At 40.1% G+C, this 144,179-nt stretch overlaps 2 protein-coding genes and 1 non-coding gene across 4 annotated transcripts; all 3 read left to right on the top strand.

Moving 5' to 3' along the window:
- Positions 1-38,824: 38,824 nt before the first annotated feature.
- col7a1 (collagen, type VII, alpha 1) lies at positions 38,825-102,107 on the top strand. Its single transcript, XM_061041892.1, has 119 exons — positions 38,825-39,090; positions 45,818-45,890; positions 45,991-46,171; positions 46,282-46,438; positions 46,548-46,641; positions 46,730-46,888; positions 47,007-47,164; positions 47,750-47,879; positions 47,963-48,082; positions 49,280-49,435; positions 49,626-49,745; positions 49,871-50,020; positions 52,848-52,964; positions 53,227-53,373; positions 53,528-53,653; positions 53,758-53,904; positions 54,496-54,618; positions 54,833-55,099; positions 55,435-55,578; positions 55,660-55,791; positions 55,959-56,105; positions 56,374-56,508; positions 56,594-56,743; positions 56,834-56,970; positions 57,101-57,227; positions 57,305-57,448; positions 57,589-57,758; positions 58,027-58,062; positions 58,234-58,260; positions 58,343-58,387; positions 58,540-58,659; positions 58,748-58,819; positions 58,899-58,934; positions 59,019-59,072; positions 59,183-59,257; positions 59,528-59,641; positions 60,946-60,972; positions 61,072-61,125; positions 61,235-61,306; positions 61,398-61,457; positions 62,237-62,272; positions 62,353-62,397; positions 62,876-62,911; positions 63,021-63,065; positions 63,197-63,232; positions 63,364-63,399; positions 63,517-63,549; positions 63,642-63,713; positions 63,810-63,869; positions 64,043-64,078; positions 64,160-64,240; positions 64,701-64,736; positions 64,847-64,891; positions 64,997-65,068; positions 65,190-65,234; positions 65,318-65,353; positions 65,503-65,544; positions 65,732-65,812; positions 65,971-66,006; positions 66,133-66,168; positions 66,277-66,357; positions 66,453-66,488; positions 67,326-67,397; positions 67,543-67,587; positions 67,881-67,916; positions 68,132-68,167; positions 69,000-69,104; positions 69,276-69,341; positions 69,727-69,762; positions 69,853-69,888; positions 69,983-70,030; positions 70,130-70,165; positions 72,018-72,143; positions 72,521-72,730; positions 72,812-72,847; positions 73,335-73,379; positions 73,468-73,584; positions 73,665-73,736; positions 73,930-73,974; positions 74,468-74,503; positions 76,407-76,442; positions 76,525-76,569; positions 76,657-76,689; positions 76,821-76,883; positions 77,014-77,049; positions 77,621-77,701; positions 77,815-77,883; positions 83,896-83,931; positions 84,505-84,564; positions 84,650-84,694; positions 84,785-84,820; positions 85,817-85,852; positions 85,931-85,990; positions 86,064-86,189; positions 86,277-86,348; positions 86,799-86,834; positions 86,928-86,987; positions 87,100-87,144; positions 87,555-87,590; positions 87,716-87,751; positions 88,418-88,474; positions 88,583-88,654; positions 88,804-88,875; positions 88,982-89,017; positions 89,108-89,188; positions 91,149-91,202; positions 91,340-91,393; positions 91,503-91,565; positions 91,650-91,712; positions 91,849-91,965; positions 94,970-95,047; positions 95,381-95,434; positions 95,575-95,623; positions 95,841-95,849; positions 97,106-97,189; positions 97,495-97,620; positions 99,368-99,541; positions 99,988-100,170; positions 100,262-102,107. Exons 2-119 carry the CDS (start codon positions 45,827-45,829, stop codon positions 100,282-100,284), a joined length of 9,255 nt encoding a protein of 3,084 aa, XP_060897875.1. The 5' UTR covers positions 38,825-39,090; positions 45,818-45,826; the 3' UTR covers positions 100,285-102,107.
- Positions 102,108-116,139: 14,032 nt separating this feature from the next.
- LOC132977366 (G-protein coupled receptor 22-like) lies at positions 116,140-132,707 on the top strand. 2 transcript variants are annotated; one of them, XM_061041890.1, is made up of 2 exons: positions 116,140-116,577; positions 128,968-132,707. In XM_061041890.1, the coding sequence occupies exon 2, from the start codon at positions 129,085-129,087 to the stop codon at positions 130,765-130,767; it is 1,683 nt and encodes a 560-aa protein (XP_060897873.1). In that variant the 5' UTR covers positions 116,140-116,577; positions 128,968-129,084; the 3' UTR covers positions 130,768-132,707. The 2 variants fall into 2 exon arrangements, with proteins under 2 accessions (XP_060897873.1, XP_060897874.1); XM_061041891.1 differs by lacking the exon at positions 116,140-116,577 and adding an exon at positions 116,621-117,861.
- Positions 132,708-135,743: 3,036 nt separating this feature from the next.
- On the top strand, positions 135,744-135,816 carry trnaf-gaa (transfer RNA phenylalanine (anticodon GAA)). Its single transcript has one exon. It is a non-coding gene; the product is annotated as a tRNA-Phe (tRNA).
- The last annotated feature ends 8,363 nt before the right edge of the window (positions 135,817-144,179 follow it).

The following is a 144,179-nucleotide window of genomic DNA, read 5'->3' as shown; positions in this document are numbered from 1 at the left end:
AGAAACTGCAGAGCTGCTTTCTACTTCTGCTGACTATAAACTGGAGCCAGAGGTTCATGGGAATCATAACAGATGAGATGACAAGGGGGGAAGTATCCCAGATGACTTGGCTTTGGTTCTCATGGCCAAACATGGCCTCTGAGGTCAGACCCTACTTCCTCTGTTCAGTATAACATACAAATTTATAACACACAAATCCCATAGTAGAAATATATGGCCCCATTAGAGGCCAAAATAGCAGACTGTTGTGTGAGTATGTCATTAATTAAACAACCAATTAAGCACACAAGCACAAAACAATACCACTCACTAGATGATATGTTTTTTAATATTCCAACATTTGATTTGCAGAGAAACAATTATATTAGCTTACTGCAAAATAAGCATAGTTTTTGAATCCATTTGGCTCAATTCACTGCACAAAATCAATTCTCATCACAATATCATTTGCTGTGTAACCATTATTTAATCACTTATAGAATTAGACATTTCTCACTTTTGAAGTCCTGCAGATCTTTAAGCATCAATAAACGACTTCCATCTCAGGAATGTAGTTCTGTTCATTGCCCTCTTTTTTTCATTGGGAGTTGACTGTATCTGAATGTGAGCACAGACCTGCCTGAGCCTGTGCTGGTCTGTGTCCCAGTTAAGCCACATTTGGCTCAGTCTCAGAGACACAACCACAGCAGAGCCCGCAGGCTGCTGCAAACGTGACTTCTCCAAACGCTTCTTCAGAGAAGCCAGAAAATAACTGCACAGTTAAGAGAGCAGAATAATAACATTAACTCCATCGTTTGTTTTTGGTTCTTTCCGTGCACGTGCTCCCATAAAGCTGCAGTTTTCCTCTTCTTTGTCTTTAAAAAGACTACTTACTTATTTAAAACGATGCTCGTATTACTTTTGTTTATTCAGAGAAATAAGGATTTTATTTATCAAACTGCAACTCTTGTCTTTCTTTGAAGAGCTTAAACTGCAACAAATACCACAGAGAGGACTTTCCAAACAAAGCCTGCAGAAGAGGCCAAAGCCACATATGGTGACACACACTCAACAAAATTTCAAGCATTTAGTGTCGGAGGATGCCTTCAGAGTCCATTCACAACCACACGGCCAAGTGTGTGTTTATGGTGTCAGAGGCAGAGCATCAACTAAAACAGCCCGGCAAAGGCAAACACACACTTTCACTGCCAAACACAAATATTCACACTCTCATACACACAAACACAGTCACTCTGTTTACCTTGATACAATAGACACAGAAGGTTTCAGTCTATAACCCAGAATCTCTTCTGAAGAAGTCATCTGGACCCAGCAAAGCAGAGATTTGATCTTTTATGGGAAAAATGATTTTTTGAGATGCTAAAGTGCTCATGATGGATAGCCCGGGCCTTTGTAATATAACAATAAGTAAGGTCTTTTACCTGCTTTTTGTAACATAACAATAAGTAAGGTCTTTTACCTGCTTGTCTCGAGATAACACTTGTTATGAGTTGACGCTATACAAATAAAAAATTATTTATGATTGATGATTATTAGCATACATACCCACGTAACATGACCTTCTAAAAAACACACACAAAATAAACGACCCTAGGCCTTTAAACTGCAGATAAAAACTTGACAATTTATACATTCTCCTTGGCTAAAAGTAGCGCATGTGATTGACATTTAAAGCACAGGGAGGTAAGGAAACCTCTTGTCTTGCCCAAATATTGCAGACACAGGAAGCATTGTAGACTGCAGCAGTGTGGGAGAGCGGCTTGCCTGGCTCACAGTTGAATGAAATCAAGGTGTGGAGAGATAAGAAGAGTTACAGAGAAATATAAATTGTGCACTGGGAGAAGAAGCAAAATCTGACGAAGAAAAACCACCAAAAGTGGATACGTTGTGATGAGAAAGCTTAGGACTCAAGAGTCAGAATGCAATGCTGTGAGCTGCCCTGTCACACAATCTGAGATTCTCATGAGCAGGAAACAGAGGTCAGAGGAGTGACCTTGATAAGTTGTCTTCCTGTGGTACTCCACAGCATGGTTGTGCCTCTAACTCTCCCTCTGTGGCTACAGACAGAAAACCCTATACAGCAGGACGAGTGCACAATAGAATCCTTCAGTCTGAGCTGGGCTGCAGACAGAAAGAAGACATTGTGTGGTCTCAAAGATCTCTGTCTCCCGCTTCCTCCGTCCCCTTTTTTCTCTGACATTTTCACTTCCTGCTGCTCTCTCTTCCCATCTCATCCTCTTTATCTAATGATGTCATTTCAAATCACTGCAATAAAAATCATAAACTGTTTGCATCATAACATAAAGAACCCCCGCAGGCATTTGTTGGAGAAGATGTGTGGTTTGTTTTCACAGATTTTGCTTTATTGCGCTGTCGGGCTAGTTGGTCACGGCTGACTTGCCCTCACACTGAGCATGGCTATGGATAATTTGTTATGACGGCTGAACTTGTTTAGTGACCTCTTGTCTTGATATACGCCAGAGCAGGCCGAGTGTAAATAGAAATGTTGTGAAAAATGAGAGAAAATGTCAAAGGAGGCCATGTGGTCATACACAAATTATAATCATAATGATACCCCCACTGCTTGTTTGTTTACGTTCTCACAGATTTATTCCTCATATGCTATGAAAGTGATTTTGTGACTTTCTCTTGGAACAATTTAACCAACATGGTTTTGTTTTAGAAAGCTCTATTAAAAACAGACGGTCATGCAGTCAGTGATGAAGCAATGTCTTTGAAACTGCTCCACTATTGTCTAAGAAATGCCTTCATTTTTTTTAAAAAGTCTAATAAATGCACAGTCTTGTGTAAGCACAATCAAACCACATGTCATAGAGGATCTGCTTGGATAATGAAGGGTATGAGGGCATGCCGTCTTGTGGGCAAAGGGAAGGTCAAAGTCTGATTTAATATGATCATGTGAGTGACAAGATGCCTCCATCCAAGGCGGAAACCTCCAGGTCATGAGAATAAGGCGAATTGAGGCGGGCTCAAAAAGGAGGTTGATCCCCAAAGACCCCCAGTTATGAAAAAAAATACAGACTTTACAGCAAAACATTGTTTGATATAATTGCCACAAGTAGGGGTGACCCAAAATAGTTGAATATTTGACAATATGTTTGAAAGAGACTCATTCGACTGCCAGTCTCAAAGTCAAACACCTGCACATGACACAAGGATCGTTCCATTCCATCCAGCTTTATGGGGGTGTTTCACATAGATTTGCCTATTTCCTCCAAATTCATCCTGAATCATAAGAACAGGAGTATCTTAATATACTGTTAGACAATCATACATACTTTACATTAAATGATTGTACATAACAATATATGATTCACTTCTTTTCAAGTGACCCTCATTCTTGTTATAAGTGCCACTGTGAGGAATCATGAAGTGTTGGAGTGGTCAATCAGTTCAGAGTGCTGTATTTAACATAAATTAAAATGTTTTGTAAAACAGATATTAGCATATGCAAAGTTAAAGTATAGATTACAGGTGACATCATTTCCAAGCACAGCAGTATTTCAAGTGAGGTAAAAGCTCCTGGCTGGCAAAGTGAAGTCTGCTTCATGGCCTCTGTGTCAACACAGATGGGCTACTGCAGGCCAGATCGCCATCTGCCAAACCTGGACTATTGTTGATTTTAAACAAACTGACTCAGTGACCCCTTAGTACCACTGATGGAGTCAAATAGAACATTTTGCCCCCTAACCACACACAAACACACAATCAACAGTCTCCCATAGAGAGATTGAATTCAAAATGATATAGAATAATAAGATAAGATTGTTTTATTCTTGACATGTTCTATTTCTATGTACTTCATTACAAACATTAAGTCACAATGAGGCCATAACAGCAATCATTAACATTCATCAACAACAACCTTAACATTTACATAACTGAAATCTCACGTTGGTTATATTCAGTTATCTGAGTCAACTGGGAGACAGGTTGGGTGACATGTCATAAAAACACTAGTAATCATGCAGATTAGTCATTGTGTCTAGGGACAGTTACTCTAACTGAACGATTACTTTCATTTTACAGTAAATGGACTCTTTCTTACAGTAATAGTCACACTCCACTGATGAAGGGCACATGCAGAGAGATAGACAGCAGCAGGTAGTCATGTAGTTACTACAACATCTGCTTGGTTACGCTTCCAAGTCTGCTTGCTCTCATTGACTGCGGGTATTCTGTCGGATGTAGTAGATCGGTGAAGCTCCGACTCGATGGGGAGCAGTAAAATGATCATAGTGACCCCAGACACTTGAGGATTATTTTGTTGCCACAAGCAACGAATCAGACCAAAGTTCCGACGTCTGAAATCATCTTGTGTGTAGCCAGCTTAACCAAGCTCCTTTTGTCCTTTTGCCTCTGAGTAACGTTAGGGTTTGTGTGGACACTATTTTGCTCATGTATGATACAAAAGTGGATGTACAACGGGGCTTTGTAAGGTCTGTGTAGTTCCTAATAAATGATGAGTATTGCAGAAACCCCAGATACGTGTGATTATTCACTTTCTCCAAAACTCTCTAAAACACCATTAACCAAGAAGCACTGACCCAAACTGTTACACAACACCAGTATGAAACGTTTACTTGCAGTTTTACCACAAATGACCGGGTTAACTTGTCAGTAGCGATCTTCCACTGGGTCAGTTCATTGCTCAGTTGTAAATGATGTCACCTGCCCGTGTGGTAGTTAAAACAAGAACATTTCTAATATTTGTTAGCCTGGAAGCCTCCTTACCAAACTGTCTCTAAATATCTTGCTGTCCCTCCTTTACCTGCAGCAACGCCCTCTGTCCCTTAGCAGACATATGAAAGGCAGGATAACAGAATATTCGATTTGGACGATGAGTCAGGAAACAAGATGGATCACTATTACACCCAAGGCAGAGTATAGTGTGGGAACTGTGATCCCTTTAGACCGGCTGAACCAGCCCTATAACCAGGGGAAATGGCAAACACAATGCAGAGTGGGAACTGTGTCACTGTCGCTGTCATTTCAGTCATGGTTGCCTGATGAAAAGTCTGGATGGATGTTTTCATTGTTAAGGCAGATTTTCTTCGTTAAGATGACTTAAAGAGGGGTAATGTCAGACAACAGCTAAATTGAACCCTTTTCACACATACAGAAATCTCCTGAAAAACTCCGGAGATTTGGCTACCTGGAGGTTCTTTAGGCTATGTGTGAACGCAAACAGACACATTTTTCGCGCAGACTTTACCCGGAGTTTCTCCTCCAGACCCCTAGTATTTTATCCACAGAATATCCGAGTGAGCTGATGTCTGAACGCGGCCGAATATACTCCAGAGATTTCAACTTGAGCCAATAGAAAGAGAATGACGTTTTTATACAGAGACCGGCTAAAGTGTCTGCACGCGACCACTACGATCTCCGTGCTCTAATTAAACGTCTGCATTCTGTTTTCTGTTCTTCAGTATGTTGTTCTCCTCTCTTTTGTGGATGTTGTCATTCCATTGAACTACACATAGCATTGATATAAAGACAAATATTCTCATTATAACGTCGTGTAGCGGACTCTGTTGCTTCGGCCGCAACTTCCGCGTTGTTTATTTACGTCACGTCTTACCTCACCTTACCATTATTAATTTATGAAGGGATTGTGATTTAAATGTCATTTTTAAACTCTAGGTGATAGTAAAATGGAATAGCCATAAACAGTTTTTTTTCCTGCTCATGAGATGTGTTGTTTAACACTGGAGCACCAGCATTAATAATTAGTCCAACTCAAATGTTATCAAAACACCTTACAAGCTAGTGGAGCTTGATCATTATTTTAATATGTCATAACAATAAAGGTCATGTCTTCATAAAGGATAAATTCACTGATAAATTCACTGATGGAGTAAACAAAAAAACAAATCAGGTATAATTTTTTTTAAATGTTAAGCTAATATGCCTCTTCAATGTTTCAGAATTCTACATTGGACTGACATAATTATGGCTTGATCATATTATCTATGATGCTAAGACACAGTGCTACATTCACACACACACTGCAATCATCCTGAGCCTGTACACCTCTGTGGCACCATGTTGTCTATGTAGCTGCAGGGCCGAACAGTACAGCAGCTTTTACATCTGACAGCACAGACTGACCACTGTGCTGCTAATTACTCTGCCCCTGAGCTCTGTCACCTCTGTGGCCCCTTGTGACATGTCACCACCCACCCAACACACCGCCGTCAACCCTCCCCCATACACACAGCCTGACTCATAGGGTGAAGACATTAAGGCCCTGATCTGACATCAGATGGAATAAAAGAGATGCGATGTTAAGAGCTGATGAGGCTCCTCACTTTATAACTTATCACTCCATTTTTTAATTCATGTGAGTTTAATCATTCATCCGCAGTCTGTACAGGGCTTTTGACTTGACAACTCTACCTCAGACGTATGGCTGATAAATATGAAAAAAAAAAAACTCCAGATTTTCTTCTTCTATGTCACAGGTTAAAAAGATTCCTCAGTATGAGAATTGAGTTTCCCACTTCTCCTCGGAACTTTATCAGCTCAAATGACAGTCCTCATTCAGCCCCTGCTTCATCTTATCAGCACTATTAATCACATAAACACTGTGATCTAATTAGGAGTCCATTTCTGTTCCATTTGGTTATCAGCACTGACTGTATTTGAATACAAACGCATACATCAGCAAAAGTAGAGCAAATAAACACCCTGGTATTGCTCATGTTGACACAGTCAAGTGAGGCCGTGCTCATGGCAGGTTTTCAGCCATTTGGCTCTGCAAGGCTGGGTAATGCATTTCACTTAGGACTGATCAAATACACTTGCATAGCAGCAATTAACATCCACATTCCTACTAAGTGGTAAAGCAACAGACATGCTGTGTTTGATGTTGTGCCTGCAGGATCAGCTGAATCAGACCGGGAAAGAGTTTTACTTAATGTTCCAGATGAGATTATATTTCTGAAACTTTCAATCAAACTTGTTTTCTAAGGGTGGGACATGAGGTTACTGCTGCAGTTAGACAATGAGCCCTTTCTAAGCAGCAGCACCGTTGGGAAGTGTGAATGAAGCTTGGGATGAACGCTAAATCGTTGTAACATCGCAATTGCGATGTGAACATGTGCAAGAATATTCATATAGTCAATTATGTGACCTGAAGAAAATCATGCTGCCAATTTTATTTTTAGTTCAAACCAAAACCAAGTTTACAATAAAAGTCTGTCCTATATCACCTTCAATGGTCACAGAGCTGACCGTTTTGCATGCAGAGTCTGTGTTCTCATGTAAAATGTGTCGGGCTGGACCCCAACATTTGGCAATCAGAATATTCGTTCGTTGGGTAGGCAATTGATTATTCATTTTGGGATTCGGATATTTTTTTTTGGGGTAACCCGATATTCCTATCCTCACAGCGGCCAATGAACGTCACACTTCAGTTTACCTTGTCCGCTGCCGGCTCCGCTAGCTAGCAAACTTAGCTTAGCCTTAACCTTTGCTTGGAAAATAGTTAAGACTCGTTAAGTTAAGGTTGTAAAATGTTATAGAGACGTACACGGAACTTCCACCAGATACGTGTGCATTGCGTGTCCGCTCCGGTCCGTTTCGGCTCCGTGCACCCTCGTCCGTCAACACCCAATGGCTGCGTCCTCCGTCCTCAGCACGGAGAGCACAGCCGTCAGCTGGAGTGCCGAGACAAAAGAATTACAGTGCTAATTAACAAACTAACTGGCGACAGCGCAAGATAATAAAATGGATGTGGTATAAAACTCATAAACAAACACACACACGGTAATCTTCGACTACTCGCTGTTGATAACTACCGAATATCCGGAGCCCAAAAAATTGTATTCGGGACTGCCCTAGTAAAATGTAGACATACAGACACTGCTGCACACATTGATGTAGCTACATAAAAAGACACTGCATTTATCTGTTTAAATTATTTAATTCTTTGGCGAAAATTAATATCACAATGTCAGTTTTTTCCAATATCGTAAAGCCCTACATGAAGATACAGCTAGCAACAATATAGCAGCAAGCTGGAAACCTGCTCTATTGAGATGGAAAACCACAGGAAATGAAAACTAATACGCCACAACACCATTTTTGAATAAATTAAACAAACAAGATATAATGTCTTATAGGTGCTGTTAGCTGGATTTTTCTCAACCTATACTGAGACTAAATGCAAAGCTAACCAAATAATTGCTGCAGCTTTATATCGACTGTATCATATGGTGATATCAGTTTTGTAATTCTACTCTCGGCAAGTGAAGGAATAGAAATTGTCCAAACATTCCCTTCATAAAGTATTTGATTATTATCTGAAATCTATTCACCCTATAACTCCCAGAGCTTATTGTGGGAGTGTGTGATGTGTGTTCTTGTAAATGCTTAGTCAGTCACACTCCAGCCCCTGACAGAGGCTGTGAAACCAAGAGGTGTTAATTGATTATTACACACATTTCAACTTTTGTCATATATAGTATAATATATAGTCAGTAATAGGTTCCCTCATCAAGATGAAATTGGGTTTTCCGTTCAAGAACAGGAACAAACTATTTTTTCCCTACATCCTGCAAACAAAGAGTTGAGTGTTGAGATGATGCTTCTTGTTTACTGCTCTGCACCTCTTCCTCCATCAGGCAAATGAGAGACTATACCCATCACAAGTATAAATGTGCATCATCTGCAGAGGAAGTAGTCTAAACTGATGCCCATTGCCTTTCATTAGAAGCTAGTGCTATTATCACACTGGCATTTGAAACACTCCTCCATCAGACCAAAGAAGCAAACACTGAGCTCCTTTGTGTACAGATGCTTTTCTCCTCATGCACTCTCTAATGGGGGCTGATGGGATTTTGTTAGCCTGCCCCCCAATACACACGAACACACACGCATATGCACACTCAACCAAGACTCTGCAACCATATTCTGTCCCTTTAAGCAAGCAGGCAGTACTAAGTATGACATAGACCTCAGCACGAATCTACTTTCTTCCTCTCACACTATTAGTATACGACTATCCCTCAGTTTCTTTATCCTTGTTCTCTGTCTTGTCTCTCAACTCAGGGGACTTTCTCCTGACCACAACAAACACAACTCTGCCCCTCAGATCGTCCAACAACCTCCAAAATAACATTAAAAAACCTCCAAAATGAGCTGTGCGTAATGGGTTCTGACAGGAAAATGACTGGTGTCATGTACGTTGTGAGCTATTCTCATTCTTAGTGAATGTGTGGTAGATCAGGGGAGTTTCCTTCACAGAGTTCATGATCCTGTTAGATCCTCTAATCAACCTGCAGTATCTGTATTTTTCTGTATTTACACATGCTGAATAACTCGTGGAAGCCTCTACATCACCTATCAGTTTCTAATATACAGTATACATAATTCCTCTAATGAGGGATGTAATTCAAACCATAGCAGGAATGTCATACCGGCACAGATCTTTTTATTTGTTGCGATACTTCTTGTTGGCTGACTTCTAAAACCTTATTCATGAGGCCATCAGTCTTTCAACCACTTTGTATGTCTCCATGACAGACTGCACCGAGGACTTTTTCAGGTGAAACATCTGGTTCGGGGTGATGCTCTTTGGTCTTTAATGGCCTCTGCGAGAGGCCACATCAATGGCAAGGATGATAAATCTGAACAATGGGAGAGCCAGTAAAGGAGTCAGCAGGGGTTCGAGGTGCAGGCTACAGGAAGTGTGGCTCCTCTTGACCCCTGAACCCTGAGGTGATATGTGCCTTCAGTCTGCTCTCTGTAATAAGGTATCTGATACCCATGTTTCTATCATAAATGCTTTTCTACATTTCATCTTTGGAGCAGATTTTGCTGGGCAGTTTTCCACTGAACTTCGATATGTTGTATTAACAACCAAGATATCACATCATGTCAACCTGGGTCAAGCCATGCTTTTTGTTTTCCTCAATCTTTATGCTAATCTAACTGGCTAATGTCTGCAGCTGATATCTATCATGACTCATCTGTTTGTGTATAGGAAACCATGGTGACTCAAACCGAGCATATTAAGTTTGAATTATAATGCTATGTAGGTAGGCTTCTCCATTGGGTTCAGGGCTAGATGAACACAGAAGCATACATTTAAAAAAGTAATATATATATATATATATATATATATGGATTTATGTATAATTTGTGTATTTAGCCATACAAAAATCGTATCATTTATATTCATTATTTCATTTGCAATATTTATACTTTATATATTTATTCTGGGAGATTAAGTTAGTCTGAAATGTAGTGATGTGATCATTAAAACCCCCTTTTTTTGCATCAATTGGGCCTGTCTTCTTTCTCAGTTTCGCTATTCTTGCACTGCCCTGCCCCTACGTGATGTGCATGTAACTACCTCTTTTTCTAGATTAAGTTAGTCAACACATGCAACAGTCAGCATACTGGATATGTTTTCATAAGGACCTTTTTGGACTTTTATCTTGACTTGTTTTTAGTACCTGCCTGGTGCTGGTTGGTTAACGACACAGACTTGTTAATACCATTGACAGAATTAGTTTTACAACATGCAGGCACTATAATGTCTGACAGTTGTACACTTGAAACTTCTCAATTAGCACTGAGCAGATGTCACAGTGGTTGGAGAAGATCAATAGGGTCAGTTGTGACAGACTGGTTCTTAAGTGTGGCCCGGCAGTTTAACAACTCAGTTCTCTGCAGACCACTGGGACTTTTGCTGCTCATAATATGAGAAGGAAGTGTGGCTATTCTAAGAGTACAAGAACAGTGGGTCTCTCACAAAGACAAAGGGGTCCAAAAGAGCTAAGCTAAGGCGCCTGCAGTCACTGACCCCCTTGACCCTGAGAGCTGTCCTTTCAGAGGGGCTCACTGTCCGAGGCTCTGCAGGAAATGAGATTCTGCAGCCAAACAAAGTGATGACATAGGCCTATATAAAGAGATGGCTGAAGAAGCACTGCTGAGTTTAAACTGTGTGGTTACATTTAGCTAGTCCTGCCTATGGGCAGAGGTTTACAGCTACTTGTCCAAACAACAGCTAGTGAGACGGATGTGGAGAAACAAGGGGTTTGCATTATGTATCCAATACCCTATTTGGATGAAAGTGACAGCTGCAACTTATTCTGCTGGTTAGGATAATGTGAACATGTACACCATAAGCATGTCTTTGGAGATTTAAAGCAGATACTCTCTAAAAAAAAGTTAACAAGGACAAGAAGAACAAAAAGAGTTGTGTAGCAGAGCAACTTTAAGTGAGTAAGCATCCGTCAAGCACTTGGCCTTGTGCTGCGTGAGAAATCTGAATAAGAACTACTTAATTTATCCTGAAGCGAAACGCCTTCATTGTCTGCTTAACTCTGTTGTATCTGGAACCACTTGTATGCTTGCACTTGGCCAAAATTAAATCTGGCCTTAACTTAATCTTCTGCATGTCAAGCACTATTCTTCAAGATGAATGGTTCTGCCCATCCAAGGAAGTAACACATCCCACTGATTTGTTTTTACAGCAAACCTCCTCGTACAACCTGGTTCATCAGGGAAATGAGAGTTCCTCTATCACTTTTTGAAAATGGTGCACCATTTCGTGAAGGAATCAGATTTCTATTAGAGCGGCTGTGAAGAGAAGTGAACTCTAATTTCAGTAAGTGAACCACAGCTGGAATAGCACAATAAGAAAACTCCCTGACCTCCCTCACTTCCCATCTCTTATTTCTAGTTTTGCATGTGGTCCCACACCTGATGCTGTGTGGCTTTGGTGCTAGGATGTAATCACCATCACACAGCAGGTCCTGTCCAATCATTATAATTGGCCCCAGACTGCTAACTACAAAGGAAGGGTTGAGATTTGGGTTTTCCCTTCTTTTCTCTTGTATGTGTTTATTTGTGGATAGTACAGGTCAGAAGAGCGCCCTGGAATCCATTCATTAACCCAGTGCAACAATTACATAGATTTATTCAGAACTATGTTACTCTGTGGCTAGCTGTTTCAATCTTTATTTAATAGTTACAAAAGGTGTTCAAAATCTGCTGTTACATTAAAGGGGCCATGGCCATGCACTGAAGCCAAATGACCGTATTATAACCTCAGAAAGCTACTTATTCAATAATAGAAAAGGCAAGAAAAGTAATTTTTACATGTCAACAAGCACAAATGCGGCTCAATTGATGTGTGACCAAAAATATGTAACACATAAAATACCACCTCATGCTGGTAAATGCTCACGTTCAACTAAATTCTGCAGTATTCCTCAAAACCCTTTGATATCAAGCCAACAGAATCTTCAACATTTTGGGTTTTTTGACCATTTGCTATTTGCCAACAAATACCCCCGGTATTTTATACCCTAAAATTCTCATATTGTTGTGACAATGTATAAAATATTAAATGAGAAAACTTTCATCGCCTTAATTTTGTAATTATATGATTACAATATAATAGACCTAAATGCTGACGGCTTTTTTGAAGTTCCACCTATCTATCTCCAGCTGGTGAACAGTACATTAGCTGTTAATAGTGCTGCGCTGAGCTGTGAAGCATTGGTCCCTCCCCTGACACAGAGGTGTCAAAAGCTTTTGAGTGCAGTGGGGGACTGGGCCACTCTCCTTGGAACCAGGCCCATAAAAAATACAACCATACTCATGGTGCAACAGATCAGATGATCGACCGTGGTTCAGGCCACATGTGATCTACAGATCAACACAGTGTAAAAAAAAAGTACTTCTCTAAATCCCTTTGAAGTCTCAGTGAAAAGAATGCATCATTTAAGAAGTGTGTATTGGCACCATGGATATCTGCTATAAAATAAGAAGACAATTCATTTCAGTTTTTGGGCGTGGCTGATCTGACTGATGGGCAGGCATATTTTAGCTTGTTGCAATAAACTGTGAAAACTACACTTCAGAAGTCAGCGAATGACATCACTGAGACTACATCTATTTTTATACAGTTTGTATTTTGAATCCACTGAATATATTGATGGGGGGGGGGGGAGTTGATAAGCAGTCCGTCAGCGCCATGGTTTTGCTCCGTCGTACGCCCGCGCGCCTTGGCTCTGACAGACCATTGTGCGCATGGAGTATGTGAAAATTGGGGGTAAACCAGATGCCCTTTCTGGTTCTCACAGGGATGACAAGCCTCAACAAGATAACAGCGATATCAAGATGGGAGTATGAGATAGAACATTTGTGGAATGAAAACAGGAAATGTAGTATAAACATAGTTGGAGACTACGCTTCTTTAGCTCAGTGGCCTTTGCTTAAAATAACTCTAAACTGAAGTGCTTTGCCTACATTTGTGTTGCTATCTTCAACAGGTGAACGTTATTTACAGAGGCCTCCTTATCTTATAAAAATGTCACAGTGTGGCCTTGTTATACTAGTCGGGGAACAATGATGAGTTGGTTATTATTTTTTTAACATGAAAATACAAATCTAGCATGATGCATTCAACGTAAATACATGGCATAAAGATCTGTGTAAGATAGAAGTTCTCATCCAGTGTGACCACAGGGGAGTTTGGGGATCCTGGCCTGTGGTGGGAGATCCCAATCTGCTCAGCTGCTCTCCTGCTGCTCTCCCCAGTATTAAATCCCCATGCAGCCACGTCAAGGAAAGCATCTGGTTCACCACAGCAGAGCTTCTTATGTTCAAATATAGGTGAGAGCAGAGGCACGAAACGACCCAAACAGCACATTCTTTCCCAGCAGAAGTTAACAGTACACACCCTGAAGCCTCAATCAACATGATGTTTGGCATTGGGGACTGCTGTGAATAAAAATATGATGAAAAGAACACTTCTCCAACTAAACCCTGTTTAGCTCTGTCTGTATATTTAAAGCTTTGTGATACACACTCACCCTGGTCCACAAGAAAGCCAGAGAGGCTTGTCCTTTCCATAACCTGCTACGGATGCACCCTCTGTTGTTGTGTGGGGTTGATGTCAAGATTGAGCTGTAATTAAAGCTCGGATGTAGTTATGGTATGGTGGGAAAACAGAATCAATCCAGAAAGTTGTTTTGAATGATTTAGACGTTGCTGACTGAGGCTATACTGTGCACCCACATCTTCCTTGGCCCCCCAAGTCACTGCTCCATGCCAGGCTGCTAGGATTCATACGGCTTATTTAGGACACCTGGAAGGTAAGATGACGCCTAGCCCACCAGCATGTTAGGACAAAAGAAATTAAGTCGGCCAAACCAGTTGCACACAGCAGGAGAAAAGAGGACTAAAGTCTAAACAAATTATCCTCAATGAGATGAGGATCAGTAATGGGTGCCTTTACATGCTCTGCACTCCTAAGAAAATGTCCTGAAACTTTCCAGGTGGAGTAGAATTCATTCCATGCAAAGTTCATCTCTTTTTGCTGCTCTGCTCAGATGCCCATATGTAGTTTCTCCTTAACCAAACGGGGTATTTTCTAATTGTTAATTGTCCCTTAGAGAGTACATGAATGAAAGTCAAAATATCAGGACCTGAAAATACCTAAATTGTCTGGAAAATGTCAGGAGTTATTTTGTGAAGGGAGCTAAGCAGAAATTAAACACCAGGAGGAAAGGTGGAAATCCTTAAGGACTACCCAAAGCCATCCATTTTTCTATAAAAACGTTTTTTTCTTTTAATAACCTGCTGAAAAAGATAGGAAGTAATTGACTAAAAGTAAACCATTGATAATTAATTTAAAGCAGATCAAAGGTTACTTACAAAAGTACAAGAAACATCCACAATTTATGCTATGTTATAGCCATTTACTAATAAATCAGCGGGTAGGCTAATTTAAGCAGGGCTCTATTTTAGTGTGTGTTCATTAAAATAACCCCATAAACTCATAATCAGAGATACCATCAAATTTTTTGTAAAAACAGTTTGTATTCAACTTGCTTGTCTAAGTACCAAATGTTCGTAAATGCTTGGACGTAATCATTCTGCAGTCCAATACAACAATACTGTTTCTTCACTTTGTGCATCTTCTACATGGAAGATCTAACTGGTGAGCTTACCTTTCTCCTGAAGAAGTTTGAACATGAAAAATAGTCTTTTAGTGTGATTATCATGAATGCAGCGATCTAGGGAATGCTTATTCCTTTACATGTTTGTCTGTTTTTAAGCGATACAAAGAGTGCTGTCTGCTTACAAAGCTGATAATCTGGTTGTAATGGTTTACATTATAGCCAAACAAAAAAGATGTTCCTGGCTATAGTAGTCTGAGGAAGCAGCTTTTGAACAGGGTCACTTTTACCACACAAATGGTAAAGTGAATATATACATATATGTGAGAGTGGAAAGCTTGACATATGTATAAAGTAAGCACTAGAAACTATCTGAAGAAACATCCCATATTGTTGAACATTGAGTTACTACTATGAGATATATTTTAAAATATGTTTTTTGCATGATCCCTTTGAAAAATGTTTCCAAATAATGTCCTCCCCAAAAAGCCTTGGACAGGATCAATGACTGCAGAATGAGTTCATGTTCTGCTTGATCCATTTGGCCACTTACAGATGACATGAGGTAAACAATAGTCTCCAAAGAGGTAAAGTGTGGCCCCCAGGGGACCCTGCCTGCTGCGTGGGGGGTCCCGCCCCCGGCACACTTCCCTTGACCTCAGGGTTATCACCATGGTAATCCCAGCTACAGCACCCAGGAGGGATGATGGTGCTACTGGGTGATACCTGGACAGACTTGAGCAGCTGCTGCTTTGCTGCGTTGGTCAGCGAGGTGTCATTTAAAGAATCTGTTTCGTTCATTCTCACATTAGGGTGTTGGTGATCATGCCCAAATTTTACCAACAACACCACACACACTTCAACAGAATACAAGAAAAAAGTTAAATGCATTATAAAAATGTTAAATGAAGGTAATAGCTCTTACTGCATATAAACCATGTCATAATGTTTGTACTGATTGTTCTCAGTAACTTTATTCAACAAGGTTTTGAATCAGAGAAGCTCCACCAAAACTTTCTTTTTTTAATGGATCAAGAAGAAGTGCAACCGGGCCACTCCCCTCAAAGCAACATTGCCTTTTTGGTAAGACGTTGTGTGTCAAAAAAGTGATCAGTCAAAATATTCAGAATGGATGCGTCCCACAGACTTCTCAGGGATTTGTTGAATTTGAGTTAATCGCAGAAAAGTCTTTACCATACCAGGATGTATTTCAATCGTATTTTATTGTGTGTGTCCATGCTTCTGGATGCACATAGCCTATGGTGAAACCACTGTATTAGGGATCGCTTGTTCTAGGACCCCCCATAAAGATGGGTAGTAAAGCGTTGATATTTCTTTGTCTATGGTTCTCCGTTCACTCTCACCTCGTGTATCATGCAGATATCAGCTGGTGTCTGCGTGTCACAACAATCAATAGCTTCCCATTCGTAACGTTACAGCCTGCTGTAGTCTGTTGCTGTAAACAACTCCATTATAGAGTGCTGTGTTTATTACAAAGAGTGAAGATAGGATATAAGTCGTAAAAGTGTCACAGACACACACACATCCACTAAATGAAGTGTGTGTGTGTGTGTGTGTGTGTGTGTGTGTGTGTGTGTGTGTGTGTGTGTGTGTGTGTGTGTGTTGCGTTTTAAACAATGAAAAAAAGAGGACAAAACAGACTTCTTCACTAAAAGATTTGTATCTTTTGTTTTTTTGAAGTTAGTTTTTTATACTTTGGTATTACTTTGATTTTAAAGCATTTCTATACCAAAAATGGAGTTCAGGTTAATCTCGCTACTTCTGTTAATGTGATTGGAATAGTAACAATGAGTATAGCAGCCTATAGTGAACACAAATAGAGGATGTGATACATTTTTCAGATTGATGGAGAAGCATCTTGATTTGCTGTGATGATGTTAAAATCCACAGTTTGAGTCATGTCTGGGTGAGGAGTGGAAAGTCATATCATACAGTATATGTCGTCTCCTTTTTGTTTGGGTCGATGATCCGTGATCCAATCCGAATGTTGGGATTTGTGATTGGTAACACCACTAACATAATCCCTCCACATGTCTCCAAATGCAGCTTACAGCAGAGACATTGTTTGGGTTGAGTCCAGGGTCAATTAGTCTCTCCTGACAGTTTTATATACCCGTTAGAGGACCTTTCTCTGTTTGAGGCTTTAAAAGCATGTTGTGATGGTGTGTTGCTTTCTTTATTTACATTTTGGGCCTTTGCTTTTCTATCTGACCGGGGCTGTGTATATGGACCCTCACTGTACTGCTGAGTCCGGGTTAACTCCTCCGCCTGTGCTGTGTTGACATTTGTAAAAACCAAGTAGCACACAGCAGTGAAACATGAGCTCAGGCACCAGGAGGAAATGGGGAGCAGTTAGCTGAGCAGAGTAAATGGAAAAATAGAGAAAATATGTAGTTGTAAAAAAGTATAAATAATGAAGAAAACACCTCACACTCTGCGAGATGAGAGGGGTGAGTTTCAAAGCCGCCCCCTCCCTCCATTCCTTCCCCCCTTTTCTCAGCAGGCCGGAGCAGCTGAGAGTGGTTTCAGCTGGGCTGCGGCTCAAATCATCTGTCAGACTAAATCTGTTTCCAATATGAGCACTTCCTGTGAATGCAGGAAATGGCCCTTCATACAAAGCAAAGCCTGTGAGGAGTCAGTGTGAAGCTACAGCACTTCTCTCTCTCTTTCCTTTTGCTCTGAATCTGAAATAGTAAGAATGAATGCTTTTAAGTGACACCAAGATTCAAATAGGTGGAATTTGGAAATTCTTTGTTTTTTGAGTCGTACATTCAAGACAAGAATCCCATCTCCCTGGATCTTCATTTTTCCTGTCGTCATTTAAGATTATAGACTTATTGAGTCACTAGACAGGCAGTCTTACTGCAGATACTTTACACACTACAATGTACTGTAGAAAAAACTACAAATGCCGTGGGGCCAGGATCTTTTTACTCTTTCCTATGAGTCATAGTCTGGAGGGCTGACATCAAGCTTATATATATATCGAATTACATAATCAGAGGACAAAATGCAATGCCCTTTCATACATAGAATCAAATTAATGCACCAAATAATTCAGAATTTTTCAACTCTATGGCAGCTGTGGCTCAGTAGGGTAATTTTTTGATGGGAAGGTTGGTGGTTCAATCCCCAGCTCCTGTGGTCTACATGTCCAAGAGTCCTTGGGCAAGACATCGAACCCCAAGCTGCTCCCAAAAGTAAAGCCATCAGTGTTTGAATGTGATTCATACTGAGCAGATTGAAATTAGGACTGCATGATTTGAGAAAACATTGTCGGTAACTATTTGAAGTGTGATAAAGAAAAACAATGATTGAAGTGTGTATATCAACTATTATCATTTTTAAGATTATTGTTTTGGCTTTTATAGTTTATTTGGATAGAACAGTGGACAGAGGTGGAAAGAGAAGACAGGGAATAACATCGAGTCTGGCCTGTGGCTTCTTTACGGCATGTCATTCCACACAATATTTCCCAGGGGAAAGGCCGTAATCGCACCCACCACATACCACAACAAGCTTCAGTGCTCTGTCTCAGCCCGGAGGATGTGACAGGAATCAAAGAGGATTTCCCTGCGCTTTAAAATCCTCTGCTTTAATACTTTCTTATTCGGCCAGACACTCAAACCTGTTTTTTTTAGCCAAGATCTGCCTTCAGAAGTCACGGTCGGATGGCTTAACTGTTTTTACAGATAAAATAGGACTCCCACTTAAGCTACTGCAAGCAATATAAAGACTGCTGCACTAGTGCTTTGAGTGTTTGAACCCCCACTTCCTTCAATATGGACTAAATGAAAGATAAAGTATTATTTAGCATCTGAAATCTGCAAAGTGATCAAACTGGTTTCCTTCAGGCCACAGTTGGACACTGGTCACAGTCATTGCGCCATATGCCAGCTGGACCTGCTGAGACCCCATCCTGTTCTACATCTGACACAATGCAACAGGGAAGGAAGGGTCTTCAACCCCACCTAAACAACAAGTGCTCTCATTAAAGATCCTTTACTCTCAGTTAAACTGTATGACTTGTAACACTTTGCCAAGTCGTTAACCCTGAGGTCATTAGCCCAAAGGGCCAATGTGACCTCCAGATATACATATTCATTTAAGCTCAATGTTTCTGGCCGCCTTTGCAGGATAACTTTTCGTTACTGCTTTTGGTCAATAAAACAGAATTTGGATGAGACCTCTCACATCAAGACTGAACTGTTGTGACCCACTCTCTTTAAAAAAAATTAAAATGAGAGAACTAATCCTTATCACTCCTTTAAAATAAAAACTCTGAATATGCAAATTATTTTCTTTTCTGATTGCCCAAGTCAGCTGCTCAAAGGCACCAGTAAATGTATCTTCTGAACACATGCCCTTGATCCCCCTTCTTTAATAAAATCATAACAAGCATGGACCATTGGAACATCATAGCCCCACTACATTCATTCCTCTCTCTCTTAGGGCTTTCACACTTGCAGAAAACTCCTGAAAAACTCTGCTGTATGTGTGAATGCAAACAGGCACAGTTTTCCTTCGGACTTCGGACTTCAGACCCCTGACCCCCCTCCTGTCTGACAGGGATAGTCTCCTGCTGTGAGGTGAACAGCCAGGTCATTAGAATATGCAGTCCTAGATATATCTAGATATTTTCAGGAGTGCACATGTGAAAACGGCTTCTCTCTCTCTTACTTACACAAAAGGGTCTACAGCATCCAATGTTGGGACATTAAATTACAGTAGATAATGTCTTCAGAAGGAATAGGGAGTATCGGAGTGTGTTGAATGTACTTGGGATGAGTGATTTTAAGACGGGTCACATTGCCCGGGTGTAAACTGAGAGTGCTGTTAGGAGTGTAATGGTCCTGTTTCCCTCCTCACATCATTAAGCTTTTGAACATCAGCCAGCCGGGACCTTGAGAGAGACACTGTGAGGAATAACTTTAGACAAAAGAGAAGGTTAGAGTGTGCCTGCGGACATGGTCCATCAGTCAGTGTAGAGCATGATTAACATCAGGCTGATATCACAAAGAGCCGCACTGCCATAAAACATGCTGCTCATGGAGGAACTTCAGAAATACTTTCCGACATGGAAAAAAAAAGAGGGCCCTTTGGTACCTTTTTTTTCCGATGGAGCTGAGATGCCTGCCTGTGTGTCCTTGTGTGTGTGTTGTTTGTATGTTACAGGGATCCTCGTGACTATTCCTATTCATACGTGTCGCGCCTCCATCTGGATCCTGCCCTCTGAACACATGTCAGGTAAGTCAGTGCCGAGTAACTGAATACAGGCACAGATGATGAGCTTTCACATGGAGCTAACCTGTCATTTATCTGATTCTCCACACCAGGTCGAGGGCCTGAAGCAGCAGGGTCATACGCACACAAGCTTCCTGTGGCTTCTCCAAGAGGAAAACAGACTGTCGCCCATATCAAGTTACATTGTTTTCCTTTGCATTTCCATATTTGTTTTGAAAATTGTAATTGCAATGAGCCAACCTCACATTAGTTCTCATAGCCTAACTGTGCCTGCTGATATGAGGAGTGTTGCCATTGATAATGAAAACCAGACGGGTATCAGTCAGCCACTAAAGTATCGACACAAGGTCACCAGAGGTCCGAGAGAGAGGTCACTCCACCGCAGGGGGCTGATGGGGGGGGGGGGGGGGGGGCCAGAAGGTTCTGAAACTCCAGGAGTCGGTTTTCAATTAAGTCACCTCTTGAGGTGTCACAAGGATATATGACAGGCACGGTGGTTCTCCTTAAGATGAAACTCCTTATCCATCTTTCCATTAAAAGCTCAAAGACTCTCAACATGATGGTGACTCTCCGACAGTGGGTATTTTCTCCATCTATCACACTTCTTCACTCTGAGACCTGCTGGTCCTACATCTCTGGTCACATAAAGGACATAGCTCCATCTTTGCTTTGTCTCTAAATTCTCTTTTAGTGTTTTTTAAAGCTCTATTCGATCCTTAACTTCAGCACATTTTTCAACACTTTTTCAAATTTCAACCAAAGAAAGTCTTAGCATGTTTGAGGAATACTCTGGTTTGCAGAAAATAAACTTCTGACAGTGTGTAAGCCAGTTGTTTCCCACCTTTTTTCCCTCCACCCATGCAGTGTTGTCTACTGTTTTTATTGATAAAATACCAACGGGATAGGCCCTGGACCCTAGGTTGCTCTAAGCCATGCTCAATTTGGTCAGTTTATCCGCTTTTATACTTCTGTGTATGCATAATGACAGAGAGAGAGCAGAGAAAGAGACATCCTCAAATACAAGAAAACTCAGGAGACTTCTACCTCACTGATTGATGACTCCGTCTGAGAGAGTCAGACATGTGAACCAGATGTTGGACAGGTTTAGAAACAGGACTCTGATGATGGATAGCAGGAAGGTTATTCCCCCCCCCCACTAAAGCACTACATCTTATCCAATATTTGAGATTTGACCATTCGCAAAGTCTATGTTTAGAAAAAAAAAAAGACCAATAGGTCCGAAGTTGTTGGTGTGAAGGATTTAAAAAAAAGAAGTTATTTATTTATTGAGGATCCCAGTCAGCTGTAACCCCTTTAAAGAAAAGAGAAGATCATGCAGTGGGCTATTTTCCGCATGCATGAAATTCAATATAAACATGTAAGACAATATAACATCTCTTCACAGTCACTTCAGTAGTAAGCAGCCATTAGAGTTAGAACATAGATAGTCCTGGGGTTTGTAGTGACCTGCTGTTCAGGTGTTTTTTCCTTGCTTTGGTCTTTACTGATTTGATTGTATTTATTTTAAGAAACCCAATTGCTTGTTTGTGAATCATTTGTGTGAGTTTGTGGACTGTTGTTGGTCACTTTAGAGCTGCCTAATAGTAAAATGTAGCATACAGTAATTACCACATTACTAAAATATTCACCGATTGCTTCATGCCTCTGCAAAGGTGCAAAATAGTATAGGGAGAAAGAGTCCATTAGTTTAAATGGCCAATTAGTGAAAGAAGCTCTGTGACCATCAGTCAGATGTGGGAGGACCTCTAATGAGATATTGTGACTTTGTTCCATCGCTGAGGTCACTCGCTGGTCACAGGATGAAGCAACATGTGGTCATAGACAAACTTCAGTTTGTACTTATAATTATTGGTAACTTTAATGGAGGTTGTTTGAAGATAAACTGAGAGACAAAAGTATTTGCTGTTCATGAGAGAAAATTGAATTTGATGTAAATGCTAAAAAAAAGAAGAAGGTTAAAAATGTTATACTATTTAAAAATCAACCTTTTCTAAATATAATGGTCAAGAAGGAAAGGAAAAGTTAATAAAGTTAACATTTGTTGAAGGACAATTCCCAAGATCCAGGTTTAACAAAGAGTCATTTTGGCACATGAGAATAACTAGCATCAGAGAACATAAGAGCTAAATGCTAAATTGATCCATCAACAGAATGAAAGTCTTCAGTCTCCCTATGGACTTGAGGTTGGCCTTAGTGTCAGAGGCGTAGGAGGGTAGACAGGAAAGGCAGACTAATTCTCAGAGTGTGGTTCTTTCTATTAACCCTCACTAATCTTTGTGTATCATGGAGGGGATGTGTCCAAGCAGTTGAGCCGGCAATCTGTGGTTGAAACTGATGAATTTCATCATCATGCATTATTCTCACACCCATTAAGAGGCTTAATTATACCGTTTGCATGCTGAGACAGTGTGTAGTATGTAGAGTATGAATCCAGTTCTTCTACATCGACAAACTTTGAATCAAATATTCTATATAATCTCAGGAAAAAGAAAGATAATGAGAGAATGGGGGGAGGGTCTATTTCAAGCTTCAGAACACCTTGTAGGTCTGCATGTGTAGCAGGGAGTGAAGAGGATATTGGATGAGGGTGGTTGCAGGGTGAACAGGAGACTGTACACACTGCAGATATTAGACGGGTTGTCAGCTGAGTGTGCAGCAGGGCTTAAGCAGCCGGCCCTTTGAGATCTGGAGGAGGAGAGGAGTGCAGGACAGAAGAGCATGCGAGCCGTGCACAAGGGGTCGGGACACGGTTTCCTGTGTGTATTTCCTGTGTGTTTAATGTGGCGCTCAGGGCCAGAGCCTGTTTCCTGTGTGTGATGGGTGCCAGGTCCAGGACCCTGACTCAAAGACAACACACCATGAGGGCCCACCAATGCTGGTAACAGGCCCAGCAGCCGGTATAGACATCAGGACAGTTTCACAGGCTTCTATATACAGACTGCAGAGTTTACAATATGTAGAGCTGCCTCTGTGTATGTCTCTCTGTCTGTCTTTGTGATAACATCTGATGGGCTGAGACCACATGCTTGGGGGGTTCCATACTGCTAGCTATATAGCTAAAGGCTTTAGTACAATAGAGCAATTTTGACAAAATTGAAAGTACAAGATGATCGAATATTAAAGCAATTAACAAACAATAGAATATAAAACATTTTTGAAATTATAGTCACGTTCAAATTAACAATGACAAGACAAAAACATATCTTCATACTCTTACACATTCATACCAAACCATAAGCCAATTTGTTCCCCTGGAAACTAAATAAAATCAATTTCAAGATCTGGATCAATACTCTTTCTTTAGATTAATGTTGGATTAACAAAAATAAAAAAATACCCTGCCTATTTTCATTCTCAACGAGGGAACTTGATAACCAGCGCTGTGTTTATCACATAACTGATAGGTTGAAAGAGTTTTTTTAACTTTAAATTGTCCATGTACTCATGATCACCATGTCCCTCAGATCTCATGCTTAAATATTATTATGATGTTGTTCTTTAATGTACTGGTTTGTTCTAGATTTAAATGGTTTAAACACAGGAAATGTGACAAATTGTTATGACCTCTTGTCAGGACAAAAAAAAACTGATGTAGCATTAAACCACTTACTAGCTAACACGCATCTATTTAAAAGAGTAACAATATTAAAGTCTTAAATTCCCCTCTAACAGGGATGTAGCTAGCCAAAGGGGATATAAGCTAGCTGTAATTGTTGTGATGTATAGCTGGGAATTAGAAAATGCTATGTTAGCTAGTTTGACTTAGCATTCAGTAGGGGATGTGCTATAACATCAGTTTTTTTTCCTTGAAATATTGTTAGATTTTCTTTTGTTCGATGTCTTTTAGGAGTTTAAGCGTCTTTTTAGTAGTTATTTAATAGAGGAGTGGTGAAGTGATAAAACCTAAAAGAAGGTGGTAGCCTACTGTACATTAGCGTTGTATTTTGCCTAACCTAGTGTGACATTAGGTGGCCGCCATGTTGAATGATGAATGGAGCAACAACAACAGAACAGAACAGAGCAGAGACAATTATCTGTTTTTGTCTTTATAGGCATAGTAAACAAGCAAAGAAAAAACATTATCAAAAATCTAAATAAAACAGTCAATTTGTAAGCAAACAGGCCCTACCCAACTAGCTTATATGGAGCAATTTAGTGTTTCTTTCTTTTGGTTCACCCAGTAGGCTACACTTCAGTGGAATACCCACTCCTCTTTTAGCTCTTTTACACTACATCACTTCTTTAATGACATATATTGTCTGTTGCCTTCTTCAGTATGTTCACCCGCTAGTTGCTAACTTTCTGCTGTTTAGCGATAGACAGGTTGTGTATTGTTAGCTCTGGAGCATGGCCTCTGAAAACACCCTACAATAGGTGAGTGGAGCTGTCTGTCTGTGGACCACTAAAAGTGAAACATTTTGAAGTCCAGTGTATCAACCGTCATATAAATATTGATAAAAGACACTTTATAGCTGTCAGGCCAAACAGTATGTTTGAGCTTGTTTGAAATGTGTGTTTGGACATGTGCTAGAGTGTGTGTGTGTGTGTGTGTGTGTGTGTGTGTGTGTGTGTGTGTGTGTGTGTGTGAGGTCAAACGCAGAGCTATGCCAAATTGACAAAAAGTCACTCAGGAAAATGGAGCATGTTTGCCTAGTAAGAGAAGCCTTAAACACACAAGTCACACAAACAAAGACGGTGAGCTTGTGGGAGGACGAGCAGGAGGAAAACAGGATAGAGAGAGGAAGGTGGAGATGAAGTGACTGAAGCTGTTAATTCACCTCAGACAAGCACAGACACACACACTGAAACTGTGACGCACTGAGCGACTCTTCCTGGAATTCTCCACTTTGTGTAAGTGTGCGGTAAAGATAGGCTGCGCATGCACATCCATGGCCCTGGCGTGTAATTGTTGTGACTGTGTTATTACTAATCTGCTAACTGATTTGTGGATTTCTTCACAACATGGCCTCAGGACAAATACATAAATACAAACACGCATAACACACAATGAAAGTCAAAATCTCTCAGGTACCAGTGATTTATGGGTGTGTGTGGTGGTCAGCCAAGAGTCAGGGTTAGACGAGTCTATCAGACACACTCAGATAGGTGAGCAGGACTGCCTCCAGAATGAACCCCTCGTGACAGAAAGAGGCTGCCAGCGCTCCTCCATCCAGGAATAAACAGAGCCTCTTTATCCATACTGTGAGATACCAGAATAGAAGTCAAATATAACAGTTTACATTTGAAATCAACAAAGACTGAAATAAGACCAACTACAGCAACAGAGCTAAACATCACCAAGGTTGCCATTTACTATTTTTTTGTTTATTACCCATTAATTCCAGTTTCACACAGCTGTAACATTGTTGATTTCAACGGTTTTCTACTCAAAATTCAAGACATTTTGATAGCATGAGATGTTTTTATGCTTGTTTTGAAGTGGTGATTTCCCTATGATAAGACTTAAAAAGCAAAACTTGGTGGAAAAACTAGCCAACAAAAAAATGACCAGAAGTTTGTGTGAGGCATATAATGTTCTTATATATATTAAAATGTCACAATATGTAATGACGGGGTCATTGCATGGGAGACACCTCACACAAGCATTTGTCAGTATGAGAACTGGTTGGCATCTGAGCAAAGTAGTTGAAATGTTTGCAAAAAGCCAAGCTTCCAACCTCAAATCCAAACAGTAGCCATATATCAGAAGTAAATGTTTTGTATCCAAAAAATCAATATGCATATATATGTAAATATTTAGGACATGATAAATGTTGACTCTCCTCAAGTTTATTTAAATATTGCTTGAAACTGGTTCAACATGTTTATCTGGTAAACGGTTGAAATTAAAGTGTGTTAGGTTTGATTTCAAATAGCAGCTAACCTTACACTGACTATTTGAAAAACACAACCTCCGGGTTTATCACTGCTAAAAGGATCATATGATAAAACTTTCCATCACATGCATAAATCATGAACCTAAGGTTTGTCAGCCTCAGATTTAAACCTTATCACAGACGTATCCCCAAAGCTCTAAATCCCCTTCCACTCAGCTCCTTAGTATTTTGATGTGCATTTGCCCAGCCTGCAGCTCATTGGGGGGGAATCTGCCATTCACTGTCTATTGCACCATTATGTGTGTATGTGTGCATGCATGTGTGTGTCCAGTGGGGCTGAAAGGACTGTAGGAGGAAGTCTTATGTGAGACGAGGCTGGAGTCTATTCAAAAGGCTCTTGAGGAGAGAAAAGACTTCTCAACCATTATGAGCAGTACCCAATGCCTTTTCTACACCCTCATGCATGGCTGTGCGCTGTCTACTGCAGAGCTCATTTATCACAGAGGCCTGAAAGGAACACATCTCAATGGGTGTGTGTATTATTAATATGTGGAAGAAAAATGGATCTCTATTCATCTGCTCTCACATCATGTAAATGTGATGAAAGCATTTCAGTGGGTTATCAGAATTAGAATCAGAAATACTTTATTAATCCCAGTAGCCTGGGATTAATAAAGTATTAGAGATCAGCTGTACGACTGAGTTCAGCATGCATCATACTAATAATAACGCCTTGATAACTCATTAAAAACCAGACCAGAATTTCACAATGGGCGGGAATAGGGACTCTCTAATCCACATCATGCCCATTATTGCTCCACCTTCTACAGTGTCACAAACTGACAGGTCTGAACATGAAGGATGGTAACTCTGGGCATGAGCCAGACAGGCGGAAAACAAATAACAAGAAAAACTCTGAGTGTAGAGTTCAACAGTACAGGAAAATGTTTTGTTGCTCAAACAATAAGAAAACAACACACTCACCCTGAGCTGATTGGACAGATGACTGTGTCTGTTGGATTTAAACAAAAGGTCAAAGAGACTTTGCTTTACTGCCCCTTGTTGTGGGACAAACAACAACAACTTAACGTGCCTAAATCCTCTAATCCTGAACTTTGACATTTACAGCATACAGCATGACTTCTCATCTGGATACTGTGCGTGGCTGTCAATGTTGTCCATTTCATGTTCACATATATAAGAAAATGATGCATCTACTGACACAATTTTTAACATTTGATTTACAAAAGGTCTTTTTTTTTAGTTGATCCTTAAGATTCTTAAGGCTTCAGCTGAATCTCTGCAATTCTCTACAACGTGGTTAAATAAGGTCTCATAAGAAACAAACATGACACTACTAATGTTTCCTATTCAAGTGTCTTTACTGCAAACTGTCTTCAGTTTGATATCAAGAATTCGTTATATCTTCCCTAGCACTCATTTGACTAACTTTTAAGATGATTACTTCAGCCACATTGATTGTTCATAGTCAAACAAGAAAATGACCAAACTTTCCTGCATTACAGTTTTTTGTCATTCTGCATAAATACAAGTGAAACAAACACTTCTGGTGCTGTGGCTCCCTCTACTGGTCTGCTGGTGATGTGGCACATTTCATAACTGGCTACTCAAAGGGAATTATAAAGTTTCTATAAACCTAAACATGCATGAATACAATCTCTACCAAGAACATTATTATTGATGTATCCTACACTGTTACATGCTTTTGTTCTACTTTTCATTGGTTCACTCATCAGACACTTATAATGGGACTTTATGCATCAATTGTTTAAAAAAAATGTACCATTAAAAAATAAACATCATAGTAGACCACACATCAGACTCAGTGTCCCCTTTAAAATGAAATAAGAGAGATAAAAGGCTTCTTTCTCTGAAGTGGCTGATCTTTTTCATTTACTTCGAGACACTACAAATGAGTTTGTTCTTCTAACATGAAACACTAGAGGGCCTCAGAGAGTCGTTTTGTTTAGCCATTGGCTCTAACCCAGTAAATTCATTAAAATCAGACAGATGGGAAACCACTGAAAAGTCAGTTTGAGTCATTGAAGAGTGTGGATTCTCTGAGTCATCTGTCTGAAAATCAGAAAAGGGATTCAATAATTGCTACACACCCCTTTAGCTATACCTCAACATTTCCTGACGGTGACTATCAACATCATTTTCCTTTCATCTGTCATCTGTAAGTCCAAGTATTAATATTATAATATATATATAAGTTTGACACATTTTTGCCTTATTCACAAATTTTGCCTCAAAAAATACTGAAGACCGTTTTTCTCTTTCTTAATAATGTAAACATAGGTTCTTGTGAAGAATGAATAAAAAACCACAAAAGAAGAAGAACAGTAACAGGAAACTGTGCATCCTCGCTGAGCGCACTTTCAAGGTTGAAGGAGGGAATGATGATAATTGCTTACACAAGATTGTAAAAATGTGTTAATTCATACAGTGACAGTGTTTTGACTGTTGTAAAAATACCTTTTAGAAACTCTTTACTGCGGGCTGTTTGTTAGCTACCTTCTTAGACTGAAATCAACTTCTCTACTTATTTGTTCTAAGGCATTTTCCTTTTTCTTTATTGGATATTGTGCCAAAGGAAAGAAATTGGATATGTCACTTCCAAAGGGTTTCAGGAAATAGTCCTGATGCTTTTACACTTAGAGTCTTGTCAGAATAAACAAATGAGCAAGAAGGTAGTAGAGAGGTTTCAGAATACACTGAATGAGAACTAGCTTTGCGAAGAATTGCCCATTGGAATATTAAAATATATTGAAATTATTGATGTATTTATGCATACATCACCTTTAATTAAAAAAAGTAATGCTAAGAGCACATTTATGTTACTTTATATTCTGGGTAGTCTATTTTTCTCTCTAGGATAAAATGTTAGCCTAATCTCAATAGGTCTATCGCCTGATTTTTTCATTTATAAATAAATCTTTTTAAAATTGAATTACTTTTAACTTTTGGTTAAATTAAATGTATCTAAAGACTTTATATATATATCAGTTATTACCTTGGAAAATACCAAAGAACATGTTCTTAGTACAAGAAAGTGAAGATACACTCAGACATAATATTATTATATTATTATATTATATTACAATATTAAAATTTTTGGGGCGGCAGTAGCTCAGTCTGTAGGGACTTGGGCTGGGAACCGGAGGGTCACCGGTTCAAGTTCCGGTGCTGACCAAATATGGAAGTTGGTCTGGTAGCTGGAGAGGTGCCAGATCGCTTCCTGAGCACTGCAGAGGTGCCCTTGAGCACGGCACCAACCTCCTCCCCCCCCCCCCCCCCCCAACCACCACCATCAGCCCATGAGCGCCTGCCGGGGGCGGCTCCGTCACTCTGACATCTCTCCATTAGTGCATGTCCATAGGATCCTATCTGTGCATGTGTGTGTATATTTCAGCCTATGTGTGTGTTGCATGATAAACAGAGTGTAAAAACAGAATTTCCCCTTGCGGGATCAAGAAAGTAAAATCTTAATCTAAATATCAAACAAGTCCATGACACTAGGACCCTACGGTGAGTAGAAAGTCATATTAAAGTGAAACATGTTTATGGTGAGCTGTGAGCTGTATGATCAGGTCATCTGTCATTTGAAAGAACTGCAGACACAAACAGACACACATAACTCTGATAAAAGCAGCTCTCAGTGTCAGTCTTTGTGGTATTTGGGAGTCAACATGGACTTAAAAGCCCCTGAACCCTGTTGTTACTGAGAGTTATGGGACCGTTTGAAAGGTAAAGTGGTATAATCTCAAAAAAGGGAAAACACACCCAAAATGTGAATGTTATGTTAGCTGAATCAACTGAGGAAAAATGTTGGAAATGTGTGTAGCAAAAAACATTTTTTAATAGAGTTGATAAAAAGGATTTTCTTTTTCTTAGAGATACAGATGAGAGATTGAGGGGAAAGAATGGAGCAAAGAACAATGTTTATTTCCATTGTTTTCTTTAAGAACATCAAATGAACACTCGTGTTCCATCACGAGGCTTAAGCCTGAAAATCATCCAGAACATGTCAGATCTTCGAGCCATAATGATGCTGTGCCCACCACTGCTATTACTGAGGAAATGAACCAAGTCAAAGTGGTGAATCATCAAAGACAGTGCTATTGTGAGATATTGTTCAGACATGTTAACACTCTGCTTTTAGAAACCCTCTATTAATATCAGCTGCAGGATTCTGTCTGAACCTCCCACTGTTTCCATTCAAGGTCAATGGGAACACAAGCTAGGCACAAGGTTGTGAAAGTCAATCTGTTACAGTAAACGTCAGAGCATCAATCTCTTACAAACATAGTTTGAAGGAAGTACATTTCCTAATGTCGTATTAGTGTTTTGAGAAAACAAAGGCCTCTTCAAGAAAAGTGAAACATCTTGAAAACACAATGCTGTGTTTTGAAAACAGATGAAAACTCAAAAGTGAATTGTGGAGAAATGTTATTCCTCCTCAAATATTTCATATGGTATTTTTCAATCGAGCGAAGTAGTACATGAAAATTCATAATTTGTGACAGTCTGCGAGTGAATCTTCAAAGTTTTTATTTCTGTCTTTAAAAGTCGTATCTTATTTTTGAATCCTTATGCTCAAATGTCAAGACATTTTTCACAACCACTTTTGCAAATGTTTCTAAAATATTTGTTGTCAGTAGAATTTTGAGATGGAGGAGGAGGTTCAAAACTTAACTTCTTACCTGTATTTACATGCCAGTGGATTAACATGGACTATCAAAGCCCCTCTGTTGAAGTGAGATCCAGTTGTGAGGTTAGAAGGTCACATAGACCATAATAAAATATGCATAGAAGATTTGATTAAGAATTATTAAGAAAACAATATGAAAAAAATCTATTGTCACAGTACAGAAAATGATTAAAGTATTTTTCTCAAACTTTGTGTATACTGTTTTAGAGTTGATATTTATGCTTACAGGGCTCTCCACCTCAACTTGGTTCCTTAAAAGAAAATACAATACCTGCGGAATTATTATAAATGTGGGTAAAAAAAAATGCTCTTATGCTCTTGTCAGTGTATCCAAGAAAGACACGGTACCCAAAAGAAGTTCATGCGAGCACTACTAATAGTTACTGAATAGTCTATTTTGAAAAACTTTCCAGAATGTTTCTTTCTTTTGAATATGAATGCAGGTTTTAATTAAAGCTCTCTATTTTCAATGTGTCACACACCTTCTTTTTTTTTTTATGTCTTTGTCACCATATGAATACAAATATGTAGCCTCATGATCTAACATCATGTGCTAACTGTTTGACAGTCTCTCTCTCTTAGCTGTGTCTGGTTTTATTTCTGATTTTTAAGAAAGTTATTATCTTTCAGAGATAACATTTAAGATGACATTATCTGGAGGTGAAATTAGTAACATTAATAAATCATGCCACTATGCATATTTGCTTTTTTGCCATGAGTGAGCTGAGACTGGTCCAACTGACATCTCCATCTGCAACGTACAAAGCTAAGCAATGCAGCAAGCTAACCTAGCTTAGCATTAAGAGTGGCGAATATCTAGCTTGGCTCCACAAGCTAAAGCTCATTAAAATATATATATTTCTCATGTTTGTTCAAGCTCTGGCGTTTACATTAAAAACATTTTGTAACCTCCTGGAGTCTGACCTCAGATTTAAAGAATGAACCAAGACTACTGGACTCTATTTCTTTTATTAACTCTAGCCAAGACATTACGCTAAGCACAGACGATTTACTTATTTACACATTAGCTTTCACAAAATAAAAGGAACCATACACTAAATTATAGGACTGTTCTGTGGGGAACAAATTCTTAATCAGTATTTCATGTGTTTATTAAAAAGCCTTCACTCAGTATCAGCTGATTTAGATGTGAGCTGACCTTTTAGATGCTGTTGGGACTTAAAAGAATGTAAGAATGTAAAATGTCGGTGAACAGCTCCTATCTCATACATCCATCATCTATCCCACCTCTTCAGCCCCTTTCCCACTTTTTAAAACACTTCTCAAAATGATGAAGTGGGAGGAGTTAGGCTCAGACCTGGGGCTGTAGTTACCCTTTCTTTTTCAAGGACTTGACATGAATTTTGCCCAATTGAATACAGTGTGAAGAGCATTTTGACGTTAATCAATTAAAGCCATATTTATTTTGCCAACGGCATAGTCGCTATAGGACAAATTTCAGTTTCTAATTTGCTGTCCAAACTTACACTCAAAATAAACCGATTAATGTGTGTGACCTCATACATCTCCTCTTTTCCTGTAATTTCCAATCCCAGAATTCCTAGGTCATTAAATTGTAAACTGCTGCGCAAGTTCAATTTCTGTACAGAAACAAAACTACTGACATAACTGACTCCAAACCTCACTACCACGACAACTTACATGCAATCTGCACTGATCAAGATTTGGGCCTGTTTAGTCTTATCTTATTAAATCTTATAAGTAATTTGAACATTTCCATTAAAACAGTTTGGAGTTCATTTCTTTTATATTTCTTTTAAAAGTAAATGTAATTTATATCCTGCAAATGTTACTGGTATATCCCATCTTCACTTTCCATTACCTCTCTACTTTCTTTAATGACAGGTCTCTGTAATAGAGGTGAGGGCAGGTCACTGTGCTGTTTTTCACCTGGACAGGTGGTATTTTAAGAGAGAGCTGCAGGCAACAGAGAGAGAGAGAGAGAGACAGAGAGACAGAGAGAGAGAGAGAGCCTCTGTGTTGAGCTGACTCTTTCTACATCGCATTGACTGAGAGACTGAGGTGAAAGTCTGCAAATTCCTTCGTCCTGATGAGGTACAACTTTAGAAATACAACCAGGGTCAAAACAAGGTCTGTAAGTCATGAGAATAACATGTAATGTGCCATAACATTGTGCAATATTGGGTTAATGATAACAAATGGGATAAACAAAAATTAAACAGCTTGTATAAAACTCATAGATTCTATGTCCATCAACTGTTTTTGTTTCATGTTCAAGAAAAGAACCTTTCAAATCTCCCAAAGAAATAAAAGGACATCCTGTCTGACTTTTTCTCAATAAAAATACATTTTTAATCGCTTCTTTTAGAAAAGTACTGATGGTATTTTACAAGATGATAAGGCTATCTACTCCAATTACTACATTAAACCTTCTAAGTGTACAGAAATTATATTCCATTTTGAAAGTATCAGCTTCCAACCATAACCCCATTAAAAGACATGTTTGCACCTGTTGATCAACAGCAGCTTGCCCATAGTTCATTTCCCATATTACAACAAACTACACTACATCTGTTTTGATACATCTGGTTTCCTGGGTCCAACCGCCTGCCTCCCCACACTGAACCATCACATGGAAAGTGACGCACATCCACATGATGACATAAATGTCTCTCTGTTAGAGGTTGTTGAAGATGACATCTTGTCCTGGCTACATATGAATGAAATATTATACAATATCCTACAGATAAGACTCTCTATCATTTTTCCGCCACATTTTTCAACTGTGTTTGTTGAGCATGGAAGCTGGTTTTCATCAAAACCCCTTTATATTATGCAGTTAAATGCTTGGAGTAAAATCTGTTGGAAATGATCAGCATAACCACAGCAACTTACTTTTAAACAAATCCACTGAAACAGTCTGGGACAGGCTAACACGTACTCAAGGGCATATGAGCAGAGCAACGCTGGCCACAGGATTCGAGCAGGTCTGGGAATTCAATAACTGCCCTTCCTAACCTTTAGGCTCCTTCATGTTGTAGCCTGGTTATGATTAAGACAGGGCGATGTCAAATGATGCCATGTGAAGAAGACGTTTTAAAGGTAGTAAACTGTGTGCAAAGTGCAATTGAAGCAGTTTAAACCACAAGTCATCTTGTCTCTATTGTCCCTAACCAACACAGACTGAAAAAAGCAGAGTAAGGAGAACATAGTTTCTGGTGCTGGAATGTGTTTTTATTACTGCAGCATGGTTACGGTTTCAGTTTTGTTGGCTGGTTCAAAAAGATCCAGAACACAACACATCTGCCTCGCACAGATCTTTAGACGTCAGTCTTCATGCGTGCCTGTTTACACAAGCCTCTGTCTCCTATATCTCTCTAAAAGTAGAATGACATGGGCGTTTTATTCAGTTGCTGCATTGGATGAAATAACAATAACATCCATCTAAACAACAAAATATATGTGCCCTAACATGCGTGACTAACAAAATCAGTCACACTTGTCATCACTGCCACATGGCATCATTTTAACTCCACCTCTGACACACACAGACAAAAACCATTCAAGAAGTAATAAATCTAAAGATAATAAAAAAAGGTTAAAATTTGCATGTTAAATTTCAATGCATCACTTGTAGCAACATGTATAATTTCATGATAAGGCTTTCAGACAGTGATATAAACTCATGCTAGCCTGAAGAAGCTTAAAACGATTATAATGCCTTAGCCAGTGATTTAAAAGAAATAATTTTTACTTTTTAACACTGTCCAATGTCCCATATTAACATAGTGTAAGGCTACAATACACTGTAAATAAAATACAACACACTGCAATGAGTCTCATAAGCAAAGGTTTGTCATATTTTGCCTGAATCAAATGCATAAAGACTAGGATATAGGATATATTTGCTGTGAAAGTACCAGCTTTGTTTGTAGAATGGGGTGTGCAGGGGTTTCCATGGAAACAATAAATAGCACACTAATTAACTGTAACAGCGGGAAGCTGCTCTTAAAAAATGGCAGCTAGTCTGTTTTGTGTTGAGGTGTATTACAGAGTATGAGTCGAGAGAGGATGATGGGGTGACAGCTTTTGGCAAGAAGATAAAAGAATAGCGGAGTGTCTGTTGGCTGACTCCAGCAGACGATGAATTACTATACACAGCAATATGTATATTATGAAGAGTAGGTTTTCATTATCAAAACAGAAGAAAAATAACCTTTTCAATATTTCCACCTTTACTTAGTGGTCACTTAGTGGTTACTTAGTGGTTACCTAGTGGTTACTTAGTGGTTACTTAGTGGTTACTTAGAGGTTACTTAGTGGTCACTTAGTGGTTACTTAGTGGTTACCTAGTGGTTACCTAGTGGTTACTTAGTGGTTACCTAGTGGTCACTTAGTGGTTACTTAGTGGTTACCTAGTGGTTACTTAGTGGTTACTTAGAGGTTACTTAGTGGTTACCTAGTGGTCACTTAGTGGTTACTTAGTGGTTACCTAGTGGTTACTTAGTGGTTACCTAGTGGTCACTTAGTGGTTACTTAGTGGTCACTTAGTGGTTACTTAGTGGTCACTTAGTGGTTACTTAGTGGTTACCTAGTGGTTACTTAGTGGTTACTTAGTGGTTACTTAGTGGTTACTTAGTGGTTACCTAGTGGTCACTTAGTGGTTACTTATCAATCAATCAATCAATCAATTTTTATTTGTATAGCGTCAACTCATAACAAGTGTTATCTTGAGACACTTTACAAGAAGCAGGTAAAATACCTTACTCTTTGTCTGTTAACATTACAAAAAGCAGGTAAAAAGACCTTACTCATTGTTATGTTACAAAAAGCAGGTAAAAAGACCTTACTCATTGCTATGTTACAAAAAGCAGGTAAAAAGACCTTACTCATTGCTATGTTACAAAAAGCAGGTAAAAGACCTTACTTATTGCTATGTTACAAAGATCCCACCTAGTGGTCACTTAGTGGTTACCTAGTGGTTATTTAGTGGTTACCTAGAGGTATCTTAGTGGTTACTTAGTGGTTACCTAGTTGTTACCTAGTGGTTATTTAGTGGTCACTTTGTGGTTACCTAGTGGTTATTTAGTGGTTACCTAGTGGTATCTTAGTGGTTACTTAATGGTTACCTAGTAGTTAGTTACTCATTCGTTTCCCACTTACTATGCAAAATATTTGTACAATATCTACCTGATAACTAATGGTTACCTATTGGTTAGTTCTCCATTTGTTTCCCACTAACTAATCATTCAGTGAGATTGGCTGACAGGAAAAACATGTATTCCATACATGTAAACATATCTTTCCTCAAGCGAAGTTCCTGCTCCAGCAGTCACATGTCTGATGTGTCCTTGGGCAAGACACTTAAACCCAAGTTGCTTGAGCTGCTTAGTTTGCGGCGTGTAAATGTACATGTATGGGATTAGTTTATACTGATGGACACTTTACATAGCAACCTCTGCGATCAGTATGTGAATGGGTTAGGTGTGACATTCAGTGTAAGCGTTTTGAGTCGTCAGAAGATCAGAAAAGTACGACAGAGGATTAGGGCCACGTTAAATTATTATAATTTTTTTTTATTCTTGTAAATTTATGAGATTAAACTCGTAAATTTACGAGAATAATCTTGTAAATTAACGAGTTCAAGACCAGCCTGCGCAAAATAATGAAAGTAGAACTCTTAAAGTATTTTCCTCTGCAGACAGCTTCCTCCAAGTCAGTGTGGTTCTTTCTTCAGTTTCTTGCAGTATCATTTCAGGGTGTTGATATTTTATGACAATGTGAAGATGATGATGTGCCAAAAGCATGTGCAGGCCTGCTGGTGGTACCTACAGTCTCTAAGTGTACTATGGGGGGTAAAGCCTTCAGTTATCGGGCTCCTCTCCTCTGGAACCGCCTTCCAGCCGGGGTCCGGGAGGCAGACACAGTCTGTATTTTTAAGATTAGACTTAAAACTTTCCTTTTTGATAAATCTTATAGTTAGGGCTGGTGCTGGTGTAGACCAGCTCTTAGTTATGCTGCTATAGGCTTAGACTACCGGGGGAACTGGCACCTTGAGCTCCTCTCTCTCTCTCTCTCTCTCTCTCTCTCTCTCTCTCTCTCTGCATATACAGTACATCATATTACTGCATGTATCTATCTATAAATCTCAGTCACTAACCACCTACTTTCCTGGGAGCTCTTGAGCTCTCCTAGGCTCCTCAAGATCGTCGGTTGACGGCTTGCCAGAACAACCCCCACCCCACCACTACCCCCTCCCCACCGGATCGTGGGTTGGCGGCCTGCCAGAACAACCCCCCACACCCCCTCCCCTCCCCACCGGATTGCTGATGGACGGTCTACCTCCCCCCACCCCCTTGCTCTCTATCCCTCTTCCTGCATCTTATCCCATCTCTCCCCCTATCCCTTTCCAAGCCCGGCGCAGTCTAGGCCTGTGAAGACTGTTTCGTCATGAGCCGGGGATCCGGCCGAAGATTTCTGCCTTTTAATAAGGCAGTTTTTTCTTACCACTGTAACTTTTGCTGCTTTGCTAAAGTGCTCATGATGGATAGGCCGGATCTTTGTAATATAGCAAGAAGTAAGGTCTTTTACCTGCTTTTTGTAACATAACAATGAGTAAGGTCTTTTTACCTGCTCTTTTGTAATGTTAACAGACAATGAGTAAGGTATTTTACCTGCTTCTTGTAAAGTGTCTCGAGATAACACTTGTTATGAGTTGACGCTATACAAATAAAAGTTGATTGATTGATTGATAGTTTCATATCTGCATAAGTAAAGCTCCAACACAACTATTTGTGTCTGTTATCTGTCTGCCTTGTTAAAGTGTCTCATGTGCAGAGACAGTTTGTGTCCTGTTCATCATTTTACAGATAAACAAGGTCTTACAAGTTGAAGTGAAAACTTCTCTCTCTACTGTTTTTACCGACTACACAAGGAAGTATCCTATTTCCTTATTCGTGAAACCTTTAGGACAAGATGCTCCATGTTCGTCATTTGACAACAGGATGCTGCTGCTCTTCTGATATAGACTAAAACAACGACTTTATTCTTTAAAGACTTTAAGACTTCTACTTTCATCATTATCGCGCAGGCTGGTCTCGAACTCGTCAATTTACGAGATTAAACTCGTAAATTTATGAGTTTAATCTCGTAAATTTACGACTTTAATCTCGTATTTAATTTTTTTTTTTTTAACGTGGCCCTAATCCTCCGTCGTAGAAAAGCGCTACACAAGCTCAAGTCCATTAACCATTTACACCTAGGCTTTTCCTGCCAATAAAAGTCAAAATATCTGCTTTGACAAAAGGCCTATTGACCATTTTGACATGATGGCCATTTTTTTCTGACATCATCTAAATTTGTATCAATTAGAATATGTCAGACAACATGGCCAAATGCTCTTAAAATGTCTTAAGATTTGTCATATAACCACTTCTCCATTAAAGACAAGAAAAATGGACATTGAAACACAGAAGACCGGGCACATTTCAAGGTAAAACTACATGATTACACATTACAAGCTAACATAGCTATACACAGCTATATTTAACATTAGCAAGATTTTTTAACATTTTCCAACCTATTATTTATCAGTTAATAGCTTGTTGATATTTCAATGGATTATCAACTGTAGCCTAAGGTAGCTTGTTTCGTACCCAAGCTGTATTCAGTTGTCTTTTACTAGTTAGCTAACTCAGGATTGGTATCATGCCAAAAATGTTACGTGCTATTTTGTATATTTATATGAACATCTAATAGCCTACTACAAACAGGTTACTGTAGCTTTACCGTGAAAATAAGACAATTCGTAAAATCGTGTGACCCTGAGTTTCCCGCTTTACCTGAATAAGTAACGGAATTATTAGGCTTTTATGTTTCTGTTTTACTTGGTAACCTGCGTTGCTTACAGACAGGAGCAGGGAGGGACAAGAGGCAAACAGAGAAAAAAAGAGAAAGGGAGAGCTTAGGACTCCCCTTCAGGCATCCGAACAAGTCTGGACTGTTCTGCTGCTGCTTGTGTTCAGCCCACGCTTTTCAAGGCAGCCTCAGGAATCAGAAATAGCGTTTACACTGCTGCTGACAGTCTCCCGTGGGATGCACCAACACAAGTTCACGTATTGAGCTGCAGTGCATGATCGTGGAGTTGCTTTGTTGAGCATTTTGAAGTTGTGACACCGGTGACTGGGATTAACATCACTTTTGTGTGTGTCCAGACACTTCACGGAGAGACAGTGCTGGATATGCCACAGGTGGAAAGTTGGGGAGCGGCAGACTGTTGCCCAGTGCTCGGAGCAGAGATCCCCAGGTAAGGTGAAGCAGAAGCGGGGAGAGGAGGATCTGTGCTGGGTTATGTACCAACTCTAATGCGCACTAATTCTGTGAAATTAAAGGGAGTGCTGCTGATAGGGCAGGAGTTGCGCACAGTTTGTAAAGATGTATTTCTGAAGTAAAGGCTACAGGGGCATAGCTTAATGGTGATATGTCTGCGTATCACTCATGGATGGATGGAAATTAATTGACTCAGCAAGTATATGCTGGTGCGCGATTATCTCTTATTGCCTGCTGAACCTATAGACGTCTTATCACTGAATAGCCTATTGCTCTCCCTGCAGCAAAAAACTTGACTTTGAACAAGACCGAGCAGAGCATTCATCGCCTCTTTTTTCAACCTTACTGACATTTAATCCTATTAATATAATCAGCTTTGTGAAAGCTCAGTTTCTCATACTATTCCCCTGGATTCTAAGATAGAAAAACATGTAATTCATTTTTAAATTAAAGAATGAACAACTCAGTAAAACCTGTAATAGCCTAAGCCTACTCTTTTGCCCTTGCAGACACTGCTTGCATTAGTCTTCATTACAGTTGCACAGGGCAGTGGGGGATACACAAGCACATTGACCTCAGCTGAACTCATTTTGTGATTGGGCACTTCGCTTTCTACAGACCATGATGCTGCACAGAGGAAGTGAATCTCACTCCTCTGCTTCCTCTACTGTCTTTGTATCTTCATTTGTTTCCACTCACTCCTGAGGGCATCGGTGTCTTTGCTGTGGTTTACCTCACGCAAAGGCAAGAAATCCCCTTCAAATCTCAACACCCTTTATTAGGACTGATTAGACATTTTGTCTATGCCCCACCTTAACCCTCCCTCTTCTCTCATCTTTTCATTCACTGCATTGTTGCAGACTTGCTTGATTAATCTTTTGGCGTGCCACTATGTTAGAGGATTGCAGTCTGGAATGATCCCAAGTGTGTCATCTGTGGAGGACTGATTCTCATTACTGTGTGTTTGATGTGTGTTTGAAACAGGACATTTTTTTATTATCCTAGCTTGAGGTTTAGAAAGAGGACTTTGTTTTCATGCAAGGTTTAGATTTAAATATTTGATAAACAATGGGGCATTTAAAAAAAATTGAAGGCACTTGTCATGTAAGGGGATATTGTGACTTGTTGGTGCTAACATGGCTCTCAACTGTGTTTATGTTGGATTAAACCATCTTTAGGAGATATTGACTTGTCATCTCAGTTCATTCATGTCTTTGAATGAGAAGCATAAACCATTGATGCAGCTATTCCCCTGATTTAGTCCATCTGGCTCTTTTTCACAACAATACAAAGCTTGTGAAATACTTAAGAAGTATTAAATCAGTAACTCCCTTGAACTTGTTCCAACAAAGGGTCAGGGAAGATTTTCAAAAGCTTATTTTTTTTTTTATAGAAATTTTGTTTGGAATAGATAAAGAAACTGACTGATAATCCATTATTAGTTGAAGCAAAAGGTGCTGTACTTGACCTGAGGGTGGAAGTCAAAGGTGACAGGGTTACAGTCCTTCCTGTTTTAGACTCCCAGACAGCCTCAGAGTCCAACTCCTCTGTTCATGTGACCTGCAGCTCGTGGCTTCCGAGTACTTGAAATCCTGGTGTGTGAGCAGATTTGAAAGACTTTGGTAATTTACTGTGACATCCCATCCCCCTTTGACCCCTCCATCTCCCCGTCCACATGTGTCACTGGCTGTCCCTGGGTTGATGTTGTGCTGAGGGAGCCTGGCTCTTACACAATTCTGCACTCTGTCACATTGCAGTGGCCTGTGGCCTGTCGCCCCCCTGGGAGAATGGCATCTGTACTAAACCACAGCCCTGTGATCATGCCTGAGCAGAGCTTTCAGAGAGCCAAGCCCAGACTCAGCATAGCTCCCACCAGAGGCTCTTAAGGACGAGTCCTTATCTCTATGTCTTCCTGTTCAAGGAAAATCATTCTCTTTATGCTGTCAGTACTGGATTATTTTCTATTTTCCCCTTTAAGACCTCATTTGATTTTGATTAGGCTCTGAGTAGCACTTTGCCAATGTGTCATTGACCTTTGAACTATTTGCATTCGGTTTGATTCCCAGGTGGCCTGTAGTTGTGTGGTCAGCACTGAACCAGTTACTACATCTTTTTAAAACACCAGGTGGTGCGGCCCAAGGACAGTACTTCATAAAAACTTGATGAATGTGGGAGTAGTTAAGTCTCAGAATGAACATGTGATGTAGTTACTGAGTTATTTCATTCATTGTATATTGTAAAAGTTTTATTTTGAGCTGTTTCAATACCTACATCAGAAATTACATCATCTGGCAATGGAGCCAGTTTATGAACAAATCCGACTTAATTTTTTATTAGCGCAAAAAAACTCAAAAATGTACTTATTATTTCACCTTGAATCAATTCTTCTGGCTCAAAAACAGAAGATGCAACTCAGCTCGTTGCTGGTCCTTGTGGATTGTTTTAACCTTAAGTTTCCTTCAGGGTTAATCTTTCACAATGTTATCAACTGGAGCTGAATAAATCTCTCCAAAACAATCTCACCTGTTAATTAGAAATGTTGAGGGCACTAAATAATGCAGTTACATGTTGAAAATCATTGTATACCTGTGACATTCCTCAGCAGTCATGTTTTACGAGGATTAACCAGAACTGGGCTGTACGATAGAAAACACATTATATCCATACAGGGTAATTAGAATATAGCTGATGTGTTTTTTTAGGGTATGCCACCGCTAGTATCAAGGTTTAATGTACACCATTAACATCTTTACTTGTATGAGAATACAGATTTGACAAAGACCTAAAATGGGTCTGTGGTTTGTTGATGAGGTGGCAGGAAGTTTAAGAAAGGAACACAACTCCAGTCTTTTGAATATTTACTGCCACTTGATTTAGTCTTCAGCTGGCGTTTTTAATGGCCTTTGAATCATTAATGCCTTTCAATTATGAAATGTTGAGTTAGCTTATATGGACCTGCTCAGAATAGATTATGCTGTGGGTAGATACTGTGGTCTCAACTCCTGGCTTGCTTACTTTAAACATCATTTCATTAGATTCCTCACAGGGGAAAAATAACATAAGAGGTGAGCAAGCTGGTGTGGTTTGTCAGAAGCTAATTGTACATGATTTTTTTTTTTTATAGGTAGAAGTCCTAGAATAGGTACTTTCAATCTTTAAAAGGCAAAGGGACCTTTGGAACATATTAAGCTGCATGTGTGGGACAAAAAGCTCAGAAACAGTTTGGTTTGTAGGCTCTTTCAGTGGGAACAAACATTTAAGGGTAATTATGAGTTTCTGGCTTCAGGCTGTGTCTGAAAGTTTTCATTCTTGAACAAATTAAAAGAGGAGAAGGAAAGCAGATTCCCATGCCTATTTTCAGTACTGCATGTTTTTAATGCAAGTACTGCAGTACTGTGTAGTAAGTGTTGAACACACAATGTTTTTGAAAAACAAAAGGCGCTCCCATACTTAACAGAACATTTATCCTTAACTAAATATTTTAACATTATTCAAAGTAAGCACTCTCACTGTAATCAGATAAGAACTACTTACTGTTATGCAATAAGTCAGCAACCAGAATATGCTAATGTTAGCTTAGCTTAGTTAAGCATAAAGATTGCTAGTGTGCCTGACAGCTAGCATGCAGGCTATGTCCAGGGTCTGCCTAACAGCACATCTAAAGATTACAAATTCACATGCTACAGCTTGTTGTATTTTCATCTTTTTTCTTTTTTTTAAGCAATGGCCTTGTGGTATTCTGCCAAACATTGTTTGGCTAGTTGTAGCAATTTAAACCTCAATGTAATTTGTAAATTTAAGTTTTATACAGTACAAATCAGAGATATGACCCTTTACTTAGCCAGCTTTAGAACTCTTGGTAGGCTCATGGATTGTGTTGCTAGGACCAGACTAGCTGCTCCCCCCTTTTTTCACTTTTCATGCTAAGCCAAGCTAACATGCTACTGGCTGTCCACTAGCTGTGATTATGGTATGGCAGTGATATTATCTTGTTCATCTTAAGAGGAAATATTTTAAGAATGTATGTGTTTCCAAACGTCAAGGACAACACAATCCATTCATCTTGGGAATGTTTACCTAGTGTGGTGGAGGCTGTAAGCTGTAATAAACTTCATATACAATGTCCTTTAATGTAATTTTGTGTCTGTTGTGAATGTTATCAAGCCTGTCAGCATGTGTCGACTACAACTGTCTTTCATGTGGGCAGGCTCTGGCGTAGGCACTCTGGTCTGATTTGGGTCAGAAAATGCCAAGAAATGAAAATGAGCTAATTTCAGATGACATTGATATTCTTTACATTCCTTTATATGTTTAGAACATCATCTCGGTTATCCCGCTTCTAATATACATTTGGTTTCATCTTCCTAAGCGATTTCTCATGGGTTTGCTGCTGAAAATCTTTACTTTAACAATTTGAGCTCTACAGAGTAGATCAGAGGTTTGGTCAACATCTGTCAGCTATTTGCAGAAGCCACTGTGTCGTGCAATGTAAAAAGGTGAATCTAATAGAAGTTGTTATGAAGAGAGCTGGTCCCAAACATCAGTATGGATTTCTTTACTTGATCAAAGTTGAACTGAAATTGGCTGAGGGTTATAGCTGTCGTCAGTGACGCTGTAACCTGAGATGACACGGGCCAAAACACAGAGTCCAGATTGAGAACATCTTTTACACGGGGTCTAAAAAAACCCAGCAAAAGTCTGTTTCATTTTTTTAGACTGGTACATGTTGTCCAAGGTTCTGGCATCTGCATTCCAGACACATAGTAACCAAAGACAGACACACAATCTGTGAGTTGGCGTTGATTACAGTAGTGAAGTCTGAAGCTGATGTGGAGTATGCTCTGACAGTCTGATCCTCCTCACTCTGACCAAAGGCCATTTATCTGCTGTGATGAGAGGAAAGAGGACGGGGAGACAATGTAGAGGAAACTTTACGTTATAGGTTTGTGTTTTTCTGCACATTTTCTTCTTTGTGTTTTAGATGACAGTATATATACTTTTAGATGTATCTACAATAATTTACAATAAAATCCATTCATGGACTTGTAAATAGTGTCAACATTGCTCGATTGAGATGCCCCAAAGTATTTAAATCACATGTGCACTTATGCTTACACCGTTCATGTGTTCAATGGTTTTTAGATTGTTGATGTTGTTGATGTTATTTTCAGTGTGTAGAGGAGTGTGGGGGTCTCTACAGCATGCAGTTAAGTCACAGAGAAAGAGCTAAAGCCTGTGGTTTAACTGCTGGAACATAATTATTGTGAGTTAAAATCAGACAACCACGTCGTAACATTGTAGGAAGGAAAGTCAGTTATTGAATTTTTCACAGTTTTTAAGGGAAGTGACGTGACTGTTCTGAAATGCTCACATAAATCTTGAGTCATTATAAAGTCAGATTTTTCTTTTTTTTAGAAAAGCAGTGCAATCAAAAACATGCAAATCTTAAGGACAGCACACATGATGAAATAAAATCAGGTCTAGTAAGCAGAGATAGGTAAAACATAAACATATACTCTTATTGCCAAGTGTTTTGAAAAAGTTCATTGGTGTCAGAAGTGAGCCCAAAAATTGCAGTCTCAAAGGTTTTATGTTTTTCAGTGGATGACAGTGCACTCAGTTATTATGTGATAACTGTGCTTATAATTAAGTAGTCCCGTCTTTATTAAAATGCCTATAAAGCATCTGCTAGTATTAAACCATTTTTTCATAGAAAAAGCACATGTGATAATTTCCCTTGCTGTTTTTAATGACATCATCATCAAAGGTGATGTTAAGACCTTTATAAAATGCAACTCACCATTAAATGGTAGCTTTCTATTTTGTGTTTGGATCATAATTTATGACCCAAATAAAAATTTTAACTGTGTACAAATGACAGCACAACAGATGTAAATGTTTGTGATTGTAGTTTCTGGGTATTTAGAGGGATTATTATGTACCAACCCTACTAGCACTTTGCAGAGTTCTGAACTATGTGAATGTGTGTTTAGGTGATACTCACACAGATCAGCTATGCTCTAAAACACTACATATCCCTCCCTTCTTCTACTTTCAATACGTGCTCAAGTTTGTGTTATTCTGCTAGATTAAGGCTTGGTCATTCACAGTACTGCTACAATGCTAACACAATTATAAACAGAACCTGGGCAGACTGATAAAGCTTGACTTGAATATTAAAATAAACTTCATTGGTGGTGAGACAGACATTTAAACCAAGAAACATGTTCAAAGGCAGGTTTGGCAGGAAATCAAAGCTGGTAGGTGGGTCAGAGCAGGTACAGGCATGATCAATGGTGGAAACTCTAAAGCCACACAGACAATCAGACAAAAACAGGACAGAACTTCTCTACCCAACATGTGCCGGGAAAAAAAAGACTAATGGGATGCAGCTGAACAGGAAAGTGACAAGATCATGCAACTAGCAGAAACAGGAAATTCAATGTGGATAAATAGTAAGTAGCTGTGGGATGGAGGGGATAGTTTAACACAGAGACTTAATATGAGCTGAAGACATAAAGACAGAAGAAGAAGGGAGAGAGCGAACAGAAACAAGACTCCTCAAAGTCTGCAAGCATTTTCTCGGAAAATAATATTTTGCACATTGGATCTATTTTAGATAATATCATGATGTTGTAACTGTTTCTAATAAATGAGCTGGATTTGTTTGAGTTCTAATAATAGAATATCTTTTCTGTGTGCAGGTTGTGAAGATGTGGAGCTGGGTATTCACTGTGGCTGTCCTCCTCTCCTCCTTTACACAGACTGAAGCTCAGGGTATAAAATAATCTTTCCTTCATGTATTTGTGTGTTGACAGATGAACACGGAGTTGATCTTTATGTGCTCACCTGTCATCCTCAACACTTGTGCTTACAGGCAGGTGTAATAATGTGATAGCAGCAGATATTGTCTTTCTGGTCGATGGCTCCTCCAGTATCGGCAGAGTGAACTTTCTGCAGGTCAAAGGCTTTATGGCTGGAATCGTAAAGCCATTTGCAAGTGCTGTCAGCGAGTCAGGGATACGGTTTGGGGCCATTCAGTATAGTGACACCTCCAGGTGAATAACGGGATTAATATTTGATCATGCCTTTCCTGTCCCTGAAATAACAGAGCAATCTCACTGCAGGTACAGAATTAAATATGGATGCACAATCTCTCACCCTCTAGAGTTGAATTTACATTTACTACCTACCTGAATGGCACTGAGCTGGTCAACGCCGTGCAGGATCTGAACTATAAGGGGGGAAACACACGCACTGGTGCTGGTCTCAAGTTTGTCGCTGATAACTTCTTCAACCCTACGTCCAGCCGGGATGTCCCGAAGGTCTGAGGAGCAGCTGTTCTTTCATGTTTCAGAAATACAGAGCTTCATTTATGACACATGTATTTTGTTTTGTGTCTAATTCTACCTGTGGGTCTTATTTGACTTCTAGATCACGATCCTGATCACAGACGGGAAGTCACAGGACAGTGTGCAGGAACCAGCTCAGAAGCTACGCAGTCAAGGAGTGCATGTTTTTGCAGTTGGTAGGTTGTCCTTTCTGACTCAAAGTACTCTCATTCTGATCAGACGTTGTGATTTCTTTTTTTGCTCCAATTCGTTTGTGTTTGTCAGGTATAAAAAGTGCAGACAGGAATGAATTGGCTCAGATCTCCTCCCAGCCCAGCAGTGACTTCACCTCCTTTGTTGGGGACTTTAAACTACTGAACACACTTCTTCCCCTTGTGAGCCCCAGAGTGTGTTCAAAAGCAGGAGGAGTGTACGCTAGTGACGGTATGTGTGTTTACTAATATCAGTTTAGTATAATGAAACATAAACAGTAACCAATACATTTCATTTGGTCTGTTTCTTATTCTGCTCTGGTCTCCTCTCCCCTTTGTCCTCCACTCAGAGGCTTTTTCTGGTCCGTCCAACATCCAGTTCACAAGCCAGACGTCTGATGCTCTGAAGTTTCGTTGGAGTCAGGCGGGGGGGCCTGTGAGTGGTTACGTGGTCCAGTATGTCCCCCTCTCTGGCCTGGGTCAGCCTTTAACCTCTGAACTGCGTCAGGTGGGTCACCCGCTGCAGTCCAAGTCACTTAGTTTTTACTGATTTACTGCATATAGTGCATACAACTGTCACAGTCATTTGTTTTTCTAGTTTGCTTTGGGGCACAGTTCTTGATTTGACATATCTTCAACTGGATGGGTTTCATGCTGGATCCTGGTGTTTTTGGCAAACTGACATACAGTATGTGTGTGTATTGGGGCTTAGTAAATATTTCTCTGAAACACTAAATAATATAGAAGTCAGGGTATTGGGAAGCAGCCCAGGTGTTGACAGATATTTCTGATGCATGATGATCAGTATTTGTATGACCTAGATTCAAGTAGCAAATTGCAATTTGTGGAGCCAAATTCAGTCCTGCTTCTTCCAGAAACGCTTACCTTCAATTCAGGCTGAGTATAAACACGTCTAATGGGTGGATCTTCTTCACGTAGGTGCTGTAGAGATTACATTTTGGCAAGGTGAAGGGTGAAATTCCCTTCTGTATTCCCTGGCAGCCATCTGTCATTATGTATCTGTCGTCGACTATGCTATAACTTGTTTGAGACGTCAATGTTTACAGAGATGACCCCTCCTTTGCACCTGCAGGAGACTCTACCTGCCAGTCAGAGGAACTTTATTGCACGAGAGCTGAGATCAGGAACCGACTACCTGGTGACCGTCATCGCCCAATACCCCAACAGTGTGGGAGAGTCTGTTTCTGCCAAGCAAAGAACCAGTGAGTAAATGACACCTAAACTACATCTGCCAAAACACAACCTCTTTTTTTCACTTGCAATGTCTTATTTTCATCACATACAGGGTCTTTGCCAGGGGTCTCCAGTCTACGTCTGGTCCAGGCTGGCTTTTTTTCTCTGTCTGTGGGCTGGGATCAGCCTTCCTCTCCTTTCCAGGGCTACAGACTCACTTATGGACCACGAGGTCAGGCACACTAATATATCTGTCTCCGTTCTCTACAAGTAATTTAAATATAAATTAAAAATAAAATACATTGAGGGTATACATTAAAAGGAAAAAATACTGACCAAAAATTTGTAGGGGGAAGTTTTAGCTAATCATACACTACACTTTTAAATAACATATAGACAAAGGCAACACTTTTACTGTTAGTTTAATCTTATACAAGAACAAACATACAGATAAACATTTCAACACATGTCCATACATCTGACAATACAAGACAAAATGAATTTCAACTTTGAATCGTACATAATCTGAGATTAAAGACCCAGAATTCAAAGTGCATTGCAGCAACATCTCTTTTTTCACTTTGAAAAAATGGACAAAATAATCTTTATGCTCTGTTGACTGCTGACAGAGTTATCTTGTCACTTACAAATAATCTTGGCAGAATGACGGATGGTTAAAGTGAAAGAAGCTGCAGGAGTGGATAGCCTGCTGGTAGCCAGTTTGAGACATGTCAAGAATGTACAGCATTTAAGGCTGAGTACAGGAACATGAGCTTCTCTAACACCTCGGCTCCCTCGGGCTCTGACTGTCAGTGAGGATTTTTATTGCCCATTCATTACCTTAAATATCAAATACATTTTTATCATCACCATTATTGAAGTAACATAGATAGTAAAAACTCATACTGATGTCAAGGATCTCCACCCTTTATCCTGGTGTTTTAGAGACAGGGTGTGGCACGGATCACAGTGCTGTAAGGGTGTCTGGGTGCTTATGGCATGATTCAGGAGAAGAGAAAAGTGGCCCCTGAGGGCTGATATAAACACTTTCTCCTTCTGAACCTGTGGCAGGAGTGCCAGTCTCACATGGAGCTTGCGTGAGAGTATTTAAATAAGATCTGTGGGTATTCTGAGATACCCACTCATGAGAGGTGTGCTGTTCGTATCTGTTTCTCCCTCTACCTGGCAAGTGTGTACGTTTGACAGAGAACAAACAGAAACTGACACACACCTGAGCAGATACATTACATGCATATGCAAACAACACAAACACTCATTAATCTACAGCTGGCTTAAAGCCAACCTTTGTACACAGAAGTGAGGGAGGTAAACTTAATGAACAGCTTGTTGTCAGCTCATTTGTCTGACGACAGACTGTAACTCTGTGCACTAATTGATCTCCATCTCTTTTGTGTGATTGGAAGAGCAGGTCAGCCAGCCGCTCAGCTGTTGGAGCAGTCTTTGTCTGCAGACTCTAACTCCATCACGCTGGAGTCTCTTCAGCCCGACACGGAGTACGTCATCAGCCTCTACCCGCTGTTCCCCAGAAACTCTGCGTCCCCGTCCATCCTCAATGCCCGAACATGTGAGACCCCCCTTTGAAAATGCCATTTGTGCAGTAATAGGATGATGTAAAATATGTTAAACACAAGTCATTATATAATACTCGTTTTCACTCAAGTTAAAAAGGAGTAAGATACATGCTATGTTCTCTTCATAAAGTGATACTGTATCCTGTTATAGTGTTATTGAAATTGTGTGTGTGTGTGTGTCAGTGCGCCTCGATGCAGTTCAGCAGCTATCTGTGGAGACGGAGTCGGAGGGCAGCGTTCGCGTGCGGTGGAAAGGCGTCACTGGTGCGCGGGCGTACCGTCTGGTCTGGGGACCATTTACAGGTCCGGAAAAAAACTTAAAACTTTAAACAACATCTTGCATTTGTCACAGTCAGCATCTTTTTTTTTTTTTTTTTTTTACATATTTGTATACAAGTCAATTTTTTCTTGTTTTTCTGTTTACAAAGGTCGAAACGTGGAGACGGTGGAGGTCCCTGGTGACAGTGAGTTTCACACCATGTCCAGACTGCAGGCCGACACAGAGTACATCATCACAATCATCCCCCTGTATGAGGGAAACACTGAGGGGCCTGTAGCAACAGCCAGGTTCAAGATAGGTAGGTGTGCTTTCAGTACTGAACATTTATTTATTGTTATCACATTTTTCTGCCGTACAAGTTTCTGCACTCAGATATGTCAGATATATAAGTTTGATGGAACTGCTGGGCAGTTGGGCATTTTCTGTAGCAGCCTCTGCAATCAGTGTGTGAATGGGTTAATGTGACATGTATTGTATCAGTGGTTTGAGAGGTCAGAAGACTCGTGCTATAGTACAAGTCCATTTATTGTTTTATCATTTACTAGTTTCTGGTTCCCTTCTTTCTTATGTGCCCTGCTAACTAAAGGAACAGGAAGCAAAGGCAGAAGATGGCCAACAACTTTTGCAGATGTTTGTCTCTAATTTTAAAAACCTACATGTGTTACTGTTTAGCTCTGTTTAAGGAACATTTCTAGTACACCTACACACTCATTATACACACACACCATCTGTCTCCTGTGAGTAATGCCCATGTGGAGTCTCAAAGTTCGGGATGTTATTTGAATGAAAACTTGTGTGTGTTCCAGTTCTTCTGTCAAAGAGTTGTGATATACACAGCGTGCTACATACAGTTTACTCCCAAACTTCTTTCTCTCTTGTTTGTTCCTGTGTGAACCAGTTTAGTAATAACAGTTTGTTGTGTCTGTGGTTTGAGATGAGCTGGCTGCTCCTTCTCATTAGGAAAAAATGTTCTTTTTTTTTTGTGCTTTAAGTAGGGACCAAATTGTATGAAACCCAAAAGTTTATTTACATATAAATCATTATAATGCAGGATACCTACCATTAAAACATAATCCTGTAAAAATCAGATTTTTGAAAAATGTCTATGTTGTTGTGTTTATCTTCTTCCACATTTTCAACCACTTCAATAGAATTGAATCAATCAAGAGCACAGTGTGTACACGTTGTTGAACTTGTTAGTGTTTAGTCTGGCTCTCAGGCTCATGGGGGACATCAGCTGGTACCAGATGCTCTGACACTGGTCTGGGACTTTGTTCTTTGGCCTGTGTGCTCCACACTGACATTTGTCTGCTGATTTATGTTGATCACACGGACGAGCAGAGAGCCCTGTGGCCACATGCAGTATGAAAGAGAAACTATTTGTCTGGTCTCACTGACCTGTGTGAATACTTTATTCTTTGCCAAGGTGTGCATTTCTCTTTTCAGCGTGATGGTCCACTACACCTGCAGCCTAAGGGCAGAGGAGTGGTACTGTGTGTTTAATTTAGTGCGCTGCCAATGATCAGATATTGGCACGTCATCAAAACAGTCAGGAGTTTTTGTATCATTTCACAACAGCTCTCTGAACCGTGAAAGTTCTGGCATTAGCATGTGTAGCATGGGAATGTGGATGTGTGAAATACCGCATCTGACTGGGTTCATATTTGTTTTATAGAGACATGCATATTTATTCACGATTAACTACTTACTGTAGTTATTCTGGGCTGCATTAGGGCTTGTGAACCAGTTATGGTGAACAGAAAACCGCTGTGTGTGTGTGTGTGTGTGTGTGTGTATGTGTGTATGTGTGTGTGTGTGTGTGTGTGTGTGTGTCTGTGACGTATATTTATATATGCATGCATTTTTTACTGGATTATTGTTTGTGTGTATGTTATTTATTTTGTACCAAATGTGTCCATTCAACATGTTTAAACTGTCTGTGAGTTCCTGTGTGTGTCTTGTCATTGTAAATGTGTTTTATGGTTTTTGTTAGTAACTGTATATATGTAGAAAAAAACCCATATATATAAAGCATATAAACACAACATACTGTAACAAGTAAATATAACAGTTATACAATAGTGTATCTGACAGATACTGAATCCACACTGAACATTATTATTATTAATAAACTTTTCACACAACAGGGGGCTTTGTTCGAGGGAACCTAACAAATTGATGTCAGTTGGATTCTGATTGATTTTCAGCTGAATAGACATTGGATAGAAATATACAGTTGACGGACATCAGGCCGTGTTCCAGGTTAATAACACATTTAGTAACTCATTAGCTACAATGACTTTCTAGCTACCACTACTGTTTGGTAGTTTCACTGATTGCGAAAGGAAAGGCTTCATTTCCTAACTAGTTGTTAAGTTAGGTTGCTAACAGTTATCTAAACAGTGATATTACAGATGACTTGGATGAATGCTTTTGGTAACTTAACCTATTTAGGGAGTTATCAGATTTGTTGTTCAAAATTGAATATGACCAAATTTTTCTCTGGATTCTCATAATCGACTATTCAGAAGCATATCAAGTGAGAAGCAGTAAAATTATGATTGAGGATTTTCAAGCTATTGCATTCATTCTTATTTGCCTTGAGGTCCCTGTGTTTTGTTTTTATGAAGGGATAGAGATAAGATCTGCAGTCTAGTTCTGTGTAAAAATCTTTCTTAAAGTCTGTGAAGTTACCAGACGTAAGTTATTTAGATCAAGTGGGTTTCTTTAAAAGTTACAATCACTTGAGTTACTATACAGATGCAACAGCTCAGCAAAGAAAATGCCTCCAGGTGAAGCATCAAAAAGGGAATTGTTTTCTAAAAAAGAAAGTAACTTTGAGATAAATACATTTGTTAAATTGAATCCTCATTAGCTTTAGCCGAACTTTAAAGTACATTAGTGCAACAACAAAGGATTTCATCCCCTTACATTATACATGCAGGGCTTTCTTTTTCACAAGCATGATCAGGGGGAACAGTTACAGTGACCAATGTCTGTTTCATTCTACATATTGACTTTCAGTATCAATTTAAGAAACATTTTTGAATACATAATGTTTTTTAAGGATGGATTGATGTGAAAAGAGTTTGATTGTTATATTGCATGTCGTGTGTTTCTCTCAGAGCGTCAGGAGCAGCAGGTCCTCAGAGCAGCTACCACCGGCCCGTCCACTATTCGCCTCACCTGGAGAGTCATTCAGTCGTCTCAAGGGTATCGCCTGGAGTGGAGGGAGGGAGAAGGTCAGATGTGCATGCGACTTAAAAACCTTATTTGAAGCATTCCCTTCTTTAAGCAGCACTGTGCATCATGGAGAAGATATAACTGTGATGAAATGAACATATTATAATTATGTAATGATGATACACCCTTCAAAAAAATGCATCAGAATTATTTTATTCCATTTTGAATTTGATGCCAGCAACACTGTATTACAGTGTAAACTGACACTGAAGTTACTGTGAACATTATCGTGCTGACCTTTGACCTTTGCTTTGTCTTCAGGAGGTCGTGTCCAGACCCTGTCCTTCCCTAAAAGCACTGCCAGCTATGAGATAACAGGCCTTCAGCCAAACACAGAATATATCATCAGACTGTACACTCTGTATGAAGGTCGTGAGGAGGCTACGCCTGTCTCTACCGCACCCAGAGGTCTGTGACCCAGATAGACTAGCCAAACCCTGAATTCAGTTTGGATTGATTTATCGGCAAAATGTGTGCAGGAGTTATATTACAAGTACTTTTAAAATGTGTTTTTGTGTAGACATCATTGCTTTAAAAGTGTCCCTGTCCTCTGGTGTTGCAGAGGAGCAGCCTGTGGGGAGGGTCTCTAACCTGAGAGTGGTGGAGTCTCTGGGCAGCACAGTCAGGCTCGGCTGGACAGGTGTAACCGGGGCAACACAATACCGCATCGTCATCCTGAACACAGATGGTACATTCACTTTCCTTATTTATTTACTTACTATTCATTTATGCACTTTTAGTTCCAAAGTTTGAAAGAAAACTACTGAAAAAAAGTGTGACCGTGTGTTTAAGCGGGATCAGAGGAAATCAGGAGTATCCCCGGAAACCAGACGACCCTTGACCTCAGAGACCTGACAGTTGGAGTGTCTTACGGTGTCAGTGTCACAGCGCTGGTGGGACAAGATGAAGGAGAACCTGTTACTGTCTACATCAAACCAGGTGGGGTCAGCAGTGAGACGCTTGTGCTGTTTGTTTTATGCTTTTCATCCACAAATGGAGAATGCTCCATATAAGATAATGAAAACTTTATATCCCAGTTTGTAAAACATTTATACCTGTTATGCTGTTTTAATTTGACCATTTCCATGGTTCATTTCTCCTCAATTTGTATGTTGACATTTGTCACTAACTTGTTTATCCCTCATTTATTGTGCAATATAAACACACTTAACGCACTTCCTTCCTTCTTGAATGGTTATTAGGCACAATTCAGATTCAGATTCTTTATTCCCACAAAGGGAGATTTGTTTTGCAGCAGGAGCACACAGAAGACAAGAAACACAAGGACAACATCACCGAAAAACATAAACCAAAACGAAAAAAGAAAATCAGACAACACAACAAAATATGAAACCAAATAAAACATCACAATAAAATCAGTCAAGAGTCAATTACCTGAAATATATACTGTATGAAAGCCTGAAGTCTTGGTCGTGATCATTTATTTAAACTTTTTTTTCTATCGTAGTTGTGAAATACTGGCTTTCTATTTTGAATATTGCACGAGGCCTGAATGCCCTTGTTTTTCAGAGCAAGGTGCTGGAAGAGTGACGAACCTCAGAGTGACAAATGCAAACGGTCGGAGACTCAGAATTGCCTGGATAGGTGTTACTGGGGCAACAGGATACAGGGTAACTTGGAGACAGGGAAACAGTAAGTGGCATTTGTTGTAGGTGATTTTTGAATCTTGTTTACTTGAATATGTCATAAATTCAGTTAAACATAGCGTGTTTTTAGATCTTACCTCACGGCCCTTTAGAAAACAGGAGCATCAGACTTTTGAAGCTTTATCTTTCTTTTTCTTTTTGGTTTGAAGTCAGAATTAAAAAAAAACATCCTTTTGTTTGCCCTTTGTTCTGCCTTGCAGGCGCAGAGCAGAGTCGTGTTCTCGGGGCAGAGGCCACGTCCTTCACTATAGACAGCCTGCGACCAGATGAGGGGCTGGTTATCGGTGTTTCAGCTGTGGTTGACCAACGCGTCGGAGAGGCGGTCACACTGTCTGCTCGGACTAACCTCAACGGAGGATCAGTGTCTGGCCTTCGCATCGTTGAAGTCACATCTCAAAGGATTCGCATTGAATGGTCACCATCCACCCGGGCAACAGGCTATAAGATCACTTGGCGCAGTGATGATGGTTAGCAATAATAATATTCAGTATATATAAGTTTATTTTTGTTTTGGAGAGAGGAACGTGGATAGAGGTAGAAACTGGTATGACATGTTGCAAAGGTGCCAAGGGTTGTAAAGCCCGGGCCACCTGCTCGAGGACTATAGCCTTTGTACCCTCTCGATGCCCGACTTAACCGCTATATTCAGTCATTTTACACACATTAGTTGAATCCAAATACATAATTATAGGGCAGTATGATGAATAGTAAGAGTGTTAAGATGTGGGTAAGCCTCTTTTATCCTAATGAACCTTCAGTTGAAGAAGGATTCATACTTCTTTATTTGGTATTCTTCGTGCAGGAGTTGAATCTGTTCGTAACGTGGCCGCTGACGTCTCTTCCTACACCATCGATGGCCTGCAGTCAGATTCAGCCTACAGTGTGTTAGTTTCCTCACTGAGCGGCTCACGTGAGGGGAGTCCTTCCACTCTGACCTTCAGAACAGGTGAATCTGTAAAATACACATTGTTGCTGTACGCTGGTGTGACTTCTTGACTTATTGGGTGTTCCCTGTTTTGATCTTCAGAGTCAGATCGCACTGTGGTCGGGACCGTGACGTCACTGCAGGTCCAGGAGACTCGTGGAGAGGTCGTCCGAGTTACTTGGGTCGGTGTGCAGGGAGCAACAGCTTATCGTGTTGTGTGGAGGAGGACCGATGGTAAATCTATTCTATATATATATATAGTCATTAAATCCTCTTCTATAAGTATCACATGCCATGGTGGTGTTTGTCTTTAAAGAGAAAGAAGTTGTTCTTTTCATGATGTGTCATGGCAGTTAGTGTGTATAAACATGCCCCATGGATGTGACTCTGTGCTGCTGAAGGTGGTGAAGAGAGGAGTCAGCTGGTTGGGGGAGATGTGACAGCAGTGGACTTGGAGCGGTTGGACCCTGGAGTCCAGTACGATGTGCAGGTCATGGCTTTAGTTCAGAACAGACAGGGAACCCCTGTGTCTGTCAGAGTCACCACACGTGAGTACAGTGTGCCTGGGTTCAGACATGAAGGTTCTCAAACATTAAAGTAATCATGGAAAATGCAGGGACTTACAAGTCTTATTAGTACTATGGATGGATTATTGGATGTTTAGCCTCATATTTATGCATCAGTCATTATAGATGTGCATCGGTCATGATAGAAACATATCATTACCATTACCTGGTCTAGTTTTAAAACACATTTACAATATGTGGACAAATCTCAAAATGTTCTCATTTTGATTCTCCTCATCCGTGTACACAGCCGGTACCACCACTCCCCCCCAACAAGCTGCCACAACTTTACGAGTGGCGGAGGTTACCCAGGATTCTGTGAGGCTCAGCTGGAATCCACTACGAGGTGCCACGGGATATATTCTACGCTGGAAAGACGAGACAGGTAGAACATCATACAGATTATAGTTCATTTGTTTTTATTGGTTTACTCAACATTAAAATCCTTTTGACTGTAAACATTTGATCAGATCTTGGGCGAGGCTTGTCTGTTACGCTGCCTGCTGCGTCCACTTCCTATCAGGTGACTGGGCTGCGTTTGGGCCGTCAGTATCGCTTCACCGTGCAGCCCACCTTTCAAACTGGACTGGGAACAGAGAGCTCTGTGGATGAACACACTGGTAACAACACATTCCTATTCATATACCTCAACCATACTTAGACACACCTTTTGATTCCTTACATCCCCATACCAACTTCTGTGGACACAGTGTGTGTGGGCGGTCGTGGGGATGTCGTGTTTCTGGTGCCGGCGTCTACTGATCGGATTCGCCTGGCAAGACCTCTGCGGGATCTCCTCACCAGTGCAGTGCGGTCCCTAAACACTATCGGGCCTCGGGACTCTCAGGTACAATTTCTTAAAGATTGATTTCCAAACATCGTGTTGAGATGCACAAACTTTTTCCTCACAAGAAATGATGAGGTCCTCTTTTTTAGCTGTGTACTCCCAAGTTTATGATTTTTTCCACCTGTTCCAGGTTGGTGTTGTGGTTTATGGTTACAGACCCAAAACATGGTTCCTGCTTAATCGCCACAGCAGGTCTGACACACTGCTACAAGAGATCCAGTCTACACCCTTTGATGAGGGCCAAGGGAACAACATCGGTCAGTTAGTGTTTTCTCTTTTGCTGCCTGGTTCTGTGTGTGTCAGCAGTTGTGATATCGTCTGCCTCCACCTTCAGGTGAGGCTGTGACTTTCACTAGACAGTACCTCCTGACCCCCTCAGCTGGACGCAGGCCGAGGGTCCCTGGGGCTGTTGTTATCATCTCGGACCAAAAGTCGACTGATAACCTCACTCTGGCAGCCAGCAGTCTTAGAGCAACAGGTACGCAGAAGATATCTGTAGAGTTACACTTTCTAAACTGTTGTTTTGCTGTCATCCAGTTTAAACTGCACCGTGACTAAAACAAGCTGGAAAACATGGAACATATTAAGGTACAGTTTTTGTGTATTTGTGCCTCCTAGGTGTGACCGTGTTAGCAGTTGGAATAGAGCAGGCAAATACTGAGGAGCTGCGTCAGGCAGTGACGGACAGCAGCCCCCAAAACATTCTGTATGCTCGGGGTGCAACACAATTGGACAGCGTACATACTGATCTGGCAGATTTGCTCTGTGGTGTTGCCAGAATACCAGAGGTATGATGAAACCTGAAATACCAGTTTGTTTGTTTGTTCTTTTTGTTTTTTTTCAAAGCTTGATCTTTATAATTGATGTAGAAATGCCAAACCTAGAAATTCTCTAAAATTGTTGATTTGACAACAGATCAGAATTTTAGGGCAGATTTTGAGAAATGGCTTGGTGGGTTTTGTTGCTTTTTAATGGTAACAGAACTGAATTGAAATACTATAATAGGGAAAATAAGAATCTGTAATCCCAGCCTGTTTCGGTCTTTCTTTTGTTTAGGTTATTCCAGGACCGTGCACCGTCCAGTGTCCTCGGGTGAGTCAATCTCCAACTTGACTTTCAGTTTCCCAGGCTAAGGTCATTGGGCCTGTTCCCCTCCAGATTTCATAAACACATTTTAGATTAGAGGACTGACAGAAACATTCTTTCCTCCTCTTCTCCTCAATAAACTTTGATCTCCAAATCAATTTTTCCTATTTGTTTTAGGGAGAGAAGGGAGATCGAGGAGATAAGGTACAGTGAAGAAAAATATTGACGTTTTCCACTGTTCTTCTGATTTGTATCTGCTTCTGACAATTACATTTTCACTCCCAAGGGTGACAGTGGCAGAGATGGCGCAGACGGACGAAAGGGAGATCCTGTGAGTCCAACACTGACACTGAACGAGATGATTCTTCTATAGCACGGTATACTGATTCATTAAAATAATATTTTGTACATACTTATTGTGTATTCTGTGTATGTGTGTGTGTGTGTGTGTGTGTGTGTGTGTGTGTGTGTGTGTGCTTGCAGGGTCGTGATGGCTTGCCTGGGAGGGAAGGCCCCAGAGGACCTGAAGGACGCCCAGGTTCTCCTGGCCAAGATGGAACCTTTGGCACATCGGGGGGTGTGAAAGGAGAGAAGGGGGAGAGAGTTAGTAAAACTATAACACTATACCAAAATGATAGAAAAACACCTGAGAACTGAAGTAACAAGACATCTGTTCTCTCTTTCTCTTTAGGGTTTTCCAGGAATTGATGGAAGTACAGGCCTGCCAGGACGACCAGGTGCCCCAGGAAATGCAGGCCTCCCAGTGAGTAGAGGGACAGACCCCAGTACCCTTTTACACATTAAAACCAATGCAGCACGTTGATGTTGTTTTGTATCTGCAGGGCTCACAGGGCCTGCCTGGTGTCAGAGGAGATCCAGTAAGTTACCCTCGCTCCCCTGTCCTGAAGAGTTGTTTACGGTACACAAAGTTCAGTGCTTCCTAAGTGTTTGTGTTTTTCTAGGGTGAATCAGGGGTGCCAGGGCCACAAGGACCAAAGGGTGGTAAAGGTGAAAGGGTGAGCTCATTTATCAATTTGTGCATGATTTGTGCCAGTTTTGAAGGAGCTGCAAATTGTCTCTTTGTGTTCTGGAGTGTTTGTTTTATGCTGCTTTCCTGCTGCTTCAGGGCGAACCAGGCTCAGCTGTGTCTGGAGGGGGTCTACCTGGAAGGAAGGGAGAGCCAGGAATCCCGGCAATACCTGTAAGAAACGAACAAGAAAGTTGACACAGAATATTTTTAAAATTAAACAACAATTAAAAAACTGTCAGATCTTTTTTCTGAGATAGTCCCAATTTGATGACAACGAACTTTTACCAAAATTCCTCAGATTACCTTTGTATGGCCAATTTAATGTCACAGTGATTCACATAAAATCACCACAGTCTGTATAATCAGTTAGGTTTATCTGTAAAAATGTTTTCAATGAGCCTTTTCATTTTTATGGAACAGTTCTTTTGATTTTTTGCAAAGGGTACTCCAGGTCGGCCCGGGAGCGATGGAATCAAAGGTTCCCCTGGAATTCCAGGGCTGCCAGGTCAGGATGGTCGCCCAGGTTTACCAGGAACACCAGGACTCTCCATCAAGGTTTGCCTTCTGCTGTAACTCTCTCCATTTAAGTCAATGAGGATAAAAACATCTTAGAGAAATAAACAAACTGAAAAAGATGTTTAATTCTAAACTTTTCAACCATGTACCGGGCAAAATTTGAGTTTAAAAATGTATCTGAGATACTGGTGGGTCAATAACAGGGAGAATACTAACACTCATCAACAGTATAAGTGAGTTGCATTCCACACATCGGATACATTTGAGAGACCGTCGATGTGGACTAAATGATAGAAATTCTGATGCTGTTATTCTTTTATACTTTTGGTATTAATAACTCACAAAAAGGTGTATTAATGTGTTCTGTGTCTAATCCACCTATACAAACGTACTAATAATTAAATCAGTTCCATTTGCTGATAAAAACTCACAAACCAGCTTTGGCAGCTTTAATAATCAGCCTGTTTTTAACATGAGCACATGATGACAGGTCACGATTCAGACTAAACAGGCGTGCTAACATTTACAACAAAAAAGACAATACATTACAAATAATTTAATTATGCTTACTAGGAATGTGAATGTTCAATTTATATATGCATATATATTTTATTTTATTAAGAAATATACCTGACTGATGAGTTGAATGGATTGTTTGTGGCTTTCCCCTCTCGTCTGAGATGAAACTGTTGTTTTCAGACTTGTGCACTTGGTGGCAGCATTGAGCCGCTCAAGTCTTTTTTTCAGTTGAGGCTCAAGCATGTACTTCATGAGTCCGAAAAATAGATTTCTTGTTACTTTGTCTCATTTTTTGAAGGGATCTTAATTATTTTCAATTTTATTTGTTTACAATTTTGAGGAGAAAGACACAAATCAGACATAAATCCAAAACTGTTGAATAATTTGACTCTGACATTGAAGGCTTTTTATACGTGGTATTTTGATGAAGACGGACAGGCTCTTTGAAACATACATGTTTCATGCAACTTACAATGTTTGGTATGGAATGTTAATTCTCATTTTGTTTCAATGCTACAGCAGTTTCAAACTTTCAATTTATGTTCACTGAAAACAGTGGAACCGATTCTATTGATTAAAAAGAGAACGAGTTCAAAACAACTGAAAGAAATCTGTGAAATGTAATTGATTAAATAAAGGAGCATGGAGTGTGTGCTGTGGTATTTTTGATTGAATCAACCTCTGAGTTTGTTTGTAGATTATTGTGTGTAACGTTTGCCCTAAAAACACTCTTAATAATCCTTTGTGTGTGTGTGTGTGTGTGTGTGTGTGTGTGTGTGTGTGTGTGTGTGTTTGTGTGTGTGTGCGTCTCCATCTTTCTGCAGGGGGACAAGGGCAGCACAGGCGAGCGGGTGAGTCACACCATCAGCAGCTTGTCCTCTTGGTGCAGAAATATCCCGAGGAGCTCACACGCATAATGATCGTCAGCTCTTATCTCTCCTTGCTAACAGGGACCTCCAGGAGTCGGCAGCGGGGTGGCCATCAAGGGCGAGAAGGGCTCCCCAGTAAGAGCTGCCAATCACTGACTATCTGCTGACACGTTTAGTTTGCAGATGAACTGGGTGTGCGTGTGTGAGTGAATTTTGCATTTGCTAATTGCATTTTTATTATCAGGGTACTTCAGGTGCTCCAGGGACTCAGGGTCCTCGAGGGCTGGCAGGACCTACGGGCAGCAAAGGAGACAAGGTAGCTGCAGGGAAGTCTGTACGAGTATCTATGAGTGTTTCAGTATGCATGGTGTTTGACTTGAGAGAAATGGCTTGTTCTTGTTCTTCAGGGCGACAGTGGTGATGGGGCACCTGGACCTGCAGGCAGGCAGGGAGAGCCTGGAGACCGGGTAGGTTAAACACACAGAGATTTTGAAGGGCTGATGTCATGGAGGTGAATCCGGGTTACACTAGAAAGCGCTGAGAGCAGAAACCTCCGTCCTGTTTGCACAATCCATGGAGCCCATCAAAATTTCACAGCTTTTTATCTGCATCTAGAGCCCGATGCTGTTTTTGAAAATAAAAGACAATCCCTCAGACCTTTGTCGAATATGACAATCCTCTGCCTTCGCATGAAGAGCCTATATACCAAACGTCTACTAAAAGTAATCAGAGATGTTTTGGTTCATTTGAGGAAATGTAGTGCCTTCTATCTACCAAATACCTTCAGATTCTGCACGATATCAATGCTTTCTGTAAATGCTTTTAAAATATGCCTTTACAGAAAATGATTTGAAGTATGAAAGTATTTCATGTCACATAGTCTATATAAACATTTTCACTTAAGAATGTGCTGTGGAACCAGATGTTTTTCCATATAATGTTCTTAAAGATAGTTGTTGAGATGGCAGAATGTATTTCATAGTTTGTGGACTGAATGAATACATAGATACATGTGAGGTCATGTGAGCATTGATTTAAAGTGCTCTATAAATGGCCACATGTGGGCGCTATCAACAGTTACTGCTATTCATGTCTTTCTTGACTGAACCTTCTCTGAATTTTTCCATGTTGCTTTTTAGATTTCCTGCTTACTAACAAAAACACATACACAAACAGGAATAAAAGATAATGTCTTGTCTCTAGAATACACACTGAATATGTTAAAACATGTTATGATGTATTTCAGGGTCCCCGCGGGCCTCCGGGAGAAATCGGTGGCAAGGTAAGATAAAGGAAGCCAAAGAACTTCCTATGTAAGTAGAAATAGAACAATGACTCCCATCACTCTCTCTGTTCTGGTAGGGTGACCGAGGACAACCAGGTGAGCCTGGATCACAGGGAGACAGGGTGAGTCATGTGGTTTCAGAGTGAGTCAGATGGGTATGTGCATGTCTGTGTCCGTGAGTGTTTGTGTGGTTCAACTGTGGCTTTTTCATCGTCTAAAGTCAGTGATCCATGTTCACAGCTTCACGCCCAATTTCCATATAAGAGCTAACAACAGGGGACGTGAACATGAAAATTCAGCACAAAAAAAGGTTGATGATGTTAAAAATGCAGCCGAGCCTGATGTGCATCTCATCACACTTGTGAAAATGTTGTTTAAAAAAATGAGGAGGCTCATTAGATTGTCATTTTTTTTTTCAATATTTAAGAAATAGGTTGCAGAGAACTTGGTGTTCCTGAACTGAAAGCAGCTTAAATAAAGATTCTGAATTTCTTTTTATATTAGATGGATGACTGTAGCATGAAATATAATGCTGAAGTGGGTCAGTGGGCAAATGTGTGCAGAAAACAATCAGTGACATCAACTTGTGTCTCTTTGCAGGGGGAGAGAGGACCAGCTGGTGAAACCGGAGAGCGAGTGAGTGTGGCAGTCCTGGTTTAGCTTTTAATTCAAAGAAGTTCGACTGTTGACAACTTTTGCTTTCAGTGGGATTTGAAGCTGTTATCTGAATGATGTTGTTTCTTAGGGGGATCCAGGGAAGCTGGGCCCTGCAGGACCAACAGGCTTGAGAGTGGGTGACAGGCTGACACATATTATTGGCTAATGATATCACATTCCATTCCTGTTTCATTTGGACACATGCTCTGACTTTTACAAATGCACAGCCAGTCTCATGAATGCGTCTTTTCCATTTGTCATCAGGGTTTACCGGGACCCAGCGGACCTGCAGGAGAAAAGGTGAGACTGATTCAATTAACGGGGAAGCAGCAGGTCAACAGGAACGTGATTCTATCACAGAACGTTTCATAATCTGATGTAATGAACTTCATAGCAATTACCAAAGGATAAGTGAACCTGTCTGTTCTCAGGGAGACCAAGGAGCACAAGGAGAGCCTGGCAGGAGTGTGAGTTATCAGATACAAAAATGATCATGACATAGAATCATTTATTCACTCTTTACATCCATGACCGTGTTTGTGTGTGATGTTGAGTCTTCACTGTGTTTCTGTTGAATCATGCAGACTCCAGGTTTTCCTGGAAAGAAAGGGGAACACGTGAGTAATCAAAGACTTATCACATACAGTTGTTTGCTGACACAAAAACGTTCAATCTGATATGTTTTCTGTACTCGGCTGTTCTCTCACAGGGCGAGCGAGGCCCGTTAGGTCCTGAGGGGCCAAGGGGACAAAAAGGGGAGTCAGGGCAGAGAGGAGAGAAAGTGAGCAACAATGGCACGATGACACTCGACAAACATATCATTGTGTGTGTGTGTGGAGTGTAAACAAACTATCTGGCTACTGTTTTGTTTCCCCAGGGTGAATCAGGGTCTGGAGGGTCCGGTGTTTTTGGTTCCAAAGGAGATCCGGGCGAGAGGGTGAGGTCATTGTTACACGTCTTTATCATAATGTGCACAGCTTCTGCAATATATTCCTGGCAGGAGCCTCCTGTTATTCATGAAGCTATTCCCTCGTGCCACCTGTCAGTGTAAGTCATGCCCCAAAAAAATCTCTGCACAAAAAATACATAAAACATGTGCTCTTTCCTCAGGGAGCGGCTGGTATCAACGGCAGGCCGGGTGCCAAGGTGACAGACCTGATATTCTTTTATCTATGTTCTCAGCTATTCTGTTTATTTCTATTAATCACATTGTTAACTGTTCTTCAGGGGGATCCAGGTGAACCAGGGGAGAGGGGGGAGAATGGCCGGCCAGGAACTCCGGGAAAACTGGGTCTCCCTGGGAAAGAGGTCAGAGTGGTGTATCACTGTAGATCAGGCTGATCGCTTTACTCCTTCTCGTTACCCAAAGAAGAGCAAGCAGCTGGGTGATGATTAATCAGAATCTTTTAAAGACTGAGCTGATCTTTTATTGTGATGGTACGATCTTTAGCATCTTCTTTAAGTCATCTTTAAATATCAGAAAACACATGTAGTCATTTAATGGAAACATGCCACTGTCTTGTATCTCTGGTTCTGTTTTGTTCTTAGCACAAAGCAATAAGATACAATATTATACTATTGTAAAAACATGCTATCTGAACTTTAATCAAAGATTAAAATACCTGCCTTTTAAACTTCCTTTTGTTCCATCCCAACGTGCATCTCTTTCTAATGATGCTGATGTCACCACAGTTTCTCTTGTGGATGTAATGCTGCTATGGTTTCCTCCCAGTTTAAATGAAGAGATATTTATACATCTGTATTTCAGGGAGAGAGAGGAGAGAAGGGCGATGAAGGCACACCTGTAAGTATCATCTTCTGCACTTGTTATTTGCAAAAATGTCAGGTAGGGACTTAATATTGTTTGTGACAACATCTCATTAAATGTTCAATTTTGTCTTTTTCTTTCTTCAGGGGGAGTCTGGACTTCCAGGCAAAACAGGAGAGAGAGGACTGAGGGTAGGACACATATTCTAGTCACCTTTTCATTCTGAAATGTGTCAAACTTCAAAGGTACATCAATGGAAAGTTCAGTTAGCAGACATTTTTATTGAACCCCTTCAGGGACTGGCCGGTCAGCCAGGACGGCCGGGAGAGAAAGGAGACATGGGAGACCCAGGAGAGCACGGTCGAAATGTGAGAAACACACTCATTGATTTTCAATATATTCTTGTGTTATTCCACCGAGGCCCCGCGAATTGAAACAGAAAGGAAGGTCAGCTGCTCAGCATCTTTATTGATCTTTGTTTGATCACAGGGCAGCCCTGGACCTGCTGGACCCAGAGGAGAAAAAGGAGAACTGGTACTTTCTTCAAAAAATGCTTTTAGAATATATATTTTATACATTTTTGGTGGGTGAATACATACTAACTTCTCTTCTTTTAGGGCCCCCAAGGGCCTCCGGGGCCTCCTGGAAAAGTGGTGAGTGTGTTTCAATCCATCATTTAAAACTAAATAATTGATCAAAGCAAATCAAGATTAAGGAACAAGACCTTTTGGAGCTTCTTTTTTACAGTTAAATGTGCTATCTATCAATTTTAAGGCTAAGGGAAATGTATTCTTCTCAACAGGCTGACATCGTGGGCCAGCTGAGAGGAGAAAGAGGAGAGAAGGTATGTACTGAACCTGTGAAGAGCAACAGGTATCTGTCCAGATTAAGTCCCAGTGCTCTTATTTTAGAGACATAATGAAAAATAAATGAATAAATTAGCCTCGTCATGTTAAGCTGATCAGCATTCGTGGAATTCATGGAGGAAAAGAAGGGGCTCAGCTAATGACGTACCTCACTGTGATTCCCAGGGCGAGGACGGCGACCCGGGAGAGCACGGCAGCAAAGGTCAGAAAGGCGAAGCAGGGACTCCTGGAGCCGCGGGCCTCAGAGTGAGTTTGCATCATTATGAAACGCTTCTATGAGCATCTTGAGAAGTCTTCATCCAGTATATGCATCTGTTTGTGTGCTCTGAACTCTTTTTCTGTCCATTAAATATGCGTGACTGCTTCTCCTCTGTGACCTCTTGTTCTTTCCCCGCTGTCTGTAGGGTCCTGAGGGACAGCGCGGGCCTGCAGGCACAAGAGTGAGTTTGCTTCCCATCACTGTTTCTTCACTTTGACTCTCAAAACGAAACGCTGTAAATATCTGAATCACTCTCCCACACACACTCATCATTTTAATTTCTTATGTTGAATATGATTTTTTCCAGGGTGACTCAGGAGAGAGAGGAGCACCTGGAGAGAAGGTTTGTGATGTGTAAATGTTCCTCACATTCTCAAATCATGAACTCTTGTTTTGTGCCACATGCTGTAAATGAAATAACCTGACTCTGAAAGCCTGACTGTGCCATCAGGGAGAAAGAGGAGCATCGGGTTTAGATGGACGTTCTGGCCTGGATGGTAAACCAGGCGCTGCTGGACCGCCTGGTCAGAGGGTACCTTTAAGCCTTCTTTTTACAAACACATTGTATGTAGAGTGGACTTTTTGTAATTGGTGAATATTTGTTCTAATTTTTTCTTTGTGTGGCAGGGGGATCCTGGAAAACAGGGTGATCCTGGGAGAGATGTGAGTGTGGGATCAGTTCCTCTTCAAAAAGACAAATGAGAGGGGCGCTGGTGGCACAGTGGTTAGTGTGTGTGCCCCATGTATGGAGGCTGTAGTCCTCCAAGCGGGCAGCCCAGGTTCAAATCCGGCCTGTGGCTCCTTTCTCACATGTCATTCCCAATTCTCTCGTCCTGATATCCAGCTCTATCCACTGTCCTATCTCTCCATTAAAGGCACAAAAAAGCCCAAAAATAAATCTTTAAAAGAAAATATAAATGAGTCTAATATGCATTAGTTACAAACAATCCAATGTAAAGAAATGCTTCATTTGTTGTGTTGCACTAATTTTAGTTACTTTATACATTATGTAACACTATTTTAATAACAGGTAATCAAGTCTGCTTACTGCTCTCACATATGAGCACTTTATATGTTTGTGCTGCAGAGGGTGCTGTGGAGGTGTTAAAATTCTGTCCTCACTCCGAGTTGCATAAGCCAGCAGCAGAGACAGACGTTCACATTCCAATTTCACAAAAGACTATTATGATTCTCAAAGTCCCCAACCGCTCAACTTAGTCCAGATAAAGAGTCTCGATCCTTTTCTTAAAGGGGCAGACACGTGGCAGCTCTACGACCACTGCTCTGTAAAAGCAAAACAATTTTCACAGTCGGGGTTGTCATGCAAACCTACAAAAATCTAAAGTAAAAACTAAATATACCACGTTTACTACACACTTCAAAAACTAATCTGACAAACTAAAAAAATATCCTTTAATTCCCCCATAATTCTGTGCTTACCTTACTGAATCGTATGCATCCTCCAACAACTCCATGTTAAGTGTATGTTTTATTCACCAGGGTTTACCAGGACTTAGAGGGGAACAGGGCCCCCCAGGGCCTGTTGGGCCCCCTGGCAATCTAGGCGTACCTGTAAGTACACAAACACAAATAGCAGCAAATCAACTTCATTTTTCATACTTTTTATATTCCCCATTGTTCCCTTCCATCTCAGTCCGTCTTACCACTTCTACAGTGCTTGGTTGTGTGTCATCATCCTTCCTGTTTGTTTTTTTAGGGTAAAGCAGGAGAAGATGGCAAACCTGGTGCTCCTGGAAAAATGGTAACTCAAACAGTAATACATACACAAGTTGAGTCAGAGTCTGAATCTTGAGATGAGTGTTTCCTCTCACTATGCCACTCCATTTTTCTCTCATCAGAAATGGGCTTGATGTGCACTCCTTCTTATGAATTATGTTTACTGATCAGAAGCAATGCAGTTTATTTATGCAGGTCTGTTGAATAATGGCTATCTTGGCATAATGGCACTGAATTATGTTAGTGCTCCTGCAGTGGACCGGCCATTATTCAGCATGCTCCTGCTAAGTCCTTAATGCATTCTGCTTTGACTTACAGGGTGAGGATGGCGTTCCAGGTGAAGATGGAAGGAAGGTTTGTGGTGGCTCTTTATCCTTTTATACCATGATCTGGCACTGTTAGAATGATTTATTTATCATTTATAAGTAAAGTAAGTCGACCAACAACAATATTTAAAATATTTCACCTTTTACAGATGCATGTTATCTTAAAGCACGGATCATCATAATGAAATGGTAAATGAAGCTAGAATCTTGTTTTTATTTTCTGCTGTTTTTTTTAATCTGCAGGGTGACAAAGGAGAATCAGGAGCAGCAGGAAGAGATGTCAGTTTGACCAAATCACCTCTTCATTATCTCTTTGTGTGTTGCTGTCTGTTTGATTCTGTTTGAGTAACCCCGCCCCATCTTACCCCTCCTTCCTGTATTGATCCTGCCGTCCACGACTTTATCGTTTCATACATCAGCTTTCCTCCTTTTTTTTTCTCCTCATCACTTTCCCTCTCAAGTGTGTATTTATCAACTGTAGTTTGCTCTGACATTGACATTACCGTCATACTCTCGCTCACTGCTGGATCAATAGACTTCTCAGAAGAAGCTATATAAACTCACTAGCCTCTAATGATGAAGCTTAGCCTTTAAGAGGGAACCACCTCTGAGAGGTATCCAGGGAGGAGCCAAATGTCAGAGAACTGTTTTCATGTGCAAATTCATAGTAATTATTTCCAGAACATCAGAGGAGAGGTGGCAGCAGCCACCTGCTTTGATTTTATAGATTACTCTCTTCTATAGCACAGGAGGAAGGAACCCTGTGCTTAGAGGGGGCGGCTGTGGCTCAGTTGGTAGAGTCATCTCTCGACTGGCAGGTCGAGGGTTCGATCTTCAGCTCCTGCAGCAACATGTCTGATGTGTCCTTGGGCAAGACACTTAACCCCGATTTGCTTCGTCGGCTGCATATGAATGCTTATGAATGGGATTAGTTACTTCTGATGGTCACTTTACATATCAACCACTACCATCAGTGTGTGAATGTGTAGGTGTGACCTGTGGTGTAAAAGGGCTTTGACTGGTCAGAAGACTAGAAAAGCACTATACAAGCTCAAGTCCATTTACCATTTAGAGGGTCCCAGTTGTTTCATCCAGTGTACTTTTTTTCCAGGGCCGTGATGGGCAGAAAGGAGACCGGGGCCTTGCTGGTACTGTTGGACCCTCTGGACCATCTGGGCCTCCTGGAGTACCTGGAAGCCCTGGTCCTCCTGGACAGGTGCTTGTTATGCAGATTTATAAGAATTGTAATATTATGATGTTTTCTGTTCTGATTAAGATTGCTCGATGCCATCTGTCTTACATTAAACATCTATATCCATATCTTTGATATACTTATGTTTGAGGATGATAGTTTGTTATATTTTCTGATCTATGCACTGTCTCTCAGGTTGTTTATGTTAAAGGCGCTGAATCAGCACCAATCCCCGGTCCTCAAGGGCCTCCAGGAACCCCTGTGAGTGTGCATGACCTGATCTATTCTTCTTAATGAAATTCTTTAAATGCATTTTACACTTCACACTTCCATTACACAGAGGAACAATATGAATCTCTCAGGGCTGCTGTGCATTGACTGAAGATAAAATAATTTAACTCACAAATTATTATTTTAATAGAATTGTCTTTTGTTTTTTGGAAACTTTGACATAGATGTTACTTTTACATTAAAGCCAGAAACAGTTTTAGCTCTTGTGTGTAGCTGTTATCCCATGCTGCATCTTTCTCCCATGTGCAGCAGTAGAGATGTGTGTTTTATCTACACCCATCTGTGAATGCTGCTGCGTCCCTCCCACACTCTTATCTGTTGATGTTTTGATCATTGCCCTTGCTCTGTCCTTCAGGGTGTACCTGGGATACCCGGAGCTTTGGGAGTCAGAGTAAGTCCTGGCTATCTTTATCGAGCTCACTTTGATATACATTGGTAACCACTTAGTGTGTTTTTTGACCTTCTAACTGTTTTGTTTCAGGGGGATCGAGGTCTGCCCGGCCTTAAAGGTGAAGTTGTAAGTGAAACTTTTATCTTCCTTTTCTTGAAAGTATGACACGAGTGAGGTTTTATGTGTTTTTATGTTGACACCTTGACATGTTTGTTGGCAGGGAGACCCAGGAGAGGACGGGGCGCCTGGCAAACCTGGAACAGCCGTGGTGAGACGTCAGCACATGACCTGTCATCACTGCACTGGAAACATTTACTCTCAGATTTCTTCATCTCTGTTCAATCATGTTTATTCTTCTCTCTAACAGGATGTACAGAAAGCTCTGGGCATCCTTGGCATTCGGGTATGTAGACTTTACAGAACTGAAAATAATAATTTGAATGAATCTGTAAAATCTCTGTTTGTTGGGTCTTTTAAAGATAAGAAAGGGGTTTAGAAATAACTAACCAAACCACTTATTCATCTTCAATGAAGAGAGATGCATCTGGACATTTTGAATAGCCTTGCTAACCTTACGTCCTACGTCCCTTTAAAATAATATTCAATCAATCAATCAATCAATCAATCAATCAATCAATCAATCAATCAATCAATCAAATTCATACAAATCAAATGCATTTTAAAGTGCTTTACAGCGACTGAAAAACAAGAAGAAACATAAAATAGTGACAAAACAGGGTAGAAACAAAAATTGATTTAGAAGTAGAGAATTAGAGACTAATGCACACCAATAGGAAATAATTTTTTTTTTTTTAGTTAAAACAATAACAAAATTTAAAAATGATAAAAAAGTATATATATAAACATATACATACATAATTATATGTAAAACCCCTACATAAAAGCCAGACTGAATAGGTATGTCTTTAGTTTACGTTGAAAAGTATCAATATTTTCAGCTCCTCTCAGATCCTCAGACTGTTCCAGCGCCTCAGAGCGTAGTGGCTGAAAGCAGCGTCACCAAATGTTTCTGTCTTACTTTGTGGAACAACTAAAAGAGAAGAGCCAGAGGATCTGAGGGGCCGGCCTGGTTCGTAAACTAAAAGCATCTCTGAGATGCAGTCCTGGTTCAAGGCCATGTAGTGTCTTATAGACAATTAAAATAATTTAAAATCAATATGAAAAAGTCACAGGCAGCCAGTGTAAAGATTTTAAAATTGGTGTAATGTGTGCTCTCCTTCTGGTCTTTGTTAGCACTCGTGCTGCTGCGTTTTGAATTAATTGCGACTGATTTATTGTATTCTTTGCTAGACCAGAAAGGAGAGCATTACAGTAGTCTAGCCTGCTAGAAATAAAAGCATGCTTTAGTCTCTGTGTGTTGCTCAGAGAGAGAAATCCAATAGATGAATGAAGCAATGATTGGTCTGATTATTGATCAGATATTTAAAATGCAGAATTGTTTCTGTAGTTAATTTGAAGAATGCAAATATGAACTTTCCAAACAACAACAAGATTATCAACCCAATAATGAATACAAATTTTAAATCAGCTCTCATCTCATCTGTGACTCGTCTATTGTAGATGTATGAGTATAGATTTTGCGTAGTGTTCTTAATGGAAAATGTCCTTGAACTTGTGCAGAATGTTACATTTCTCCATTAGTTCCTGCCATAATCATCATGCCATTTACAGATCAGTTATTTATAACTCCTATTCAGTCTTGGTCTCTTGTGTCAGAAAACTCATTTAGTTTAGGAAAAAAAAAATCTTCAGTCCAGTGAAAGTGGATTAACAAAGCTTCCGCGTTCAAATGTGAGATTTTCCTAAAAATAGGACTTCAATTAGTTTAACACTGCAGCTGCATGTGAGTTTTGCAGACGTCACAAAAGTACACCTTCTTTACGAGAGTATGAGTACAGATTCCACTAGATATGACTCTACTGAAGTTCTACCACAAAGTATCTGTACTTCATTACTTCCACCTCTTGATTACAGAGACAGAGTCTATGCCTGAAATCTTTACTTCTTTAGAATAAACCTCGCACTCACCAAGTGTACTGACCTTATTCAGTGTAAATCTCTATCTCAGTCAAACAATATATTACAGAGTCAATGTTTAAGTTTACCATCAGAACAGGGCACTGCATTTAAGGGTGAATGTTACACCAAAGAAACAGATGAATTTTCCAGGTGATAGGAGGAAAATGAAACGACTGTGGCTGAAAGTTACAAAGCTTTTCCCTCCCTGCACACAGGTGTCTGATCTGAAGGAGGTGGCGGACAAGAAGGACACATTACTGGCTCCCTTAGTGCAGAAGACAGAGAGAGGTGAAAAAGGAGACAAAGGTGAAACTGGATCAAGAGGACCATCTAGTGCAGATGTAAGTATGACTCGCATCTTGAAGTTTAAAAAAAAAAAAAAACCTGATGAAAGATAAAGAAGATAAAGATAAAGATAAACTTTATTGATCCCCCATGGGGGAAATTTTTTCATTACAACAGCTCAAGAAAACAGGAAACAGGAATATAATTGTAAAAAATAACAAGAAGTTAAAAATCAAACATATGTACATCAGTTAAATGAAGGCAGAAAAAATAAAATAATAGAATAATACCAGGTATGTACACAAGACATCCATGTGATAAAAGCAGGTCCAAATGGTGCCCTAATTTTGCATTATTACATGAATGCAACATTGAAACGTATACAATACTACGATTCACATCAAGCAAATGGCCATTTCCTGTGGTGCACCAGGGTGCTCGTGGTTTTCCAGGTGAGAGAGGAACCAAAGGGGACCAAGGAGAGCGAGGTCCTGCTGGACCCTCTGGACCTCCAGGAAGAGCCATAGGAGAGCGAGGTCCAGAGGGACCACGAGGGCCTCCTGGAGAGGCAGGCAAGCCAGGAATACCAGGGGTTCCTGGGAGAGCTGGAGAACTTGGGGAAGCTGGGAGACCTGGGGAAAAGGTACAGATGGGAGTCTGATTCAAATAAAATTGAAATATCATGAAAGAGATCATGCTCATATCGTGTCTTTTTGTTTTTCAGGGGGGTATGGGAGAGAAAGGTGACAAAGGTGAATCTGTAAGTGCTTATGTTACAATTTTTTCTTTGGTCATTCACATCTGTGTATTGAGTAGGCAGACCATAAACAGTAGCCCAATAAATCATTGTTTACCCTAATCGCAAATAAACAATGTGTCTTGAGGAGTTGTGCTATGGCCCCACAGTGTTCTCATCTATAATGACTTGTTACTGCTCTGTTTTATGTGGAACATGTTGGATTTGGGTACTGTGCAAATGATTGGTTGAAGAAACTTTGCTAACCTGTTTACACATTGATTGTTTTAGTTTTTTGCTTATTCATACATTTTTAAGAACAGCTGTTTAGAAGGCAAATTGATGAAGTATTGTGGTCAATGATACATTTCCCTATGGGTACAATTGAATTGTTATGTCATATCATATCGGATCGTATGATATAGTTTTGCTCCTCACTGCTTTGTTTCTTAATATTATGTTTACTATAATCACTTCCACACTGCACTAAGGACATATTGTGCTTTTGTAGGGTAAAATCGGGCCAACAGGACCAGCCGGCCCGGCAGGTCAAAAGGTGAACTTTTTATCTTTTGTCCTTTAGTTCACATTCAGTAGATATAGATAATGAGTTATTTAATATGTTATTGTGCATGATTGTGTAGGGAGCATCTGCTGACTCAGTACTGACAGGTCCACCTGGGGTCAGAGGGCCCCCTGGACTTGCAGGACAAAAGGGAGAGGCTGGCACTGCAGGGATTCCAGGACCGAAAGGAGACCGTGTAAGATGTAGAAATAATACAGTCATATGTCTAAATAAACATCAGGTCAAAGACTAGCAGGTGGTTCTTCTGTCTTACAGGGGTTTGCAGGAACTCGTGGTGATAAAGGGGAAAGGGGGGAGTCTGGAGAACGAGGACGTGACGGATCGCAGGTAAGCTAGCTCTCAGGTGTGATCTAAATTTAGAATATTGTGATGATGATCACAAACTTCTAAAGTGGAAATCAAATGTTCGTACATGACCGTGTTAGCCACATTTTAATTCTACTGTAGTGGCCACACTCTTTAAATACTGTCTTTATAATAATAATAATAATAATGAGTGATCTGTGGTTTTTCATCTCAGGGAACACCAGGTGAACCAGGAAAACCTGGTCTTGATGGGAAGCCGGTAAGTGGGAAGTGCTGGATGTGCCTAAGTTGAGATAGACAATATACTGTGCTATTTATGATCAATATGGTAATGTTTTATTTGATTTGATTTAAATACACTTATGTAACTATTAAGTGAATGATTTGCTCAAAAGAAAACAACATTCTGATGAGAGTAATGATATGAAGATATGTATTTGATAATCTCATCTTTGTCTATTTTGATTAACAGAATTATGCTTTGTAAATTAAAACGCATTAACACATGCTGGTTAGCTTTTTTCAAAATACCAACAGGGCATGAATCCAGGTAACGTGTGAAAAGGTGTCATCTTTTTATTATAATTTATATTTATTTATAATTTTCAGTGATTATGGAAGCCCAAAGGCATCAACTGTATGCATATGTCTGTATGTGATTGCTTGGTTGAGAGCAGGACTAAATGTCAAAGAGGAGAGATGTTTAGCACTTCCTCACACTTTTTGTCTTCCTTCCCTCCATGTTGGAGCAGGGCCCCACAGGGCCCGCTGGTCCTCGAGGCCAACCAGTGAGTAACCAGTAACCCAGCAGATCTTCAGAGCAAACCACTGGGTTGGCTGCGAGTACTAATCATGGAGCTCTCCTTTACCCCTTTGGGCCAAGGCTTCATAGATACTTAGACAGTAACATTTTGCAGCTGCGTGGCTGAAAACTCACTCCCTAACTTCCTCTCTCTCCTGATACGTGCCTTATCTCTGTCCATTTCCTTTTTTGTGTTCTTTCAACACTGCCCCCCCTTTCCTCTGTCCCCCCTGCCCTCCTGTCATCCACCTTCCTCTGTCTTTCATCCTTTCCAGGGCCTGCCTGGGTTCCCCGGAGTTCTAGGCAGACCGGTAGGTTCTCTGCTGCTGCTGGCTGGCATGCTTCAGCTTGGGGGGGGGGGGGGGGGGGGGGTGCTGTGAGAACCGTTTGGTATTAAGTATATAGAAATGGGAGAGGATAGCTTGTATGATGTATCCGAATTTAACAAGATAACAACAACCTATCATCATCGTCACGTACCTACTTCATCACTTTAATCTTAATTCATTTCTTTGGCCGTATCCAGATGAAATCTGAGATAAAAGTCAAAACCATGATCTGTTAATCATGCAACATTAATCATGACCACTTAACCTCACAGAGTCCACTTCAAAGTCAAGAGCTACGTTTAAAGTCAAACATTTGAATATGTAAAAACACAGATTTGCTCGGGGATGAAAGGAAGTCAGCTGATGTCCCAAACTGAAGCCAGCTGCAAGGATCTAATGTACAGAAGGAGAGGGGAAAATTAAATTGGGTGCACTCCAAAAAGTGCTCTGTTGTCGATTTGCTCGATTCACTTGAGTCTGCTTATCGTGCATGCAGCTGTGCCTGCTGTCTGATGTGTGCTTATCCCTCTAATAGCACTGATTTTTCAGAGCTTACCATGTGAGTGTCTCTTTGTTGACATTAGGTGTTTTCGGACCGCAGAAACTTTCTCATAGTTCTAGGAAATGTTATAGCCATTCCCCTTTTTGTATTGATTCTGTATTGCAGGAACTATGAACTATTTTAGTTCTTAAAGTGTCTAGAGGAATCCTTTTAGCTCCTGCTTCAGAGTAGGTACCATAACAGTGCAAATGCAGACAGAAAAAAAGTGTGTGGTTCTCAGGGAACTACTTACTTGATAGTACCTCTTCAAAAAGTCCCCAGAACTGTTTGGTCAGAAAACACCTTTTGTTGATTCTCTGTGTTTATTGTCTAACCTGTTGTCATGAGTCAGTCAGTCGTTTCACTGTTTGTATATGTATGTCACCTTGTAGCTGCACCAGTCACACATCTGTGTTTTATGTTTGTATGTCCTTGTTATCTGATACTGAGAACATAAACTAGCACTCCATCTTTATGTGCTTAAACATATGCATAAATATGTCATGTGTGCAACTTTTTGTAAGCTAACTGCCGTGACTTCTTGGAGTTTAATGTATCACTGTAGGTTGCCAGGTATAGTAATATTGAACCCAAAAAGTAATATCAAACTCATAAAGCTTTCATCTTTATTCATACTATCCGGTAAGATCACATATGAGCATTTCCAAAATTGTCGTAATATTCCTTGAAAACTTGGAGTTTGTTAAGTTTAAACATACTGTGAGGAGTTTTGCTCTGGTTATGAAACAGTTAATTTAATACCAATGCTTTTATATGAACTACAAAAGCAAACTACCCCACCAACAGTAGATAGTGAAAAGGAAACAGGATTAGATTTTGGGTTAGAGAATACCACACACATGTAAAGGAGAGGATTAGAAAACAGATAAGTCTGAGAGAAAAACGGTCAACATTAATTTATACTATATAAACATTTCCAGTTTCCAATTTAGACAGTGTCAAAAATAATTGTTGTTTTAATAGGAATACTCTGTGTCTGACTTGTATTTATCTTCTAGGGAAACCCAGGAGAGCCTGGTGTAAGGGGGCCAACTGTAAGTTCTGCAGCATGCACATATTCATAGATCATCGTTAGCAGCCCCAGGTTACACATTAATGTTTATGTGTTTCAATTAGGGCCCTATGGGTCCCAACGGGCTTCCAGGTCCAGCAGGTGTGAAGGTGAGTTTACAACATGTGCAATGTGCTGCTTTCTTACTGATGTGGACCAACATAATAAAAATATTTGGTTTGTGTTTTTTTCTGCAGGGTAATCAAGGCGAGGCTGGGGTTGGAGTTCAGGTAAAACAGCTTCACTGGTATTTTACATTTTATGAGACAGAGATTCAGCTGCTTTTATACCTAAATAACAGTCTACGCAATGATATTGTATAAAGGTTACAATTGTGTGACTTTATTTCTCCTTCCTGCAGGGTCCTCCAGGTGCCCAAGGGAGCACAGGTCTGCCAGGACCGCCAGGTCCTCCAGGAGCTATAGTAAGTGTCCCCATAAATCACAACCTTTCCTCAGGGAAGAAAAACTGTGTTTGTTTTCCTCATACATTTCACTCATATGTGTGTATTATATTGTGATGCCTTATAACACAGTATATATTTCTCCCTACAGGGTCCACAAGGTCCTCCAGGACTGCCTGGGCAGGTGGTGAGTATGCAATCCTGATCCTACTCCTTCTGTTGTGGCACTGCAGAGCACGACAAGGAAGTGTAAAACTGAAGTCATTTTTAGAGCCTAAGGCGTTTTTATTTATAGCTGAAAATAGGAAGGCAATTAAATAAAAATGCCAAAACATGTGTACCAAACTTCACTTATATATGTTGGCTTCAGCTGTGTTTTGTGTCCAATCTGTTTAACAGCAGGGTACACAACATGTGATTAGTTTTACCTTCAGCTGAATAACCAGCAATCACCTCAACATGTCTCGTACACCACACTGACTCCTTCATTTTGAAGGCTTGTTGAAAAAAAAAGAAGATTATATCTATTAGAACTTAAACAAGAAAAAAGGTTATATTCAAGAGTGTGCATGAACTTTGCTAACTCTGGAGTAGAGAACTTTGCATCTAATTGACACCACTTGCACTGAGAAAGCTAAGCATTCTGTGACATCAAAAAGACGGCTTTGGCTTTTTAATCTTTGTATTTTAAATATTATTATGATTCTGTTTTTACAGATAAAGTACGAATTATAAACTGAAATTGTGCTTCTCCTTAGGGTGAATCGGGTAAACCAGGAGTCCCTGGGAGGGACGGGGTACCTGGTAAAGAAGGACTACCTGGGTTACCAGGAAAGCAGGTGTGTGTGTCTGTGTTTGTGCCCATGTTGTCAACTGTGTGTTTGGTGTTTCCTGTGTGTGCTGTGCCTATATAATGGATAGCGATGTCTTCATTGTGTAATTTGTTCCTCAGGGCATTGCTGGACCTCCAGGCCAGGCAGGCTTAAAAGGAGAGCAGGGAGACAGTGGCCCTCCAGGGAAGGTGAGAACATGGCGTATCTACAGAGCTGCCTCTGGCTTAAAGGATGGTGAATGAAATTGCTTTTTGTGCTTACTTTTATTGGATGTGATCCCAGCTACAGAATGATTTTCTGCCTGAAGTCATTAAAAAATGTCTGTTTGGCTAATATAAGCTTCTTACTGCAAGAGTTTTCGTCTGATGCACAACACTATTGTTGGTGGACTTACTCTTAGGTTCCCTTGAAGAGTCACGACATCTGTAATAAAACAAAAAGTTATTTTGTTTGAAAAACAAATTCAAAAGTATTAGTCAAATAATTTGGTCCCAACTAGACTCTAACATGCTGCACTTGTTTGTCTATCTTATTTTTGATTTTGATATACTTTATTAAGCCCATAATATTATTTGTTTCCACATACATTCCTCCAAAATGCTTACCCTTGTAGTTGTCTAGAAGCCCACTCTGTGATTTGCTGCTAGCTGTCTCTATCTAATTTCATATTTTAACTCAGATATCTGAGTTAGCTGGAATAGAGCAAACCAATAGACTGAGTGGGAGGAATATGACTACAAACAGCTCACCAACAGAAAACCTCAGAATAAATTACATCTGACCTAGTTAAAGTGTGAATCTGTCAGCAGCCAGTGGATTAAATCCAGTCAACACACTTCACAAGGTGTTTAATGGATATCAAATGTAGAAATTGTGTTTCATCAAGGTCAAACACAATACACAGGTGTGGTGGAGTGACAGAAGATCATGCAGACAGGCTCTTATTTCTTATTTCTAAATATGCAACAGACACATACCTCCAACCTTAATAAACTTTAGATTTGGTTAATGAGTTTTGAATGTCCTGGTCAAGTCAGAAAATATCTTAAAAGGTAATATTTGGTCTTCACTCGTTTTTTCATAATGTAGAAAATACCAAAAAACATTTCTCAAATGACCTGTCTGCTGTTACCTTTTACAGTCCTCTCTATCATTCAGTTTCCTGCTAGAATAAAATATTCCCAGCACAAACATCCGATGCCATTTGGTGGGTATTCTGAACTGGGATTAGGCAGTAATGCAAGAACTTCCTCTTCTGCGAGCTGCCACTCTGGGAATTGTCCGTTGTACGACTGATATTGATTGACATTCAAAGAACAAACACTCTGTCGTATATTGACCCAACAAAATTAGTTTTTCACATGTCAGAAACAGATTTGGTCTGTCCAGCTTGTGTCCACATTCCCTCACAAATGGGTCTGTTTAATCTGGTGTGCTGCAGCCCATGAGATTTTTTTTTTTTTCTGCAGAATTGTTGCTAAATGGAGAAAAGCCCCGTGGAGTTCTGTGTGGTGCCCAAAAAACAACCAATCATGGATAAGAATTTTAGCTAAATCCTTGGATCTATTTATGGAATATTGTCTCAAGTGTTGAAGCATTGAACCAGCTTGTTGAGATTGCTCTGGATTTGTAAATCAGAAATAAAAGAGAACGCTTTAAGCCAATGACCTGAGCTTTGATAGTTCAAGCTTTGATTTGTAAAGTCTCATATCCAGGCTAACCTTAAGAACTCATCAAATCATGCATGATCATGCACAATAGACTTCTGATAGGGAGTGAATATTTTGCCCTGCCTTACCATGACATGTTAGCATTGCACAACTATCACTGATTATGTATGCCTGCCAGTTGTTTGTATTTGAGTGACTGCAGACATCTGTTAAGACAGATTGGTTGACAAAATCTGAGCCAACTCAATAAGGATGTTCCTTTAGCATAATTTCAGCTCAGTGAGACTGAAAATGACAGAAGGTCAAAAGCATACATCACGTCTCTAAGACAGGCAAAATCATTTCATCCCTAATCAGACTCATCTCATCTTATAAACCTGTATCTCATTTGAAGTAGCCTCATCTGATCTTGCAAAATGGTATGCACTGTGTCAATGATTTACCATTGTTGCTGGTGCATCACTTCCCCTCTCTCCCCAGCCAAGAGAAATTAAACTGGATGGCCTACAGCACAGCTTTTTGTAATACAGCTCTTGAATAAATCAGATGGGCTGCCAGATTTCATAATCGAAGCATTTTTAAAGGAATTCTGTGACTTGCTTTTTCACCAGATGTGCAACAGCTGTTCGACGGATGAAATGTCATTTGTTTGGTAATATGTAGAAAAGCTTGAAATCTTTTGTTAGGCATCAAAGGCACATGTATAACCTTAAGTTATCATTCTCTTTTTGGTAATGTTTTATCATATTCTCCTTCAAATGCTTCATGTGTTGTTGACGTTAGCTGTTCTAATGCTCTTTTCCTATTTTGCTTTCCTATTATACTCGTTTGTGATTTCGTGTGAAACAAAGGATCACAGGACAGGATAGAGTACTTAATGGTTTCTGGGGCCTTCTCGTTGCCTGTGTTGCAGTCTCTCTCTCTGCTGTTAAAAAGACAATAAAGATGTAGCTACCAGCGTGTCAAATGCTCTGTATTTTGCTGTCACTCCTGCTGTTTGTGTTGTTGACACAAATAGTGATGAGTGTCTCGAACAGCTCCCTCACTGTTGACAGCCTCAGGTTCAGCACCTTGGACAGAGCCGTGATGACACTGTCAGAGAGTTCACGGCTTTGATAAATAACCAGGCAACACTTGTCCATCTATTGGCAGCTCCAGCACTTGATCACACACTCACACATACATGCACAAACACACACAGAAACAAAAACCAAGCGACATTGCACTTCCTATCACCTAAGATGAAGTGACCTGTTTTTATTTCAGTCCCATAAAGAAAAATTTACTCATTCCTGAGAAACACAAGTTGAGTCTTAGAGAGTGAAGAAAAAAGCAACAACTTTGACAAAATGTTCCTGAAATTAAGCCTCATGGGTTTGTGTTTGGAATGGAAAAGTATTGATTCAGAATTATGTGTGTTATTATAAGATTGAGGGGCTTAGATTCCAAAAATGTAATGCAATGATTACATAGTAAGATTTTTTTCTGTCTGTTATCTCTGAATAAGTTTAAGGGGACATATTATGAAAAATCCACTTTTACAGTATTTTTGAACATATATTTGGGTAACCTGAATGTCTACCGACCCACAAAATGTGAAATAAACTCATCCAGTCCTTTGTTTGTAGTCACACAGAAAAGTGGTCGTTTCAATTTGCTCAATCTGTGACGTCACAGTGGGATTCTGGTAAAAGAAATCCCTCCCCTCCCCTGATATCTCCACCCATGGACTCCACCCCCAGCCTAGAACAAAACTTTTGCGCATGTCCGCCATTTTTATTGTCACTACAGAGGATTTATCAATCAATCAATCAATCAATCAATCAATTTTTATTTGTATAGCGTCAACTCATAACAAGTGTTATCTCGAGACACTTTACAAGAAGCAGGTAAAATACCTTACTCTTTGTCTGTTAACATTACAAAAGAGCAGGTAAAAGACCTTACTCATTGTTATGTTACAAAAAGCAGGTAAAAGACCTTACTTATTGCTATGTTACAAAAAGCAGGTAAAAGACCTTACTTATTGCTATGTTACAAAGATCCGGCCTATCCATCATGAGCACTTTAGCAAAGCAGCAAAAGTTACAGTGGTAAGAAAAAACTGTCTTATTAAAAGGCAGAAATCTTCGGCCGGATCCCCGGCTCATGATGAAACAGTCTTCACAGGCCTAGACTGCGCCGGGCTTGGAAAGGGATAGGGGGAGAGATGGGATAAGATGCAGGAAGAGGGATAGGGAGCAAGGGGGTGGGGGGAGGTAGACCGTCCATCAACAATCCGGTGGGGAGGGGAGGGAGTGTGTGTGTGTGGGGGGGGGGGGGGGGTTGTTCTGGCAGGCCGTCAACCAACGATCTGGTGGTTAGTGACTGAGATTTACAGATAGATACATGCAGTAATATGATGTACTGTATATGCACAGAGAGAGAGAGAGAGAGAGAGAGAGAGAGAGGAGCTCAAGGTGCCAGTTCCCCCGGTAGTCTAAGCCTATAGCAGCATAACTAAGAGCTGGTCTACACCAGCACCAGCCCTAACTATAAGATTTATCAAAAAGGAAAGTTTTAAGTCTATTCTTAAAAATACAGACTGTGTCTGCCTCCTGGACCCCGGCTGGAAGGCGGTTCCAGAGGAGAGGAGCCCGATAACTGAAGGCTTTACCCCCCATAGTACACTTAGAGACTGTAGGTACCACTAGTAGGCCTGCATTCTGGGACCGTAATGTTCTCAAGGGGCAGTACGGCACTAGTAGCTCCTTAAGATAAGATGGTGCCTGGCCATTTAGAGCTTTGTAGGTGAGAAGAAGGATCTTGAATTCTATTCTAGACTGTATAGGGAGCCAGTGCAGAGAAGCCAGGACAGGAGTGATGTGGTCCCATTTCCTAGTTCTGGTCAGTACACAAGCTGCAGCGTTCTGGACTAGTTGAAGAGTCTTTAGAGATTTGCCAGAGCACCCTGACTAAAGAGAGTTACAATAATCCAATCTGGAGGTAACAAATGCATGAACTAGTTTTTCTGCATCATTTTGCGACAGGATATTCCTGATCTTGGATATATTACGAAGGTGAAAGTAGGCTGTTCTTGAAACTTGACTGATGTGAGAGCTAAAAGACATATCTTGATCAAAAAGAACTCCTAGATTCCTAACAGTGGTGCTAGATGCCAGGCTGATGTCACTAAGGACAGTCAAATCACTAGAAAAAGTCTTAGGGCCTAGCACAATAACTTCAGTCTTGTCTGAGTTAAATAGCAAAAAAAATCTGGTCATCCAGGTCCTAATGTCCTTAAGGCACGTTTCTAGCTGACATAACTGACTGGTGCCATCGGGCTTCATTGATACATAAAGCTGAGTATCATCTGCATAACAATGAAACTGTATGGAGTGTTTCCTCATAATATTTCCCAGAGGAACCATATATAATGTAAAGAGAATTGGTCCAAACACTGAACCTTGTGGGACTCCATGGCAAACTTTAGTGTGCATAGAGGACTCATCATTAACATGTACAAACTGAGATCGGTCTGATAAGTAGGATTCAAACCAACTTAAAGCAGTCCCTGTAATTCCAAGTAAATGTTCTAGTCTGTATAATAGGTCTGATGGTCAATGGTGTCAAAAGCAGCACTAAGATCTAACAAGACGAGCACAGACAGAAGTCCCCTGTCTGAAGCTAGAAGTAGATCGTTTGTAACTTTAACTAGTGCAGTCTCAGTGCTATGGTGGACTCTAAATCCTGACTGAAACTCCTCAAATAAACAGTTGTCATGGAGAAAGTCACACAGCTGATTAGCTACCACCTTCTCCAGGATCTTCGAGAAAAAAGGAAGGTTGGATATAGGCCTATAGCTAGCTAGAGTTCCTGAATCTAGAGTAGGCTTTTTAAGTAGATGTTTGATTTCCGCTACTTTAAATGTCTGTGGTACATAGCCTGCCAGTAAAGACATATTGATCATATCTAATATAGAGTTGCTAACTAAGGGAAAGACTTCCTTAAACAGCTTGGTTGGGATTGGGTCCAAAAGACAGGTTGACGGTTTCGACGTAGAAAAAATGGAATATAGCTCTGAAAGGTTGATTGGAGAAAAACAGTCGAGACTAATATCTGGTCCTGGAACTGTCTCTGCCGTATCAGACGTATCTGCACCAGGTAAGGGCAGGATGATGTCTACTGGGAAAACTCAGGGGGGGGGGGGGGTCATTGCATTTAAAGAGACACACACACCAAAACGGAGCGTTCTGAGAGACCTGGTTTATACAGGGTCACAAACCTCCTCTGGTGCTTGATTCATGTTATATTTTGACCAAAGCACAGCACAGATGTTTCATTTAGACCACAGGGGACTGTTTGAAAAGGTTAGAAAAGGGCTATAATATGTCCTCTTTAAGGCTCTTGACCTTTAACATCTGGAAATCTAATGGTAGGCTAGGTATACTAAAGCTTGTATGTATGTTTACATCTATTCATGAATGAGAGCCCATGCTGTATCGCACAAGCCATTACTTTAATTTCCTCTCTTTTTCTTTCCTCTGACAGGCCGTCGCTGGACCCCCTGGACCCAAAGGAGAACGGGTGAGTCACCTTTGTTTAACAATGAGGTAGCTATATAAATCTTTTTTATACTGTGCCGTTGACAGCGGAGACATTATGTTTGCAGGTTGTTTCCAGTCTTTTCATCTTCCATCTGTACAGACATATGTACGGCCTTATCGTTTTTGTTACACAATAAGTCAGATAACCCTTAAGATAAACACAAATTTCAACTCGGACTAAAGAATGAACTGATAAGAGTTTCAGGGTCATTGGGACTTCATGTCTGTCCTATTCCATAAACTAGAACCTCAGCACTGCCACTTTTATTATACCATGTTTTTTATTATTTGTTTTATTTGTCCAAGGAACTCTGCCGTCCACTATCAATTCATTGTAAATATCCCATCGGTCCACACGTTCAAAGCTGTTCATACATAAATATACCTGCAGTTTGACTGGTCATTGACTGGTCTTTAAAGCTCAAATGCTAAATCAAAGTATTAAATGTAGCTGTACACGCTCAGTTATTGCAGCCTAGTCAATAAGTGAAAGCCTAAAATAAGAATGTATACAATGAAGCAGACTCATATGACATGGATTTGGTTGTTGCAGGGTCTGGCTGGCCAAACGCTGCCAGGTGTGACGGGGGAGAGAGGTCTATCTGGAGAAAAGGTGAGTCTGGACAAACCAGCAGAAGTTAATTCCCAGTCAGAGACAAAACGTTTTTTTTTATCATGTGATTTATGCGGTCTTTTAGGGTACCAGGGGAGATAAAGGTAGTGCTGGTTCCAAAGGAGAGAGAGTGAGTACCATCATACTCCACTTAAAAAAAAAAAAAATATTGTTCAAAGTGTCAATCAAACAACATGTTTTTATCACTTTATCTGTTTAGGGAGTAGCTGGTGAACAAGGAGAGCATGGAGAAGATGTAAGTAATCAGCTTCCACTTGTTTTGGATTTATGGATGCATAGTTTTTTGTTTTTTTGTTTTTACTTTTTACTTTCACACATTTGTTGTTAAAATATTGTACATCATCATATTGTTCCCATAACTCTAGTGTAATATAATTACAGGACAATGTTACATGTTGTTGTTAAGGATAAAATGCCAATATATTGGCTTTAATAAATCTCTTATCATCTTAATGCAGATTGCGCCTGAGAAAAACTAAAAAGTGAAAAGAAAAAGATCAAACATTTGGCCAGTATATTCATAATGTATATAAATATGAGTTTCATCTGTATTTTTATGAACTTTATGAAGCACTGCTTATAATGCCTTACTATAAAAATGATACATTTGACTTTGATTATAAATATTTTAATTACAACCTGAAGCCATAAAAAAAATTAATTGTTGAATCTTTCTCAAAAACATACGTTTCTTTTTGTACACATCAAGCTGAAGGTCAGTGATATGTTTTTTCCCCACCATTTTTATGTTTCTCCAAATTAAAAATGTGTAAATCTTAAAGAAAATGAAAAGACACGACTTGCTGTTAACCAGCATGTACACAGAAGTGCTGTTACAAATAAAAAGATATAAGAATACAGGTAAATGTTTTCTAGGATTCTTTTTGTGGAGTTCTGAGCAGTCTAATTATTGGATGCTACCTTACTCAACCTTCTGCAGCAGTGTGATTAAAGTCTCCAGACTTTCTATTTTAAAGTGTCAACTGTAATCTCTCCTGTGATGTCCAAGGTGTTGATTGTTATCCTTCAGGTTAACGAGGCATGTTAACTCTGATGATAAACAAACATGTCCGCACAGGAATAATAATGAGGGCCATTCTGTTATTAGAAGGAAAAAGTTTGTCAAACTATTTCAACAACTGTAACTTTGTTAAAAAGCAGTGATTTATATTTTAAAATCTAAGACATCAGCCATTCTAATTTAAACAACTTCATATTGTTTTCCTTGCAGGGGGTAAAAGGATCTCCAGGGCCAAAAGGAGATAAGGTGAGTTTTTGTTACCGGTTCATTTCCCTGATATCAAACCTGATCCATGTGAAACGGTTGTCAAAATGTGTGTTTCAGGGGGAGAAGGGAATTGGACTTGCTGGTCCTCCTGGTCGGGATGGGCCTCAGGGTTTAAAGGTGAGTCGAGTCACTCTCATCAGATTAAGCCGATGTTCCACAGTTCAAAAATATAACTGTCACTTTAATCCAGGGAGATCCCGGCCTTCCTGGTCCAGCAGGTCCTCCTGGGCTGCAGGGGAAGCCAGGTGGTGCAGGGCAGCCCGGCCCGGGGGGAGAAGCTGGACAACCAGGACCTCCAGGACCACCAGGGGAGAGGGTCTGTGGATTTGCTGATTACTCAACACTGTTTGTTTTGGTCTTTAATTGTATGGTTTTTTTTTTACTATTACGGTCTAATTTTCAGGGTCTCCAAGGATTTGCAGGCCGAGCAGGCAACGTGGGACCTCCTGGTCCTTCTGGACCTCTTGGACCAGCAGTAAGTTTGGATCTTGTGTTTGAGAAGCTGTGATTAGTTGCTAAGTTGTCCCACAGACACATTTTAAGACTTGTGGTGATCGTGCGTTTCAGTCCATAGCACCAATCCTCTGGAAATCCGTTCCCATCTCACTTTGTGTTTCTGACTCTGTTGAGTCTTTTAAAAAACACTTCAAAACCTTGATGTTGAGACCCAGTCTACCCATGGATCACTGTTTTACTGTACCAATTATTGTTCCTGGTTATATCAGGCTTTTATAATGCCCGTCCATTAAGTATTCTTTGGTTCCTGTTTTTATTATATGTATGTTGATTTTTGTTGATTTAAAGCACTTTGTGACCGTTGTCTGTATAAATAAACTTTACTGTTACTTTACTTCATAGTTTCAAAGTGGTAAATGGACAAAAACCAGTGTGATTTATGACATAATGATTGATACTTTCTTTCTAGGGCACTCCTGGCACCAATGGGGTCAAAGGTGACAAGGTGACTCTCCAAGCCTTCACATATTTCTAGCTCCTTACCTTGAGACTTAAGATGGACCTGTTTGAAGGGTGTACTTGTTATTTCTGTTGCCAGGGAGAAGTGGGTGTAGGGGTCCCCGGTCCCAGAGGAGAGAGAGGAGATTCAGGGCCCAGAGTAAGAAATCACTGTATCATTGAAATGTAACCTGATGTGAATTTGCCTTCAGGTGATAGACCCTTACATCTGTGTATTCTTTGTTTCCCTTTCCCTGTCTTTCACATCTTAGGGAGAAGAGGGTCGTGCTGGCTTGGATGGGGAGAGAGGGACATCGGTAAGCAGCAATTTTTTTACGTCATCTTTTGTAATCCATCACCCTGAAAAATAACTTGTTTTTAAAAGGCTCCATGCACCAGTAAGGGGTCTGTGCAGAGGTATAAAGGGGAAAACACATGAATAAATCTTAAATTCAAGAGATGTTCTTCACAAGAACAAAATGTATTCATTAAATTGTAGAAAAAACCCTTAAAAAGCCTTGTCCTCCATCACAGTGTTTAGGAACCATTTCAAGTCCAATCAACTTTTGCAATCTCTTTATTTAAACTGTACATCCTGATGAGTCAGTTTAGTTTTCTCCCCAAAGAAATGGGTGCAAAGTAGAAAAATGCTCTGACTGTTTCCAGTTTAAAGATGTATATAATATTGCATGGTGTGTGTGTGTTTGTGTGTGTGTGTGTTCATCAGGGTCCACCAGGGACTCGAGGACTTCGAGGAGAGAAGGTGAACACTGCCTGTGCATTTTCCGATGTGACATCGTGCTAGCTTTTGTCCCTCGAGCGATCATGTAAAGAAGTGAATTAAATTTACTCAATGAAATATTTTGCATTCAATCTTTTTTTTTTCAGGGAGACGCAGGGCTGCAAGGTGACAAAGGAGAGAAGGTGTGTGTGCATTTTAAGCTCCATTCCTGATCCTCTCTCTCTCTCCTTGTGTATTCGTTTGTGTTTGTAAAGACGACAGGGGAATAAAAATGAAGAAAGAGGAAAATAGAATTTATTCATGTTGCCTTTTTGTGAACGAGCTCTTTCATGAGATCTAATCAGTTGATGGCAGGAGGAATATATGAATACACTCAGTGTTAACAGGCTTTAATACAACAGGTCACATATTTCAGATGCACATTGTAGAGGGTTTGCTTGTCTGCCTTTCTGCATGAAAGGTATTTCTCTCTAAAACCAGGGGAGCAATCTTTTCATGATCCTTAACCTAAACAAGTAGATTTGGTTCATAAGTCTACCTGAATTTGAGAATTTTACAACATTACTGACACATGTAACCACTTATATGACCACAGTTAGGTTAGGTTAGGGCAGCAAGTGCATCCCTGGGTGAAATTTGTGGGTTTTGACCAGTTCATCCAGCCTGATCTTTTTTCCCTTCCATCTTTTTGCTCTCTTATTCCCTCACCTGCTGCTGCCTGAAGGCTGTCTGGCAGAGAGGCCTGAAGCCCAACTTCTTCCTTAACTAAAACTGTATGAAACATTGTGCTTTGATGTTTTAGCTTTGGGGTTTAGCCAGGTGTTCAGCAGCTGTTTTGTCTCTCACAGGGGGACACTGTGCTGGTTGGAGGTCCTACTGGAGAAAAGGGCACCAAAGGAGAAACAGTCAGTGAACACCTGGACGGGTCCTAATGTTTATTACAGCAAAACATCCACTTATGTCTGGGTTTGCTTGTTGTTGATTTCACTTTTGCTCCTTTTTCTTTTTTTTAGGGTGACAGGGGACCCAAAGGTGTGCAGGGAGAAAAAGGGGTGAAAGGACAAGAGGGACCCACTGGGGAGCTGGTACATCATTTTGTTCTAGTTTTTGCACTATGAATCACTCATCCAGGAAAAGATGATATTTAAACGATATGTTAAGAGATACGATGTCACAGTATAGATATTACAAATGATCAATATCCATATTTCTGTTTGTGTGTATCTGATTTTAGGGTCTGAGGGGAGAACCAGGAGAAAGAGGATCCACTGGATTTCCTGGTGCCCGTGGCCCTGGGGGTCAGAAGGTTAGTAACATGGAGCATAAATGATCCTTGTGAATATTCAGTCTGTAGACAGCAAAGGTAATCATTTCACTGCTCTAATCACTGTAATTCTGTCTTCTGTCTGCAGGGTGAAGCCGGACAACCAGGAGTACCCGGCGAATCGGTCTGTGTTCTTTCATTTGCACATTTGATGTGTTTTTATTCTCTTTCGTGGACAGAACAGGGGAAGGATTTTGAAATGTTTTCTTCTCAGGGTTTATCAGGAAAAGACGGGCTGCAGGGGTGGAAGGGGGATAAGGGAGAGCTTGGCATCGCTGGAATGAGAGGAATCAAGGTATCTTCATTGTTTGTGTGTTTATGTACGAGACTGATGCGTGTTCATTCTGCGTGGTTTCAAGCCCTTTCAAGGGTGGGTGGTGATTATCACAACTCCATAGTAGCATGAAATTTATATGATTGAAAAGAATTAACACAAAACGTGTCATAAATATTCATGCAGCACATTCACTTTCATTCCAGCATTCTGATGATTAATACCTGGAAATATGTGTTTGCTCAGCCTGAAAGACATTTTCTCTCACTTAATTTATTTATTTGAATTTTTTTCAAATCATTGAATCAATCAAAGACGTGGGCAATGGCTCAGAGTTGCGACGGATGACTGGTTTGTTTTTACATTAGTATAGGGTCTTTATTTTTGGAAGGTTAGGCCAGTAGGAGAATAAGTACAAAAGAAAAGACACACAAGCATATAGCTACAACCGATATGTCACAGATGACACAGACATCTCCGAAAGAGTTCAAATAAAACATCAGGCGTAGGATGGGACATTTAAACTTTATGGAAAATGGAAAATTCAACATTTTGGGAATTGCAGTCATTTCATTTTTTTGTGAGTAACATAAGAAGGTACTACTGATTCTGTTCTGCAATTATAGCTGTACTCAGAGCTAGACAGGTTAGCATAGCATCGGCAGCCATCTGAATACATTTACAAAACAATACAAATTCAAAGCAGTTATATACCTGCTTGTTTGAGAGTCAGTGACTCGAAAATGTAATGGGTTTCTTCCTTGGCCTGTAGTACACTGTATCGCTCAGTTTCAGAAGAGTCGTGACATAATTTCAGAGCCATGCTGTCGAGCAAATGAATGACATCAATAACATTACCACTACCATTACATCACTGATGGGGGATGTTATGTGCTGTACTCTTTCTTGAATGGACCACTAACTTCCAGGCTCCATTGTTGTCTTTCAAATGATCTTGCTTAAGAAATAGTGAGATACAAAACTCCTCTTGAGGGGCCAAAGCTTGAACTGGACTTGGTGGAAGATCTTGGAGACATTTTACCTCCCTTCCGAGTTCTTAAGTAAGTGGTGGACTGGTCAATTTAAAGAATAGTTTTACATATGCCATTTATCAGACATTGTGAGTTTTAGAGAAACTAGGCTAGCTCTCGTTTTCAGTCATTCTGCTAAGCTAAGCTAACAGCTGCCTCATATTTACTTCATAGACGTAAGTGATGTCAGTCTACTCTACTCTAGTTCTCGTTCCCAAATATCCATGTGTGTGGTTTCCAATTACTGCTGTAAATTTATTTTGTCACTTGTATGTTCTACTTGTACTACTTCCAGTTTCTTGAGTAAGCTTTGTCTGAGGCTCAGTTCTCCTAATTTTGAGATGAGGTATGAGATAAGAGCACAGCAGTCTCTGCAGAAAGCTGTTCAGTCTAGTTCTCTTCCAGGTTTCTTCCTCTTGAAGGAAGTTTAGTCCTTGCCACTGTAACTGTGCTAAATTCTGCTTAGTGCTGTGGTGCATTCATGTTGGGTACTTGAAGAAGAGCAGGGTCAATAGTTATGCACAGATGGTATTCCAGTCTTCTGTATGAAAGTTATTTCTTGTGCCTGTCACCACAACAAGTATTATATATGTATATATATATATATATATATATATATATATATATATGTGTGTGCAACTATCATTAGTCTTACTGTAACTCTGGAATAATTGTTATGAATTACAAGTCACCTTTTAAAGTCAAAAACTAAAAACTGTGTTGAAAACTGCCAAAGTTATCCTTGTTCACTGTGTGCTTTAAAGATAAAAGCAGACAACAGCCTCTCAGAGTTCTCTGCATTTAAATGAAATGAAAGTCCTGCGCCCGCTCGCTCTTCAGGGTGCTACATGTACCATGGACTCTCTGTCATGAAGGGTTGGTGGGCTGTCTCTCTTTTTGACTGACAAGCATCTTCATATGCCGTCGTCAGTGATTTAATGTGTTTCCAGGGTGACCGAGGACCCAAGGGGGCTTGTGGAGGCGATGGACCCAAAGGAGATAAGGTTGTATTAAGTCACTTTTAGACAGTATGAATGTTTGAACTCCGCTGGATGGTGTTGTGCTGACAGACATTCATTCTTCTTCTGTACTGTGTTCTAAGCACTTGCAAAATATATGAATATGACTGTTTGTGTTGAAGGGGGGTTCTGGTATTAATGGACGACCTGGGCTACCAGGGAGAAAAGGTGAACAGGTATGAGCTGTCTCTGTGGTAGAACCAGGAACCATCTTTTCATATAAAAGCTTGTGTGTGCTTCTCAAAGACTTAGTATCTCTACATCCATGATGTCTATGTTTTTCAGGGGGAACTGGGACCTTCAGGCCCCACAGGCACTCCTGGAAAGGAGGGAATAGTTGGTCCCAAGGTCTGTGCTGTATATTTTTTAATAACATTTTTATATATCCTTTTGAAAATAAATGTTTCCAAGTTCTAATTGTTTTGTGCACAGGGTGACCGTGGTTTTGACGGAGTTGCAGGATCTAAAGGAGCTCAGGGAGAGAAAGGTGAAAGGGTGAGAAGCTTAATGTAATTTAAATGTAGTGCAAATGTAATGATATTGAATGTACGGACAGCAGCACAATATTGCTCATTCTATGAACTATAGGAACCCTGGGATAAATAACTTAAAGTCTCTGTGCTTCATTTAGGGTCCCTCTGGGGTCCCTGGTCCTCCTGGTCCAAGAGGTGTGGATGGGGCTCCGGGTCTGTCTGGAGCGCAGGGACCAGCTGGTGCTAAAGGCCCAGAGGGGCTCCAGGGTCAGAAGGTGACTATCCTTTCTTCATTGGTGTGGTAAAGAGAAAATGAGACAGGATGAATTTTACAATCACTTGTTATACAAGCAAATGTGTGCAACATCAAATATGTCAGTACACAGATTTGAATGTGAAGAAGAACGTAGGTATAAAAAAGAAATGACTATACACACAATAACAACTCTCAAGAGAAAAGTGACAGAAAGAAAGTGAGAGGCAGACATAAGGGCAGCAGACAGACAATGTGCAAACATACAAACAATATTAGATACAGTAATGTAAGGATGATGTAAGACAGATCTGGGATATAACATATAAGAACAACTCGTGTCATTTACAGCTCTAAGTGAGTGCACAAAATACCCACAGTCAGTGGTATGGCCAAAAACAATGAAGTTTTGACATCTAATGTATGATATCAGACTGATATAAAAAGAATACAGTTGTAGCGTAATTAAATTATTAAGATGTTATATCTTTATTTAACCTCGGATTTAAGAAGGGGGCACCACTTCCTGTTAAAGGAAGAAAATAACTTTAATGGTATAAGTTAATTAATTAATCAGTCAGTTTCATATCTTGAAAGAAGTAAGTTCTGGAAATGTTAAACAAGAAAACACACAGACAAAGTCCTGAATTTTATGTGTAAAATTTAATATAAATGGGGTAAATAATAATGTATAGATGAAACAGACAAAGAATATGATTATTATGATCAAGATAATGCAATTATAATGTATGGTGACATTATATATTTAGTAATGAGATAAGACGCGGTATTGTTTGAATGACTTGATCAGAAAATGGTCAAAAAGAAAAGGTTGATAAAGGAATTTTGGGATTCTATTTGGATTTAAAGGAGGGCTCTGAATAGACACGACTCATGACTTAATCATCCAACACCCCTTGCCACCAGCAGTCTTACTGTGAGATGTGTTCAATTGAACTCCGCCGGCTGGTCAGTCTCTGGCAAGCGGTTCTTTTCAGGCCCAGAGAGGTCCACGGGCCAGATTAGATGCCTTAACAACTTGGTCGGAGTGTGCAGCTGGGATGGAGATTGTACGTCGGTTCAGCCGTTGTCTCAGAAGCTCCAAGAGGATCCAACAGGAAAAAATATTAAAGAGTCTTTTGATACGTCGATTTCCAATTCAGATTAACCAGATGGCCATCTTGATGAATCCAAATTAAGGAATTGGCGTTCAAAATTGAAGAGCAAAGACTTTGGAGAAGAAAGTTCAAAAACCTTGCTTGAGCCAGAAAGAATTGATGTTCCAAAAATTGTGCGTGAAAAAGAAAGTTCGGCAGAGAATCATCTCTACGGCACAAACTTAAAAGAAGTGATTTGGACCGAAGTCCGAAGAGAAGAGAGCAAGAGTGACTCCCATTCTGACCGGAGGACAATTGTTTAAACTAAACCGAGTTTACTCAATAAGATTAAGAATAAGAATCTAAACATATATACGTCACCATACATTCATTTTGATATTATTTCTATCAGATCCACGTTGATGTAGGTTCACGTCATATATTTAGACAAACATTTCTATCAGATTCATGTTGAGATGAAAATCACACCATCTGGGAACATCCTCAGTTAATCCCATCCTGTAGGTGAACAAAAACATGTTATACAGTCAACATTCTTAATAAGACATATTAATAAAGTAGGAAAAGAAGTTGGTGTCTTTAAATAACACCTTCTATAGCTAATATCAAAGAGTGTGCTTTATAACACGTCTTAATGTATAATTATGAAGGTTACGTCTTCATGGATATTCTAACACTAGATGGCAATAGCGCTCCACGTCAAATTCCTATTAAACATAATATAACTCTTATTCCTATTCTGAAGATCAGATTTTGAGTTTAAAAAGATGATTATAATACATTCAATGTGACAATTACAAATATCTAGATGAAGAAAGACATAAATGTTCATTTGATGCAGAATTGAAAGCTGTGGTTTAATCAGTTCTTCAGCAGTCCTTCAACAGATGGTCAATTTTACGACTTTGCAGAGACTGGTTTCAGTCACAGTTCATGTCTTTGGGGTCCATTCGTAGATAGCAGAGTGTTCTGTTTCCGCTCGATTGTTTATTCAAGGTGTTGTAAAAGTTCATAACATCCTGTCTGAGAGGGAGACTTAAATCATTGATCAGTTGCTTTGTTCCTTGGGGAAAGTAATGTTAATCCACAGTCCTGAGTCCTGCAGGAAGAGAGGTCGTAAACGTGACTGCTGATAACGGCTACACAGTGTCTGTCCTCAGTTTGTTCTCTTTATTCTTCTGCACCTGACATATCCTGTTTGATTGCTGGGTATTGGTTCATGATGCTTCAGGATGATTGGCAGGTTGATGAGCATTTGTATGACTGGCTTGTCTGCTGGATCGTCAAGTAAATAAAGGAAACAGGTGACAGGAGAGCAGGGCTACATCAATGGTGTCTGATGGATACTCCTTTTTTTCAAACTCAGATAAACAAGATTCAAGTTGCACGTTTTTTCCCCAAAAAGCAAGATTTGCATTGGTGCTGGATGGCTGAGGATCTATTCTGCTTAGAGAGAGGGACAAAGACAAATGAAGACAAAAAAGAAAATGTATTGTACAGAGGAGTATATTTTCAGATGTCAGATGCCGGAAAAACTAGTTTTTAAGGTTCTCATTTGAATTAATTCTAGTATTTTACATTTACTTTCATGTTTCTAAAAGAACAGATGTAGCTGAACTGCATTAGTGCACTTAAAAACAGTATTTTCTGTAGCATTGATGTCTGCATTATCATACATGGGAATTGTGTGTTTATAAGTTGAGATCGGATAAGTATTGTACAGAAATACGAAGTTAAAATACAATTTAAAGATTCTATTGGAAATGTAGGACAACATCAACTGCTGGCTTTATGTTTTCTAAAATGATGTCAGAGTTGATTTATACAGTCTCAGGGAGCCTTTTCTTTTTCTTGTTTAACGTTTCACTACAATTGTCTACTACTGAGTTGTATGTTGTAACACATCAGGGAGAGAGAGGTCCAATTGGTCCCGCCATGGTGGGTCCACGTGGTGTCCCAGGAATCCCAGGGGAGCGAGGAGAACAGGTACGAGTCACATGTTGTGTCTTGGGAACAATCTTTGACAGACACTACACCCTAAGTTCAGGAAACTCTCATCAAAAACATCTGAAAATCTTGTTAAATATTTAGTAGCTATTTATCTTTTGACAGTACCTCAGAGAGACAAGGATACAGAACTCAGACAGGAAGTCATAACTCTTAGAATTCTATTTCTATCAGTTAGTTAGTACATATGGCATATTTAACCTTTTATTTTGACTTTGCATGTAGTAAATGTAACCGGTCTCAGTCTATTGAATAAATGTGCTGCCAGCCTCTCTGTGGGTCTGTGTGTCCTGAAACATGTCCATGTTGCAGGGAGAGCTTGGACCAGATGGAGCCAAGGGAGACAGAGGAGAGCCAGGCATGACGGTCAGTGCCTGATCCCAACCCCAGGGCTCAATCTGAAGATGGCGTCACTAAAGGACACTTACATCAAGCTTTGAGTTATGTGTGTGTGTTTTGTTTGTTTTTAAAGTGTGTTCCTTTCCCCCTCTTTATTCTGAATTCAGGAAGATGAGGTCAGAGAGTACGTGCGCACAGAGATGAGTCAGCACTGTGGTGAGTCTCTCATGCATCTTGCATTACTAATTTATAAAAGAGTTGTCCCCAAGTTGAACTTCAAATGGTGATCACAGCGAGTGAGTCACGGCTTCTCAGCTAAACTCTGTAACATTTAGAAGTAGCTGCAGAGAAGTACAGCAATGACTCTTTTTTAACTGACCTTCATTTTCTCCTCTCTCTCTGCTTCCGTCCTGTCCATCTGTCGGATCCTAAGCGTGTGGAGGTGAGTGAGCCGCTCAGCTGCAGCAGGAGAGAGAGAGACAGACGGGCTGTGATTGAGCATGAGTCACAGCATTGTACTATACCACATATGCTGCTGCAGAGTCTGTACTGACAGCAGTCAGGCTCATATACAGTATCTCATATAAATTGCTTTAGTGCAGTAGCACGTGTTACGCATTAGTGTGGGATTGAATGATTAAAATGCATCATCATTCAAACCTCTGTACACTAAAATAATTCCCTTTTTTCCACGGGATTTATTTGAGAACACTAAAACATTTATGTGAAATATGGCCGCCCAATTTGATTCAGACTTAAAATAATCAAAAAGAATACAAAAATTGGGAAAATCTCAAATATGTTTTTGCTTTGCAAAAAAAAATGTTTTGTTATGTTCCATATAAAACTTTTACTTTGTAGTTTTATATGACTCCATGCACATGTTTGATATTTTATTGATCTTCAAGAAAAAGCTTTCCCTTAATTATGTGCGCTAAAAGAGGAAATATCATTTCTAACACTGTATAAATTACAATCACAGAAGCAATATTACATTCTTTTTATAATCAAAAGATCATTTTTAAATGCCCTCACGGTCTAAGTGAATGACAATAAACAATTCTAAGTATATGAATTCAGAGAAAGACAAACACCACGTTTGAATCAAGTTTGAACTAATGTGTTAGCGCTTTATCGCTGCAGGACTTCCTCAGTGTTTAGAAGCAGCAGCTGCAGCAGCATGTGATGAGTGTGGCAGGCTGTAAATAAATATGCAGCGTTGATGAAAACAAGGCCATGACAAACATTTAAGTCATGTTTGTTTATTACTCTCCAAGGGATAAGATGTATGTTTCATAATATACAAGTCAGATAATGTGAGCTTTCCTTGAATCAGTGCTGATTCAAGTCAAAAAATGTTGGACTGGTTGTTGATGACACAAGTCCGTGCAGCAGCAGGTTGAGTCCTGAAAGGATTACAGCCAGTTTTTGGAAGATGGCCCTTCTGGTCTTACAAAAACTTAGTAAATCCTTTTAGCCGGTGTGTATGTTGGAATGGTGGAATGTTTTTTGTGGTGTCTTGGGGGTTGTTTTGGCTGATGTGTGTGAAGGTTTTACTACCAGTATCTTCTGTTTCTGGTCTCTCCCTCTTTTCCCTCCTGTGTAACACTTACCTGGTCTCCCTCGCTCCCTGAATCCTGTCCCTGCTCCCTCGGTGTTCCTGTTTGCTTCTCCCTGTCTTGTATCTGGCTCTCTCAGGTTCAGGCCCAGTAAGTCGCTTCCAGCCCACGGTCAGGGCTCGGCCTGCTGCGGAGCAACAAGTGGCCCTGAAGGGTGAGGAGGGTGAGTGTGTCTGTCCATTGCTCTATCTGTCACCTTGATCTCTGTGTGTGTGTGTCTGTCTTTGTGTCCGTGCCTAACAAACAGGTGTAACTTGGTGGTGCCGTGTATGGAGACCTCTGAACACTGGGTGGTTTTCTCAACAGGAAAACAGAGGACTCCATTTTTGCTCATGTCCAATATGATTTTTGTCTGGATATGCTCTCTGAGCATGTAACCTCAAGTATTAGGTTATTGCTTATATTTCATTTTTGTTCCCCATCTGATTTGAAGGATCTCTGACTTGTGTGGCATTGCTCTTCTCTCAGGCCATGAGCTCCGTGTGGTGGTGAACACCAACGACCCGGACTATGAACACATCTACTCAATCGAGGCCTACGACGAGCCCCTGGATGAGCTGCTCCTTTTCACTCCCTCTGCCAACCAGAGCGATGGTACTGTGTTTCAGACTGAGTCGATGCTATCATGCAGGGAAAGGGCATTTTCCTACAGATTGCCTACAGATTGCCTAACACAATCTGGCTCCATGGGAATTTTGTGGCAAAATCATATTGTCTGAAAGCCATTACAAACATAAAAAATACAGCAGTACAGCTAATGAAAGACAAACAAACAAAGTCATTTGTAGTGAAATGTTTCTCAACAGAACAGTGTGCATCCTTAAAGGGATACTTCACCCGTTGAAACATGAATCTGTATTGACATTGGGTCATATATGTAGTAGAAATGTGAAATACATTTTGAAGTTGGTGCCTTCTTGGCCGAGAAAAGGCAGAAAGTGTCTTTTTGGCTCATGTAGATGAAAGACACCAAATCCCAGAATGCACAGCACCGCAGGCCACTCCCACTAAGGTCAGGTTTACAGACATATTTACTTCAACACACACAAGGCCGTTTACACAACTGATTCAGAGATTTCTTCCAGAATTGATCTTGGAAATTCCTGGCAGAAAACAGACTCTATGTCTGTGTCCATAGACAAACAGTGAGAGCACCGACACTACCAGTCCGCCCCAATTGCAAAATGGTGATTTTTGCGTCACTGGAAGCTCCTTTTCAGACTCAGAAATACAAAGATTTCCAATCTCAGGGGAAAATGAGGGCAGGATGCACGACCATTCAAAAATACTACCAGGTTTCTAATGATTAATGCAAATGGGTGAAGTATCCCTTTAAGAGCAGGGTTATGCCTGAGAGGAACTAGTTCATACAACGTGTCTGACCAAATGATTTGTGTACGATCAGAACATTGAAATCAATGTGATTCTCTGACGACCAAAGAGGATGGAGGCACAATAATTGATTAATTACATGAAAAGGGCAGACTTTTCAGACAGCCTGCCCTAGAAGTGTAAGCTGTTTCCAAAAACCATTAGACCACTCAGTGAGTTCTGAAGGTGAACCACCTTAAATACATTCAGCTCTTTTTTGAAGTTCTTATATTGACATGTTCTTTGCTTGTTTAAAGTTCTCTCCTTTTGCCTTGTATTCATAGTACTTTGCTCCATCATACAGTGTATATTTGGGTTTGAGTCAGGTCAGTAAGAACACTTGACCTCCAACTAATTTTGTCTCACCAACTTTGTCCACTGAGTTTGTTAAATGAAGTGTTATTAAGACCAAAGATCACGGCAAACTAAAATATGGACAGACAACCACATCTTGTAATACCAAGATCCCCCTTTAGCGAAATGATTTAAGTCACACAATGATGACCCTGACATTCATTCAATTGCTTTACATGCTACAAACTTTGCTGTATCGTGTGATGATGAACAGAAGATGGCGTTTCAAATTTTATGCTCATGACCCATAATTTGATTTAATAAATCAGCAGATAATCCAATTTGTGCTGGAGGAGCATGTCTCATGTTATTTATGCGTTTCTCTTTGTGCTCGTTTTGCCACTTCATGAGACTGTGTTGGCGATGAACACATCCTCACACATGCTGATACAGGCTCACACCGTCCTCAGTCCGTGTCCTGTAGATATATGATCTGTAAACCTCTGTTTTAACATGTTTTCATTCCTTCTTTTCAATTGGATGTGTTTAATGCTGTGTTTCTGTGTGTGTGTGTGTGTGTGTGTGTGTGTGTGTGTGTGTGTGTGTGTGTGTGTGTGTGTGTGTGTGTGTGTGTGTGTGTGTGTGCGTGCGTGCGTGCGTGCGTGTGTGTGGACAGGTGAGGCTGTCAAAGATAAATCTGACAAAACAGTCAGAGTTAAAGCAAAGAGTTCAGCCAGTGCTGACGTTAAGAAAGCAGCAACAGTTGGTGGTCAGAAAGCAGTAAAAGTTGCATCTCTGAGAGAAGTCAAACCCAAGTCAGTCAGGTCCAAGAGGAGAGTCACAGGGGAAGGTAAACCAGCTCACACGTTGTTATCCTATTTGGGGATTTACAAAGGGTTAATTCTGCCCTTCTGCCTGCCTGGTGTTTGGCCCTCCCTGCATGTGTCAGGCTGCATTTGTTGTTAATTTAACGATATGCGAGTAGAACTGAAGAGATCAGTGCTAATGAGTAACTTTGCATCCAAAAATATTTGATTTATTGAAAAAGAAAGTTTGGTGTTGATAGAGCTCAGTTTCCACAATTTCCCAGTTTGGGATCAATAAAGTATTTCTATTCTATTCTATTCTATTATTCAGTTGTCATGGATGCTTGTTTTTGGGTCTCTGTTGCTCTTGTTGCTGCTCTGCTCCTTTTCTACTGGTCTCCCCTTACCTTTCTGCATGAGCCTCCTTTCAGTCTGTATGTGCTCTCCCTCACTGTTTTTGTGTGCTTGTGTGTGTGTGTGTGTTCTACAGCTCCAGCAGACCTGTGCCTCCTGCCGTTGGAGGAGGGCAGCTGTGGGCGATACACTATGCGCTGGTACTTTAACAGTCAGGTTCAGGCCTGCAGGCCTTTCATCTACAGCGGCTGTGAAGGAAACGACAACCGCTTCCTTGAGCTGGAGGAGTGTGAGGAGGCATGCCTTGGGGAGGTCAAAGGTACTCAAACAAACACAAACACACACACACACACTAACAAACCTCTCCTACGTATTGAATGTATGCATTCTAAATACTGATCTGTTGTCAGGTACCTTGACGACAGCACGGTGATTGTGGCCAAATCCTCCTCAGCGCAGGAATTTTAGCCTTTTTTTCTCATTTTATTGATCATTTATTTTGTCATGTTTATGATCAAGATTTTTTTCATTTGTTTATTTATTGTTTCTGTAATCCTGACCAAACTAAAGCCCAAAGGGATACCAAAGTGCCTCCTTGTTTAATGTAAGAAAACCCAAGAAAAAAACAAACAATATATATTGTTAATTAACTTAAAAGATTACTTTTTTGCGCAATAATAAACATTTGCACACCTAGAAGCAACATTTTCATCAGTCTTCACTCTGATTTTCACAGTTGAACTATGCCCAAGTATAAAGGTGCTTCAGGATCTTTTTCCATTTCATGCTGCACAAAGATAATGAGATTTCCTTCTGCATACAGAGAGGGAGGGAACAAATGGTCTGACACCTTCCAGTCTGATGCAATAATCCTTCAGTAAATACCATTTTGGTGAGCCTTTTACTCTTCTAATTACCGGAACAAAATATCTGATAGAAGTTTGTCTCTGTTTGGAAGTGATGATCAGTTAAATCAGTTCAGCCCTCAGAGAGATGGACTTCTCTGACTTCAGCGGTTTGCAAGATCTTTTTAATAGGTGAACATTTTCTTAATAGTGTTTTCTGTTACAGAATAGAGCTTTACTGCTTCAGACACAGGTCAATCAATTGATGACGTCAGGGAGGGAAAAGGTTTATATTTGAACACTGTTTCCCTTTGCTAATGAAGGTGTATGTTCTCATGATTTCATTATGATATTATGCTGCCATGAAATACAATAGAATTACAATTTTAACATTTGATACTTTTCTCCTTGACACATAATAACTATCAACACATAGCTGTGTTAGCAAAGGAAAACACTAGTAGACCCTCTCTAATCCTGAAGGGAATATTACATATAAAGGCACATTTTTTGACGGACACCACAAACTATACACCTCTCACCAAATTGGTGGTTACTGCATGGCTGCTGCTTCATGATGTGCTCTATCATTGTGCCCATTCTTTAACTTACGGACTGTATAACTATCAGCACTAAATAGTAAAATAGCAAAGTGTGCAGGGTGTTCTGTGTTCGGGAGGGTTTTCTTGATAATGAGAATTTGAGGGAAGTCTTCTCATAATCTTACTGTAAGCTTGTCAACATAGAAAAAAAAAACCTCATGTTAGAATTTCAGCATATAGTCTCTGAGACAATTATTAGCAGCCTCTTTAGTCAATGTCTTAAAAATGTTTACACAAGTAGCTTCAGATTCAAACAAACAGGCTCAGATTTATTCTTACTGCAGTGACCCTTTAAAGAAGAAATGTACTTTACTGACATTGTCTTGTTTTGTTGCTTTTCATTTAAGACCAGCTTTGTTTTGTTTGATTGAAATTAAAAAGTCAAGAAGCAGATTTAAGTCTTCAAAAAGTTTTAACTAGACGTGTCTACACAGAAAACAAGGACTTCATTTCAGAGCAGCCGAGGCCTAGAAATCACTCCTCTTCATTTAAACTATGCAAGAACAACTATATATTTGGCTAACATAATGGTAAAGTTTTATCATTTGTATTAAATATGAAGAATCAAGCACATTGTTCTGCCAATGTTTTGTAAATAATGTGTTTTTATATTTTTGGGGGGGCGTTGTGTTTGTGATCTTGACTACATGTTTACCTGCCAGAGAAAAGGTGCTATTTTTAAAGGTATTTTTATACTGTGTATTGAAGATGGAAGCTTGTGTTTTTATGTGGTGAGAAACCACTCTGTATCTGTTGTATTATATATCATTTAAGCATTTCTAATAAACCAAAGAATTGAGTACAAACTAGTTTGGTGTTCTGTCATTTTCATCTCTTAATGCTAACGTTATGTTAGCAACTTAGCTCATTTTTTGACAACACTTTAAAAACACAACATGTGACCTCATCAGTCTGTTTGACAACTGGAATCAAACGATAAGGTGTCAGTGATCTGTGTCTACATGAATGGAATACTTTAAGAATGGAATTTTTTCCAGTTTTTAATGGAGGGCTTAATGTAGACGATCAAGAGATAGGACTGTGTTTTTTCACGTGTGTGTGTGTGTGTGTGCGTGTGCGTGTGCGTGTGCGTGTTTGTGCGTGTGCGTATGCGTGTGCGTGTGTGTGTGTGTGTGTAACTGATCAAGATGTTTTAATTTCATCAGCAGATTTTTCTAATGAGAGAATTTTCTGCTTGTTGGCCATGACTGCTCCGTCCTCAGTTTTTCCATATGCTCTCTGCCCTCGCTTGATTTCCCCAAGGTGGAAAAAAAACACAGACTGCAAGTCCACTTCATCACACTCCAACAGGTCACACACTAGTTCACCATCACCTCGCCCTTTCCTTTACCTAATGGAGTTCAAATGTTCTCTCAGGCCTCTTCCTCTCAGGCTCAACATTAGATGTGCTTTCCACCACCATGGCCGAGGACAATCTGACATGCTGACAGTGATATGGATGTATTGTTAGATACTTTGAAAGGGCCATAGACCATGACAGGACACTGAGTACATTGTGTCATACTTTAACATATATGAATAGTGTTGGCATTTTGCTCTGTTTATTACATTTCTCAAATAAATGACACCACAGTTCATTTCAATCTTAAAACTATTCTTTTTCCATTAGCCTCTCAAAGCCAACTATTGGGGCCAACTATAGTACAATAATACAATATTTGGTTTCAGTAATTAAATTATTACATATAATTGCAAAAGTATGAGGACAGTCAAGATTCAGTCAAACATTAAACGGTAACAATTTACATTAAGGTACATGGATTTTGCATAGTTAGTGGGAAACGCTTGGGAAACTGACCATTAAGTAACCACTAAGTAGTGGGTAGATAGTGAGCACTTCTCACTTCAATCACTATCTACCTATTAACTAATGGCTAACTAGTAGTTCATTCCCCATTAACTATACAACAATTTGTTTGGTTTATCCATCATTCATGAACCATTAAATATTCATTAGCTAGTCTAGATGTGGTGAAGAAGTGCTCACCATCTACCCATTACTTAGGTTACTTAGTGGTTACTTAGTGGTTAGTTAGTGGTTACTTAGTGGTTACTTAGTGGTTACCTAGTGGTTAGTTAGTGGTTACTTAGTGGTTACTTTGTGGTTACTTAGTGGTTACCTAGTGGTTACCTAGTGGTTACTTAGTGGTTACTTAGTGGTTAGTTAGTGGTTACTTAGTGGTTACTTAGTGGTTACCTAGTGGTTAGTTAGTGGTTACTTAGTGGTTACTTTGTGGTTACTTAGTGGTTACCTAGTGGTTACCTAGTGGTTACTTAGTGGTTACCTAGTGGTTAGTTAGTGGTTACGGTTACCTAGTGGTTACTTAGTGGTTACCTAGTGGTTACCTAGTGGTTACTTAGTGGTTACTTAGTGGTTACTTAGTGGTTAGTTAGTGGTTACCTAGTGGTTACCTAGTGGTTACTTAGTGGTTACTTAGTGGTTACTTAGTGGTTACCTAGTGGTTAGTTAGTGGTTACTTAGTGGTTACTTTGTGGTTACTTAGTGGTTACCTAGTGGTTACTTAGTGGTTACCTAGTGGTTACCTAGTGGTTAGTTAGTGGTTAGTTAGTGGTTACGGTTACCTAGTGGTTACTTAGTGGTTAGTTAGTGGTTACGGTTACCTAGTGGTTACTTAGTGGTTACCTAGTGGTTAGTTAGTGGTTACTTAGTGGTTACTTTGTGGTTACTTAGTGGTTACCTAGTGGTTACTTAGTGGTTACCTAGTGGTTACCTAGTGGTTAGTTAGTGGTTAGTTAGTGGTTACGGTTACCTAGTGGTTACTTAGTGGTTACCTAGTGGTTACCTAGTGGTTACTTAGTGGTTAGTTAGTGGTTACGGTTACCTAGTGGTTACTTAGTGGTTACTTAGTGGTTATGGTTACCTAGTGGTTATTTAGTGGTTACCTAGTAGTTACTTAATGGTTACTTAGTGATTACTTAGTGGTTACCTAGTGGTTACTTAGTGGTTACCTTGTGGTTATTTAGTGGTTACTTAGTGGCTACTTAGTGGTTATTTAGTGGTTACCTAATGGTTACCTACTAGTTAGTTCCCCATTTGTTTCCCCCTAACTAATCATTAGCTACTCTAGAATATCAATCAATTCAATTCAATCAATCAATTTTTATTTGTATAGCGTCAACTCATAACAAGTGTTATCTCGAGACACTTTACAAGAAGCAGGTAAAAAGACCTTACTCATTGTTATGTTACAAAAAGCAGGTAAAAGACCTTACTTATTGCTATATTACAAAGATCCGGCCTATCCATCATGAGCACTTTAGCAAAGCAGCAAAAGTTACAGTGGTAAGAAATAACTGCCTTATTAAAAGGCAGAAATCTTCGGCCGGATCCCCGGCTCATGATAAAACAGTCTTCACAGGTCTAGACTGCACCGGGCATGGAAAGGGATAGGGGGAGAGATGGGATAAGATGCAGGAAGAGGGATAGGGAGCAAGGGGGTGGGGGGAGGCAAGCCGTCCATCAACAATCCAGTGGGGGGGGGGGGGTGTTTTGGCAGGCCGTCAACCAACGATCTCGAGGAGCCTAGGAGAGCTCAAGAGCTCCCAGGAAAGTAGGTGGTTAGTGACTGAGATTTACAGATAGATACATGCAGTAATATGATGTACTGTATATGCAGAGAGAGAGAGAGAGAGAGGAGCTCAAGGTGCCAGTTCCCCCGGTAGTCTAAGCCTATAGCAGCATAACTAAGAGCTTTACCCCCCCATAGTACACTTAGAGACTGTAGGTACCACCAGCAGGCCTGCATTCTGGGACCGTAATGTTCTCGAGGGACAGTACGGCACTAGTAGCTCCTTCAGGTAAGATGGTGCCTGTCCATTTAGAGCTTTGTAGGTGAGAAGAAGGATCTTGAATTCTATTCTAGACTGTATAGGGAGCCAGTGCAGAGAAGCCAGGACAGGAGTGATGTGGTCCCATTTCCTGGTTCTGGTCAGTACACAAGCTGCAGCATTCTGGACCAGTTGAAGAGTCTTTAGAGATTTGCCAGAGCACCCTGACAAAAGAGAGTTACAATAATCCAATCTGGAGGTAACAAATGCATGAACTAGTTTTTCTGCATCATTTTGCGACAGGATATTCCTGATCTTGGATATATTACGAAGGTGAAAGTAGGCTGTTCTTGAAACTTGACTGATGTGAGAGCTAAAAGACATATCTTGCTTGTTTCTAGCTTTATATTATGATTATGATTAAATTATGATTGAAGGTTTACTCTAAATACATACACACACATTAAGCAGAGTTTCTATCACATTAGAATTGAATGACTGAAATATTCAACCTTGTTAAAGTTATGGCTATTTCATTTAAAATATCTGCATTCAATGTAACTTCCAAATGTACATAGTAAAATATTTTCCCTGAAATGTAGCAGAACAGAATTAAGAGCTGCTCAAAATGGATATCATAACAGCACATTAAGCTCAAAATTGTAATAAATAATATGCTAGAGTTCATTTACTTCCTGTCACACACAGCAGTCGATCTAAATTTCACTCAGGATTAAGCTTTCAAACGTGTGCTCGGTCTATGTGTTTGGCCAATTCTATATTGAAATACCAACACACTTGTTTCTAAAACAGAGTCTGTGGCAGACTGCTGGGTTCAAAGTGGACAAGAAAATGCTTAAATGCTTAGATGTTTCCCACTCTGATTAAATGTCATTATCTTAGATTAGATTTACATTTTATGTGATTAGTGTTTTGGGATCAAAGGTAATTAAACAATTTAATTTCAGAGTCTGTCTTCTCTCAGCAAGTGTTACCTATAAATCTTCATCATCATCTGCTGTAATGAGCAGCTTTAGTGACGGAATCAGCTCATAAACCTCACATGACTCCACTGTAGTGCCAGAGGAAAAAGATGGAGAAACAGCCCTGAATGTGCCTCACATACATTTATATATTTCTCACACTTCTTCCTGCATTCTCCCAAATCTGCTCAATTGTTCTGGTCTGTGTGATTTTGTCTCGGTGTGTGCTCACTGGCACTCACATGTATTTCCTCATGGCTTGTGTGTTAGACATACATTTCACATGTCCTAAAAATAGCTGCCGTTACTGATATCAGTACAGCAGCCGTAACCACTCAGCTTTACATGGCCAGCAAAGCCTTCAGAGTGCTCTCACAAGTCTTTGAAAGGACATTTGAGGATAAAAATGTATTTGGAGTGGTGAGCCTTAAAAAGACGGACTGCAAATTTAGGTCTCTATTAAACAAGGGGCTTTAAGAACTTGAACTAATTTGATATTCACTTTGCCACCTCCAGGGCTTCCTCTCTAAGCATACACTCTGGTTTCGTGACTCAAGGTTGTCCTTATACTAGTGTGTGTGTGTGTGTGTGTGTGTGTGTGTGTGTGTGTGTGTGTGTGTGTGTGTGTGTGTGTGTGTGTGTGTGTGTGTGTGTGTGAGAGAGAGAGTGTGTGTGTGTGTGTGTGTGTGTGTGTGTGTGTGTGTGTGTGAGAGAGAGAGAGAGAGAGAGAGTGTGTGTGTGTGTGTGTGAGTATTGGACAAAATTGAAATATAATTCAATATGAACTATGCCTCACTGCATTTATGTGCTGAGCTATATAAATGTTGTTGTAATTCCAATGTTATGAGCAGCACTTTTGGTATAAAAGTTCAGCTCAAAATGAAAAAAACAGATTTTGAGCTTGTGCATACAAAATGTTTTTTTGCCTGAATTTACAAAATTAAAAAAATCATCATTTGCTGTTGCTGCTTTTTTCCATGTAAAATTGAAAATAATTGCCAGATAGAGACATTTAAATAATAAACAATGAAGATTAGAGCCTCTTTTCCAAAACTGTGACCCTTCAAGGGTATCTCACAGCCACCATGCTTTGCTGCTCGTTTATAGTGGCTCTCAAGGAGCACTCACTGTGAGTGGTGGCTCCCTCTGTCTGTGACAGCCAGAACTGCTTTTCATTGGCTCTTTCACTGATGTCAAGTATGCAGAAATAAATTTAGTAGTTGTTCATATTTCCTCCTCTATGACCTTGACTGTTCAAAGCCTAGGGGTCTCTTGTTGGCAGAGAGCTGGATTGGTAGAACCTCGCCAGAGAGAGAAGCAAGCCAAGTCTCTCTCTCTTTCTCTTTCTCTCCATCACTCCTCTCACTCTCACACTTGCTCTTTTCCTGCCACCCACTTCCCTCCACAACTACAAAGGCTGTTGCTATAGCAATGTAACATGCTAGATATATGCTCAATCTCACTTTTACCCTCTGAGCCATATTAGCATATGATCCGTATCTTTTCTATCTTTATTTCTATATCTTACTCTCTTCGTATATTGCTCATTACCAAGACTTATAGGGCTGCCTGTGTGTGGGTCCTGTTTATGTGCATACACACTGTCTTATCCATACGCACATGAGGAAAAATGAAAAAAAAAATCCACTTAAGGATTACTGTAAAGCTCAGGTGTGCTGTTCACAGCAGATTCCCCCGATACTTTGACCCCGGGTTCTTCTATTTGATCCCTCATCAGTTTTTTTGAGTGTTGACCAACGGGGCATCAGAGGTTCTTTCTGACTTGTAAGTCTTACAGTTTTGCTGTCCTCAGCAGTTATTCAGCCTTTTGATCTGAGAGTGTGGGTTAACATCTCTGACCTAAGCACTCTAACACGATGTAGTTTCAATATGTATTAGGTGCCATCTTATCTCTGCTAGCTTCACACTTTACAGGCTATGAAGCCCAATTTGTATGTAGATTTGTGCATAAGGATTTGTTTCAAGATCTAAAGAGACATTTAAAAAACTGAAAGGTCACCAATGTCTGAGCTGTAAAAAAAAAAGAAGAAGCTAACTTTTGAGATTTTGTATGAACAACTCATTGCTAATGTCAGGCTGCACCCCCTCCCTCCATCTCTCTCCTGCTCCCTCACATTTTCTCCCCTCATGTCCATTTCCTGCACATTTGAACAGGGAGCAGCGAAGGTGTTGTTTACTTTGTTTAATTTTTCCTCCAGCAGATGAGTCAGCTATTAGCATATTCGCTTCATTATGGCAGTGATGAGCACAGGCCACCTGAGTGTCACAATGCCTCAGCATTATTAGAAGAATCTCCCAGGATCTCTCGGGCACATGAACCCAAATTAACATATGCCATTTCTCATCTTTGCCTGCTGTCACTCAGCAGCCAGTGCTCCATTTAAATTTATGCTCAAACTTCGACCAGCCTGACATTTTTTAAAGTTTCTTAGCTCTTCCTATCCATTACTCTCTCTCACTTCCATCTCTCTCCTGCCTCTTTCAATCTGTCCCTACTTCACTCTCTTGACTGTAAGCAAATCTGTGATCTGTAATTTTGCAGCTGACTAGGAAGCAGAGAGTGGTGGAAATTGTTGGTTACTGGAAGAGAGGGGGAGATAGCAATACGATATGGTCCTGTATGGCACTTTCTGCTTGTTGGGACTGTTGCAACACCTGGAATTATTTCATGGATAACCAGGTGACTATAGTTTTAATCTTGCAGACTTAACTTTTAATATGACCTGTACTTCAGTTATGTAAAGAAAGAAATAATCCATGCGTATTTTTCGCAGTTGAACAGTAAAACAGGTGGTTGAGGAGGTGTAGGGAGTTACAGCATCAACTGGCACATGAGTTTATTTAAAACAGTAATAACAGTAATAACATGGCCATGCTGTAGGCCTGTTTGAATGTTGTTAGTTTGTTAGTAGTTAGCAAGTAGCCAATCAACAGATGAATATGCCTGAAACTGTAGAGATAAGGTTGCTCTATCTAAACTCGGGCAATGTGAAAGTACTATTCATAACCAGTCAAGCCATCTGATTTTTAGCACACAAAATTGTATTTCCCTTAACTTAACTTTGGATAAGGAAAAACTCCTTCAAATAAATTCTTCATCAGGCAAAACATCGAAGAACCTCAAGAGGAGCAACATGATTATCCAAACACCACTTCAACTGACTAAGTAAGCAACCTTTAGACTGTTAAGTTGGATAGGAGGACTTCATCAATACTTTGTTGAGTGCTCAAGCTTGTGTTATGATCAATTAAGCTTTGTAAAATTAATTAAATCTACTTGTAAACAACGTCTTTATCGATGCTAACATTCTCTCGGGGGACTCACTGGCATGGTTTTCAAACTACCTCACTAATAGGGAGCAACGGGTGAAAACTGAACATCTCCTCTCCCTGTCACTAAGGGTGTACCCCAGGGTTCAATCCTAGCCCCCACTCTCTTCTCCATCTATATTAATGATATGCCCAAATCTGTCACAGACTCATCCATCCACCTCTATGCCAATGACGCAGTCCTTTATGCCGTTGGTCCCCCCCAGATATAGTACTCTCATCACTACAAGATAGCTTCAACAAGATCCAGCGGGCCTTCTCCTCCCTGAACCTCATGCTTAACACCAGAAAAACCAAGGTCATGTGGTTCGGGAGGAAGGGCCCCGCAGCACCATATCAACAGGTTACAGTCAAAGGTCAAATCCAAACTTGGTTTCCTGTACAGAATGCGCTCCACCCTCACTCCCTCTGCCAAACCAACTCTGGTCCAAATGAAAATACTCCCAATGTTAGACCGTTCTATGTGCTGTGCTGCTGTTGTGAGTGTATGTAAGAAGGATACAATGTACATGTGATAACTGTGTCTTACCTCCTTATGGCCTGTATGTTTGGATATGTTCTTTTAACTTTTTATTGTGCTGTGTCTGTTTGGAATGCAGTTGGCTGTTGGAAATGTTGTACGCTGCTATCTTCTAACAGTGCTGTTTGTCCTTTTAACATTGACCTTTCCTTTAAGCCCCCCCCCCCCCCCCCAGAATGACCTGCCTGGTTAAATAAAGGTAAAATAAAAAAAATAAAAAAAATAGGACAATAACCATCAAGTGCCATCACATATAATACCTTGTCACACTTACAACGTATCATGCTAAACATGCTAAACAGCATGATTACCCTGTCATTAGCATTTATTCCTTAGCATATACTTTACTGTGCACAGTCTCACAGAGCACTGCTAGCATGGCTGCAGACTCTGTTACTCTGTTTGACATTTGTGACACTCATGACTCTACAATCCTCATAGTTTGTTTGTGCAAAAATCAGAATTTCCCTCGGGATCAATAAAGTATCTATCTATCTATCTATCTATCTATCTATCTATCTATCTGTGCTACAGTGTCATCCTTCTCTCTCAGACAGGGTTAGGGTTAGAGTTCGCAGTGCAGTCTGTTGACCTCTGACCCCACTTAGCCTGTATGGAGCTGCCAGACATCCTTGTCAGCGAGATCCTGCTGCAGCTTCAAGCTTGCATTTCATTACCGAATTTGAATAAGTCAGTCCTGCTTTTAACTCTACTTCACTTCTACATCCAGTCAGGGTAATTACTGTAAAATATTCAATATAATATTCATTCCTTTAATGACACTCCGGACCCATGGGATCATTACCCCAACGACTTTCAGGTCTCTGCTGCCTAACTGATCTCATGCAAGAACTACGGCTTTCCTAAGTGATTACCTATTGATTGCATAAAACCTATCTCCAAAGCTTTATTTGACTGGTTACTGGCATTTCAACTTTGAAAAACACAGAGAAGAGGATGGCACTGACGGAGATAAATAATCATTTAGTGGAGACAGGGCAAGACTTGAGAGGCAAGAGAGATTATTTCCTTTTTATCCCTGTAGATGGATGTATGGAGGCTATCTGTAAGGATGTATTAGTGTGCATTACTAAGCTTAGAGGATCTGTCTCTATGGGGGGGGGGGGGGGGGGGTGATTCCATCCATCACAAAGTCCCTTTGCGGTTCAATCAAACCAGAAATATCTTGACTGGATTTGACTGCAGGAGCACGGCTAAATGGTTAGTCATGCATAAACCTGTACTCACTCATGCATACAAGACAAAAATATCATCCAATCAAATAAAAAAAAACCTTTTCTGTCTCTACTGGGAGCAATTCATACTGATCAAATGTGTTATTCCTTAACCTGACTTTGTAGTGTTTACCCACCCCTTGAACTTTCTATATTTTGTCACGTTACATTTCTCTCAAAGGAGAAAAACCATTGCAAAGTACTGTACATGTACAGAAAATTGAGAATGTGTGTGTTTCTTAATGGCTCCAATGTATGTAATATAGAGTGAAAAAACAATTTCAAATTCAAGACTTTTGGGAGACTACATAGAACACAATTGTTGTGTAGCCATACTGTGCGTCAAGACAAAACTCATTTCACAGCCCATTAGACATATTTGAAAAGCAAGAGCCAGGAGACTCATAGTGAGTGTACCACATCAGGAAAATTATAGTTTACAGCCACCACCAAATACAGGCTAAAGGTGATTTGGCCCGTCATGGCAGGTCGCACAGTCATCGTGACACAGTCGATATTCAACCTGAAGTGCAGGTTCCAGGGTTACTTCCTGGGTACGCTTATGAGGGGGTAAATCAAACTGTCAGTCTACCCCCTCCTTATGTAGGACACCATTAGCTTATACAAACACACTTCAGAGGTGGCATTTAGTGAACTGCCTCTCTGTGCCCCGCTCTCCCTTCTTTGTGTGGGAAAAGGTATTTGAATCTGCTCATTCATAATTCAAGATTGAAAATGGGTGGACTCTGATCAAACAGCTGCTGCAGATCATCTCTTTTGTCTTTCTCTCTTTCACAGCTGTATCTATTTAATATATAATCTCTCTCTCTCTTTCTGTCTCTCTTTTTTTTATTAGCAGTCTTTCTGACTCTGACTCTTCCATAATCCTCTCTGGCCGCCTCATGCCCAAGGCTCAGTGTTTGCCTTCCAAAAAACTCAGCTCAAGGTCATTTTGTCAAGCCACAAAGGCTTCACAAAAGTTCTTCATCTTGTATCTTTACACACACACACACACACACACACACACACACACACACACACACACACACATATACATACACACACGTTATTTAAACATCTTCACTGCTTATATGAAAGATTTCTGTACAAACATGATCATACAGGGGGTTAAGGGCTTCAATCAATCAATCAACTTTTATTTGTATAGCGTCAACTCATAACAAGTGTTATCTCGAGACACTTTACAAGAAGCAGGTAAAATACCTTACTCATTATCTGTTAACATTACAAAAGAGCAGGTAAAAAGACCTTACTCATTGTTATGTTACAAAAAGCAGGTAAAATACCTTACTTATTGCTATGTTACAAAGATCCGGCCTATCCATCATGAGCACTTTAGCAAAGCAGCAAAAGTTACAGTGGTAAGAAAAAACTGTCTTATTAAAAGGCAGAAATCTTCGGCCGGATCCCCGGCTCATGACGAAGCAGTCTTCACAGGCCTAGACTGCGCCGGCTTCTATCAGTCCTTGCTGTAGAACTGGGTTCTCAGTGTATTTACATGTAAAATATTCACCAGCTACCATAGCCCAACCTCAAACCTGGGGGCTGCGTTGGATTTCCACAGTTTTAAAATGTATCTCTTGGCAATTACCATACTGTGCACCAAAACTGTCCTAGCACATTGGTCGACTTTTCTCACCGTTAAGGCGTTCCCAAATAGAGAAGTTTGAGGGTCCAGTGTTAATGTTATGTTGAAATCATTAGAGTACCATGGGATGGGACCAAAATGTATAAATCTTTGGTTGTGTCCAGGTTTGCCAGAGGTAGTACCAGAGTTTTTGATGCTGCAGCGGACTGACGGAGACACAAATTCCTGTTGCTGCAAGGCATGCTGTTGACAGAACACATGACTGAAGCAATAGTCACACCACAGAGGCTAGAGTAAGTCACTTCAATAAATGTTTAAAGAGCCCATATCATGCCCTTTTTGGGTTCATATATTTAATCTATGTACCTACTAAAGTATGTTCACAATAGATAAAGTTATAAAAAAGTGTCTGTTTTCATGTACTTCCGCTCCATGCACCGGCTCACTTCTGACTCTCTCTCTAAGGCTCTGAAGTGCCCACGTTCAGAGTCCCCACATGTGCCAAGTCTGATTTGATTGGTCGGAATGTCGGCTCTGCCGTACTTGGTGAGTCGCTCAGCACGGTTCTCGGAAATGTCACGCCCCTTTTACCATATTGGGAATGCAGCTACTTTGGCTCCAAGCAGAGCAAAAACATTAGCACGTTAGCACGACTGTGATACCGCAGGCTACGGCATATCATGGGCGTGCTACAGAAGTTAATGGGCGTGCAACATGAACTGCTGGGCTTGCCACAATGAGCCAATGGGCTTAGATCAGTGATCTCACACTGACAAGACGTCACACCGGCAATTTTTTTTCGAGGGGGGCTAGAACCGAGCGTTACATGCAGCTAATGCTACAGCTAACAGGAGGACGTAGGAGAAGACGCGTTTACGCGAACTTTGAATTTTTGCACATAGATGTGCCTAAACATGCACAGCACACATGGAAAACACACTAAAGAGCATATAAAACCAGAAAAAGCATAATATGACCCCTTTAATTCAGCATTGATCTGAAAACACGACAGCAGAGTGTTTAAATTCACTTGCTTGTGAAGAAGATAAAGCCACTGGGAGAAACAGATCTGCTTTATTGATGCCTGAAGGGGAAATCTCTCTCCAGGGAAAAAAACAGGGAGGTAACAGGGGTTACTGTAAAATATTAACTACAGAAAAAAACATTTGATCATTTTCTCTGGGTCCAGTTTTCACATACACATGCTTTTGCAGGTTTTTATATACTTAAAACAAGCATCGTGTGGTTTGGTTGAATGTTTTCTTGTCATTCCTGTAATGAGTCAAATACACCTTAAAGAATTTCCAGTGCAGCTACAACAAGGCTTGACCGAAAACTTTACTCTGATCTGACACATCACAGGGAAAGGGCACATTTTAACATCACTGGAGAGTTTCTTTTTTAGCCTTAGCATTTTGTACTGACATTTAAAAAACATATAAAAAAAAGGCCTGTAGAAGAAGAGATATGAAATTGTCCATAGACTCTGCCACATGTTGCATATACATTTTTTGACTGGAAAATCTTATACTTGTCATTGCTACTGTTGCTTTTTTAACCCATGCATGCAGCAAGTTCATGCACCTTGTCTCAGAAAGGCATTCTGGGAAATAACGAAAATCAGTAAACCATATGAGGTGATGGAGAGCAGAGATCGATTCAATACTTTGAGTGTTAACATGTATGCTCCCTTGCACACGTGTCTGTTCCTGAGCTTTTCTGTCTTCATAATGTTTTGATTTGCTTTCTAGGATTGTGAGTGCACATTTTCAGTATTTTTCTTTGGCTGAGTGACACAGGCATATGGTATGTGGGTGTTTGGCAGATGCTCCTAATCACTGGCTAGCTTTGCATTTGTATGTGACTGTTTTAGCAAGAGATTCAGATCAGTAGCAAGGGCCATTTACTGTGGTTTTCGTGGTGGTCGAACAAAGAAAAAGAGGCTGCTGTAAGCTCACAGGGGGGCCTCTGTCTCTGTTTCCTGCAGCGAGAGCGAGAAGGTGAGCAGCGGAAAAAGATCTGGTAATAGAGGGCAGAGGGTGTGAAGTGTTTTATAGGGGCAATAAATGTTCAAAAAACAAAAGAAAAACCCTGCTTCAATCTTTAGACTGTGAGTAGTGGTTTCGTACAATCTGTTAAGGATCACACACAGTCATCATGTTGCTTTTTATTTCCTTCCAAGAATAGACACCTCTCTTTACACAGATTTCTTTGTTCCACACATTTGAAGCAACAGATCGAAGCCCAGAAGTAGGTCAGTCTGACCTGTTCCATATCTGAAACCACTTATAACATGCAGCAGTAAATCATCACAATATTAAGTTATCAAATGAATAGTTCAGTACATATTTCAGTGTATGGGAGTGCAGGAAGGACTATGATGGGTTTGGGAGTTTTAGAAACTTCAACTTATCCTTCTGTTTTTTAGTACACATGCAAATTCACATTTAAAAGGTTCTGGGAACAATTTACCAAACTAAGATACGTTTAGAATTCAGAATCTGGTTTTCTGGCCTTTATCCCTTTGAGAAAAACAAACGTGGAAAGGTTTTATTGAGGGTTTTAGCCCACCTTCCACTCCAGTGGTTTACCTGCACTACAAACAGCTGACATAAGCTACCTCCTAAAAAAAACTGTAGGTGTTCACACCTTTATCTAAACCCACCTCTGCACAGTTTATCTCCCAGATTCATTTTGCACAGCAATTTAAAGCCCTTGCTGGAACAATCATCTGTGAGTCAGTGTAAGAGCTGCAGTGACATGGACCTTATATTTATGAGCTCCCAAGTTCACAAATTGAACAGTCAATGACCTTGATCCCTGCACACAGCTCAAGTGACAGAGTACGCATACAGTAAGTCAGCAGGTGAGCAGGTGATAGATATGATCCATGTTATGAGGAGATCGTTTTCCTGCTATGGCTTCAAGCCTCATGAATCTCCCCTTAAACCAGCAGCGATGAAGTCAACACATGGAAATTTAGAGTCTCACTGTGCAGCACTCACTGTGTAGCAGAGCGTAGACACAAGCCTCCTCCACAGTGGGAGAGACAAAATGTATCAAGTAAAGCCTGAACAGAGACATTTTCCTTTGAGTTGCATCAGGTGAAGGGTTTAACAATTTGTTTTAAGGGTAAGGAGGAGTCATTTGGAAATCTCGCTGAAAGACAGTGTTCACCCTTGAGGAATCTGAGGTCGTCCTTGTAAAAGACTACCCATCCCGCCCCCCACCCAGTCCTCCTCCCGCATCCCTGTCTCCTCCCCCTTCCTACAAAAATCCCTCTACATCCTTCCTTTCCCCCTCCCTCCCCCCTCCTCCTGCAGATCACCGTATTGGTCGCTGGGATGGAGCGACTGCGCTCCAGCAAGCGTTGAGCGCATAATCATGCGTTTGGTCTCTCCGGGTGTGGGATGCTGTGTAAGTCCTCTGCATACAAGTGGACAGGTGTAGCGTGCCGTGTTGAGTGGGACGATTCAAAGAAAGAGAGAAAACGCCTAAACACTGTGATTTTACCTTTTGTCTTTTTGTCTTTTTTGGTTTTGTTTAAACCTCTGCCACTACTGCTCTGTATCTGCAGCCGCGGAGGGCTTCCCCCCCTCCCGCTGTAATATTTATGACAAAACGGAGGCAAATTATTCTGGTCACGTTTCTGGCTGACAGCCGGCTGTCCTGGAGAGCACTGGAGTGAATCCGGGTCCAGTGTTGGAGGTATAGCGCAGCATACCGACACCTGCAGTAGGATGTAAAAGGGAATTCCCACTCAGCAAAGTGGTAAGTTTATCACTCGAATGAAGCTTTTTGCACATTTGAATTTGTAATAATGTATCTTTAACAGTATTCTTGAATATGTCTTTGCAAATACAACATTAGTGTTGAACTTGTATCTACAATGACTTGGGAGCGATCTTGGCTGTCAAAGGGATGCAGTCTTGTGCAAAATGACACATGTGTTGGGCTGGACAGTCCAAACCTGTTTTTTGGTGGACTGGAGGCGACAATAACAAACCACCTGCGTGTCAGACCAGGACTTACGATGGGCCAGAAAACAGCCCCTGGACTTGTGATTCCAATCTCTAGTGTGCGTTTTTTGATGGCTGGATGCATCTCCGTGACAAAAAACAACAACAACAACACAATCTTTCGTAGTTTCTGATCATTTTACGTTTTAACACTCAGACGAGGAAAACACAATCTCAATACGCTCATGAGAAGAAACAGATCTACACTGACTTGTTTTGATCAGAACGGTCTTAGTAATCTCGTACCTCCAAGACTCCCTTTTCCCAGGGACCCTCACTGATGTGCTTCAGTCACATGGATGCGCCACGCTTGACACACAGGTGGCCCGTCTAGTTGTTTTTAAAATCAATGCTCCACTCAGCACATTTTTTTATTTTTTGTTAAAATCAGATACAATTATTCCACACAGCACGTGATCCGTCGGTCTTGGATCAGCATAACCCCATGAGAGCACGATTTCAAAGGATTGTTTATCAGGGCTGCAGTTATTTACCTTCGTTAGGAAGGCTGGGAAGTGTTTTAGATGTTGACAGTACAATTTGCATATTCTCTGCCTGTCTTTTGCATTTATGTAAATTTTAAATCTGAGATATGTTCAGTTTTAAGAGTGCATCAAAGCCTTAAGCTCTCTTTTCCCTACAAATGTTAATGGTTAGGACATCCTAAAGCAAACTTGTTTGTGATCCGGTCCTGTCTTGCCAGGTGTGACAAACAGTTTTCATCCCTGTTCTCTTGTTGATGCGGCTTATGGTGACATGTTTGTTGGAAGGTGATATGGCGAGCGATGGTTTTCTTAGTAGATTTTTTTGATCATATTGATACGTTGTGACAGAAAAGCTGATTCTTGGGATCTCCGCTCTAGGCAGGAGGTTTTGGGTGAGAAAGCCTCTTCCTTAAATCTACTTTTAGGTTTGCTGACACAACATTCGTTCTCCCTCAAAATATTAACTGCGCTCCCTTTACTTGTTTTTATTTCACATCCTATTTTCCCCTCTGAATTAACAGAGGGGAAAAACATGCACAAGATTAAAAAGAGTGAGTTGAAGCCAGCCTTTCCTGTTATGTTCCGTTTATCTGTGTGTGTTTGAGCACGTGTGTTTGTATTCTATGTGTACTCCCTGCTGTAAATCCCAAGGGGACGATTGTTTTAACATGATTTCCCATTTCCAATCACTCTCATGGAGGCAGTCTGTGTGTTTGCTTTGCATGTGGGTCATTGTGTGTTGTGTGCGTCTGTGCATGTATTTATAGAGAAGCTTTGATGCTGCTGGAGGGGAAATATTCCTCCACACTTGTCACTCCGAGGTTTGATACTGCAGCGTAGGCGAGGTAGAAAGTCGTATTTTGAATTCAGGAGTACTGTACTTCTGATTTGACGTGTTGATTGAAAGGATCAGATTTGTGCTGGAAAGGCCTCAAATAATACGCTTTATTAGTTTCTATATTTAATTGATTCAAGTAATGGTGCAACTTTATCTCCATGTCCCCTAATTATCCCTAATTATAAGAATGGTTTGACTTCATCCTATTTGTCTAAGCCATATAGACAAGTTGTTCTTATTTATTGCAAAAAATAATTCTTGTGTTTATTGCAACCACTCATAATGCAATAACTGAGTAACTGAGCAGCCCTGATGCGAAGCAGCCTTTAGACTTTTTTCAAATAAAAAAAGTTTGACTTATATAAAATCTTAGTAGTTAAATCTTTTCCTGTAGATTAATTTCTATAATGTATAAATAAAAAGTCTGAGATAGCACATTGTTCTGGTAAGCACTCATGTTCACAGTGTGTACAGTGTGTACAGTATAACAACACACTGCACTTTAATCCCTCAGATAAAAGTTAATAAAGATGTTCCTGCAGGACAAAAGCAGGAGGATGGTGATGGAAAATGTAATACATAGCAGGAGAAAGCAGAGACAAAACATGCGGCAATAAATCATTGGAGGAGAAGAGTGGAGTGACCAGGATGAAATAGGCTATCAAGAGGAAGGAGACAGGGGAGACGAGACCTGTAAACAAAGACTTTACAGACTCCATGTGGAAGACTATAAATATCTGACAGAAATACAGCTGCCGTCTTGCATATTTATTGTGTGTTTAGATTTTGATGTAATTCCTTGTATTTTGCATGCTGGACACATCTGTTATTAGCTGTACAGTATGTGAAAATGAGTCTCAAGTACTCACTGTTTTTTTAATGATGACTCTTAATGTGAGTGGTAAATGCATGTCTGAATATTTGGCTTTATTTATGTGTGCGTGTTGGTCTGAACTCCCTCTGCTTAGACCTCTGCCTGTCATTAGTTCTGAAAGTAAGGATGCCTGCGGTGGTGCCCTCCTCTCTCTTGGCCAATGATGTCATGTCTGTGGGAGATAAATGGCATTAATTAAGTTCTAATTGCCTTCTGGAGTGAAATAGTTTAATCATTTTAACCTGCTGCAGACAACTTCAGTCTTTCTTTTTCTAGTACCCAATCAGCACCATTTACTCCTGTAATCAAATTGCTGTCAATCTTTTTTTACATTTTCTTTTTCTCCTCAAAGTCCAATAATCGATGAATTCTGAGCAGGAACCTCTCTGACATAAAACAGAGTCTAGGTCATAGATATCTTTTTTCTCTGCAGGTTTAATTAAACGTAAGTTGAAGGTGAACACTACACATTAAAACTGTCCTGATTCACTATTTTCAGTGGTGACGGAGAGTCTGTTTGAGCCCTTGGTAAAAATTCACAGGGGCACCCTCCAACCAGTTTTCATCACCACTATCTTATAAATAATCTCACACCAAAAAAACAAATTGTGATATTTAAACTATTTTAAACTAAGTTCACATTTGTATTATTTATTAAAGAATTAAGAATAAAAAGCTTTAAAAACTGTGTAATGTCAAAATATAAATATGAAGAACAATAAAAACTTCCCCATGAAGCGGAACTTTGAAAGATGTAACTGATGTGTTGTGACCTATTTCCAACTGAAACAGGATACAACCAATCACATGTAAGAAGGCAAGACATAACGTTTGGATGAATTTGATTGGCTCATTAGCTCTGATAAACCTTTTAAATTGGTCAAGAATTTGGCATTTGAATGCAGAATGAATCATCTGGCATTTGAAACGTTGGAAGAGAAAATACAATGAGTCATTTTGATGTAAAACATACTCAGATAATGCTTTGAAATATATATGGCAGATAAATGAATATTTATCAGAGGGAATAAAACCAGGAAAATGTATTTTTCATTTCATGGGGACTTTGAACGATCACATAACTTCATTACAAAATACCTCTGAAAACTGTGCTGTACTTCCAAAGAGCTAGTGTTCACATTAGTGGACTGTGATAGAACAATAAAATCTTCTAAATCACTTCAAAAAGAACAATATAGACATAGGCTAGTAATAGTTTATATTAGGGAACTAAGCCCACACCATGAAGCCAGCTCATCAGCACCCTCTTACTGTAACATTGATTCTACAAATGCTGCTTCTTCATATGCAAACATCAATAAACAAACGGCACAATGTGAAGCTAGCAGAAGTTGTGTTATTCCAGATTGAAGGCTAGACTAGTAGCATTCTGTCATTTACTATTATATTTAATTGTCATTATCTGCTCACTTACCTCTGTCTACTGTAGCTTTCTTTGTTTATCTTCATTCCTCTTCATTTTCATTTAGAGTGAGTGCTGTCAGATGTAGCCCCCTTAGGATTTCTTACTATCATTGCAAACTTTGCACATTTTCAGCCACTGCTTCGATTTTCAAGTTTTCAGTCCTTGGGGCCCCAAGCAGTTGCCTGCCTTTGTCTGTTGACAAGCATCCTCTGCCTCATTCATTGTTAAAGGTACCCTGTGGAGCATTGTAATCTGTTTCGTTTCTCAAATGATTCCACTGATCTACAAGTGACAGCCATGTTCCAAAAGACTCAACAATGCACCAGAAAACCCAGGATTTTTTTTAAATACAGCGAGCAGGAATAATTGATGATGTTATGTTATGTTGTGTAACTTTATGATTGCTTACTGTTTGGCTATTGTTCCTTTCCACGTGACACACCACAGTTAAATTTGGCAAGATAATCTTTGGAACCATCAGATAATCGGGCCATTGTGTTTACCTCACTTAAGGAATAAGAGTTTTGTTTCAAATGACCGGCTCTTTTTACAGGTTCATTCCTATTAATTGGGACTGTTGAGTCTCAATAAGAAAGAAAAAAGAATCTTGGATTACAATGGGCCAAATTTAACACCGGCTATATGGGGGTGGAATTAAACAAGCAAGTATTCTCTACAATGAACAGATAACCAGGAAAAAAATGACTCGACTGCAATACCTTTAGGGCATTTTTAATCTGGAATATTACACGGACAGGGCATCTGAACTTCAATGTTTTGCATTGCATTTTTGTTCAGATCTGTATGAAGTTACATGTAAGAGGAGGTATGTTGATAATCTATGCAACCGAGGCCACTATATCTCACCTTTGGTCCCTAGTTATCGTCAGGCATATGAGTTATAGTCTTGACCTTCCTTGTCTGGAAAATGTCTTTAAAAATCTCAATTTTCATTTGAGTTATTCTTTATTACATCATATTACATATTTCCATCTTAGAAAGCTTGTTCCAGAGTCACAGAAGACATTAAAAAAAAGTATTTTTACTTGTCAAATAAACTGATCCATGAGTGTGAAATTGGAGCTGTACAACTTTAACTGTAAAAAATGCATAGAAGAAAAGATAAGAACCTCTAGCATATTGAGACAACATTTTGTGTTTGTGTGTGTTTGTATTCACATCAAAGCATGTCTGTGCATGTGGGCACAGGTCACAGCTTTTACTTGATAAAAGTCAGTCCTGCTTGTCTTCATACAAACAGCTGATAGCTGTAGTTTGTCAGCAGAGAGGCACTGAAGCAGCCACAGATCTTGCCCTGTGGCTTCTCTATTTATTAACAACGCTCACAACACAAATCAATAGAGAGGGAGAAGTTCATTATCACACCCAATCACTTGAGGAAATTGTGAGTTATTACTGGTATGATAGGAATAAAAAGGAATACTTCAATGCCCCTCCATTCTATCCTGGTATTATTGTCTTATAATTGTCACCAATTATGGCTATTCTGTTCGATTGAGCTGAACTGCCTTCATAATTGCTGATTTACATTTCAAACTCCACATGCTCGGACTCATTCTTGCTTCATTTCAACAGCTTTCCCCACTTCATTTTGATATCTTCTTGTTTTAGAGAACAATGATTGCATGGCAGCTTTGATAAGTCCTCATTGATGGCTGGTGCATGTAATACCAAAATTACAGGCATGGAACATCAGCTTGCTATTAGATATAAGTATTGTCTGAATGGATGAAATTGATTGGTGATGTAATGCCTCACACCAGATCTGTCTAAATCCAAGGTCTCCTTTCTGTCCAGAACTGTTTCTATAGATTATAGGCTTTAAATATTATGTATGGCTTCCTTCTTGATGTTTTGTTAGCAGCCTGTCAGAATTGTGTGACTCTACACAAGTCTGCATTTGAACTACAAGATCTCTTATGTAATAACAGGAATCTGTGAGAGGCTACTTGCACTGTTGCATCATGAAACGCTACCTTAAAAAATCACAGAACAGTCCCTCCAGACAATCTGGGAGGATTACACAAAGATATCGCACCGTGAAGTCAAGCCATGAGTTTGAGATAAGATGGATTGTGAAGGGGGAATTTGAGGCCGTGCATCTGGGACTATTCAAAAGAGAGATGGATAGAGGTAGTGAGCAGGGAACAAACATTCCCCTCCAGCGAGCACGCGGCTCCACATCCATCTGCAGCCGCTAAGCCTCCCTCCCATCCATCATTCCTTCACTGTGCCTCCCTCACACTTTCATCTTACCTCCCGTTACCTAGCAGGACCATTTTCCCAGGCAAAAGTCTCAAGCAAAAGTAAGAATGGGATTCAGCATTTTCTCAAGCACACAAGATGTCATTCACTTCAGTCGGCAATCCGTCTTGTGATGTTCCTGCGGAGAGCATACGGGCAGGGAGAGTGTGCAGGGACGTGGGCTGGAGCTGGGTGGTGTTGGGTGGTTGTGTGTATGGCTGGATGGCAGATAGGAACACATTGCGCGCCACATGGTGTTCTTGTGCGTCTTCTGCAGGTTTTGCATGAATTATAATAAAAAACCCTTTTTAAATGTTACAGTACTAAGTGCTGCTGGACTTCACATCAAGGGTAGCAGTGTTGTTTTACTTTACCTTGTATTGTACATACAGTATTCAGTTTGTTGGGTGCTCTCATATTAAAACTAAATTTCACTTTCAGGTTACTGTATCAGAAAGATATCACAGGGAGTGATGTTATTGCTTTCTCTGAATAAGTTGTGTTGTTGGCCTGGACCAGCTGGTTTTCTGGGAGCCTGCCAGGGATGCTGCTGCCCAGCTGGTGGTGGCTCGCTGTTAGCGCTGCTGGAGAAATTGAGTTGGAAAAATTAAGCCTTTGATCGATTGTCTCACTGCGGACATTAGGAATAGCTAAGACAGCCATGAGTCAGCGTGTTGTATGCACCATCATCTTGTTTACTTTTTCTCATTTTCTCCCTTTTATTCCCCTCACTCCCCTTTTTTCCTGTCACTCTCCTCTGTATTCCCCCCCCCCCAAATGTCAACTTTTGGTGTCAGTCCCATAGAATCAAAAGAGCAAAGGCTTATTTCTAGTCCCAACATGTGACACTGACATTTTACACTTTAACAAGGAGGAAAGCCATCAAAGCAGAGGCAGATAAGAAAATCTCCATGGATAGTAACCTTAAATAAACCATCACACAATGCTGCTACACTTTCATCTTGTGAATCTGTAGTCAGATACAATGCCCTCTTACAGAGGTCTCTTTTGTTATCTGAAAAGCCAGGCCCCGTTTCCTGCTACAGCAATTATTTTTCCAATCTATTTTTTGTGTGAAAAATACATACACATCTACTTTGGTTATTGTTATCGGCAAGTAAACAGTACTGACAGTTCCTGTCCCTGAGGTGGACCCAGGCACAGAGGCTCACTGAGTAGTTGGATGATTTCCAACTGCAGAATTCAAACCACAGCAACAGGTATAATGAATAAAAAAGAAGTTGTCCTTACCAGAAATCCATTGTGTAGCTTACTCTGAAGGTTGGTGTGAAGTTAACAATACTTACATAAGATGGCATGAAAATACTGCTCATGGTAAAATAAGCAATACCAAGACAATCACAGAGGCTTAAAACTAAGATTCAGCTGGCTGTTTCTTCTCTAGAAAGTTGTTCCAACCTTAGAAATATGCAACCTATGCCCAAAAAGGTTTTAAAGAGTGTTCAGGCGATGCTTACATTTAAATAATTAGCAAATTGAAATCTCACATGTATTCGCCCTGGTTTGGGGCTAAAGCGGGAGGGTGCCCTCGGGCCCAGTGCAGGATCAGCACTCTCAGCAGGATGGGCAGCAGTCAGGACACAAAGGGCCAGATTGAATAAACCCTTTCTGCTTCAGTTCAGACATGCTGGGAAACTTGTGTGTGCTGTTTATCAGACAGGTGCACTGGCCTGGAAGTGCAGTTGTCATCTGAGGTGCATCGTATGTGAAATAAGTGAAGTGTGCCTCACTCCATGAGGAAGGCTTACAGGAATTACATTTTTTTGTATGTAAGCATTTGTGTTTGAGTCTGGGCAGGTTCAGGATCAAGAAGGAACTGTGGAAATGATATTGGAGAAAACACAGCTCCTTTGAACTAAAAGGAACACAGGTGTAATACTAACAGATCAATTTAATATAGAGTTGGAAGCGTTTGAATTGGATTTTGGCACCTATTAAGCTGCTGTTCACCATGTTAATTATTATTTGCAGCAGTTATCATGGGAGGACAGGGCGACATAAGACGCATCTTTGCCACAAATTTTTGTCATTGCACCTTATCTGTAATTCCCTCCACAAGACTGTGCTACTGTTATTTAAATATGTCACTGTAGGCTTGAGCCTTCATCCTGTTGTCAGTCCTCTCCCTCTGATGCATCCTCCCTTTAGACACACTTTGGGCTAAGAGCATGGTTACTGGTTGTTTTTAATGATGGGCAGCAGTAATTTAGCCTCTGGCAGGAATCGTTCAGTCAGGGGAAAAAACAAAACACATAGATAACTAAGAGTGTGTGTTGTAGTGCAAGGACGAGTGAAAGAGCTTAGACAAAATTAGAAGGAAAGAAACAGAACTTTTCACACTGACAGGATGTAGCAAAGCATTTATCCTTTTATATTGTGAAAAGCTGCTTGACAACCTGTCATCTTCTACAAGACACCTATAATAACCCTGACAAGAGGTTATACCGTCTTAGACACTGTTTGTTTATTATTGTTGTTTTGGGGCAGAGCACAGAAAGTATGCCAAAAGATACAGCAGATTGAATTAAATCATTTGTAAAGCCCAAGCTAAACCTGCAGCTTACAGTTTCTTATTTGATTCCATGTTGAACAAACGAGGCACATTGTTTAACTTACTTGCATTATTGTAATTTATGCTGTTAAATCATTAGATGGATTTTCCAGAACCAATTTAAGACTTTTTGAAACTGAAAATGACTCAACAGAAGTTATGCTTTAAAAGATTTCATCACATTTGTTTGTTACAAAGAATAACTACCATGACTAAACTTAAAAATTAACAGTTACTTTAAGATGTTCATGCCTGTATGTCTGGGTTATTTCTTAATATAATATAAATTTATAATATAAGTAATTTAGTTTGCTGGGCCCCCTTCCCTTTTCTTTGACTTTTAAATTGGTACCTAGGGTGTGTTTAATTTATGGTGGCGATTCACCTTGCTCCCAGCTATGTTCTGTTGCAACATATAACTTGTGCATCAACTTGCACACTCAGACACTGGTTGGTTGTAACAAGCATGCCACACTCTGATAAACCAAACATTATTCCAGCAGTCTACAGTCTACTGACATGGACTTTTCTGCAGCCTTATTTTCAGTTACCATCTATAAATTCATTAACCCAGTATTTACAATTCTCCCTGAGAGTCACCAGTTCGCATGATCATTGAAATAGACCCAGAGTTCATTGCCGTACCTACGCATTTTAATTTTCTTATTCCATCAGTGCTTTAAAAACCAAAACATTTTTGACTTTTCACGGCAGCAGGTTAAAGACACAGCAGTTCGAATGAAAGGCATATGCCATTTTTTCTAGCCTCAAATCCAAATGCTAACACAGACTTTTCTACTGTTTTGTCTGTGGCCCTTCGTATCTCTTACTAGTTCATCACACAGTACTAAGTATCCATTATCATCATAACACTGATTGTGGCGTATTGTCCCTCTTAGTCATAGAATAGCATAAATGACTCTTGTTGAAAGCTTTTCAGCCTGCATATTTCAAAAGCACACACACCCCTTATAATCATTGGCAGTTCTGTTAAGAGGATCAGATGATGACACGTTGTTGGATGAGACTGATCAAATCAGTTACAAGACAATACCATGGATAATTTAACTCAAGTAAAAAGAACAAATGAACATGTCTCCCTCATGTTTTCACATTAGCTGTGAATATAAAAAAGGTTGATTGTTCCATGATTTCTCATTCATATACGCTTACATTATCAACATTATTTATGTATGAGCACATGATTTATTTCTCTAATGTTTCAAATACCCCTAACAAGAGATGGATGACGCAATTCGTTCAATGCAGTATTGACATGTTTGTTGCTTCTGTGATTAGTGGAAGTGATGCCTGTTCAATTTTAAGTGTTTCTTTGTCTGTGCCATGATTATCAGAAACCCTACGTTGTGAACCATATTTAACAATACCTGTTAACACAATTGATTGGGAAGAGATTAGGTCACAGCTCACTGAATATTCTTGTGCTTGTTATGTATGTTTTCAAACACAGGGGGAATTGAGATTGATCTTTTTCCTATCAGAGGAATGTCTATTAAATCCGATGTCATTTTGTACCTCAGAAGCCATATGTAGGTTTTGAGCTCCGTTTTTTTGCAGTAGAGGGAATTCCACATAGGCCTTAACATTTTTTCAATATCTTTGTTCATTAATGTCAGATACTTCATACTCCTGTGATCTCTGACAAAGTAAACAATATAATATGTTTTGTAACTGCAGCTGGTGATTAAAGAAGGGGATAAATCTAATTTGCCTGCAACTAGTTAATGCAGTGCTTAAAATGAGACCACAGGTACCTGTGAAGTGAGATGGGCGGTATGTTTCTGTGCTCCCTTGGCTCAGGCTTGTTAAATTGGCAGATCGATGATGCTTTAAATCAATGTTCCAGCAACAATGCAAACCCCACGGAACCCATTAGTGGATTAAGATAGACCACTGGTCCACGCTGAGGCTTGTTCTGCCTGGAGGTCCTTTCCACATGACAAATGGGGAAAAAAACTGAAATAACACAAAGGGAAAAGGGCAAATGAGAGGGTGCGAACAAGAGCCGTGACAGTAAACAGGTTGACAGAAGAGGCAGGGGTCAATACTGTCTGCAGGGACACACCTGTAGCTTCTTGTTCAGAGACTCAGGGAAAGGATTTTTCTAACTGTATTTCAACCAGGGGTCGTATATAACCAGCAAATACTTTGTATAATTCCCTTCTAAGCAAAAGAGAACACCCAACCAGCCATAAGTAACATGCTCTACATGCAAAGTCATCTGTCCCAGCCAGTAAGCTGAAAGAGAACAGAGCCAGAATGGATGAAGGACAACAGATGAAACGAAGTGGGTGTTGGGAGAAGATGTCAGGGGAGCCACTTTTCCTCTGATAGCTTTGTTTATGTGCCACTGTCTGAGGATCATTGATCCATTCGTCTTCATTACGTCTCCCTGTGAGAACTATTAACTGCTGCCACCCTCAGTTGGGTGCCTGCTATGTTGACATGCAGTGCACGGTGTCCCTGCAGCCAAGAAATGTCCCTGCCACCTCCCCTCTTTCAGGTAGAGGCTAACAGTTTTACACTTCCTTTGGAAAAAGGGAACAGGAACACTTTAAAGTGGCAACATGTAAAAAAAAAAAAAAAAAAAAGGATTTAGGTATTAATCATATTCACGGGCATCATGGAGGTACTAGGGGGCTGATACTGGTATCAGTATAAGCCTCTGATACAGCCTAGTATTGGGAATCCTGTTGAACACCAGTCAGTGCATCAATTTGATTACATTCCATAAATTAATTGGTTTTGGTGTTAGCAATCAGTTTTCCACCAATTATATGGATATTTTTTGTTGCAGTGGTATCATATGGTATCGTCCAGTACTACATTCTATTAATCTAAAAGGAAAAATGGTATCACAACCTCTCTGGTAAAACAAACTTATGTGAAAAACATGTAGTATATCATAGTTCCATATAATTTAGTTCATTCTGCATTCTTTGTTTTAACCAATGTAACATAATAATCAATCAAAAATCCACTAAACTGGGGCGCTGGTGGCGCAGTGGTTAGTGCGCGCGCCCCATGTATGGAGGCTGTCGTCTCAAGCGGGTGGCCCAGGTTCACATCCCACCTGTGGCCTCCTTCTCACATGTCATTCCACTCTCTCTCTCCCTGATTTCCAACTCTATCCACTGTCCTATCTCTCCATTAAAGGCACAAAAGCCCCAAAAAAAAAATAAATCCACTAAGCTCATGGGACGCCTAGTTAAATCTTTATAGAGAATTCACTGTAGTGCATGATCTGTAAGCACAGTCAGGAAATAAATCCCCAGTGGTTGACTGCTCGGGTTCCTGCTGAGTCCCTGCTAAGCGCACTCATACCTGCAAATTCCCCCCATGAGACACCCTGCTCCGTTTCTCTCTGAGCTGTAGCCATTGTCTATGATAAGTTTGTTGTTATGAAACTGCTTAAGCTCAGTGAGGCATCATGGGTCATCAGCACAAGCTTGAACTGCAACCTGATGTCTCCAATTGACTATCAAGATCACTTTTAAATCACTGTCAACTCAGCATCCCTTTGCTTGTGAAATATGACATGTTTAACTGTACTTATTGAACATCATTTTCTTGTTGTTGAAAAAGCTGACTGATAAATGTTCGATCTTTCTCTGTCTATCCTCTTCTTTCTTTCTATGTCTTGTTTTTATTTTGATCTCAGAATCACCAAAGATCTGGCCCTATGACTGTCTCGTTCGAGCCAGAGGAAAGACAAAGGCAGAGCATGGTCTGGTGTGGCCCCCACTGTTGCTATGTGTGAAGGAGTGCCGTGGCGTCAATGGAGACCGAAGGCTATCGTGAACTCCTGGAGACCAGTGATGGTCAGGGGGTAGGCCTGCTGGATGGAGGGGGCGAGGTGGGGGCAGAGGAGGGCTGGAGCACCCCCTACCCTCTGGGCTTCCAGGTATCTTTGACCACTGTGCTGATACTGGAGCTGGTGTTGGGTTTCAGCAGCAATCTGACCGTGCTTGTGCTTTACTGCGCCCAGTCCAATCTGGTGGATTCAGTCAGCAATCTTGTGACAGTCAACCTCCATGTCCTGGATATACTGGTATGTTTGCTATGTCTGCCACTGACTGTCGCTGTGATCTTGCTACCAGCCAATGGAAGTGGAGTCAGCAGCCTTGCAACGCTGTGCTGCTTTCATGAGGCCTGTGTCACATTCACTAGCGTGGCTACAGCAGTCAATGTGCTGGTGATCAGTTTGGACAGATACGACATCTCAGTCCGTCCAGCCAGTCGCCTGCTGACCCCAAGGCGTGCAGCCCTGCTCCTTGCAGCAGTCTGGGCTGTGTCTCTTGCTGTTTTCTTCCTGCCTTTCCTTGAGGGGGACTTCTTCTCTTTGAGGGCTGAGGGAAGTGAGGACTTGGAAAGGCAGAAAAATGAATCTGAACTCTTCACTGGACTGATGCCATTTTTTTCCTCCCTCTCCCCCTCATCTTTACCATCAACTGATCCTCCCTCCCCCTCACACCACCTGCCGCCAGTATGGCAGAACAGGACACTGCTGTGTGTAGGCGGGCAGGGGTATTACACAGGTCTGGCTATGTATTACCACTTGTTACTCCAAGTGCCATGCTTTTTAATCTCCGTAGTCGTCATGTTATTCACCTACTCCAGGATCCTTCAGGCCCTCAACATTCGCATTGGCTCTCACATGGTGAGAGGTACACGTAACAAGGACTCCACCTGCAGGATACGCTGCAGGAGGCAGAGGAAGAAGGAATTGAGCCTACCAACAGAGGTAGTATCCTCCAACCAGAATCAGAACCTCAGTCATCCTCCTCTCATCCCCTCACCCACCCCTACACCGACATCACCCCCAGCAATCTCCTCCATGCCCCAGGGCATGTCTGACAGTGGAGCAACAGTAACTACTGTCAGTACTGCTGCCACCACCCCCATCGCCACCACACCAGCCACTCCTGCTTCTCCGACTCCAGCTTCAGTCTCAACCCAGACCCAAACCACCACCCCACTGCCAGCCTCCTCCATGGGTGTACAGGCCTCAGTTTCTGCAATCATCGCCTTGAGGAGGGCAGTGCGTAGGCACAGGGACCGTCGAGAACGTCAACGTCGTGTCCTCAAAATGTCCCTACTCATCATATCCACCTTTATGGGCTGCTGGGCTCCTCTGTCTGCAGTCAATATTCTGATTCTGTGTCTGGGTCCCAGCGATGGCCTGGTGCGGATACGCCTCTGTTTCTTGGCAATGGCTTATGGAACCACTATTTTCCATCCTCTGCTCTACGCCTTCACCAGGCAAAAGCTGCGCCGTGCCCTCAAAACACGAGTAAAGAAAAGGGTAGTGTCCCTACTTCAGGTGGACCCAGCTCCAAGTGGGGGCACAGTTATTCATAACTCTTGGGTGGAGGGGGGAGCTCAGAGGAAGACTCGCAAGCCACGGGTGGAAGCTAGTGATGGCACTGATCGATGCCTCACAGAGGCAGTGAGGGAATGAGGCTGGTCTTGGTTGGTGTGTGGTTGTGAGTCTGAATATGAAGAATTGAATGCATCCTACCAATTTGCTAGAGAAGGATTGTGTGTATATTAATGCGAGAAAAATTAGTTCCAGGTAGTTTACAAAGGTCTGAACAAATCCAATGACCTATGGTTCCATTCATATGCAGGGACAGGTGAGTCCTGAGCTCTCATTAGAGCCCTCTTTCAGCTCTCCTTTCACATGCCCTCATTAGTCTACACCTGACTGACAAGGTGGCCACTGTGTCTCCATAGCAACTCTGGACAACACCTTAGCCATGGCTACTGAAAATACTAGTGAACACCCCATATGCAGGATAAGGGTTATATAACAGCAAACCGACAAACTATTGCTCCTTTGTGAACTTTCAACTTGCATGTGCATGTAGTATATGCACAGACAGATAGGCAGACATACACACTTATACATATACACATACACACACTTACTGCACACTGATCTATATTTAGTCACTATCTGTGAAAGCACACCAATATCTACCTGCACAGATATTCTCAGTGAGAATATTATTGAAAGACTAGGTTTCTCTTTCTTTTCCCTATTTTTGTTCATGCCTTAATTGAGTTAATATGATCTCAAGGTGCTGAATGTCCTGCTGTATGTTTACAACAATGTATCAGAGTAACAGTGTTTATGCATACTGTATATGGTATGGCAAATTAGCAGGTAAATGCAAGCATTCAGATTCAAAGTTTACAGGCTGAACTTCCAGGATACTGCACAAAAAAAATTAATCTGATTTCATTTAAGCACCATATTTTGGCAGAATTTGTGGAGGTTAAACTTTAAGGCATGATTTTTTTTTCTGAAATCAACTTTAATTAACAGTTATTATGAATAAGGCAAGGATGTGTAGTTTTGTTTGGAAGTTTGCATGTATGACTGTAAGGGTAAATGAGTGTGTGCGTGTCCATGACTATGTGCAATAAATCCTGAGCAAAGCAATGACCCCTAGGATGTGAACAAAAACAGAATGTGAACACAGAAATGTAGGTTTTCTACGAATGGTTTGCATAACATGGAAGAAGGGAAAAGAAAAGGGACTTACTATTATTGTTAACATCAAAAGCAAACTACCAGGAGCAATTGTAACAACACAGTTCACTGTAATACTACTGATATTGTATCACTTCAGTTTTTAAAAGTGGAAATCAAAAGGGCAACATTTTGTGAAAATGTCATCAAAATTGTGTCACTAAAGATAAACGAGCATTTTTAACCGCAGAAATCCATTAAATCTGCCTTGGGACTTTACTTTCTGTTGGCTATTTGAGCTCTTGAGGCAGTGTCACTGCTTTTGGCAGCATTAAGGACGACTGCAAAAGCAGACAGGTGTCCTGGACATATTACAATATATCTGTGTCTCTCTATCTCCTCAGGGCTTTGTGTCTCATATCCAAACTTGCTGGAAATGAAACAATAAACCAGCCCTCAATCTACTCTTGTATAATGGGTGTTACAGTAGGTAAAGATTTATGTCATTACGTAGGATACAGTACACTGAAAACTTTGTATGGAAGAGCTTGGGCTTTGGGCTATCTCCTTCATTCAAACCTCTTTTACACTACTTGTGACCCAGACAGATGACAATAATCGTTGTTCGTATATGTACATTTTTCAGGGATGTAAATATTTAAAGGTCTGGGTTTTAGTTAAAAATAAATCATCACAATCATCTGCCGGACAGAAAATTAGCCATTGTGATAAACTCTGAGCGAGTTGGAAAGTTGCTGTAAAGACAAGTAATTGTATTTGTGTTAATACTGTATGTGTGTACACTGTACTATACAATAATGACCAAGTGTATAGAGAAAAAATAGTATTGTATAAGATTTATAATAAGTGTTATTGTATAGAGAAGAAGAGAATCTGTAATAAAAAGGTGATCTATCTAAGAACTTATCTCTCTCTGTTCACTGTGTGTGTATACATTATATTTATTTTCAGTGTATTAATTGTGATCAAATTTGGATTTTTACCTATCAGGAAGTTTAATGTATTTTATAAATGTCCATGTAGATACATTTTATCTGCTAGGGAATATCCCTATGGGCATCCTTTGTTTTCAGACTTAATGGCATGAAAAAAAGCCATAGAAGAACAAATGCCTTATTGTTTTTCAGTGTAAAAGATTTATAATCAAGTTTATATTAATACTTTATTGTAATAAACATATTCACTTTTTTTAAATGAAAGTAAGAACTGAAAAGTTACGTCTCTAATCACAAGACTATTGAAAAATGAGCAAGAATCTTGTAAATTAAGGAATTTGTCAATTTGTCCCATGTAAGACTCCTTTATTAAATAAAGTGTTTTGTCACTGCAATTTCACCACAAATGCAGCAGTGTTTGTAGAGACTTTGAAGGACACTACTTCGATCTATTCTGCTAAGTGTAACTTCAGATTTCCTCCTTCCCTCTCCTTTGACCCATACTTCTGTCTTTTGTCCAACTGTCCATACCTTCCTACATCTCTTGTTTGCACTTCCTATTTCTCTGATCTCTAAATTTGGAAACTCAGTCCTGGATACTTCCAGTATTTGGTGAAGACTGTGCAGAACCCGCACTACAAGCACCTTGTGATGTGACTACTGTGCTAATCACCACTATTAATGAAGATGCAAATTGTTAGTCTGGTAAGCATCTGTCAAGACGCTTTCTTGATGTTCATTTTATCAAAACAAATCTGTCTACACACATGGTGTGTGTTTGTTGCCTTACTGATTTCTGGAGTAATTCAACACCATATATTCCCTAATCCTGCCTGATCATTTCATCAACATCCTCCTCTTTCACACCCTCATTTCCTCGCTTGGTTCTCCCTCTTTTTATTCCACCGGTCTGCATCTCTTCTTGCATCTCTCATCCACACTCAGGCCTTCCAGAACAAAGCAAGGAACAGCTGCAGTGTCTGTGAATGAAGGAATGTCACCTTGGGGGATGATGCTGGAACAAAAACGAGAGAGAGAGGGGGAGAGAGACGCAGAATAGAGAAGAGATTAGGGCGGAAAAGAAGGAAAAGACAGGAGGCATAGATGCTTTGGCATTGGTACATCATATGACCAATAAAGGGACAGCACCGCATCACTGCAGAGCACCACCCTTTGCTAATAAAGAAAAACAAACACCAAGTGCTCAATGATAAGATATGCTTTTCTGTTTTGTAATGTTGGCCCAGTAGAGTCTTACAGCATTGCTCAGACTAACGATCATACGGTGCAAAGCCCTCCTGTTTTGCCCTTACTCAAAAAAGTCAGAATTGCCTTCAAATAAATATAAAGACCTGTATGTGGTTAATGGCAAAGTATTCAACCAACAGTGACTTTGCCAAATCATTTTGCCAGAGTCTGAGTACAGAAATAAATAGGCTAGTGGCAGTTTGACAGGACTGACTGTTCATGGTGCTTCCAGTTCTTGCATATAGCTTATCCATTTGTCATATATCACAATGGTGTAGGCCTATAATTCTGAGACATTTAGTATAGACTGTACACATTTTGACATGCAGATAAAAGTGTTCATAAACCTGCAAAACATGTCCGTCAAAGCCATTGTATATGGGTGGGACCACTTTTTTTTTTTTAATCATTCATTTGGACCCCCTCACAGAAACAAACGTGGAGTAGGCCTTTCTGTCTCTCCACCCTGCGGAGAGCAATCTCAGTCAAATCAACTTTCTCAATGACGATAGAAACTCCGGACCACGTTTTCACTGCTGCCGTGCAGTCCATTCCGCTTTTCGAACACCGTATCAGGTTTTCACTCTTGCTATTTCGATTCCAAATACTCTCAGGCGTAGAATTTGTATCGATAATAGACACACATAGCACCGAACATAGAGTCTGTCACCACCATAGACTGTAAATATTAGCTCACCACGAGCTTCACATTCATCTAAATGTTGGTAAATAGTTCACCTGTAGCTTATAGTCTTACTTACAAAGTATCTGCCTGACAGCAGCCTCCCTGGTTTGTTATGTGCTAATTGCTCGCTAACATGAGCTGAGCAGTGGAGAGATGAAATGGAGGTTAGAAGACTGTTTGATCAACAGAAATATGGACATTACGAGATTTTTAAAGTAAGTTATAATAACTGTGAATCAGTCAATTTCAGCTAACTAACAGCAGACTGGACTACAACATATTCGTATGAGAAAATATTAATTTATGCCAGTCGACATAAAAACGTATTTAAGATAACTCAACTCCAGTATGTTTGCCGACTTGTTATCACTGATACTATCAACGGGAAATTATTTAATACTGCACTTCCATGATTATTAAATAATAATAATGCGAAATAATTAAATCTTCTCCATCATCATATTCAGAATCAGAAGGTGTCTTGTGCTATCGTCAGATTGAACCAACAAAATATGTCAAATATAGCCTACATTTGAAAGTAGGAAATTAAATCTACTCCGTTAAACACAAATATGGGGATGTGCCTCCCAGACTCTCCCTTAAAGGCCATTTTTTTTAATGTTTTGGTTTTACACAGACCTTTTGATTGCTGTCTTCATGAAGTTGTTGATTTCTGAGTACGGAAGACTTCAGATGATCATCAACGGCGCCACCTTGTGTTCGAATATTAGCTGGAGCTCAACACAGTCTGTGTCAAATGTTAGCTAATGAGATCCACTTCCTCATTGGTTTTGCTGGTAAACCCCCCGCATTACTGGATATTAGATGTTTTTTTTGTTCGGAGGGTCCTTTCGAAATTAGGTACGGACCTTATTTTTAGGTATCCATTGTTGGAGAAGCGGCTGTGGTGGTATGCAAGTTACAAGATAAATATTGCGACTGAAACAACATTACGGCTAGCAAACTATATTTCCGTCTGGATCATGCGAAATACAAAACCAACGGTAGACGTTGAAAATGTTAGTCAGTGCATGTTTATGTAACCGTTGTACTTCATTGACGATACACGCGCCGAAATAGCTCAGTTGGGAGAGCGTTAGACTGAAGATCTAAAGGTCCCTGGTTCGATCCCGGGTTTCGGCAGCGAAGGGATGTCTTTTGTAGTTTTGTGGCTTAATTAGAACATGGATTAATTTAATACATTACTTACATCAACGAAGCATTTTAAAAAACATTTAATCTAGAAATATACATTCTTTTTTTAATTTTTATTAGGTGCAATAAAGTGACAAACTGGTGATATACAAATAAGGCACACAAAAAAAAAAAAACAGACAAGGTCAGGACAATGACTCCAAAATACAGTAAAAAAAATAAAATAAAATAAGACAAATAAAGACAGCAAAATAAGACATCAATAGACACACATCATACTACGAACAGAAAAACTACAAAACTATATGAAATACCTAAGAAAGGATACAAAAAGTGAAATAAGTGATAGAGAGAGAGAAGGGGAGGGAGAGAAGGTGCTTAGTAAGGGGGACTTGAGAGGTGGAAGAGAGTTGAAGAGTTGAGCAGTGGTATGTATTGAATATGTTGATATTAAACAATGTTGTGGTGTGAGAGTTTGTGTAATGATTATGTTTTAGCGGAAGTTGACTTCAACCGGGGTTTTGGGGTTGGTTTGAGCGTTATTTGATTGGGGGGGAGGATTGAGGGAGAGGCAAAGCTATTTTTATTTTTTTTATTTTATTTTCTTTGGCCGGGCCCCCAGACCCTCAGGAAGGGACTTGTCGCTTGCAGGACCCGGCCTGTTCAGCGAGCATACATGAGAGGGAGGGGCCACCAGACCCAGAGGAGGGAGCCCCCCCCCCCCCCCCCCCCCCCCCCGTATTGTTATTGTCATGCCCCTCCCTCTTGAGCATCCTCCCCAACAAAAACAGCTCTGTGGTGATTTGTTTAAGTGGTATGAGAGAGAGAGGAAGGAGCAGTATATATATAAAAAAAAAAGAAAAGAAAGGGGAAACAGGGATAATAATAATAAATATGTAATACTAATTATGATGATATGTCTTATGATGGATTGGAAGTAACATGTAGCCGAAAACTTTGGAAGAAGGGAAAAACAATAATAAAAAAAAAGAAAAAACAATCAAACAAAGAAAAAACATAAAAAGTTAACATGATGGTGTTTTGAATTTGAACAGATGATATGATGCCTGATGTATATCGAAAGGAATACAGGGAATAACATTGTAAATCAAAATAAATAAAAAAAACAAAACAAAAAGAGCAAAAAATCAATCAATAAATAATGATGTAAATGACAAGAAAATAAAAATTCTATGTTTCGAATCTAATAATGATTATAATGAAATTAAGTAAAATAATAATAATAATAGTATGTCGCAGTTCAAGAAAGATACAATATAACAGGGTGTTAAATGGAATAAGGCAGAAGTGTTGAGAGAGACTTGATGTATCATCCACGGAAGTCACACAAATAGGGTTGGTTTTATGTAAAGTAAGGTGAACGGCTAAGAAAGGTAAAGAGAAAAGGGAGAATCGGAGAAGAGAGCATGGGGGCCAGGTGGAAAAAATAAAAGTGTATGAAAATGCAGTCACTTGTAAATTGTGTGTGTGTTGGGTGTGATTGGTGCACAGGCAGAAAGAGTTGATGGGTGGGATGTTGTGTGGGTAGTTATGAGTTGAGGTTGATGATTGGATTCCAGACAGATTCAAATTCGGCAGTTTGATTTCTGAGTGAGGCAGTTAGTTTTTCCATTGATATATATTCGGTGAGTACATTTTTCCAATGTGCAATGTTGATTTTTTTTCTCGACTTCCAGTTCATGAGGACAGTTTTCTTAACGATGGTTAAGGCTATGAGGAGTATTTTGCTGGATGTGATATTTGAGTTGATGGTAGATATGTCTCCTAGCAGGCAGAATGTGGGTGAACATGGGATGTGGCAGCTCAAGGTACAGAGAGGTGGTCAGTGATGTCATGCCAGAATTTTTTTATTGGTGTACAGTCCCATGTGGCGTGCAGGTATCCGTCTGTGGTGTTTTGTGTGCAGTGTGAGCATAATTTAGAATCAGTGAAGCCCATTTTAAACATCCTCTCACCCGTGTAGTGAACTCTGTGAATAATCTTGTGTTGTATGAGTTGTAGGTTTGTATTGTTTGATATGGAGAATATGTTTCTGCAGATTTGGGTCCAGAAGTCGGCATTGGGGGCTATCTGGAGGTCAGTTTCCCATTTTGTGAAGGGTACGGATACTGTTTGGTCAGATTTCAAGATTATTTTGTAGATTTTAGACAATATTTTTTTCCTTGTTTTGATATTGATTATGTCTGTGGTTAGTGGTGGAAGTTCAAAGTTGGATGTGATAATATTGATTTTGCTTTTTATAGAGGAATGAATTTGATGATATTCTAAAAAGTGCTGTTCCCCAATGCCGAACTTCTGAATCAAATGAGGGAATGAGGCAAGAGTGTTGTTATGAAAAATGTGCTCGAGGTGTGTGATCCATGCTGAGAGGTGGAGTGGTTTCTTGTTTATTGTAAAGTCCGGGTTGTTCCAGATGGGAGTTTGTTTGGTGTAAGAAATAGTGGTGTTAGTTATTTGGTGAAATTTCCACCAGGCTGTCAGAGTTGTTGCTATGGTAGGGATTTTAAAACAGGGGTGGCGTTTGATAGAGGAGCTAATGAAAGGAAGGTCTGAGATGTTGATTTCTTTGCATAATGTTTGTTCAATGTCTTTCCAGGAGTTGTCAGATTCAATGGGATTTGGGTTTTTGTAGTGTTTCTAATTTAATTCTGGCCGTTTTTTTTTCCAATAAAATGTTGTAGTGATGGAGTCAAGGGATTTGAAACAGGATTGTGGGGGCTTTGTTGGGATCATAGAGAAGAGGTAGTTAATTTTGGGTAATATGGTCATTTTTATTGTAGCAATGAGTGATAGCGGTAGGGTCATCCAGCTGTGGAGGTCTTCATTTATTGTCTTCAGAAGGGGGTTGAAGTTGAGACTAATTAACTCTGACAGCCTGGGGGAAATATTAATTCCTAAATAAGTGATGTTAGCGGTGCGCAGGGAGTTTGGTGATGTTTTCGCTGCCACATCCCAACTATTTGGACTGAGAGGGAGAATAGTTGATTTGGACCAGTTTATAGTGTAGTCTGAGATTTTTGATAAAGTGTTTATGAGATTAATGGTTTCAGGTACAGATGATGATGATTTTTGTAGATAAAAGAGAATGTCGTCTGCATAAAGGCTGGTTTTATGGTGCATATTTTGTGTTTTGATTCCTGTGATGCTTTGTTTTTGGCGGATGGCTGCAGCAAGTGGTTCAATAAAAATAGCGAAGGAGAGAGTGGGCATCCTTGTCTGGTGCCCCTGTGTAAAGTGAAACAGTGTGAAGTGATTCCATTGGTTGTGATTGTGGCCATAGGTGTTCAATCAATCAATCAATCAATTTTTATTTGTATAGCATCAACTCATAACAAGTGTTATCTCGAGACACTTTACAAGAAGCAGGTAAAATACCTTACTCTTTGTCTGTTAACATTACAAAAGAGCAGGTAAAAAGACCTTACTCATTGTTATGTTACAAAAAGCAGGTAAAAGACCTTACTTATTGCTATGTTACAAAGATCCGACCTATCCATCATGAGCACTTTAGCAAAGCAGCAAAAGTTACAGTGGTAAGAAAAAACTGCCTTATTAAAAGGCAGAAATCTTCGGCCGGATCCCCGGCTCATGACGAAACAGTCTTCACAGGCCTAGACTGCGCCGGGCATGGAAAGGGATAGGGGGAGAGACGGGATAAGATGCAGGAAGAGGGATAGAGAGCAAGGGGTGGGGGGAGGTGTTGTGTAAAGAACCCTCACCCAGTGAATAAAATAATCTCCAAAACCAAATTTTTTAAGTGCAGCAAATAAAAATTCCCAATTGACTTTATCAAATGCTTTTTCAGCGTCCAAAGAGAGTATGACTGTTGGTGTGTTTGTGAGGGTGGTATATTCGATTAGATTGAAGAGTCTGCGTAGATTACTGGATGAGTGTCTTCCTTTAATAAAGCCGGTTTGGTCTGGGTGGATGATGGATGGAATTACTGTTTCTATACGTGATGCCAGTGCCTTACTAATAATTTTTGTGTCTGTGTTGATGAGGGATAGGGGATGGTAGTTTGATGGGGAGGTAGAGTCTTTATCGGGTTTGAGTAGGAGGCATATTAAAGCAGTGTTCATGTTTATGGGAAGTTTAGATGTTTGTTTGATTTCTGCTGTTAATCTGTTGAAATGGGTGCTAGAATATTCCAGAAGTGTTTATAAAACTCAGCAGGGAAGCCGTCAGGACCTGGAGCTTTATTGTTTGGCATGAGTTTTAATGCATTATGGAATTCTGTTGTTGTGAATGATTTATCAACTGCTTGGTCTTCATCTAAATGTGGTAAATCAATATTTCTTAAAAAAGTGTCAATGTCCTCTGGAGTTGGCTGGTGTGTTGATGAGTATAATTGTGTGTAGAAATGTTTTATTTATTTCTTCTGGTGTGTATACGGTCTTCCATGCTGAGTTTGTGAGTGAAGTAATTGTTGATTTTTCTACATTTCGTTTAATTTGGTTTGCCAGATATTTACCGGATTTATTGCTATGTTCAAAGTGTTCATGTCTGAGTCTGTGTATGAGGAATGCAGTTTTACTGTTGATGTGGTCATTTAGTTTTAATCTGTATTTCTGTAAATCGTTTTCAGTTTCTGATGTGGGGTTGTTTATGTTCTCTAATTCTTACATTTTTTCCTCTAATAATTCTTCCTCTTCACTGTCTTTCTTTTTCTTGTATGTGGAGTATGAAATGATTTTTCCTCTTAACACTGCTTTGCCTGTTTCCCAGAGAAGTGATGGTGCTGTTTCGGGTGATTCGTTTATTTCAAGAAAGGATGCCCACTCTCTTTTGATGTGATTGTCAAAGTTTGGGTCATTGAGTAGTGATAGGTTAACGCGCTATCTGCTGGGTGGTTTGTGAGAGTGGGTAGTATTCAAGGTGAGGGAGGCAGGAGCATGATCACTGATGGTAATGGAGTGTATTTGTGTGTCAGATATTTTGGAAATAATTGAGTTGCTAGAAATGAAGAAGTCAATGTGAGAGTAGGAGTGGTGAACCGGAGAATAGAATGTACATTTTTTGGTGTTTGGGTGTTGTAGCCGTCAACCATCGTCAAGACCAAAGTCACTCATGAACTGTTTTATTGTTTCTGTGGATTGGGAGTTACGTGTTTTATTTGAGTTGTTAGATCTGTCAAGTGATGGGTTTAAGACTGTATTGAAGTCTCCTCCAATAATTACTGGGGAGTCAGACATATTGTAGAGAGAGGTAAAAAATGTGTTACAAAAAGAAGGATCAATATTATTTGGACCATAGACAGATGCAGTAGTAATGGGGGTGTTATTTATGGAGATGTTTATGATGATAAATCTTCCTTCAGGATCTGTTACTGTGCTGTTATGGATAAATGAGATTTGCTTGTGTATTAATATGGCTACTCCTCTCTGCCTGGAGTTAAAATGGGCAGAGAATACTTTATTGAACTGTGGTGTTATTAATTTATGTTGATCAGATTCAGATGTGTGTGTTTCCTGTAAGAAGCATATGTCTGGTTGTAATTTATTTATGTGGTTAAATACCTTGAGTCTTTTTGCCTGTGCACCAATACCACGAATGTAGGAATAAATTAGGTGCCTATGATTATGTTTGTGTGTGAGTGTGTTGTGTGTGTTTTATTTGAGACTTGTGTGTAAGTGTGTGTATGTGTGTTAGTATTCCTCTCAGTGATCTGAAGATGTAAGGGGTTAATGTTGTTTAGAATAAGGGTTTGGGGAATAGAGAGGGAAAGAAGGAGAAAGAACACAGCGTGTAGACAGAAAACAAACAAGCAAGATGTAAAAAACATTAAACACATAAATTCAAAGAGACTACAAAACCAAAGAGCAAAAGTGCGGTGAAATTAAGGTGCATATTTTCAATTCAAGTCAGCGTCATTGTGGTGAAAGGGAGCGGGTACGGCGAGTGGAGTGATATTCAAAATAGCCAGGGGGTTATTGTTATGTCACGGTATAGTTGTCCATTAATGTAAAGTTTGTCGACTGAGAGTACTGCTTTTTTTCCTTCCTGTATGTTCTTTTTGCGGATGGGGAGTAGTGTTTTGCGTCTGTCCATTATTTCTCGGGGGAATTGATCGTTGATGCCAAAGTCTGTGCCTTTAAGATTTCGGCTGTGTCGTTGTACCTGTTGTTTTTGTTGAAATATTTGAAATATACATTCAATGTAATGATGTGAGACAACAAGAGCACGCATAACATTCAGAGGCTACCAAGCTTATAGTATGGCAGCATTAGAGGCCCATTGACCTGTACCAAGCTTTTTCCCTTCAAACTGTAGATGGAAATAAAAGAGAGGGCTCCCTTTTAGCTTGCAGTAAAGTAATACACCAGCTTCCCCTTTAAAAGACACTTGTTTAAAAATGACTTTGTTGAAACCTAAACAGTAAAGTGAGGTGCATTTGAGTTTTGGTGGTTGTAATTATTTTTCATTGTTTATTACCTCTAGGACAAATATTTTATACTCATATTTTTCAAAGAGGTTATTCCAAGTAATGTGAGGTGATTCTATTTTTAAATTGCATGCGGGCGATTGTGTGTGGTTTTTTTCTGTTTAGTAATAAAGACAATAGACCTATCATTAAAAAAAACTAATAGAATGAACATGTAAGCATTTTTATTTGTTTGGTTAAAAGCAATTAATATAGCCTAATTGTTTTTGTCAACATGTCAGGAAAAATTATTAATTCTTAATTTACCAATTTAGCAGACACCAAAAACAACCCAACATATGGATATTTATGGAATGTACATTATGTCTGACCCATTTTGATAACTAAATTGACCATTTTACTTGTGATGGCTAAAATGATGAATAAAAGTTTAACAAATTGTGAAGAGTTTGACAGTTTCACTGAGTATCCGCTTATCAGTTTTGATCAGAGCGATAAACAAGGGATTTTTGTGAAGATTTTTAGCAATAGCTATTTTATTTATGAAGCACATTTCATTACAGGTAGGCTATATATGCTCAATGTGTTTTACATTGAGGTTAAAACACAGAGTACAACACAGTCATGAATAAATTACAGAAATCAAATCAATAAAATCATACACCCCGTAATGCAAACATCAATAACCACACAAATGATAAAACACACACACACACACACACACCACTTGTAGAGAATTGTACTTACTCTTTTGAACATGTACCAAATTAATGCAATGATGCATAAAGCTAAAGTGAATGAGCAAAACTGTAAATTCTACCTTGTAACTTGCCTGGACCTACCACAGTTGTTACATACAGTAAAAGCCACAGTAAAAACCAGTTCATACAAAAGTTCACCAGGGGGCGATATTGTCAAATACATAATTTAACTTGGAGAGTCAAGAAAACAAGTCTGCAGTTCATCTCAAGTGAGTCCAACTTTTAAACATGATGTGATTGAATTGACAAAGACCAAATGTGCATATTCTATCAGGGAACAAAAACTTATTAATTAAAAAATCTTTAAAAAAGGTTAAATCTGCAAATCAATAGACTATACCAAAAATGTTTAAAAGATTCCAGGATATTCACCCGTACAAAGGAGAGACAAACATTTATGAAAATGTGTTTTCTTGATATAGTTTGTTCGGGAATGATAACAAATAAAATGAAAAGAAAAGTGTTAGAGTTGACTTTTTAGATTAGTTCCTGAATTGATTTCAGCAGTATGTTAAAGTTACTGTAAAACATACATTTTTAAATCATAGTTTGAAATTCATGTGTTTTGACTTGGTTTGGTTATTTGAAGGCCAATCTGGGATGGGCATCACAAATTAGCTTAGGCTACAAATGTCATTTAAAAAACTAGGCAAGGGATGTAAAGTTATTCAAATGGCTTTACAAAGTGCACTGCTTAATATCTCATCAGTTCTCATTCCTATTCATTCCTGAGGGAGTGCTGTAACCCATAGGATATGACATACTTGAGTTTCAGCACAGGAAAGCCATTTCTTAAGTCAACTGAGATAAATGCAACTGTACAACCTCTTACAGGAATGATACTGGAGCAGTATGAAAAGTAACACTTTGTACAGTAAGGAGAGCAAATGCTTTGGCCACAAATCACACAACATTCGATATCCTGCAGCATATACATTATCATGTCATATACAATGGTTCAACGTTAATATGTACTTTTACCAAGCTGCACACACCAGACTCAAACACTATGGACACACAAAGTTGAGTTTAATACATCCTCAACTTTGAATCCAACGCCAACGTTGTTTTGTCACACTGGTGTCTTGTTGTTGGATGAGAGGCAACCTCAATTTTATGCAACTTCCCTCACATGACTGCCACGTGACCTCAGCGACTCTTGTGACGTTATGGTGTGACTAGCCCAC

This window comes from Labrus mixtus, chromosome 7, assembly GCF_963584025.1.
Source record: "Labrus mixtus chromosome 7, fLabMix1.1, whole genome shotgun sequence".
Lineage (NCBI taxonomy): Eukaryota > Metazoa > Chordata > Actinopteri > Labriformes > Labridae > Labrus > Labrus mixtus.
The sequence above is the reverse complement of the archived record's forward strand: the minus strand, read 5'-3'. Positions and strand labels throughout refer to the sequence as shown.

What these genes read in the sequence shown, in the direction of transcription:
- col7a1 (XM_061041892.1), top strand. Translation starts at nt 45,827, where the DNA reads ATGTGGAGCTGGGTATTCACTGTGGCTGTCCTCCTCTCCTCCTTTACA. An exon ending in CTGGCAATCTAGGCGTACCT is followed by an intron (nt 67,398 to 67,542) that starts GTAAGTACACAA and finishes TTGTTTTTTTAG; the next exon opens with GGTAAAGCAGGAGAAGATGG. An exon ending in GTGGCCCTGGGGGTCAGAAG is followed by an intron (nt 88,876 to 88,981) that starts GTTAGTAACATG and finishes TTCTGTCTGCAG; the next exon opens with GGTGAAGCCGGACAACCAGG.
- LOC132977366 (XM_061041890.1), top strand. Translation starts at nt 129,085, where the DNA reads ATGGAGACCGAAGGCTATCGTGAACTCCTGGAGACCAGTGATGGTCAG.